Source organism: Mya arenaria, chromosome 8 (genome assembly GCF_026914265.1).
Source record: "Mya arenaria isolate MELC-2E11 chromosome 8, ASM2691426v1".
NCBI classification, from domain to species: Eukaryota; Metazoa; Mollusca; class Bivalvia; order Myida; family Myidae; genus Mya; species Mya arenaria.
In genome coordinates this window covers 29,468,663-29,612,841 of record NC_069129.1, presented here as the reverse complement: position 1 = coordinate 29,612,841, position 144,179 = coordinate 29,468,663, and the positions used below count along the sequence as shown (strand labels likewise).

The 144,179-nt window shown below is 34.7% G+C and overlaps 5 protein-coding genes and 1 long non-coding RNA gene across 6 annotated transcripts; 2 read left to right on the top strand and 4 right to left on the bottom strand.

Moving 5' to 3' along the window:
• Window positions 1-36,139: 36,139 nt before the first annotated feature.
• LOC128242103 (uncharacterized) lies at window positions 36,140-47,409 on the bottom strand. The gene is made up of 6 exons (XM_052959145.1): window positions 47,317-47,409; window positions 39,876-39,976; window positions 38,969-39,081; window positions 38,557-38,660; window positions 37,886-38,057; window positions 36,140-37,588 (listed from the first exon to the last, which is right to left on the bottom strand). Exons 1-6 carry the CDS (start codon window positions 47,332-47,334, stop codon window positions 37,389-37,391), a joined length of 708 nt encoding a protein of 235 aa, XP_052815105.1. The 5' UTR covers window positions 47,335-47,409; the 3' UTR covers window positions 36,140-37,388.
• A 4,737-nt stretch (window positions 47,410-52,146) lies between these two features.
• On the top strand, window positions 52,147-53,397 carry LOC128242620 (uncharacterized). Its single transcript, XR_008262650.1, has 3 exons — window positions 52,147-52,235; window positions 52,813-52,887; window positions 53,217-53,397. It is a non-coding gene; the product is annotated as an uncharacterized LOC128242620 (long non-coding RNA).
• Window positions 53,398-87,518: 34,121 nt separating this feature from the next.
• LOC128244114 (uncharacterized) lies at window positions 87,519-88,900 on the top strand. The gene is made up of 2 exons (XM_052962130.1): window positions 87,519-87,856; window positions 88,630-88,900. The coding sequence occupies exons 1-2, from the start codon at window positions 87,519-87,521 to the stop codon at window positions 88,898-88,900; spliced, it is 609 nt and encodes a 202-aa protein (XP_052818090.1).
• Window positions 88,901-95,836: 6,936 nt separating this feature from the next.
• On the bottom strand, window positions 95,837-123,314 carry LOC128243501 (carotenoid-cleaving dioxygenase, mitochondrial-like). The gene is made up of 12 exons (XM_052961299.1): window positions 123,124-123,314; window positions 121,903-122,025; window positions 121,552-121,687; window positions 121,231-121,372; window positions 119,953-120,091; window positions 117,505-117,725; window positions 116,005-116,116; window positions 99,051-99,217; window positions 98,539-98,644; window positions 97,631-97,731; window positions 97,226-97,361; window positions 95,837-96,597 (listed from the first exon to the last, which is right to left on the bottom strand). Exons 1-12 carry the CDS (start codon window positions 123,203-123,205, stop codon window positions 96,401-96,403), a joined length of 1,662 nt encoding a protein of 553 aa, XP_052817259.1. The 5' UTR covers window positions 123,206-123,314; the 3' UTR covers window positions 95,837-96,400.
• A 3,681-nt stretch (window positions 123,315-126,995) lies between these two features.
• Window positions 126,996-134,514, bottom strand: LOC128244113 (uncharacterized). The gene is made up of 2 exons (XM_052962128.1): window positions 134,506-134,514; window positions 126,996-128,654 (listed from the first exon to the last, which is right to left on the bottom strand). Exons 1-2 carry the CDS (start codon window positions 134,512-134,514, stop codon window positions 126,996-126,998), a joined length of 1,668 nt encoding a protein of 555 aa, XP_052818088.1.
• Window positions 134,515-136,569: 2,055 nt separating this feature from the next.
• On the bottom strand, window positions 136,570-138,442 carry LOC128244996 (NF-kappa-B inhibitor alpha-like). The gene has a single exon (XM_052963181.1). The coding sequence runs from the start codon at window positions 138,277-138,279 to the stop codon at window positions 137,143-137,145; it is 1,137 nt and encodes a 378-aa protein (XP_052819141.1). The 5' UTR covers window positions 138,280-138,442; the 3' UTR covers window positions 136,570-137,142.
• Between the last annotated feature and the right edge of the window lie 5,737 nt (window positions 138,443-144,179).

Here is a 144,179-nt window from a genome sequence, read left to right as displayed (position 1 = left end):
ATACATATACCGATGTTATTTTAAATTAACTTTGATTTACCTGGTTGACAAACCAAGGACATTTGGAAAATCCTTGATGGATACATCAGTAAATAAGATTCATTGCGTTATACATAACACTATCAATTTTATGTAAGTTTTTGACAATTTTCTTTTTTTCTTGCAATTGTATCATATCGTGTCTATTCCCTTCAATATATAACTATTTCAAGTCGAAAAGAAAACAAAACATACTATCTTATGTTTCAGGTAGCCTGGTTTGTGTTCGTTATTCATTGGATTGGTGTTTGCGCTCTGATTGGACTAAGACCAGCCAACCAGAGCCCTCATCAGGATGATGATGACTCCGGGTAATTTCATATGTATACAAATGTAATAAATATTAAATTAGATCTAGCTCATTATAGTCATATGGATGTTTTTACATTATATGTAAAAGAAAACATGCAAACTACTAAAGTCGTTACAACTAATTATGTTTTTTTAGTGGGATTGACTACCATTTTGGACTACCAAGTGAGTTATTGCTTAGTTTTCACAGCTTGTTGCTAGTTGTGTAATGTAAATTGTTTAGTAGCGTTGGTTTAACGTATTTAGTGTTTAATAAGCATAAGTCTTTCGCCTTTAAATGAAATCATATTGATAGCATTTTAAGCTGAACACGTTTCGTTATGTCAGGATTGTTTGAATTACAATTAAACCGGATGTTTCCATTGTTTTGCCTTAAGTTAGCGACAACATATCGAAATATCTCGATTTTTCTCGAAAAGTTAGAGTAAAATTAAGATGTGTACTGATAAATCTAAAAATATTTTCAGCCAATAAAACGTTTTTCATCACAACCAAGAATAAAGGTTTCAAACATTTATAATACGAATTCGAGTGTAAATAAGATTGCTCCAACCTGCCGTTTTTTGCTTTGCCAATGATCGAATTAAACAGGTTTTGTGAAATTAAGTTTTACCCCAGTATGGTGTTTTCCTTGACATTACAGTCCTCCGCCGAATTCGCCAAAACTACACAAATCGCTGTATTCTAAGCTCCATTCACCATATCAGCTGCCCAAATTTATTCATGAAATAAAGGAGATAACCAATCAAAGTAGTGACTTTCTAATAACTCATGTTACAGAATAACAACTTATTTCGATACCGTTATCTACTTAATAACATCCTAATATGGTAGTTCATGTTTTCAATTATAATAAGGCTTAACAATTTTAACAGCGACTAAATATGATTTATAAGGTCGTCGGAAACCCTACGGATATCCATCCCGATTCTCCCAATTTATAGACTGGTGAATTAAGTGTTATGGAAAGGTTCATTTGGTTGTTCAAATGAGTTATATCAAATAATGACATTTTCGTCCAAAATAAAATATCTAAATTATTAATGAGTCGTCTTATCTTTAATACTAAGATGATGCTAATACATATTGCAGCTTTATACAGGGACAAACGTGGCCTGTCTTCATCACTTCAGTGCTCGGCGAGGCTGCCACGACAAGCAATTGGCAATTGGCAATGCTACAGAAATATGTAATGATGTTGAGGTAAAGTGTGTATACAGCCTTAGAATTTAAATTAGTATAGAGTGTATCCACGAAGTGTCTTTGATATACCATGGCTATCGGATATATGTAATAATGTTAAGGTAAAATTAAGTATACATTTCTAGTATTAAGGTGAATAGTAATATAAAAGTTGACTTGCTTGAGGAAGGTTGCACACCCTGTAAACCCAAGTGAATCTTTATCGACTTAGACCTTAGCTGAATTAGGTAGTGTTTGCCGAGGGTTCACAAGATGTACTGTTCCCATCAAAGAAGTTAATATCCATATTATATTATACTAAACAAAGTCCGCCATCGCTCCTATTAATTTGGTAACTACAAAATATTAGTTTTAAAGTCATGAAATTAAAACAAAAAGAACAGTTAGTTAAACCGGGTTTATGTTTAAACTGTTTGCTACTGAGCTTGTTTCTGTTGGTTCTCACATAAGTATTTGGATGATAAATACTGTGAAACATCAAAATAGAGATGTTAACAACGCCTCTATTCGATACGGACAAAACAAAAGCAGTAAAATCCGTACTCTTAATATCCTACACCTGTGTTGAGTGCGCAACAATGTGGCAGCACGTACTAGGGCGGGCCAGCTTTTCAAATAACTGTTTATTGTGGTTTACAATGTATATTCTTCGATTGGTAGCGCGCTATATTTCCAGTAGAGCGTCAAAAATTTCAAAAGTTTGGTTTGTTGGTCAGCATTGATGTACGAATAACATAATAACCCTTAATCATAGTGTGTAGTCACTCCTTCATAAAGCCTTGTACTGGAAATTATTGGCGACTTTGAAACTCGATGCTTCGTTTCAGACATTTGGTCGTTGTGTAATTGGCAGTCTACGAAACGTTGGAAGGAGGGAATTCGTTATGGGCGTTACAAGTTTCCAGAAATTACATATCAAGCTTCGGGACGATAATCGTTGCCATGGGAACATGACCGTTGTTGTAAATATATCTCGTGCTAGACATTTGATTTATATTCGTAAGCCAAGTAAAATAATGTAGCATCTATAACTACGGACCTTCTGAGTATTGTCTTATGGTTTGATATATGTTTTGATTAAAACATAACTTTTGCCTTCACAATTGCGAATCATAAGTCAGTTACAATGAAAATATTATTTTACTACAAATGCAAAGTATTCAGAATTAAAAGAAAATTATATTTGTGCGGAAGCTCTTATATATTTTTAACATATCTTGTCATATTTAGGAGACAACTAGGAAATTACAATCGAGGCCCGTTACCTTGATATCATATAAACCACGAAATATCGAGCCAAGCGGTAATACTTACAAAGAGTTAATCAAAATCGACCATTTACATCCAGTTCGAGCCAACGAGTAAATCAGGCCAAGCGATATCGAGCCAACGGGTTTCGACTATATTGTAGTTCACAAAATATAACAAAATGATACATATTTGTTGTAAAACATATATATTAATATCAATTCTTTTAAATTGTATTTCTTTTTTTCAGGACATGGGGATTCTTGTTGCATTAAAATTATTTAACAGTGTTCTTTTCAAACATAAATTAAAATAATCAGCTATAGAACAAACAAGTGCTCCGGAATATTTTACTTAAATGTCTGTATGAATGAAAACGGGAGTGGAAGAAAAGTTATTCTTACCTCATTGGAGGTAATTTTAAGGAGGTTGATATTAAATGCCAATAGCCTAATCCTTTATTAAAGAATTACCTCTTAACAATTGGGTTCAAGCGAATGTACTATCATTTGAACATTGAAGTAAATGAATATTAACACAGTAAACTACAGGGTCAAACCAGTAGCAAGAATTAAACGAGGCACACCCTAAAGGCCTAACATACTTAATGAGAGCCACACACCGTCACATATATCTATGCAAGCCAGTAGCCAAGATTTAACGAGACATAAGGTTAAAGACTAACGAAATGGGAGTCATGCAACGTCACATACATCTAGAACAGATAACGATTGGTGGATACAATAGTGGATGCATTTCCCTGTTGAGAATACTGCTTTTAGCTAGATAATAAAATAGAAACTAGATAAGACACAAATAATACAAATTTGCCTAGAACTTGTCTACAAAGAAAATGGGTTAGAGTAATATACAAATGCAAAACCACGTTTAGAATGTTCACCAATCATTTTTATCTGATTGTTTCCTTTTACAAAATATCAATTGGTTTTCATTACGTTTAACATATCTTGCGTATATACATAATCACATTATTAATGATCGTAAGATGATCATAAGCTGTATATGTTTGTATTCAAAAAGAAAATTCTGTTCTGTTCATTAATCTTATCCTTATAGCATGGTTAAAGTAAATTTATGTATTGCTAATGCTTATTATATGGCATATACATTTAAAAAAGGTTTCTTATAAAATCAAAAGTGAATGGTGTTTTATAAATTGTATGTGTCTCATTTCTTTGTCACAAATACGTTGAAGAGAAACGCTACCATTTCATTACAATATTTTCAGATTATAAATGCTTTTTATATATTTATTAACAGAAAGGTTGCGAAACGATATTGCTTGTTGAGTGAGCACATTGCCCCATGTTGAAAATCTGATCATTACTTTATGAACTCACATGAACATTTCATGAATACTTCAAATAAATCCATCAAATGTTCATGAGCGCATTTTAAAAACATATATATTTGTGTTTGAATCACTTCTTACTGATTTTTATCAATGCTTTACATGTATTTGATATGATGTAAAGAAAGACCCATAACTGCTTCTTTATGCTGCGGTTCTATACGTATACGTAAGATAGAACGGCATTAACACTGTGCAGTTAAACTCGTTTTAGATTGGAATGTCCAAAACAAGCAATGCCCCAAAATACCGGCTTAAGTGGTTAGTATTTTCTATTGTCGAGAATTATACTCGATATTCTATTTCCATCAATCGTACGGATCATAAAGACAAACATAATTATCCTGAAGGATCAGAATATAAGGTAACTACACTATAGACAAAGAAACAACACATACAAGTGCACACATATTTCAGTATTTGATTTTTGAAAATAATAAACTTTGGTCAGCTTACTTCATTGAATTGAACACTGATACCTGTTTACATTCTACAGATTTACATAAATAGAAATACGGTTCATTCTACCGCATGCAAGTGCTATTTTGAAGGTTTTGTATTTTATCAAAGAACGAATGGGATAATAATAATTGGAATTTCGATAACTACAATACAATGTATCAAAAACAGATATGTGTCGGTTATTCCAAATGCTTATTGATTGTGATATTCGTTAAGTGTGTTCGAAGGGTGATTCCCCCAAAATGAAAATGCTAAATCTTACAAATACCATCATCATTGTCATCAGAGTTCAGTATACCTTACCGTTTTACTCTATGTTTTACATATCTCCGACTTAACACCTTCGCGACGATACAATTTGAGATGTTTAAACATCATTTGAACCCACATTGTGATTTTCAGATCTAAATGCAAATCCATGGTATTTTTGTGATTTTTCATGAAACGATTGAGCGTCGATTTTCCTCTTCCTCTATTATTCGTTCGAGTGACAAATTTATTACCTAGATACAATCTTGTTTAGTGTAAGGAAATTAAATTCGAGGTTTTCGTTATGATATCGACCGCACAACTGGAAAGCGATATATATTTGAAATTGTATACAAGATATCTTACAATGTAAAAATATTCTTAAATCGACAAATAATTTATACGACCTTACACCAGCAGAGCTATTGAAAAGGTGACTTCTTACTGTTGTAAGCGGACCGTGCACGAGAACTTCGAATTATCCCACTAGCCGATACATTTAATTAAAAAGTCCATGATGATAATTTTATTGATATCTTTGGGAAAGAATATATTTATAAATCTGTATTTATTTAAGGATTAAAATTCGACATGTTGCATTTTATTGGGGTATGGTATGCAATGGGGCTGATCAAAATGGGTGGATACTTATATTTACATTCATTTAAATCTACATTTCTGTTAAAATAAATTGATTATTCAAGAGCAATTTCTCTTTTTTCTTTCTCTCGTTGTTCTCAAAGGTGGGTAAATTAGAACAGCTATCGTAACCTAATTTTATACGACAATGAATGCACAGATAAAATAGTTCCTTATTTATCTGTTTATTTTCTATCTTTTCAAGGTCAAGAATATTATAAATACGTATTATTGCATAAAATGTGTCTTTTCGGTCCGTTATCGTGGTGTATTAAAACGCAAAAACCCGGGCGTTATCGGTATAAAATGTGCATTATTAAGTAAATTCACGTGCCGTTAATGCCCGTTTTTTTTTGTTTTACATATGCACTATGAAGGCCCGCATCATACAAATGAAGGCTGAGCGACCTGGTTTCAGACCGAAAGTTGGTTAACGATGCAAACTTTTGCACAAAAACATATTTTAGCATATATAATGTAGCTGCATTCAAATACAAAAACATGAAATAAACCACATATAACTTACATATTTTCTACTGAGTTGTCTTTTTCTGGCAAGCTGAGGTGTTTACTAAATAGCTATTTTGCAATTGTTTTGACTATTAAAAGCACTAAATTATCTCTAAAACGACTAACTCCTCCAAACTTTAGTTATTTCTGTTGATTTTATTCAGAACATACGACTTATATGGACATAATTCCATTACGTCGTATGCAATAGACAAAGAAATTTCAAATATTTATTTCTCTGATGCTGAAGATGCTGTACATTTTATCAAAAGCATGTTTACAAAATTTTCAGGCTTAAATTAGTTATCAAAACAAATATAGATGGTTAAAGTAGAACTGTATAGGTAATTAATTGATTACCCAATAGGTATTGTGTGTAAATAATCCAGTCAATTTTCGAAAAAACAACACTTTCAAAACGAATGAACAGTGTAAAAAATGGCGTAGAAACAAAATGCAGCTGCCGAGTTATGTTGCGGCCCTTATCGAGGTTAATGTAAAAAATTTTCAATGACATCACTCATGACGTCATAAAAGCACCCGTTATAGGGGTTATTTTTAACTAACTGTTTTTGCATTTTCGTGACATTTAACAGCCACTTTAAACACAAACGTTTCTTCAACTTTTCCATCCATCATGAAATCATCTACATTAAAATAAATCAAATTATCGCTGCTTATCTTGTTTTAACTGCTTTACTGCAGATTACAGTTATGCATGTCGCCAATAATTTTGCTACGATTTCATTGAAAAAAATAGTTTCGTAGTAAATATGCCCCGCCCATTATTATTATTGCGCCCAATGACAGGACAGAAGTATCGAACAAACGCACGCGATTTCGATGGGAAATGCCATTGCACTTTATACAGATATAGTATGAAATTGAAAAACAACAACCATCGTTAAGGAATGAAGTGTAAATGTAAATATTTATTTATTAATGCATTTTTGGCTCACTTATGTATATGTAGAGTGTCCTCGTATAGACGTAAGAAACAGTTTTGCTAGGACGAGCATCAATTTTATCCTCGATTTTGTGTTCGTCCTAGCGCAACGCATTCATACGTCTGTAAGAGGACTCTTTTGAAAAACAACTCGTACTGAATCTATAACTTGTACTTCCTTAAAGAAGACGATTTGAACGATTTAACACACCTGAAAGGCCTAGACTATATTCATTTCGGGGCTTCATGTCATGGTGGAGCGTTGAAAATAATATAAGGTACCAACCTCAATATGATTAGAGTAAAGAGAACAACATGAAACGGTTCAAATAAAATCAATCTCTAATCACGTTGTTTATTTTCCTGGCTACATATTTATGCTAAGATGCTTGTGTTCGAAATGTGTTGTATGTAAATTTGTTAATATTAAACAAAATACGATCAAATTAATTAAACTTACGTTAAAAACATTTTTTGAACATTTGAAAGTACAGTGAACAATGCCCAAAATCTTTAACTGCCAACCCCTCAACATTTTTTCAGTTACAATCGCTGCCTTCACAGAATACTGTCCGTATATAGATTAAGTAAATGAACTGGAAATTCGCTTTGCGAAGGTTAGCATCGTTGTATAATTTATATAATTTCTATGAAATATATGTCCTTTTACACCGAATTAAATATTCATAAAAGTGAATCGTTAATTACCTTACATGTTCAATTTAACTTAACATGCTCAATGAACGTGAACGATTCATTGCAACATGGCACTGCCATTCTATCTTTAGTCACATGATAGTATAGCACCTATTTCAGTTTGTCGCTTGTCATGCTGATATTCAATTATGTTATGGTTATTCACCCTTAGTAACGAACATTTTTATCATTCATATTTAGGCGGTATTGTGGTTTATTTACTATTTATACTTGTTTAACCTTGCCATATTCGTTTGTAGTGTTCTCTATATGTGGCACTGTGTATATGGTTCTGTTAAGGTATATTTATCATATTGCCAATAAAGAGGCCTGTGAGACTGAATAAAGTGCACTTGACTTGACCTTATACCTAATAAAGAAATTGAAGCTGTTTTGACAAAGGTGTGTATAGAATAGTAATCCATTAAACAAAACTGTTTTTTAAACATTTTTAAATTAAAATGGTACCCCAATGCACCAAAGCAAAACGAAATTGCGTTAAAATGTTTCTCATTATCTTATAAATTTCATATTTTTCCTATATGTACTTTCTTGTTTCATGAAAATATATAAAAAAAAATATTTAATAATATCAAAACAGTAACTGCAAAAAATAACAAATCTATATTTACACGGCAAAATATTGTGAAACGCTATTTTAATTTCACTTAAAAATCTCTAATAAATACATCGGAAAACATATGGTATAGCTCTCTAATTGTCTTCACATAACTAGATTTGCCATTCGAACAATTCCGTTAACCATTGTGTAAAAACAGTCAATTATGTCTGAAGACAATTGTTTCATGAAAACATCACCGCTTAGGGACATCCTGGCGAGACACCAAGCTATTAGATCATTTCGTAAAAGATTTGAGCTTCTTTCGTGTAACGTGATCAGGCACAATCGAAACTCGTTCATTTTGGTGTTCCTGTCACATTTGTAAGTTACACAATTCAGGACTTGTAGTACAATATTTAAACAGAAAAAAACAACATAAAACAGCTTGAATACAGAACACAGATACAAATAAAATCCTCCTAACGGTCCCCTTTTGTAAAATAGAAAAGGAATAATTGCTGAACAAGTCTTACACACAGTATAACCATTAACATGGTTTGTAAATTCCTACTATTTCAGTTGAAACTGCGTCCATCTAAAGGCTAATTCATGGCTGTTTGTGATTTGTTTTTTTAATGATTTTTTGGCGATACCGTGCGCTCATCTCGAATAACAAATACGACTCTTTGATCCACCTTAGATTTGTCTAAGGAGATTAAATCCCGAGAGGTTTCATTGGTTTCTTTTGTTGACCGATTGTTTCCGGTAAGATTTGCGAAAGCTGCCGACGTCGTAAGAAATTGTAGTGATTTTCGAAATGCAAATTAAAGTGGGTTAAAATTTAAAAACAGTAACTGCAAAACATAACATATCGAAATTGCCAATGTTTATCATAGTGGAATGCCATTTTAAGATTCCGTAAATCATTGTGTAAATACAGTCAAGTACGTCTGAAGACAATTGCTTTATGCAAGCATCACCGCTTAGGGACATGCTGGCGAGACGTCAAGCTCTTGGTTAATTTCGTAATCACATGGTTCCAGTAAACAGGTGTTTTTCACTTACCATTCTTTTACAAAAGCTGTCCCAAAATAATTTGCGTTGGCACAACAATTGTGTTTACTGTGCCTGATAAAAATGAAAACTTATTTGATCACATATTATTTTTTATGAGAGAACTTCTTTTTTGTAAATGTACATTACGAAATAGTACTCAAAGTAACATCTTGTAATCTTGATAAAACACTTTGTTTTCCAGTAAAATAGTAAGAATGGTGAAGACAAATATCATTCCAATGTCAACCTGAAACATTGAGGTAAAAGTGGGACTGTTTGACACATGGATCTATGTTCAAACCGGGTGACACAAGACGACAATTATTTTTCAAAAAAAGATTTTTTATAAGTGTAAAAGGCTAATTTTAAATATATGTATGGTTTTGATGGTTTATCATCGCTCTGTCAGCGTATATTTAGCCTGCAAAAATCTATTTTAGCATTGGAGGCTATATAAGCGAGGTGGCTCTCGTTTCTGTCACTCTTTCAACCTGCTGGTATAACCTTTTCCAAGTATTGTTCATAAAATCCGAAAGATGAATAATATCTAAACATTAACTCCTCGTAAAATCTCTCAAACATTACTCTACGAATAATCTCTCAACAATACATCAGCGTAAAATCTCTTAATAAAACCTCTTTGAATAATATCTCAACAAAAACTCTTTGTTTAATTTTTCAACAATAACTCTCAAAAATGTCTAGGTGTAATTAAATCAAGACATTTTATTATAAGTTAACCATACTAAAAATCGCCTACATATATGCTATACCATAGGTGGGAGAATCATTCAGAGGTGGTAAAAAGAGAAGATCTGATTATATTCATAAAAAGATGTTATCCATGATTGTTTTAAACTCTTTCACAATAAACCTGAACTTTAAAACAAAAAGATATGAGCAATCATCTGCACATTCACGAAGAGCTTGTATGCACACGCTGTGTTTAAAAATACGTAAGTACTATTGTTGAGAGGGAATTCTTAGATTTCAGCTACACATTAATTCCCTCATCGGAACAGTAACGATTAGAATGGTTCTAACCATTGTGATGAATTAAAACGCTATTAACTTAAATTTCACGCTATTCATTGAACGTTGTCAATTCTTTTTAATTGAATTGTACTCGATTTATTGAACGTTGTCTTTTGACCAACTTGTACTTTTCTCCACAGCCTCAGGAAAACATCGAGACAAAACTATTTTAGTCTCTTAGTTCGCAATCCTATAATGTAGATAATGTCAAATAAGAAGGAAAGGAAATTTCCATCTCCAATTTAATGACGAGGAAATCGTTCGAGATTGATTCCATTTCCTCTTTTAGCCATTATTGACAATTGGCTAGATTATGCCTACGCCAAGAAAGAGCAAGTTGATTGGTGAGACGTCTTCTACGTTTATTGTTGAAGAGTATTCCACAGTGTAGGTTGCCGTATGAAACAAGTTTAGCACTCCTACAATCCATTGCCCAAGAACTGTTACAAAAGTGCCAAAGCTCATATGTTATTTTAAAGCTAAAACAGGCACATAACTCTATAATGAATAAAGCCGGAGTGTTAAGCCTTCTTACACGTGTTCGTAATACCTGGAAACATATTTACCAAGTTTTATTTGAATATATTTTAGCGTTTGTTTTTTTAATTATTACTAAGATTAAACAAATTGCACAACGACGACGACGCCGACGCAAGACGCCTAAAACGACACCAATGCTTCTAAAGGAGACAATTTAAAAGCAATTTGGATTATTAATCTTTTAGAAGCACACGACACAACAAAATTCAAACTCTACGCAGGTGCATTTTTTTCTTTGCTGTACAACTATCACTTCCGTCACGCGTATCACGGGATTAATCATCATGATAGTGAGGTCACATTATCTCACTTAGTGTTCTAGATATCAATTAATGCGTGACCGTTTTATCCAAGATTTACATTGTGCTGCTACTGTAAAAATTCTTCTTTTAGGTAATGTTCGCCTTACCCTTGATGTTAATTCAAGCTTGTTTTTAAAAGTCCAGAGTTTAATTGCAGCATGAAAGCGTTTTGATGCAGTCGACCCCATTGTTGGATCGATCGCTTTTCCTCGGGACAGTGTGTGTGTGTGACAGAATATTTTTTCGTTTTATTTTGTTTGTTTGTCGTTTGTTTATTTACTATTATTATTCCAAAACATTCAAGTGAAATGTAAAATAATTTGAAAAGTTATTATAATAATATTTTTCGTCATACTGTACACATTATACACCGTTTTTCTGTGCAATTCGTAACTGTACACTGCTTGATTTAAAGAAATTAGTATAAGCAATTGCACTGCTTGTTTTCCAATCCATTACATCTTACCATTGCTGTACTGTTATTGTTTCTAAATGAACTGAATAAAATATTTTCAAACTAATCATCATGGTCGACCCAGTGACCTCGTTCATTGTTTTTAATTATGTTGTACTTCACATATATTCAATTATTTGGGTAACGATAAAGAGGTAAACGTTATTCCTTGACTTGAACTGATTTTAACAAAATCAGGGAAAATGTGTTTTTTGGTAAAAGTCAAATTATTGAATGTGTATTTTAATTCAACATACACAATACAAAGCAGACAAACTACACAAGTTGTGTTTAAGCAATTAAGCAACAAGTATTCCTTATATCTTTGCTTCATAATATCATTAAAACATTTTCTTTCTTTCTATTATATGCCTAAAATTGATACAAGACGAAAGTTAATTGTAGTGTTTTTGAAAAGTGCGAAAAGTATGCGAATTTAGTGGGTTTAAATTTCAAAATAGTAACTCCAAAAAACTATCAAATCGATATGTCAAATGTTTGTAATAGTGGAATGCCATTCACTGCACTTATTAATCTCTATACCCACCGGAAAACATATAATTTAACTCCCTATCTGTTTTCACTTATCTAAAACACGTTTCGCTGTTGGAACAATTCCGTAAATCATTTTGTAAATACAGTCAAGTACGTCTGAAGACAATTGTTTCATGAACATATCACCGCTTAGGGACATCCTGGCGAGACACCAAGATCTAAGATCATTTAGTAAGATATTTTAGCTGTTTTGTGGTTGATATTACAGATCAGAAACAATTAAAACGTGTCCATTGTTGGTGTTTCTGTCACATTTGTGTATTACACAACTCCTGAATGTACAACAATAATCGCTCAAAATGTCTTATACACAGTGAGAGCATACCACGTCTAAATGCAAATTCATAGCTGTTTGTAACATTAATTTGACGATACCATTTTTCAATTTTGTCCCTATGCTCCTCTAGAATAACAAATATGACACTTTGATCCACCTTGCTTTGTCTTAGAACATTAAATACCAAAAGGTTTGATGTCGTTTTTTGTTAAACGATTTTTTCGGTACGAAAACTGCCGACATCGTACGAAAATAGCCGGAATTCATTACTTAATCTTATATCTTAATATAGATATGGACGGCTTACCTTAAGGTAGCAAAACCGACGAATTATTTTGAAAAAATAATATCACTTTCATGACTTCAATGTTTCATGTCGTTAACGTCGTTCCATTTATGCATTATTTTGTAAATAGTCATGGTGTTTATTTACTAGTGAACTTGTGGACTGCTACTTCACTGAACATTCTGGTAGAAGCGTGTCCTATAATAAACATCATTTGGCATAACAATAATATTATTGTGTTTATGTTAACTGTCACCCTTTCAAGCTGCAAATGCTGTTGTAAGCACTTTCCGAGCATTGTTAACAAAATCCAAAGGATGTATGTGTTATACAAGATCAGCATCTACCATTAAGCAGATGGCAGCCAGTGGTTCGAGAATATCCCAGTGATTTTAGAATATCCTTTAAGTGTTTGTTAAGAAAGTTAGATGTTGCAGGAAAAAACACGAATTTCTACCCAAGGTTGTCATCTACTTTATAGCAAATGGTAGTTTAATTCTCTAAAGGTGTTGATCGCTCGGACACCATTATGGCCACTTTCTCTTGTTCGGACAAAAATGCACTGCGATACTGGTTTCAACTAAACAATTCGGACTTGACCTTGTACAAATTCAAGCTAATAGAGCTAAACCAACTCGACGAATATAAACATTAATGCAGTTTCAACTGTTAGTCATTTGCGCACATTTTAAAACACTACTAGTGGATCAACGGTCTACCTCGGAGAAAGAAACAACACGACTAAAACGCTATGTTTCCATTCATGCTTGAGTTTTAAAGACATTTTTGAAAAAATCAAGCTCCAATGAAAGTTGAAATTAAATTTGTCGTCGCGTTAATTTATTCAAATCTAGACATCATATAACAACCACGCCAAGCCTTTGCTCGAAATCAAACATAAAATGTATGTTCACAATTCAAGGTCATATAAAAGGCCAGTGGTCGAAACTCTTTATATTTTGGCCATTCTTTGAAATATATTAGGGAATTTTAAAATATATAAATAGACAAAAGCTCACCATAAGAAGCCGACCTGACACTTGGAATACCCATTCCATAAGGTTAAAGGTCAAGGTCACAAATAACGGTTCATTGGTCATAACTTTTCAGGACGGTTATTTTGGCCATGTATTGAAATAATTGAAATTAACGGTCTGTAAACTTAGTCATGGTTTTTGTTGTGTTTTAAATTAGAAAAGGATTGTCCACCATAGAAAACCGGCTTAATGCGTGCAAGATCTGTCTCAGTAGATCAAAGGTCAAGGTCCGTTGATGAATCAACGGTAAAATAAATCCTTCCAATATGGCCTACCTGGGCTGTTAACTTGAAAATGCATCTGAGACTTTAGTAAAAAATGTTAACCAATGTACACCATGAGAACCCGTCCTGACGCGTTCGAGACTCATGTCATAAAGCTTAAGGTCAATGTCTCAAATGAATATATATGCAAAAAGCTTGAAGTCATGAGTCGGGTGTTTTTTTAAAAAAAACTAGGCCATGCATTTGGCATTTCAAATTAACAGTTTGTTACTTGGTCATGCTCTGGTGTATTTTAGATTTACAATTGTTAAGCATGAAGAACCAGCGTGGTGTTAGCAAGACTTATTTCAGTAGGTCAAAGGTCAAGGTCACATGAAAATATCTTTGGTTAACATTTCTAGTAGTTTTGCATGTCTGAGCTGTGTTTTGAATTTGCAAATAAGAACTTCAAATTAATTTGCAAAATTATCTAACGTGAGAGGAAGGAGTGTCCTTTTCAATTTTTTTCAGTGCTTTGTATTTTGATTTATCAGGATTGCTATTTGGTGTTTCATTATATTGTGGTACCAACGTTCACCGAAAGGGTCAGCTTAAGTTGATGGTGCCAAGGAAAATTTCTTTTTCATGTGAAATAGGTCATATTTCATTATACTTTGCATCCGCGTTACGCATAACTATCAAATTGTATTTCCATGCAAGGGACACGGTCGATAAAGCAAACTTAAAGGCGCATAATCATGAACACATTTATTGTTATTAATTTATCAACAATCTGCGGGACAGTTTCACTATTTTTATTCAGTGGTGTGAATTAGAACATCACATTTGTTGATATGATTCGTTGTTTTTTTTCTGATCAATTTTAATGCGTTTCCAAAATAAATTATAGCAGAGGGATATCATTTACGAGAAGCCTTCAAGATTTCGTTTTAAATTTATTACTCTTCACGAAACAACCGATATTGTTAAGAGATTGTTTCAACGAGGGTTGAACTGTTCTCAATATGAATAACGAATAAAATGGTTACTTTCGGAGAATAAATATTCTAGCAAAATGTTGGTACCGACAAAACAGGTTTTCTAGATTATATAGTGTAGGAGTAATGTTTTGATATTTTCCTTTTTATGATGAATAAAAATAGTGTTCTAGGGACCATCTTATTATCGATCATAAGATTACAAAACCGGATAAATGCTAAACGTGTGTGAGAAATGTAGTGCATGATTTAATTTAAGTTCAACTAAACCTTGAGTAACCTTTTCATGTTATACGGTCATACAATTGCATAATCCATCGTCAAAATATAAACCGAGCTGTTTATCTGTACATTAATGACTAATTACCTTGGAATGAAATTCTTCAAAACCTCCTGACATGTCTTGTGGCGCCTGATATTCCTATTTTCAAATTATTGTTACACTATGGGACAAAAGCGAGGTTATATCCAGTTAATTCGTGTTCAAGTGAACGTGTGTTTGACTGACCTTTCAAAGGCGGTAATCTGATCATTTGACAAAAAAGTATTGTAAGGCTTGGGTGGCCTATTTTTGTGTTTTCACTTGATCCATAATATTGTGTTCCTTTAAGCAGGGTATATATCTGCTTTTTGGACGTATGGGATTGCTCATATATTGTATTGATGCATTACTTGGTATCTTTAAATAATACATAAAATACGAGTCTTTCTTATTGCTTTTTGTGCCATCTAAATATGCGTTTAAAAACAAAAAGACTTGTACGCGGCATTCTTTATCAGTATTTTATTTGTTTTGATTTCTATAATTTCTCCTCAAAATGTGAAGTGAAATGAAATTTTCATGCAAATGTGCATCGAGCCAACGATTAAACTGCTGACTTTTCCTTTCTCCATTCCAGAAGATACTTCTTAGATATGTTAAAAGACCCGTGAATTAAAAATATTAGACAACATTTCAGGAAACACGATCTTTAGCGAAAAAGCCGCTGTAACAAAACTATTATATTGTGATATATTGATGAAGTCATTAAGCACTATGTATGGGTCATACAAGTGACAAAGTTTCAAACGTCATAAATTAATAATGCAAAATATATATGATATGCTTTAGAATGATTATTTCAAATGACTACGATAACACATATTATTGTTGTCGTATTTTATCAGTTGGACCATCAGCAAAAGTTGGACAATTCAGAGAAAAATGTCGCTTATCGTTATTTTTTTCTTGCCTTTCTTATTGAGTTACCTAGCAGGGTAACATTGACAACACGTGTCCTCTTTCCCGTCAATGTATAATTCACTTTAGACATTTTTGTAACACTTGACATGATGACCAGAGATGCGGTTTTGACAAGCGATGAACTGTTCTCAATTATAGTCATTTATATAGAATTAATACACGAAGGCCCAATTTTGTTGCCGGACTTAAAATTTGATGGAAGATTTATTGTAAAATATTATGAAATACCGGCCATGGTCAAACATAGAAAATTCGATTTTATTCATGCATGGTTGAAAACAAGAATTCATTCAAAGTTCAAAGCAAATATGTTTAAAAGTGTATTGTAAAGCACAGCCACGAATAAGCCTAAAAATCAATGACTCACTGTAATAATGTTAATGAAACAAATATCAAATAGCACATTTTATGTCAGCACACCACACTTTACCTTGTTAATTTTATATCTGTTGTCCTGCATAGTCTATGATTAATCAGAGCAGAGAAAAGATTAAATCTTATTAGGAAAGGTTGTCCCTTATTGGATAACCTTGAGTAAGAGAGTTAAAAAAAACTCGTCTTATTTGAATTAACTCCGTTTAAATTACATTTATGTCTTGAGTCATTTTGTGGTTCGTATTGTCTGAGTCTTTTTGTGGTTCGTATTGTCTCTTGACATGTCAGAACCCATTACTTCTAAATAAGTGCAAATAGCTGGTTTGCATTTAAAGTTTTCGTGGTTTTCCATTGCACGACGCCAACGGCCAAGGTAACCAAGAATTAGACACCAAAGCTAGAGGAATGCATGTGTTTTTTTATTGTCTTTATGTAATGTTGGCGTCTTGCCATGGAAAATAATAATAATAATAATAATAATAATAATAATAATAATAATAATAATAATAATAATAATATCAATAACAATAATGGTTATAATAATAATAATAATAATAATGATAATAATAATAATAATAATAATAATAATAATAATAATAATAATAATAATAATAATAATAATAATATTATAATAATGATAATAATAATAATAATAATAATAATAATAATAATAATAATAATAATAGTAATTCAAATAAGTGTAAAAATCTGGTTTGGATTTAACGTTTTCGTGGTTTTCCATTGCATGACGCCAACATACCATAAAGACAAACAGAAAATACATGCAATCCTCTAGCTTTGGTGTCTAATTTTTTGTTACGTTGTCCGTTAGCAAAAAGGCAGATATAAAACCTGCGAAGAGGTACACAATGTTATGGATCAAGTGATACAAACGCACAACCCATAAACATGCCACACACGTCTCACAATTTTATTATTACATGATGGGATTTACGCCTTGGAAGAGTCAGTGAAACACGCGCTCACTAAACACGAGTTTACTGCTGGATGAAACTAGTTGATATGCTCATCACCTGACTTTTATCCTTACATGTTTCAATAATTAACCAATGAGACTATAAGGCGCCTACATGCCAGGAAGTTTGTTATAATTACTTTCCAAAGTTAAGAGACATAAATCATGCATATAGACAGCTCGATATATAACACAAATGTGTTGGCCGAACAGGTTCTTTAAGGTTTATTTAAAAATGCAACTAAAATCCTGCGTAAGTTGTCTCACACTCGCTTAGCATTTATCCGATTCTTTTGATCTTACAATTGTTGATAAGATTGTCCCTACAACACTCGACTTGTATTGGACATGAAAGGTAAATACCAAATTATTCATACACTATTTAATCTAGTGACCAGTTTGTCAGTAACAAAGTTTTGCTTGAACATTTATCCTCCGAGAGTAACCATATTATTCTTTATTCATATTGTGAACAGATCAACTGTCGAATCCGATCTCTTAAAATGTCAAGTGTCTCAAGACTTTCCGCGAGGACATATAAAATGAGGGAATATTGGAGGTTTCTCGAAAATAATATCTCTATGCTGTAATTTCATTTGAAATAACAATGAAAAAATCAGAAAAGAAACGATTCATATCCGTTAAGGCATTTTCCTTATTCACGCTGCTGAATAGAAACAGTAAAATTGTACCGCAAAATGTTAATGAATTAATAACAATAATTGTTTTCATGAATATGAAACATATATTTTGCTTTATCGATAAAATTCTATGCTTGGAAATGCAATTTGATAGTTTGGCCCTATCAATATGGGCTGACGTCTTCGGTGAACATTGGTACCTCGTTATTATTAAACACCAAACATAGATTACAGCCTTCACAAAACCAAAATACAAATTTATATAATTTTATTTATAAATAAATTGAAATTATTGAAATGGACAATCCTTCATCTCACGTTGGACAGTTGTGCAAATTTTAAAAACCCTTTTGTGTAAATTGAAAACACTTAAATTTGATCTTTACTTTTGACCTTCTGAAATGAGTCATGCATACAACATGCCGGTTCTCGAATTCATGGTAGACAAGAGTTAAGTAAAAACATACCAGGGCATGACCAACCAACAAACCGTTCATTCGAAATACGACAATACTTGACAAAGTTTTTTTTTTTTTAAAAATACCCGACTCTTGACAGTTTTACAGCCCAGACAAGACAAAATACATGTTGTTCTGTCTAATGACACTTCAATTGAGACCTTGACCTTTAATCTTATGGTATACGTCTTGGAAGCGCCAAGAAGATGTCTCATTGTGGACATTCGTAAACATTTATTATCGAATTCCCCAATGCATTTCCAAGTTTTTTTACCACTTATTCTACAATGTGACTTTGACCTTTAGTAATTGAAAAGGGGATTTCATTAGATTCCCGACCAGATCAAAATCGACGCAAACTGTCTTGTTCTTTGGAAGTATTCACTAATGAATCTTGGAAATATTGGATCCTTCAATGTTAAAGCAATCGGATTGCTTGATATAAGTAACGGACAAATACAGTGAATGTAATCTACCATGTATGACCACAATATTGACTTCAAACCATCTCTAAACAAAACTAAACATAATTTTTTTATAAATATGTAACGGCAGAGAAAACGGATACTAAATAATATGATATGTGTATTTGAAACAGTTTTCTTTTTCTCTTATTAACATAACATTACTTTTAGAAATGTGTTTATTTTTAATGAGAGTTAGCCTTTTATTTTAATTGAGCTTTACAGAGTGTTAAACGCCCTTCTACGTATTACGTCTTCTATGTTGTACAACATTTTTGTCCTGTTATGGAATCGAGAAGATTCGAAGCAATATTGCAACTTTAGGAAACAGTTCGAGTTTATATTGATGCCAGCACGATTATTTATTTTTAGATCTATTGCGTTTCAAACATTGACTTGCTGATTATGTGTGCTAACGTCATTAAGGTTAAAGAAGACGTCAATCTGATATGAAATTTCTTCGTAGAAAATAATGCACATAAAATGGCAGCGACATACCCATAAACCCTTTCGTGATATTGATCGACGGCACAGAGATCTTTAGCAATGGAAAACAGATGAACGAGGGTAACTCCTTGACAAAGAAAATCGGTCATAATCCTTACAATAAACTACCAGTCGTTATAATGGACAAATCGCTTTTCTCTGCTAATGTTTGTGAAATAACATTACACTGTTTATACTCGCTTGCATAAGAATACAATAAAATGGTCTTTAAATAACGTTTGTATGTAACTGTTTGCGGTCTTCGCGGTAAATATATTTTAGTTCCTTGACAATGCAAGGAAACTCTATGAAAATTGCAACATGATACTCATCAGGATGATTACGGGTTCATGAGTAAACGGACCATTCCGATTGTGCCTCTACGACTTATATGTCATACAATTCGAATCTAATTTCCGAGAGAAACCTCTTAGAGATGTAACAAGTTTCTAAATTGGACATAAACAGACAACGAAGTAGTTTATCTCCCTAGAAAGAAGTTCTCGGAAGACAGACACCAGCCAAGACAATGATAACCCTTTTTATGCGGCTAATTTATTTTCTTTTAATTTGAATGTTGTCTAGACCAGGATTTTAAAGTCGTTTATGTTGTCGTAACTTTGTTTTCGCTAGGAACTCCACGTGAACCGAGGAAGTATCCAGGGCGCATCACAAAAAAATCAACGTATTGCTAAGATAGTTCCTGCACTCCCCACCCTCTTTAAGGTTTCAAAAGAATACTGGTATAGTGTTCTTTATTGATATATCTGAATTTGAATTGTCGACTAAAATATAATTCTGATATGTTCTCTTAAGATAAGTGAGCCTTCTAACACAGGATGCGGTAAAGAGTGATTCAAAGGCTCAGTAAAATTAGCACATTGCACGCATGATATTCAAGAATCAAACTGGCGTGACAAGAGACATCATGGAAACGACGACGTTTCAAGAGTGTATCTTTCCGCGGACCAATAAACGTCATTTATAAAGATTATCTTATGAGTGGTCATTTAATACGGAATTAATTCAACGAGTTTTCTACAATTGATAGATCACGAGCTTTGGCGAGATCTTATGCAATTTTAGTAAATTAATAGAGTTAAGTTAAATAGATCTCTTAAATGCAATATGTATCGTAAATACTTATGTGCCAATAAACAGCGCTAAAAACATAAAACTTCGCCATTAAACGCGGCCACATTCAACACCATTTATTAATAACTTAACGTCACAATTTTCGGATGTTCTGTATTATATATAGGGGATAGTGTAATGGTATGATTTTCTTTAAACCTGTATCACGTCCATTTCGGTATGTTAACACTTATCCGCTTAGACCGCAGGTCGAGACAGATACGGGTTAACTCACCGAAGGAGACGTGATACAGGTCACCAAAAATGCATCCTATCGAAATAATAATGTTTTTATATAACAACTTTTGTAACTTTTGATTTGATTTAAATATATCGATATCTGTCAAATTTCCATATATGGAAATAGCCGGCGCGTATAAATATTACGTTCTTTTGTGTTATAAAGTCAAGGTAGGCTATTCCAGTGAAACAAGTCAACAGTTAAAGAATTCACTTCCGCTTAAGTCAGTAAATTTCAAGAAACTGTTTTATATATGAGCAAAATAAGTAAATTGCTAATACGAAATCATTGAATAAATGCCACAGCACAAAAAAAAAACATTGAAAGGAAGTATGTTTTCGTATAAACAAACCGTTTTATTTCCTGTTCACATGTAACGCAGTAAATTTAACAACTTGGTCGAAAGTGAATGTTCGTAGGATTGTATCATACACAGAAATGAGGAAAGTTCGCTACCACTAACGATGATGCGAATTTGTCTTTCTGTTGGCGGGCTTCTCATGTTGATTAAACTGTTACAACTGGTATCTAAAATTAGACTGGTTTTCCCACTTATTTATGTCATGCTATTTATAGAGACGCGAAAGTTATTCCTACTCCGACTACACATCGTACTAGCATGATACGGGAACAGAAAACAAATGTGTGTTGAAAACGATTTTTCAATTCGGGAAATTGTTTGTTTGCAGAAGATTGTTTTGAAAAATGAATATAAAAAAAGGGTTTAAGGGATTGAACCTTTCTGAACCGTCATTGAATGAGAATGAACTACATTTATCGTATGTAATAAAACGCTTTTACTTCCAAATTATATTTCCAAAATCAGTTAAAAAAGACGATTTATAACGATTGACTGCTCATCTCTCTTGGTATTTCTTCTGTAAGACAAACATAAAGGGAACACATCAGTATCGTCATAAGATGGATAGTTATGTGAATCACTCAGACGTTCGGCTTCATCCTAAGAATGATTTACACCAACTCCATTAGCGTTCATTCGATTATTAAATTATGTAACAAAATAACATTTGCATACCGCTTGAGGTGTAATATCTAGTGCTAATATGGAATGGAGATGGGTATCGTCTGGTCACTGCATATAGTAATATCTCCTGTAGTATACACGTTCCTGAAAATAACTTATATATTATTGATATTTCATGACATTTATAGATATTATGATATATTTAAATATTTAGAATTGCTCGTTGGTTGTTGTTTTCTGTATATAGTGCGCGCGTACTTCACGATTTATATCGTAATAGTTATGTAATACTTTTATAGTTTGTTTAGCTACGCCATTTACCTAATAAATATATGGAAATAATATTTAATTATAAAGTAATATAGTTCATGTTCATTTGCCTATGGAAGGACTTTGTAAGAAATACAATTTTAGTCATTGAATTTAGAAATCAATGTCAAGTCAAATCCAAGCACGTCTATTAAATGTTCTCTGACATTAGTTGGGTTTACTTCATGACAATGATGAAAAAATAAAATAAAGTATTGTTTGTCGACATGGGTCATGGAACTCTGCATGTTCTGCAAATAAATCTTGAATATGATATATTTTACCTCAAATCAACGTTCTGTACTGCTGCTACATTCATATGAAAATAAATTATTTTAAAATCGCGAATTTAAACGGCAATTCGGAGAAGTTAACTCGCCAAAGATAATAGAAATTGAAACCTATGAGAGAGAGAGAGAGAGAGAGAGAGGGGGAGGGAGGGAGGGAGAGAGAGAGAGAGAGAGAGAGAGAGAGAGAGAGAGAGAAACATTATCAACGATAACGTCACAACCGCTACAGTGAGTTTTGTACTATCAAAATTCCTTTCAAATGTTTTATTAAAGTTAATTTATCATTTCCTTTCCTTAAACGTGACTTAAACATTCCAACAGTGTGGCCTAGGATATGTCGTAGAGAGTGATCGCAATCAGAATGTGTAGTGCATACTGATGGGTGAAACCGAGACGTTTCTATATGGCATGAGTCGCATTGATGGCCCTATCGTTTTCATCCCTCAATATGTTACTCTTAAATTCATGTATTCCAACCTACATGAAGATGCCAGCGGTAAAGAACAGTTTCGTCTTTGATATCCAATTAATTCACCAGTTCACAGAATTGCCATCGATTGTATATTAGCAAGTATATATCGCCCCTGTTCCCATGGCTATCTGTGGCACCAATTAGTGTTCTATTACAAAGAAAGCAACTATATAAATAATATGAACTAAGGCGCTGCCTCTACGGGCTTGACGTGTTATTGCCGGAATTGTAGTTCTTTTTATGAAACACATGTTGTACAATACATCGCGGCCGGCATTTTTGGCCTCTGGGGCCATCAAGAACAACTAGCTGTTTTATATAAACAAGTCGCAAACTTTTCAGTACATGTTCTTTCAAGTTAAGCACATAGCCTTAATTTATGAATATTCATATGGCAAGGACGAAGAGGCTTTTTTGAATGTGCTTTTCAGCTGTATAATTATTTTGATATCGGGTCTACAGTCCAGTACAGTCCATACTTTCAGTGTGTGTATACCACGTGATAAATTGCGTCATAAATGCTACGTCGGAAGGCAATGTTTTGATTTGAAAAAATACTTTAAACAAAGATAACTTTACTATTTCTTCACCATTGTAAATAAAACATAGCGCAGTCTACGCCGATTACGGTGCCCTACCTTCGTTCTTTAACCAAATTTTGATTGCGAGTTTAATTTCTTTAAACACACCTTTTCACAGTATAGCCGTCTGACGGAGTACTGTCAAAACATTATTTTGGAAACAGGTTTGTCGAAGTGTTTGATAAAATTAGTGACCTCATCAAATTTCGAAAATATAGCAAATGCGGGGCTCTTTAAGCGGCATAGACTGCCCTTTGTTTCATTTAAAATGGTGTTGTAAATGAAAAGTTATCTTTGATTTAAGTCTTTTGCCTTCCGACGAAGCATATATAACGTAATTTATAACGTGGTATATACACACTGTACTTTGCATGGTCTCTTAGTATTTTGATTAGTAATGCACCAGTCAATTATAACCATGGCTCCCCCAGGTCCGGGGAATAGCGGGGAGGTTGAATTTCGGTCCAGCCAACCCCGGCTAAAATCCCTGCCCTGCGGGTACGAACAGATGGTAAAATCCCCGCCAAATGCCCACGTACACCAGGGACCCCAGGGAAGGCCCATTCCCCGCTATATTTAAAGCGAAGACAAAACCACCACATTCACCCGGCACTCCGGGGCCACCCGAAAGGTAAAAACACGGCCCATTTCCCGGGCTATCCCCGGTTTACATCCGGACCTGGGGGGGGGGGGGGGCGTGGTTGCAATTGACTGGTGCATAATTAAGACTATAGTATCCATTTCATAAAATATGTCGATTTAACTGCAACATTAGTAAATCATTCCTTTGAACAAATACACCCGAAAAGTAAAAACACGGCCCATTTCCCCGGCTATCCCTGGTATACCCCCGGACCTTGGGGGGGGGGGCGTGGTTACAATTCACTGGTGCATAATTAAGACCATAGTGAAAGAAATCGGCTAAGTAGCTATAGTGTGAAGGAAATTGTTCCTATTACCAGATGTAAATCCTTATAAGTATTGGTCTTTCACACCTTCCAAAAAGCAAGCAGTAAGTATTTCACAGTTTATTTATGAGTCCTTAATTTACATAGATACACTATCTACATACATTTATAAACTAAAGCTATAAAACATGAAATAAATATGCACATGGCCATTGTAAATGAGTAATGTGAAATGCATACAGTTATGTTGCAGTAGACAAATTATCAATTATTATAAACAAGAACTAGGTAGCATATAATTATAATGAGGATAAAACATGAGCATTCAGCTGATACTGAAGACATTAAAAATAAGTAAAAGATTAGTATATATTCTTGTAACAATAACATTCAATACTCATATTTGAAGATTTAACTTCAACACTATCCATTTCATAAAATATGTTGATTTAACTGCAACATCAGTAAAACATTCCTTTGACCAAATGCATGAGTATAATCCCTGATTAACAGTAAATACAACAATTATTTTTAATATCACATGTCAAAAGCATTATCACATTTGAAAACAAACTTTATTGTTTACACAGAAAAATATACAAATAAAATAAAAGTTAAGGAAGTTTTTTTATTAAAAATATGAATGCAATAAATTGCCCATTGAGGGAAAGGTCAAACATAAGAACATTACTTAACTTTTATTAAAACTTCATTTTTTCAAACCAAAAGATTTAAGGGGTTTACTTCCATTTTCAAAAACTAGTACCTAGTATATTTTTTAAAGCACATTTTAATATCTGCAATATATTTCCATCACATAAGTGTTTCGTTTATAGTATAATTGTAGAATAAGTCTGTAATTAGAAAATAAATATATAAAAAAGTAACAGAAAAAAATGCATGATTTTTTTTAATTGAAAATGAAAACAAAAGTGAGCCTTACAAGTTTCAAATGTTTTATCATTTGAATGTGGAGGGCAACATAAGTGAATGAATAAGTTAATGCTAAAATATATTTAAAGCTTATACTAAGAATAACTATTGAAAAAGAATGGATCGAAAGTTACTACTACATGGTCTTAATTAAGCAGTGTAATGTACATGATTGTCAAGTTTAGAAGTTGTTAATAACTTTCCTGCTTGTACATGAACTAAAGCAAGTACTTTTTGCTTTTGATTGTTTTCCTTTAAAGCATTGATATAAAATAAAGAAAAATCCACTTATTTGAGGTTGTCATTTCTGCACACATTTGATTATGGAGGAAAATATCAAAATGCAGTAAAAGTTTTGCTGTTACTTGAAGCTGCACTCTCACAGATTTACTGTTTTGACAAGTTTTTTTTTAATTTTTGTCTTGGAATTAGATTATTTTTTTTTGTGTAAATATCTGCTTACCAGTGATGAAAACTGCTGAGAAAAGATCAGATCGCAGATTTTCATAATTCCATTCCAAATTTAATGTTTTATGGCTTAAACCGTTACTAACGGTTTAATAAAAATGCATAAAGCATCGTTTTTTGGGACGGAAATATGAATAGCTGTGATCTGATCTTTTGTCAGAAGTCTTTTATCATTGGTTTGCAGATATTTACGCAAAAACTTGTTCGTTCGAAGACAAAAAATAAAAAAAAGTTGTCAAAACGTTCAATCTGTGCGAGTGCAGCTTTAACATCAGAAATCACAATAAATGAAACAAAAACAGGTCTCACACATGTCAGAAAATAAATTACATAAAAAGCTGTTTTATTTCTGATAAAAATAGGATAGAAACTCTATCCCTAAACTATGACAAAAACAGTGCTATTACTTTGATATAAAGTCTTCTTAAGCATATATGTACAATGTTTTTGTCCTGAGTAATATCCAAAAATATATCATTATATAAATATTTACCCGAATGTTGACAATATGTACTGTCACACTGGAAGCCATGCAATATTTATTTTATTATACCGAACACAGTTACATTTATATACATATATAATATTTTTACCATAACACAACTTTCAAGTTTAATCAATTTATTCTGTAATTATTGTTTGTTCACATTTAATAGCTGTCATTTTGTTGCAAATGTTGTTTAGAAATAAGGCAAACACCGGTTGTAACCAGATTCACAATGCATTTTGATAAGCGCTTACCACCTCAGACCTGGGGAAACCAAAAAATGCCTATTTTTAGAAGCGCATGCTATGTGGCGTGAGACCACAGTTATTTTTTAATATATTTCATTTAGACACTAAGCTGGCTTCTTACTTTAAAACAGTCCCAATTGAAAAACAAGTAACTGGTTGCTGTAGAACAATCCAAGACACAAAATTTAGTAACAAGAAAACATAGGGTGGACTATTGCGTTTTCTCACAAAATCGAGTAGTAAGACATGACACTGAGGTCAAGACGGAATAAGGCTACAAACAACCAATTTACAAAGTCTCATAGGTAATTTTTTCCAATTTTTACACTGAAAACTATCAGTGTTTGCAATACAGTGTCAAGTTATGTTAAGCTCTATGCAAAAAGGCCACCTGTTTCTTCTCTTTCATTCAACTTTAATAAAATATTAATACTTGAACACAAGCACTCTTTTTTCTATATTCACATCCGGATTTAAGTAACATTTTTTCATAAACAGACTTCAAAACTCCTATAGTTTAACTTAAGGCTATATGCAACACATACTGAACGTTTGGCAATGATACATTAAACACTAAATGAATGAGACAAGTATTAGCACCTGTGGTATTTTCATAAAAAAAGCAGAAACAGCTATTTCCCTCAAATGGTAAGCCGCAAACCTTTGAAGAGCCATTGATTCCTTATGCATTGGAATAATTTGACAAAGTAAAGTTTTCCTTGTAGCTTTAAACAGTGTCTATAAAACAGACCACAAAAAATGGCCTGCCTACTCTTTTAAGATATTTTTCTAAGCAAAATAAGGTTTTTCCACTTCATCGGCTTAGTGTTTTATATAAAAAATGACATAGAGCCAAACTGAAATGCTTCCATTTGTCAAAATTTTGCTTTTCTGGTCCACTTATATACAAAGGTAATATAACTGTTCAGTTTAACAAAAGAAATTTAGTGATCATGTGTTTATAGACAGTCTAAACACCACTATATGCCAAATTGTTTGCTTCTGGGACAAATGGCGCAACAATGAAAGATTCATGACAGCTGCTAGTGTTTTCATTATTGAGGTGGCTACATGATGTAGAAAATGCAGAGATAGCATTATTATGCCCTTTTTTAAAAACTTTTTACTTTAAGTATCTGTTTTGAAGGCTAGATTTGGCATTAAATTCAGAGTACAGCTCATCACCATTGTCTAATAGTTGCTTATTTGCTATAAATCTCACTCTTTGGAATCATTTACACACAAACAAGTACTACAGAGTTGACTAGCATCTTCATTCTTCTGAAATATTGGATTCAGAGCTGCATCTCCTGGATTCAGATTGCAGGACTACCGCCGGGGGAAAAAGCCGCAGCTAACTGGATCTTATTTGCACATCATGATCTGCAAGCAAGACACAAAAGCAATGTTTTACACTAATAAAACTATCTGCCACTACTGTTAAAGTTTGAAAAAGGCCTGTATACACTCATTTGAGGCATACACAACTTTTTATGTAGTCATAAATGTGATAAATATGCAGAAAAGTTCATGAATTCAAGGATTTTCAGGACAAATTTTATGAAATATATAGTCTTTTGGACATTTTGCAATCAGTTTTTAACAACTCAAAGGTTAATCTCATCTTATTGAGTATCCAGATACATTTTGAAAGCATTAAAACCAGACATGCTTAGAATTTCTTCTTACTTGGAGACGGTATTCCTTTCTCGGAAATCCTTGCCGAGAGCCGGTATGGAAAACCACACGAGACCACATTTTGACCAGCACTGGTTCTTGTCCTTGAAAATTCCTCTGTGGCTACAGCAACCAGGCCGGCTATTGAAATAAGCAATAAATCAGGGGTTTTAAGACATTTATAATGTATTAAGGTTGTTTTATAATGCATGAAGGGAAAAGGCTCTAATCTTTATGAAAGCGGCTCACTTTTTTTTATTTCTTTTGCCTTGAGAAATGTCAAGTTTTTTAATGTTAGTGTATAAACTGAATAAATGAATGAATTAATGAATATATATGAATGATTGATAGAATTGATTAATGAATTAATGAAAGGTGGCATTATTTCTTTAAAATAGGGATCTCTTTGTGTTGCTGTGATTGTTGAAGTAGATGTTTTCTTGTCCATAAGCTGAAAATCATATGCACACTAATGTTTCAGTCAATTGTACACCCCCCCCCCCAGGTCCGGGGGTGTACCGGGAAAAAAGGGCCATGTTTTAACTTTCCAGGTGGCCCCGCAGGGCCGGGCGACCGCGGTGGTTTTGCCATAGCGACAAATTTAGCGTAGGTGCGGGTGCATTTGGCCGGGGTTTAACCATCAGTTCGTCCCCGTAGGGCGGGGATTTTACCCCGGGTTGGCTGGACTGAAAGTCAAAGTCCCGGCTATTCCCCGGACTTGGGGGGGGGGGGGGGGCGGCGTGGTTACAATTGACTGGTGCAAAAATAAAACATCATTCTGCATCAAATGTGTAGTAAGTTTTGTTAAATTGCTTATAGAATTTGCAATTGATGTAATGTTTGCTTAAAAGAGCAAACAAAATGTGCGAATAGATGCACAATACAGACCAAAGACTAATACAAGTCAGCAGTTTCATTAGAAAATAATATTATTATCAAATCAAAGCAGCACCAGAAATGATTGACAAACAACATGAAAGAAATTCATTTAGGAATGGAACAAACAGTATCAATGGGCTTATATGACCAAACTTTCTCACTTTATACTTTAGTTTGGATACAATTTTCCATTATATAATCTTGAAGTGCTTACAAATTTTAGCATGTCGGCATGTTGGCATACACCAAGTACAGCTCGGCGGGGTGGCTGGCGGGCTGTCTGGCTGGTTCATCATCATTTCCTTCCGGGTCTGTTTAAAATAAGAAAGGAAAATAACACAACACCTACCCAAACATACAATCATTGACACCCTTATAGTATATACAACATACTCAATTAACACATCTCTGGCCTACCAGTTTAAATTGATGGGACTCAATATTTATTTGAGAGCTGGCTGAAATTTCAAACAGTAAAACATATCTCAATATGTTTGAAACAGTGAAAGATTGTTTTTATTGTTTATAAATGTCTATAAATCACCACAAAGCATATATAATAAAAATGTTTTGAATTTTGCTATGCCTATGCTTTACTATATTAGAGCTACCATTGTAAATGTCTTGTTAAATTTACATAAACAGTATCCCTTTTTAAGTAACTCATATAGACTGTGTTTTAAGAACAAATTGAGAAGAAAATATTTCTCGACCATATTCTATCTCAAGTCGAAACAGCTGTTAGGAAGAGTAAATTGCACACTGCATGAAGAAAAATCACTGATCTTCAAGCAATTGTTAAAAACTTCTGAAAAATATTGCAAAAACCGCCACTGTTTTGTGCTGAACTGATGACCCCGCATTTTCTGATTATATGCAGGAGAAAAAGGGTATTATTAACATTGCTTGTCGGGAGGGGAAACCCCTCCCAAACCCACCCCATTTAAATAATTAATTACTTAAATGTCATTTTTTACTTTGTAGGAAAGAGTTTGTCTAAAACTGTCTTGCATGCTTATACATGCCTTCAGCTGAATAAGTTTGAAAAGAGGTTAACTTAAAGACATTCTGTGCGGAAATATGTGCCAGTTTAAGCGAGACATGTCAATACATTTCATCTCGTCTAAAGGTATCCTGCTGAAAACCTTGTTTAAAAAAGGGTTCATAATCTATAATACTCACATTATGATGCTTGTTGAAACCAGGTCAAACATGCCAAATTTGCCCTTGGAAATCAAATTATGAATTACTAAACATTTGATATCATTGTTTGTGCTGAAGTGTTTTTTTCTGTAATTTCATTCATACATCTGTATCGCTTAAAGTATACGCGAGTTACCTGCCCCACTCCGCCATGACAAAAATATTAATTCAATAAACATTTTTAATTTTTAAACTGGGCATAATTACACTCAGGTTACCCACAATCGTGGCAGCAGTAAAAGAGCAGGAGTGCCTACATGTCGGCCTAAATGGTTAAAGGGACTTTGTCACAGATCGATGCCAAATTTATGATATTTTTCGACAATTTTCTTTTTTTTTTCGCTATTTTATCATCTGTGAGACAGCCCCTTTAATGGACGGACGAGTCTAGTCTGTGTGAGTTTGAACCAGCTGCCCGTTTAACTCAGTTGGCAAGAGCGCCACACCAGGCTCACTTTTCTTCTCAGGTTTACCATAATCATGCACAATGATTTTCAATGAAAAACGAATGTTTTTTTAGATTTAGTTTTCACTACTTAAGTTTTAACATTTTTATTCAATACTTTAATTTTACAATACAATAAACGAAGTACACAATCGCACAGTTAACAGTTAGTTTGGCATCTATAGTGATGAGTCATAAATTATGACTTGAAGGTCATATCGATTGATGATGTGGATATTGATTGCATCAACTTAGCTTGTTCATTACGTAAAAACCAACGTTATGTCATTATGGTGTCCAAACAGCAACGTATGAACGATTGAATTTACAATAACAAGTAATTCTTAGTTCAACTCACCGTGAAAACAACGTTAAATCCGTGTTACTGCATCATGATATTGATATATGCAAATCATTGTTTACATCAACTGTCGTAAAATGCGCATAAATACATTTATCTTTATTATTTAGATATCCGGTTTAGACGGTATTATTTAAGATGTGGGGTAAAAAAACAATTGTTATAACAAACCCTGTTCGTTTTGTATTATTATTGCAGAGTTATGAAATATAATTTCCAGTCCAAAGAAGTACTCTTTAGACGTGTATTCATAATATGTGTTCTCCACTCCTTATGGAAGTGCCGAATGTGGATTGTACATGTACCTCGGTTATTTCCGTATTGATTTTCATTGGTTAACGGAGGTCAAATCCCGCCCTAAACATGTACAATTTGCTTGCCGGCATGCACGCGCTTTATATGAACAATGTATGACGAGTTTTTCTGGTTCTCATTTTCACGGTTCAGTGGTGCCCAAATTTTTTAATGCCTATCACTCTGGCATAAAAAAGTAGTCCATTGCATACACGTACAAACCGTAAGAGGGCTTGTACAGACAAACGCTTTGCGTTTTGTCTTCAAGCCCGTATAAAATGTACCTCTTTATAGATGCTTTATATGTTAAAGAAAAACAGAAACACACAGCGTCTCCTTTGAAATCGTTTTTAAGCGAATTAATTGTCAATACATACAATGTGATAAAATAATTATGTGTTATTGTGAGGATTTATAAATCCTCATCTTCTTAACAGAATATTGCACGGCAAAAACTACAGCGGTGTATTTATAGATAGATTATTTGGTATTAATTATTGTTTAAACGCTATAACTTTTTCCCGGTTTTATCCATCACTATTTTGAATCAACATGGACAGTATATCATTTATCAACGCAAGTTTGAAAACAATCGGTAGAAAAGAATTGTGCTTCTTTAGTAATAGTCCAGCAAGTAAAATGCTTTTTGTCTCAGTTGAGATTAATTAGATTTATCAATAAAAGCAGTAAATTTGTCTATTTAGTTATAAAATAATTTAAAAGATACAAAAGGAAAATATTTTAAAAAAAAAAACACACGTCACTTTCAGTAATTAAACAGGAAAACTGGGTGGCACCTCTTAAAAATAAAAAGGTTTCGAGTAAGTAAAATGTTATTTTTTCTGCCTGGGTTCAGTATACATTATACCTTTTAACGAAATTAAAACGATCGGATATAGGCTTGCTTTATAACAATCTTTATTCATATAATAATTCCTCTATGTACGTTTTTTTCGTAATTTGTATCTTGTCTTTCTGTCTATTGTGTTTTTATGAATCACGACCAAAAGTTGGATGTAGAAGTGCTAATTGATTCCAACAAAGCCCGGGAGATATTTGCTGTTTTCTACACACTAGTGCATCTGATTGAAACGTTTTATATGTCTAATAAACGTTTTTAAAAATATGTATGCTCGCAACAAAAAGATAAGTTTTACAGATACAAATCAGGCATTATCAATATGGTTTTACTTTTGAGAGTTTTGTTATTATACGATCTCATAGCATGATCCTTAGTTATAAAGCGAACATCAACTAAAACGGCAATTTCTGTTCGAAATTGTCACATTTTTTATCGTTTTCCACCGTCGACGTTGCGTAGTTAATTAATGTTCCGATCTAGAATCTCTGTTTATGGCCTTTTGTATCTGCTGAAACTCTGGGGTAATCAATAACTTAAACAGGTCTGTCTTAAGAAAAAGTCTGGCTAAAGCTAATTGAATGTCTAGTTTGTCGTTTATCTATTTTACTTTTTAATTCAAGCGAGGATAATTGAACATACAAAAACGCTATCCGTTAGACAATTCTTAGATGTTATATTGAAAGTCATTCTCGAAACCTTATTTCATCCCACACTTACTGTTGCAACATCTATTACAATAATGAATTACAGTAAAGGCATTTTTCCGTTTAGGACAGGAAGAGATTCACGTAAAGTGTGTCCCGAGCGGGAGACTATTATGAATATCGTCCAGACGTTTTCGATATGATTTCTGTTTTTGTCCAAGCGAGATAGGAAACTTACCAGTTTATATACCTATACAGTGTTTCCAGATCGGGATTTGTAGCTGTATTATTCAGTAACTATAACTTCCAAATATTATCACAAAACTAGCATAATACATAGTTTACAAACATGGTTGAGAATTGATAAAAACAATTATACAAACATCCTTTTTAGAGTATTTAAAGCCGAGTATAGTTGTTTAATGATAAACCTTAATTTATTACAAATGTGTGTGTATTTGTCTTAAGAACTGTTAATAACATTAGTTTCAGATAATTTGATAATACATCGAGTGATATGCAGCTTTCCGGAGAAATATGTCATCTGCTTGGAGGACTGAATACCAAAAAGGGGGTATTTTCAAAGTTCTGCTTCTTTACCTAAAAAATCATGTTTTCTATACTAAAATACATACTTATCAATAGTTATAGACAAGTATTAAGGAATATTTCTGTATATGAATTCCATTTAGCTTTAAAATGTTATTGAAATTGTGATATTCATGCCGTTGTTCAGAAAACATGAACAATTAAGTAGATACAGATGTTTGTAATACATTTTTCTAGTTTGTTCATCTGGAAACATCACCTACAAGATACAACTTATGATTTTGGGTACATCTATCCCTTAACTTAACATATAACACAGTTAAACGAAATATAGGTAGTAAACACACACAATATATAGAACTGTAAATTGTCTATGGCGCTACATAGCGAACAGTTTTTTGTTTTTTTTTAAATAATTGTACTTATTTTTTTTAACTTTGATTTTGATATTCATGCTCTAGTACATACATAATAAATAGAATATCAATTGTTAATAGATACTTACGTTGTAAGAAATACATTGAAAGTAAATAAAAAATATATAAAAGACAGTTCATGGTTTTTAAAACAGAATATGATTACCAAAATAATACAGACAAAATGTTTTTTCATTTTTAACTCAGAGTATTTAAATTAAAAAGAGAAACTGCAGAACGTAAATACATGATCTTATGATTTTTACCCCAAACACACCTCTAAATTTGTCAGCAACCTAGCATGGTCTTCATCTTTTGCCTTTTACCTGGTAAACGGCCATGTCTTCAAGCAAAATAGACAGGTCTCTGACAGTGAGATGACTGAATACCCATGTATCATGAAAGCAACAAACAGTAAAATAACAAAATATTACCACTAATTTACGATTAATCTTTAATGAACATGGCCCTAGAATGCTATAAGCGATGTTCAAACATTGTTTATGACATAGCCTTTACGAGTTCTCGACACCGGATATTTACATTGATATTTTACATCAAAGTTCTTTATACTGGCAAATAAAAAAAATGAAAATATCAAAAAACTAATATTAACGATATTCCGGAATTCCTTTTTACTTTCTTGCAATTTTGTTTAAAACCAGGGAAGTCTTAAAAAATAAAATTCAATTTCTTTGATGTTACAATATATATAGAAGCATCAGAAGGTTCTCTTATGTTTCGGTAAATTGAAATTCCTTCAGGCCCTATATCTCAAACGGTAGGTTCCAAACTTATACTGCTGAATATGTGCAGAGCTGAACGACTGTATCAATAACTTCTAGAAATAATTTCTCGCGGAATATTCTGTTAAATCAGTACATGGGAAATGCAAATGTAAGAGAATATTCCCGGAGAATTAAATCCCTCAGTGGCGGAAACGTATAATTATCCGGTCTGAATTTTGGCAATACTTAGTCTATAACAAGAAAAATAGGTTAACATCACTAAGATATTGTTAATGTACTTCTCATAATTGAAAGTTCATATGTCATTAAATTGTTGCATCGTATTATATTGAATAAAAACAAGTTTATAAAAAACACATTTCGAACACACAAAAAACACATAGCATAATAATGTTAGACCACACGTTTGTACAACGTGAGGAATCGACCTTTTTCGATAAGTTTTAACATGGGCGGTTCTATCAAATTACCCAAATTACATCGATTAGAATCCTTAGTCTTGTTCAGCTGAAGGAAACTGAACTACAGTTTACTGTAAACGGGCTATACCGGTCTGAATCAACAACTTAAAAGAGTTTGAAGTCATGTCCGAAGTAAAGGCGTTGCAATAATATAGCGTTCGCAGGTGTGCCTGGTGATTTAGTAAAAATGGCACACCCAAATACCTTAGAGTGCAGGTAATAAGTCAGCTTTGCCTGATCCCCGTATCACGTCAGCTGAGGTTAAAAGTGAAAGGAAACACAGGTAGTGTGGGTCAAGGATCTCATTTTAAAATCATTAATTGAGTTAATTGAACTGTGAGTAAATACTCAAATAAAACAGCGTAAAAACAGTCATTCGTACCAGCGGAAATGGAACTTTATGGCCATAGGTGCAGGATCTTATCTCAGTCTGTTCATTTGGACGGAAAGAACGACCTTATACAGAGCATTTCGGTGTATTTTGATACATATCTTTTTTGCCACACACGCAAGGAAAATTAGCTTTGCATTGTATTATAGTAAATTCAACATCGTTAATTGCTATCGTCACATTGTTGGTTTAGTGAATGAACAGATGAAATCAAATTGAAATTGTTTGTTGTTTCAAATGGGTTTCTTAAAAAAAACGGTACGGTCGACATCATGAACAAGGCCTCGAAATTAAATTTCCTTTCACTAATCAAGATTGCATCTAGTAGACTTATTTGTCATTCGATATCGACGGAAGAATAAGAGGGAGACCGATATCAGCACACAATCGTACACAATCGTATAATGATAGATCTCAAAATGCCATGGATTTGCATTTAGATGAGGAAATCACAATGGAGGTTCAAATGAGATATAAACATCTCAAATTGTTTTGCCGCGAAGGTTTCATTTGGGGATACACACAACCCAAAGTGCAATGTAATATAGACTTTATTTTGTGTATTTGATGACAGTGATGATGGCATCACTCGTGTTTATCACACATCTCAAAATTTCTTCAATTTATAAAATTGATTACATTTTCAAAAAGAAATAAATGTCTCCATTGCTGATTTGACCTTAACGTTTCTTAGAATGTTAGAAACATTGGCTACTTTCAACTTCTTAACATTAAGCATAAAATTCATATGCTTTAAACATAAATATACGTTCATATAACTTTAATTTCAATCTCTAATTTCGTTACAAGGTATTAAATTACATTATGTCGTAAGCTGATAAAGCCGTATAGTTTACATAAAAAAAACAACGAGTAACTTGTATGTGTAAAATTGGGCCTTTCTGGAAAAAATCAGTTTAGACATCATATCAAATATAGTATTCGCCAAATAATAAAAAAAGTTTGATCGACTTCAAAAGTAGCATAGACCTTATAAATGCTACACCATTGGCAATGACTTTATTAATATAGACTTAAGAAACTATGACGTCATATTTCCTTGTTATGTTATAGTTACCATAAGACACATACATGGATGACGGAAAACTCAAAACGCAGTTAACACGTACACATTTTCTTACATATAGTATTTAGCAGCCCCTGTATTTGAAACGTTGTTGACAGATTTGTTTTTCATCAAACACATAAGAATAATAATTTTGCACTCATCATGAGTCTAAAGTATACATCTGTATACCGCAATAGAATGTATATGACGTAAGGATATAAAAGACATTTGGAGAACATTGAGTGAAGGCATGAGTTAATGAGATGGTATATGATATGATAATTGATATTAAACAAGATATGTTCAACGTAATCACAACCATTTGTTTGTTTTGGGTCAGGTAACTAAAAGAAAAAAACGAACAACTGATTAACAGAACATGTTCAGGGTTTTTGTATACTCCTTTAAATCATGATTCTCTTTCTAGACGAGTTCTAGAAACATTTTATCATTTATGTCTTATTAAAATGCAGCATCATCTTCAAAACAAAACAAAACAAAACAAAACAATGCATCCATTGATGAGTAATCTGTTCCAGATAAATGTGATGCTGTTTGTTTCTCGTTAGGGATCGGTGCCGTCTGTATTGCTAATTATCGGCTATTAGGCTTGACGCTGTAGATTCCAGTTGAATAATTTACTTCATTGGTCAAAATATGTTACTGACCCTTAAGCCTTATTGTTAAAAGGCTTTTTTTGAAATTAATCTACTGGCATGTGAAAATTAACCGCCTTAACATTTCCTCCAAAGATTTCAGAATTACTTTTCTTCCACACACGTTTTCATTCATACAGACATTTAAGTAAGATATTCCGGAGCACTTGTTTGTTCTGTTGCTGATTATTTTCAAATATGTTTGAAACGAACACTGCGAAAGCCGTTCAATGCAGCAAGAATCTCCTTGCCCTGAAATGAATGATATAACTTTTAAAATATCGATAATTATGTAAAATAAATGTTTCTAATATGTAAACTGAAAAGCTTTCTTAATTGTCCAAGTATGATAGTCAACATCCAAAAATATTAACTGCCGAAACGGAGAAATTTAGCAAATAAATTAATACGAATCGATTCAAATACAGTTTAAGCAAATCAGTGCTTAACTTTAAAGCAGCTACTTTATTAAGACTTTTAGCAAATCACTAAATAACATTCAATAACTTAATTCAGAATTTTAGCAAACCACTATTAAGATTGGCTTACGTTTAGTTATCAAATGTCTAGCACGAGATACATCAACAACAGGAGTCATGTTTCCATGGCAACGATATTCGTCCCGAAGCTTGATATGTAATTTCTGGAAAGCTGTTACACCCATAACGAATTCCCTCCTTCCGACGTTTCTGAGACTGCCAATTACACAACGACCAAATGTCTGAAACGATACATCAAGATGCAGTGTCGCCATTAATTTCCAAGACATTTTAAAGATATTTGTCGATTAACAAAAAAGCCGCTTTAGGAGGAACTCATAGACTGTAACATGATTTATTTACTTCATAACAGTCTAAAACTGCACTAGAAGTTGTTATTTCACATTCAGATATTATTTTGAAGTGCATTCTTAAGGAATGATGAAGGTGATATACTTGTTATTTTGTATCACAAAAACATGTCGTTCAATAAGATTGGCTACGATTAAACTTACAGGTTCAATTTTCGTAGGGTTAAGAGCGAGATCAAGACTTCATTCAACAATGAACCTCCCAATTGACTACTGTTTTTACTGACTGGTCACAGGCGACAATACTTATGTGAAAACCCTAAAATTAATTGATTACTGTATTTCAATACTCATATAATATGATTGTGTTGCTTGTCAATGTATAGACATACTTATAACTTACATAACAATGATGTTTACATCACTATACCTCAACATCATTACATATATCTGTGTCATTTCCAATAGCTTGTCGAAGAAACCTCGCCGTGCACTGAAGAGAAGAAGACAGGTCACATCTGTTTCTATCTGTAGCTGGAATAAGCAAGAATTTTATAAGCTATTTCACTTTGGAATACATTGTCAAGGCTGGATCTACTCTTCATGAAACATTGTCTACAACGACCTGTTTTGTAACACTCAATGAAGAGCTTCATGATAGAGCGTCTGATTAGATTTTTACGATGTTCTGACAATTACTTGCCTCTTATAGAATTGTTAGACTACAAAATTCGGTTGACATCATATGTAATGATACAAATCGGATACCGAAGTAAGAATAATAGTAAGTAAATAACGATAACAAAATTGATTTTATACATGAAATATCAGAAAGACCAAACCTTGATTGGATATCTCCTTTATCGTATAGTTGTGGATAAATTTGGGCAGCTCATATGGAGAATGGAGCTGAGAATACAGCGATTGGTGTGGTTTTGGTGAAGTTGGCGGGGGACTGTAATGTCAAGGACATCATCATTAAATGTAGAAATTAAGTTTATAAATCGTAATAAGTTCAAACACTGGCAATTCCAGATAAGGCACATTTTGGGCCATCTTATCAATGATCGAATCGTAAGATCAGTTTTATTAATCCTTTAGTTTTGGTTTAATTGGTTATGTTTCAACAATATATTTTCAAAGCTTTCATACATATAAAAGTAAAAAAATAGAATTTCCATTTCTGAAACTAGTTTATATAATATTTGATCGTACGATATTTTGTCGTTCGCACAATAATTTGATAAAAATCGGTGTTTGGCATCATTGTTTCACGTTTGGAAATATTTGACACAATGTTACCACATATAAACATAACAAGAATTAGTCAATCAAATAAAAATAACCGAAACGAAATATATTATCTCAGTGTTATAAAGTTTGGCCAAGATCCAACTTAAATACACGACTATAACACTTCACATACACCATACAAGAGAAACAATGCTGCTAGACATGAAGCGATACACAACTAATGAAACAATATCACCATAAGTAAATTATTGGTCTACAGCTTATGCACTGTCTGTGAAAACAAAGCAATAACTCACTTGTGGTATAAAATGGTTAAAGCGCTCAATCTTACACAACATTATTGACATTGAATAATCCTAAAACAAAGCATTTGTGGGTTCTAAACACAGTGTAAGTTTGCATTGTTGACGTATAGTTTCAAATAAAATCAATACGACATTGCTGTTCTAGGTTTTTAGTATACGTTCCATTTACATAATAGAATTATCATACTACCGAGAGTCGTCATCATCCTTGTGAGGGCTTTGGTTAGCTGGTCTTAGTCCAATCAGAGCGCTCACGCCCAGCCAATGAGTGATGAGCACAAACCAGGCTACCTGAAACAAGATTATATGGGTTTTTTTTATTTTATTTTCATTAGTTTACAAATATGTTCAGTAGATGATCATACTTATAAGGTACAAACGAATGATGGGTACATTGGATGATCGAGATTTTAATAAAACTGCTGGCGGAAAGATGTACCGCCGTACATCTTATACTCTACATTATTTTGTCGAAATGTTTTACCAATAACTCATCAAAGTAATGAAGATGTAAACAAAAACACTTAACCCGATATAATATGACATTCATTGTTAAAAGACTACTCATACAATATGTAAACCTCTGTGTAAAGTTAAAATAATTAATATCTTATTGGCAAATAGTTAAATTAAATTTCTAAGTATTTGAAAATGAATAAATACCATTTCAATTCAAATAATAGAGACAAATCAATATTTAAAGAGCTATCATTAATTGATTGTTTAAAGCTATGGAAAGAATTGTTTTAAACGATATTTATTACCATATAGTTAAAAACCAACTCATATTTAGAAATATATTTGGATTTTTTGTAATCAAATTACGACAATCCGGAATTACCGAAACGCGATTAAAAAAATTAACTTCATCACCAAAGGTGAAACGTTAGAGTAGTCCATATACTCAAGAATGATTATAGATGTTACATGTTGCACGTGCTTTTTCACCCACAAAGCCCTCCTTCCTGTTTGGTAAACCGTCAGTCTCTGATGATGAAAACAGTGTTTTATTTCACGTTGTATATGTTTTTGGATCTGCAGAAGATCAAGCAGGGGTACTTCAGTCGCGAAGTAAGCCCTCTTTTTTATATAGAACGTCAAAAATTGATAAATGTTGTTATTGCTGGTGCATTCGTGAGAAACGATTTGCGTTTTTCTTTTTAAATTTTGATTTATTTTGTGTTTGCTGGTGCATTCTGTCTAATATAATGAACAAAAAATAAAAAATCTTCAATTGGCATCGACCCACACAAACATTAAGAACATTTTTCAAACAACACAACACTTTAAGACGTTACAGACTAATCCCAAATAATTATCAAATTAAAGCCGGCTTATGTATTGTTACAGTATATTACAATTATTTTTGACTGTACGTCTCCTTTGTAGGAGTGATATTTCCTCTCGTCTTTTCCCTGTCTTTTATTGAGTAAGATTCTTGCATTTTTAATCATCAACTTTCTTTTAAAACAATGTAACCATGTGCATGCGTTAAACATTAATAAATCGTATGTGCTTATGGTAAAGAAATTATTAATAAGTACATAATTTGTGTCTAACTCATACTTTTTAGCAGTTTAAACTCTTAATGAAAGTATTAAAATTGTCAAAACAGGCCATACAAAATATACAAATTAACAGTTTAGTTTGACGACCGTATGGCAAAAATATGTTTTGACTCAAAATAATGTAGTTGGTTTTATAAATTAAAAATTAAAGTAATCAGTTTTTGTTGTATTCATAATTCATACGTCCAATCATAGACATTCATCTTCAACACGTGAATGCACAGGTTATGTCCGTATCGAGACGCACAACCTTTCAAAAAATCCTGTATTTTTTCCGTACTGTTCGATTCACCTAAACGCGTGAAAACGTTCCGTATGAAAATCGGGATCGACATTGAAATTGAGTGACAAAAAACATTTAAATTACAATGATCAATTCTCGTTTGTGTGCAAACAAAATGTTGAATGTTGTAAAATTCTGATATGAACGCCTTTATAAAAATAACCCAACATTTTGGACTAATGAATGTATTCTTATTGCTTTGTACATACGGGAAATATTTTGACCAGCGGCTCGTCCAATATGGATTTCCCAGCTATGTACTCGTCCAAATATATTTCCGTATTGTACAGAACAATGTTAAATAACCTTTAAGTATCGTAAAATTAAATATTCACAAGATATAATAAGCAACATCTAGGTTGTTTTATTAATTCTTCCTTTCGGATCTAATTTTGCGTTCTTTTATATCAAATAAACTGGAATTGACCTACAAATGAAGAAGTTGTATGTGTTGTCCCTTCTACGACCTCAAGGCTAAATAACACTAAATCAACCATTTCCTTTTCCAGATTACTGTTGTTGTTTTTTGTTTTGTTTTTTCAGCCATCAACCTTGTGGGGCTTAATTAAAGTTTCCTAGAGACCCCCCTCTTTAATTGGCTTTGCGTCCATAATAAATCACGCCAAATCAATGAAGAAAAACAGAATTGACGCTGTAAATAATGAATTTAATGACGCTTGTAATCAAATTTCTAAATATTGACTGGAAGTGCCTGCAGATTTCAAGACAAGGTCTGTGGGGCTTTCGCTTATACGTGGCTTTTCCTACATCACAAACGACTTTTGATCAAATATATTCAATGATAAGCAACATGAATTACATTCTCAATACTGGTTTAGATTCGAAGGTTTAATTAGCTGATCATAAATCATAATTTTTCATTTAGATACTTGCATTCCAATAAAACCATGGGTATTTATGAAAAAGAGTAAAAACTATAAACGACTTGGTAGTTGCTTTAGAGGTTTACGTCCATTGGCTGCATAAACGGGTTCCCCTGCTTGTTGAATAAGAAATTGAAAAAAAAACAATTGCGGAAGTAGGTGAAAGTAAACGTCAAAGATATATATTTTTTACGAATACTGATATCTCTATTCTACCGAGTCAGGAGCAAACCACTTCATTAAATTGACTATAACCAAGTATTCCTTTACTTTCATAGTTTCATATTCTGTTCTAGACAACCACAGTATGAGGAAAGGGCATTTTATGAACAAAAGCAACTCTTGATTCGATAATACCTTTCTTGTGTAAGTATGACGAATAGTTGCCGGCGGTTATAAAACCAATAAAAGAAAGCCTAATGGTGCGACAGAGGACTTTTGAATTGTTGGTGAAAAGCCACCATGGGCAAGAAATGTAAATGTAATTACTGATTGATAACGCGATGTTAAAGAAGAAATTAACAGAAGTGAATGTACAGACTCAGACAATTAATTGCATTCCGCGAGTGTTATTTGTTAAAATTGGAAAATGAAGATATTTATTTAAGACTTAAAATGAATTTAAGTTTTGAAAACCACATGCTCTATATGGGTATGCTTTAAATACTTAAAGAGATTTAAAAAGCAAAAGCAAATAATTTTAATCAATTGAATCGTATTTCAATAAAAATGTTCGTGTTTTTTAATTTGTATGATACCATGAGGTAAAAATGTGTAAAATGCAAATAATATAATTTACTCAATCAGCGTTCAAAAATCTCTATAAAGCGTGGGCCCATATTCTTTGTGCAATTAAAACACAGTGAAGATAATACTGTCAAAGTTGTTGCGGCTCTGAATAAAAATAATTATAATAGTATCTACAAATAGGCATACGGGTTGAACAACAGTCTAATATAACTAATAAAAAGTAAAAATAACAAGTGCGGCTTCGCTACGAATGCGAAATCTGGCAAGTTTCAACGAACGCTTTCTTGCATTAATAACGTGATGGCCTCGAGAGGGTCTCCCCTCCTGCCAAGCAACATCACGACTGAGTGCATTTTTGTGACTGAAAACATGAAAGCTCTGCGGGTGCGTGTACATTCACCTCTGTTCATATCTTATCTAACTTTGCCATCTGAATCTGTAATTTTATTAACGTTTCTTGCTCATGGTATTTTTTAACCAAAAAAGAAATATCAAATCCGTTTAAAAATAAAAAGGTGAACTTTAAAACGGACAACGTATTTGGTTTCAAATATTCTTCTTAGAAACGACTCATAATAAAGCAATTAGTGTAAAGTTGAGGTTCACCTGTTAACTTTTAAGCTGTGTGATCATTGATGAACGATGGACATCCGAAAAGTACAAGAAAATGCATGTTTGTTGCAAGCTCATGAAGACAATAATTAATAACTATAGTTTTCGGGTAACACTTCTTTGTCAACTTAGTCTGCTTGGCGAAAAATATACCAAGCCAATTTTCGGTAATTGACGTGTCAAAACAGTAGATTAATGAACAAGCGCATTCAATTTGCTCAAGCCTTTTATATAGCTGTTAGTGGAGATTGTCAGATAAAGTATGTGTATTAATGGCACGCAGATGATATAAATATCTCAATTTAAGTAAGTCAACTCCAGCATCAAACTACTATGATAATATTTGTTTTGATTGTTATGAGCAGCAATAATGGTTTATGGACGGATTATCATTTTTGGATTGCAACAAACATTCTTTCGTCATTATTTTTAAACAAGCTCAGTTGTCGGTCTATGTAAAGGTTTTTGTTGACATGCATTATTTTAAAAACAAAACATTTCACAACTATTTGAGCTCAAATAGAAAGTATTCAAAAGCAAAGTATAAATGACTTTTTACATTGAAACAAATATCAATAAAAAAATAATTTTTACAAGTAAATTTCGTCCTGCTTATATAATTTATCATATGATAAACAGTGAAATATCATTTTCATTTCACATATAAATATCCACAATTATCAAAATGTACATAATGAATTGTGATAGCAAAGACCTATTGTTTAAGATATGACTATGAAAAAGGCGTTAAGGTAAGTGATATGGTTAAAGTGAGTCCTGCATCTTAATAATGAACAATATTGTTCTATGACGTCATTTCAACTCATTTCAACATCACACAATATGGAGTACAACCGCGTTGCACTGTACATGTGATATATTTTGCGTGTGGACATAAGAGGTAATACAAAAATATAGAGAAAACATAAAGGGAGTTTATCCGGCAATCAGGAAATAGCTTCTTGGCGAGCTTTAAAGACCTAAAACTATTTAATGTAGTGATTTATTTTTGTTATTTTTATTTTTCATTCTTTATTTGCACTGTATTATCTTTATCATCTTTATCACTATTTTTATGTACTTTTATTACTCTTTATAATTATAATCATTGTAATTAGTATGATTATCATCGTCATTATTATAATCATTATGATAATCATTATGATATTATTTATTATTATTATTATTATTATTATTATTATTATTATTATTATTATTACTAATAATATTTATTATTATTATTATTATCATTATTATTATTCTTATTATTATTATGATTATTATTATTATTATTATTATTATTATTATTATTATTATTATTATTATTATTATTATCATTATTATTATTATTATTACCTTCACCGTCTTTTAATTGCGCAAAGAAAGCAGTCTCACGCTTCATAGAGATTTATCAACGCCGATTATGATGGTTTTTATTTTGCTCTAAAATGGAATAAACAGTGTAAAATACATGTAAAATATACAGTTCATCACAGCATATGTTTTACAAATAAAATACGAATGAGTCCAATGGTCAATAAGTCCACGCTGCAAAACTGATCAACATGTGAGCATTTTGGGCATAACAGTAATAAAAGCCTTATTTCCTTTGAAAGACAAATGTCTGCATAAGGGTCATATCGCTTTCTGTTGCAGAAATGGTAAAGGTGCAGGGAGCGGTTGGAGAGGAGCAGCGACACACCAAGTACAAGTCAAAGCCATTTCGACGTCTATACGGACTTTAGCTGGTGCTACCCTGGCCAACTATGGGATTTCATAGTGAAGTGAAATACCTCCCAATCTTAAATAGACCAGGGCATTCATTTTCATAGTTATCAACTATAATTTAGAAAATATTCTTTTTATCAAATGTTTTTTAATGATTTTTTCAATTATATTGATGAGAAATAACCTTGCCTCGTTACTACGATGTAATATCAAGATTTATATTTCTCGTAATCACATACAACTAAAATTTTCGCGAGTGGTGCGAAAAATTGCGTTCAGTGATCACTTCGTGAAGAAAATTTAATCACACACCGTATTCAACAAACCTCCTCTATTTTCAACCTACAAGTAATTTATTTTGATAGTTTTGTAACTCGAAGCAAGATGTGAAACCTTTACTTACTCTTTTCAATTTTTAACACTGTTTACATATTTATTTTTTATATTAAGTTCTGAATTTGCAAATACTTTTACAACTCGCACGTCCTGTATTTCATTGCGGAACATCGGCACTTAAAACATTTAATCAGTATATAAGTAATTGTTATTGTTTTAATACATTGATATCTATCAAATTATGAATGAAATACCCCGAGATTTCTGTATTCAGTGGTTCCTCTTATTCCGAACCGGATGAAGTTTAACCGAAACGTGTTTAGTAGGCGTTGGGGAGAGTTGGTTTCAAGTTGCCCTTTCTACTACAGAGTATTTATTTCTTTATCACTAATTGGCAAGCATTCGTTTGATTGTTTCTCATTCCTTTGATTAGGAGAGGATTCTTGGTTTGCTTTAAGTGCATTTCTTGTCAGGGTTGAGAAATTAGTTTTAGCTTCTTGCATTATTTTCACACGATGTTTGTGTGTTTTTAACTTTCTGTCAATGCTACTTGTTAGGTTTCTAATGGATGAATGCTCACATTTTACGCCTTCATTTTTGTCGATTGAGAGAACAAGTTTTGCTAGTCATGGGTCAAGGTCTTCACGGGATTTTTATGGGGTTTTCCTTTTTCTTGTTTAGTAGTAATCTCATGAATTTGTCAACATCAATGTTTTCCTCATAGTGTTTCTGTATTAAGCATCATAAAGGAAAAATTTAATTCAATTCATTTACTGTTTTAAGAATGCTTTCTACATCTTAAGAAAAACATATTTGCAGACGCTCGGATGAGTTAATTTGCAAAAAGAGAAACAAAACGCTTTAAAATTGGATGAGGATCAGCTTGATATGAAAATGGATTTAATTCAAGAATGACGTTGTGCCTTTATGTGTAATTACATAAATGCAAGGCATGCATTTGTTGGTTGAGAAATCAACGTTACTAAACAGTGAAACCACTTGGTATTGAACTCATTTTATTTGTTTATTATTATGAGATTTATTCATTTATTTGACTCCGTTTTATTAAAAACCGTGTGGTATGGTAATGTGACAGAATAGTTTTTATAAAGATATATATTGATTTAATCGTTTGGTTGTTCTTTTTACCTAACTGAAAGTTTATTTTTGGAAAGAAGCATTATCTCAACAATGAATATATGTATTATGCCTAAAAATTGAAGGTTTCAAAATCGTACTCGTAAAAATTGTTACACTTATGAATAAAAACTGTTTCAAAATTTTAATGATCGTATCTATTACTTATACAGTTTATTTTGATATACAAAATGTTAAGTATTTTTTAAATTTTTTAAATGTTTATTTAGTAATTGTATTTCATAAACATATACATAAATTAAATGAAATATAACCTACTGAAAATTAAGCTACAAAGTTCAGTAGCACAAAACAACACCGATATTGACTTACAAGTAGTGAGTTATCCATTTTCTAAATACCTTCTCATTGATAATGCCGATGAAATATAAAACGGTAACATTGAGCTTTACTATTCCATCTGAGTAGATATCAGCAAATAATCTGAGGGCAAGAATTGAAATCACTGAATAGGTAGACACATCGGGATATTGGATTTTTCTCGTAACGAGACTGGCATTGGCGATGTTATTTAACTGTACATTTATTAACTGCTTTTCACTGTTATCTATTACTCGGTATTGGTTCGATTCACCAAATAGCATGAAAGGTTTCTGTACAGTTTAAGACCCTAATTATACGAAAAAGCTTAAGCATAATTATACTTCAATTAGTCAAATTACGTAGTAGTTAAAATTATTCTATTAACCAAATCATCACTTGGATATCATTATTTTACTCGATAGTATCGAAATTGAAGAATTAATTACAATTGGGTGCTAACCCAAGCCGGTTAGTCTAGACTTAAATAGACAACCGACGACGCCCTCATATCTTTTTTTTCTTTTTCACAACACATTGATAACACCACTTGAAAATGCCGATCAAACAATCTCGCAACAAAACAAAGCTGTTTTTAAGTGATCATAAAATAACACAAAAGTGAGCTTAGCTTGATCTTGTTTTACAGGACTCAATAAGATTCCATAAATTGCTGACTGTCTCTCTGTATAACATACACGACGTCGAAATACTCATATCCATAAGTTTTTTTCACTGGGACAAACTGTTGTTAAGTTTATCTGAATAAACCTTTTAGAAAGTGTTGTGCTATTAAGACTTTCGGAATTAACATTAACGGCACGATTTTGCCAACTGGTTGAGTTGTAAACGCTTGCAAGAGTTTTGAAATAACTGATGTATATGTCAAATATGTATGAAAACTGCGTGAATTTATAATGTAATCTTTTTAAATGAAAACGTTGTATCTTTATTGATGACAGCTATTTACAACTATAAGACATTCTGTTTCTTTCCAAAAAAACGACTCTTGTCTTACAAACGCACATACATTATTCTACTAAAGTAACCGATGTGAGGGCCATACATTGTCCAACTTGGACGCCGCAAAAAGAGTGAAAGATGGAACAGTTATCAGCGAGTGTATGTATACCATGATTCATTTCTGTCGATGAGCAGTTCCAATTCAGCCGAAATAGCTGTTTGAATATAATGGATAAAGTTGGTGCTTCCGAAGCATTCCTGCCCAGATTGTATACTACTGGCGCATTAGTCGAGGGTAAGATATACCACCCAAACAACCTTAAGGACGTGTCCGAAGATACTGTGCAGTGTTGGCATTCGAAGTTGTGATATGGCAGTCATACTAGTCGCACAAGCCGGTCGATATCTCGAGTTGTAAAAATAATAGCCAAGAGAAGTTGTTGTTACTCTGGAACACCTCAATAAGTTAAGTATATTAACCTGAACGATGTATGTTTTACTACATATACAACTTAAAGCCCTCGTCTGAAGTCAACTTGCCATGTTGGCATTTGCAATAGTAGTCTTACCCCTCTATTACTGTTATTTATGGACGTAAAATACACTATATTACATTCAACATATGATTTAAGCATATATATATATATATATATATTGTACGTTGAACACGAAAGACATAACAATTTGGTGACTCAATCATCACATCTAACGTCATATATGCGCGCACGGTCAAAGTGATAGCGTCAGGCCAGTTATGAGCCTTTCGAAACGTATTCCTCATGGTGTTCCAAGGCTCTATGATGGCGTTTCCCCCAACTAAAAACATTTACAAACGAGTCAGCAGGCAAACCCCTATTAAATAATTATGTGGCAGACATCGAATCTTCTCTTGATCCAAACCTCCGACCTTTTAAATGTTCTTGTAGGTGTGAGAACTAAGCAAAGTCCAGTGGGGTAAAGTCGGGCGACCTTTGGTGATGCTGTCATATCCCTTGAAACCCCGAATATCGATTTCAAGCTGTGCGAGGCTCGGCGTGTTTATCAGTGTGTTGTCTTAGTGCATGCAATACGATGGACCCTTTGTTTGTATTAAGTGCGCAAATCATTCATAAAATCGCGGCGAATGACACATATGAATAGCTCATGATATGAGTTTGCACTACTAATACAAACTGAATTTGTTAAATTAAGAAAACAAAAAGTAATACTAAACATTGGTTATCAATAGACTTTCTTAATATTTAACAAAATAGTCTATGAATAATAATAATAATAATAATGATGCACCGAGGTTAACTTAAATCGTTACTCCTGTCGGATGCCTCTATCTCTGTTTTTCCGTCTCCTACCACTCCATACTTGAAGACCGCCCATGCCAATTGTTAATTTAAGGTCTTGAGACATTCCTAAATCTATCGACATTCTTCGAGCACAAAATTGAATGACAGAATGCTGCTCGGCGCTGTCTTCTTACAACGCCATTTTAATAATTAAGGCAAAGAACAATTTCCAAGCAACCTCAAACAAAACAACTGCTTTAGACCTGAGCAAATTTTAATTTACACATGTAACGTCATATTATATGCAAATAACGTTCATGTGTTTTTAAGCAAAAACGTTTGATATTTTGTTAAAATAGCACTTGAAAGTCATATATGTATAAAACTCAAGTCGGAAATAATTACGTGCGCCGGTTTACCGTACCTATTATAATGGGTTTTTATATAAATACTGCGTCAGTGGCATTGTCCGTTAATAAATCTTGAAAAGAATGTTACACGATAGTTATTGATACTAAAGTTATCATTAAAATGTTAACAATTGAATATTGCAAAAAGTATCAGCAAACTAATATAAGAGTGTAACACGCTGGTATCACGTGAACAAGCAGATATGGCGTTGCTAGTTTGTAACGTTTGGTTCATTTTAAGCGCAGGTGAAACAGGTAGGTCTTTTTAAACTGAAAAGCAAATGATTAAAATGATCTACAACACGTCATTATACAGTACACAATTTAATTCAACTCGTCCAAAATCTATATTAGCTCGCTACAGGATCGCTTACAAACACATTTCCTGAACTCGTTGAATAAAATTGTACTTTATATAAAGACTCGTGACAAGTCATTCGTGTAAACATGTTTTTGTTACTTGTATTGCGTTCATCTTTCTATCGTTCGATTGTTGTTTCAGTAATCAAGATCAAAACACTTCTGATTGGAGTATTGTTAATTGGTTCCATCACAGCGCTGTATATATGTTGTTCTCTACACAACAGTGCTCCTGACTTAAATGTTTGATCTGTTGAATGAAAGTTCTTAATGAATAAGATTGTACAGACGAATCAAAAAAGGCAAATCAGGCATTATCAATGTGTTTATTCTATATTCTCGAGATATGCTATTTGGAATATTTGTTTATGGCCTTTTGCATCCGCTTTTAATCATGGAAAATCTATAGCTAAACACATACAGGCCTGTGTAAGCAGAAACCAGGTTATTGCTAGTTGTACTGTTATTGAGAGATGTACTACTTTAACACACAAAAGAGCTGTCCGCGTGTCTATTCCGAGATGATACATCATTTTTCAAACATTATGTCATTCCAGTTTGACTACTGCATCATCCATTATATAAGTAAACAGTGAAACAAAATTCACGATTGAAAAACAAAGGGAAAACTACAAAGTGTCCATCGGGAAACATTCATTAACTTGTTCTAAAAACCGACGTTTTCGATATGTTTTCTGATTTCCATGACCTAACGATATCAATAACATCAGAATAGAATTATAGAACTACACAAATATCAGAATAGCTCTATCAATAAATGATTGAATTACCACCCTGGAATGGGAAGCACGACTTCACATGGGGGTCCCTTTTCAAGGGGACATTACCGCACAATTATTCGAGCTATTATTAGTAATTACAGCATCAGAAATATAAGCCTCGTATTGAATAATCTTGTTTTTATTTTTGTACTATACGCGGGGAAGTATCATTATCTATAAGATCTTTATCTATTAGAAATCCTGTTATACATTACTAGTCACTGGTAGAACATCATGTTTTCCGAGGCTCAACCAACGACTGACAGTAAATCTCGAAAGGCCTAAATAGACTAAAGCCGAACATCTTCGATTTGATAAAACATTTTGGGAATGAAAAAATGCCTAGAAAAGTATCCAAAAGAAAAGTTGGCGCAAAAACATGCAGCCTACAAGCAGATAACACTCCCATCTTTCAAAAACAAACAGAATTATTCCCGGATCATGCGTCTACTTGTTCAAGTTTCAAAGAAAATCTTTACACAGTACTCCGGTTCACTGATAAACTCTACAGTCATTTGAAGGGAATGTACTCCGTCATGAGTAAGGTCCCTTTTATATTAACTGTACATAGTGCTGATCAGTGGACCGGAGTATTGTGTTGAGATTTTTTTGGATTCGTTCGAAAACTTGAACTAATTTTCTTAACTCAGAGTGATAGCGTGGCTTAGGTGTCCGCCTCTCACTAAAGAGGTGGCGGATATGACACGTTTTCTCATTGTGCCTCTAAACGATCATGCATACACGGTTGTTATTTCAAGGGATATATGTTCCCGTTTAGCTTATCTAAAAGGTCTCTAGTACAAGTAGAGAATGCAGGCTCTAAACCCTCACTTGTACTGGTACAGACTCCGTGGTAATTTACAAAGGATATGTTCCCTTTGTGTCTTTTCAACTTGCGAAATCCACATCATGACCTTAAAATTTGATACCAATAAAGATGATCGAGTCGGCTAATGTAAGAACTATGCACTACTAAACGTATGACCTTACTTTGTTTGTTCCAGCTTATCAACAGAACATCTCTTATCTTCCACATATATTCCACATAATTTGTAATGTCATATGAGTTTGATGTAGAACGGAAAACTGATAGAACATGAAATTTCTTGTGGTGTTAGTTCTGTTTTTTGCGTGTGGTAAGTCAATTTAACTTATTTCATTTCATTTATTAAATTTACATGCGTTCTATTTAGATCCTGGAGTGTTAAAAGAATTAAAATGTCCTAAGATATTTTTTTAAAGGAAATCGGGTTTCCTTCTTTTAAATATGCAATATGGTATGTTAAACATAATTCGTTTACAATATAAAAACGAATGACTTTGACATTTAAGTCAGAAGGTGTTTTTATTTAAAAACAAAATGTTTGATTTTTATTATTTGATTCATTTCAATATATATAATGTTTAAATCCTTTGAGTCTCATTTACGATAAATAGCATGATATCACAACATGATATTTAGTATACGCTTTCCTGTCTTTGATTGAAATCTATTAGTGACTTAAAAACATCAACTTTTCAAACGTCAAACATATTTAGTTGGTATGTTTCTCATTTTTTAAGTTCAAGCCGAATCTCATGTAGAAATCAAACGTCAGAACACACAGTGCTGCTATGCAGTAAAAAAAAGTTTAAAATCGCTTTTGTGGCTAATATGTTAATTAAGAATTCGCCCAAATCATTAGTCGTATTTATTTTATTTATTTATTTCAGCTGGAGCGGCATCCTTGAGGTCTATAAGTTCCTGCGCGAAAGCAAGGCTGCATTATCAGTATATCTACTGTTATAGTAAGTATTTCCTTTTTGAACGTTATTTGTTTGCAATATCGAGCGTTTAAGCGAAGATCATCTATTAACAAACCATTCATGATTAGCTACAACAGAGTTTTCGTGGGCAAAATAAATGCCGTGCTGACATAAATTTAAGCAGTATGGATATAAATCATTGACCTATCTTAATGTGTCGATATGTTAAGATTATTTTTTTTATTTATATTATGGTATATTGGCATCCAGTTAGCCCTCAATTGCAATGTTGTACCTCTTACTCGAATTTGTGACCCATATTTAATTACTGACCTCAGATTTCAATATGTTCGTATTGTTTTTATTTGCAGCCAATGCGGAATGCACATCTGATCAGGCCTGCGGGGGTCTATGTCCAATGTACAACGAAGACCTTTCTAACATCGTCTGGACGTGCTACAACCAAACCTGTGTTTGCTATAGCACTCAATATATTATCGTTTGAATAACACAGACGTTTTTACTGTAACAATATAAAATTTGAGCAGTTGATGGCGTTGTTTGTTATTATTGCCTCTCATTGTACCGAACAAAATTGAACAGTTGTTGACATTGGTATGAATATTTTTATCAATGCGTAAAAGTGTATAACTTGAGAAGCCTTTGACAGTGTTACCCGTATTACTCTATATAACTGTAGAAGTTGTGGACAGTGTTATCCGTATTACTCTATATAACTGTAGAAGTTGTTGACAGTGTCATCCATATTATCGTATTACTCCATATAACTGTATAATATAACTGTAGAAGTTGTTGACAGTGTTATATGTATTACTCTATTTAACAGAAGAAGTTGTTGACAATGTTATCCGTATTACGCTATATAACTGCAAAAGTTGTTGACAGGGTTATCCGTATTACTCTATACAACTGTAGAAGTTGTTGACAGTGTTACCAGTATTGCTCTATATATCTGTAGAAGTCGTTTACTAATAATATCTGTCATGTGTTCCCGTTCCGGATAGAAATATCCGACCCGAGGGCACCTGCGTTGCCAGGTAACGAGGCTTGCCGAGTTACCGGCTACGCAGGGTGCCCGAGGGTCGGATTTTTCTATCCGGAACGGACACACATGATAGATATTTTTCTAGCATACATTAAATTACATTTTTTGTGAACAAAATACATAAAAAAGCGCATTTTTGTACATATCACCAAAAAGCGCGTGCGATGATGTTTACAGACGTCATGACGCGCAGTAATTTGTATTCACTGCATACGTCAATAAGTTCCTTCGACATCACGTCTTTTAAGGGTTATTTTTTTTTTTTTTTTTTAATTTTATTTTTTTAAGTTAATGCAAATGGAACTCATCTATTTAAATCTCATAATTATGCTTACAAAAAGTGTATTATAAAAGAAATTGAAATTATTACGTCACAGCGCGTGTCTCATCTGGCATGGGGGGATGCCAGATGGAGTTTTCCAGCACGGCTGAATTCACTGGAAATGCCTATCCGGTGTGCTAGAAAGTGTTATCTGTCTTTATTTAAGAGTCTCATTTCAACTATTGATGGGAATGGGCGATACATTCTTCAAACATGAAAATAAACGAAAATATATACTCCTTGCCTTAAATACATGCAGCTAACAATTACGTAACTCGTTCTATAATCATATCATACATATAATAACCAAAAGAGGACAAGGCATGATTTTGTTTGGTGGGGACTATAATGATACTCTTAACAAAAAATGATAGACGATCAAGCTCAAACAATTATGAACACGAACACTGGCCAGTACAAAAAAACGACATTAATTTCAAGAAACATTTTTTGTGAAATTGGGAGAATTTATAATTAACGAACAACACAATTGACATAGAGACGAAATAAAAATCGGATATAAAGTAGAATATAATTATTTTTGTCTTAAAGAGATGTATTTGACAGATGCCTATGCATTTCTTTTAAACTTAAAGCGTCTTCTTAAAGTGATCTAGGTTACTGGAAATTCCACAATTCTGTACTTGAAAATGCAAATGATATATAAAAAATATTTTTAGCATATATTGAAAAAAATTCAATCAAATATAACTAGTACAACAAAATGGAAATTATTTAAGGTTGCATAAAGAAATATTATGAACGATTTTTCAAGAAGAATAGGGAAAATATGGGGAAATAAATATAAAAAAATCAATAATAATATAATTGTAAGTAATGAATCTCGCTGAATTATAAGAGAAGAATGGCTGTAAGACAAACTAGGAATTCTATTAGATAATGCATTTAAAGAATGAATTGCGGGATTGATGTCATTATCGGTGTATGAACGCGATTGGGATTGTTAAGTGTGTGGAGTCCGAAGGACTCCCAGCGTACTTTGACTAGCCACATTGCGTTCATATCCCCGATAATGGCATCAATCCCGCAATGCATTACTTACATTTACACCAGTAGTGCATTATTTCATTAAAGAATTGTCTAAAAAATACTTTATTTCATTTAAGAAAACCACTCAGTAATCCTTTCTTACCCATTCTTTAAATAGAACGACCCGACTGTAACCGGAAATGTTTTATCAATAACGCCACGATAACACGGGAAAAGATCAACCAATTGAAATCAGTTTTAAACGTAAAATTGAAACACTTATGGCAACGATACATTTGACATATCATAATTTAACACTCTCTAAAATGTTTATATATTTTACGCCACCAGCTGACACAATTTAAACAATAACAAGATAAAATCAAATCATGTATATTGTTATGCGATGAATTGCGATCCGAACATATCCGAAGATGTTGCGTTCATCGAAGGATAAACGCAAATGCCGAAAGGCAGTTCATTTAGGGAATGGAAGTTGGGGTGTGTATATAAACTGTTTTGTTAGCGCAGGTCGGATGTGTCTATTGATTTCTCCAGATTATCAGCGGTTGCAAACGGCCATTTACAGGGATTCCACAATGAAACATATTAATTAGCTACGAAACGTAGTGAAAAACAGTACAAAACATCAAATTATATAATGTAAAAAAACTTTTTTATTTCATAGATAATATCCCATTAATCACATATAAAAGGATATAATTCAAGCAAGTTCTTAAAAATCATCAATTTAAAAGTTATTTTTCGATTATAAGACTTCATCATTGAAAAAGTCGAACATACAACTGGTGTGAGAGAAAAGTCTCAATGTAACCGAGACAGATTTTTTCATACTGATAGTATCACAAGATTATACTTTAGATGTATTTTGACTTTCCAATCACAATCACAATCTCCATTTAAGTTCATAATTTCAAAATCTTTTATTTTTAAATGCATAGCAAATATGTCGACATGCAAATAACAGTGATTACCTATAAATCAATGCATATATGAGAATACTTCGAAACGTTCTGTTATATGGTGGATATCATGCAAACCCCAATAGATGCACGAATTCTTTCTGTTATAATCCCTAAATAAATGCCTCCTGTATAAAGAAAAAAATTGTAATCCTTCTAATCACCGTCTGAAACAATCAGAGAAGTCTGTCCTTAGTATATGTTTTTGACACCGACACATTTAATCTTCGTCCCGAAAACACATTTTTTGCGACTATGATTGACATAGGGAACAGTATCAACCCTTCTCGTTCTAGTGACAATATTTAAAATTTTATCACAATTTCATTTTTTTATCAACATTGTTTTATTTAATAAAGCTACATTTATATCAGACAACACGTCACAGACGTTTTTTATTGAATCGATAGTGACATTGATTGTGACGTAACTAACGTAAAGTCTTCACTTCATTACACATTCAAAATATTGGCCAGTGTACATGAGATATACTACTTTAAAATTGAACATGTTTTTATCTGCGAAAGTTTCATAATCTATGGACAAATGCTTGACAAACATGTTCAAATAAAGTTTTTTAGTAAAATGGGTATTATGAACCAGTTATTTGATTTATGAAATAACTTTAAGAGGCACTCTCGCATTATATGAATGTTGAATATAAACATATATCATATCATCTATAAATCATATCAATAAAGATAATACAACTTTATTTCGCTATCAAGAACGTGTAAAAGTTCAGGAGATAATTACACGTGTAATGATCAGACCCTGTCCCTTCCAACGTGTAATTAGAACTTACACCCCAAGCGGTATAAAATGGTATGTGTAATTCACATATTCTTTCAACCTAAGAAAAAACTGATGCTTTTAAAGTTTATCTTGAAGTAAGCAATACCCATTATTGGGAATAAAAGCAGTTTATCGAAACAGTGTAATTCCATTTCGTCCGTTTTCTTTCTACAGCGGTTTACAAACGTTCAATCCCATATGAGCTGTGAAATAACGTGCATTGGTAGACGAAACACCATTGTAGATACACAATTGGAACGTCGACTTTTACATGATGCGTCGGAGCTTATGTCACGCCGGTTTGTTTCTTGCACAGCTGCCATACATTGCCGTATTTTTACTGAGCCTTGAAATCACTTCCTTCCCCACCCTGTGTTAGAAGTCTCACGTGTCACGAAGGAACCTTTTAGAATATTTTAATAGATATTCTATCATACTGATTAAGAGTTTGGTGTTTAGAGGGCAGACTCTGATTCATTTATATGTATTAAATATATTACAACATTAAAAGTTGAAATACCTTAGAGCGGTTTTCGGGAACTATTTGACGTGTTTTTGTCGATGCGCTCTGGACACCGTACACATATTTGGTTCACGTGGAAGACCTTGCGAAGACATAGTTATATAACAACATATCGAACTTCAAAAATCCTTGTCTAGACGACATTCAAATTGAAAGGAAACATATTAGCCGCATAATAAGGATTAGCATTGTGTCTTGGCTAGGGCCTTTCTCCAGAGTACCTAATTTCTCGCGAGTTTAATGACTTTGTTGTCTGCTTACGTCCACTTTAGGAACTTGTTACATCTCTAAGTAGTGTCTCTCGGAAATTGGATTTGAATTGTATGGCAAATCTGTCATTAAGTCATTCTCCAAATTGTCCGTTGGAGTGTTAACACGAATTCCTCTCATTGCAGAAAATGTTGTCATTTTCAAAGAACTTCCTAACATTGTCAAGGAAGTATAACATGTAACGGCGAAGTCCCCGAAAAGTGAATTGCAAATTCATCTGATGGACATGTTTTATTGTACTCTAGTTGAAGAGAGTATAAATATTACTGTGTAATTTCACAAAAACATAACGGAAAACTGCGATTTGCAATAAAAGCATTAAAACAGAGCAAATAACCCGCTATCTATTCTCCATGAAAACGCCTAGAAGTTTGTTGTAACGTATGTTAGGAGTATGAATGATTTTCGTTGTCAAATAATTCGTTCATCGGTTCCCATAGTCTTTTGTGTTTTGTACAGTTGATCAATACTATGGTAAGGTTTGATAGGCATGTTCCTGCACTATTCATTTTCATTGCATTCCGTATGATACGTATTCCTTTGAGATATTAAATTAACGCCAGTTACAAGTTTTATGCAAAACAATGACCGCACGTATACACTAAACCATTTAAACACAATAATATGTAAAGTAAATGACCATTCAGGCATCAATTCGAACACTCACTATTATAAAAGGTTGCTCCGTATCTACTCGACATTTCCTAACAAGGATGGCGTTAAAAGAAAAAAAACACGAAAGCAACAGTATGCATATTACTTGTATATTGTGTATAGGGCAAATCAATTTCTTGTCTCAAAATGTTCATTCAAAGGCTGCTTTACCCTTCTATATAGTTTCTGTCGGAATTTGCAAGACAGGTAGGCTGTAGTTATCTAAACAATAGTTCGACAATTCTTAAATGAGCTAAGCGTAGAAATTCTCAACCAGTGAATCAGTCCCAGTTTTCGAGAATACATTCTTGTCAAAAAAAACATAAAAATAGCTCATTGATACTTGCCACAAATAACTTCGCAGAATGTGATTTACGGTTTCATCGGGACTACGAGATAGGGGGCTGACGTAGGTCGCAAATTACCTGAATGTCGAGCGATATACCCTCGACTGCTTTTAAAAAGTTGCTCAGTTTTCGTAGTTCTCTTGTCTACCTTGTCTTGTCTCATTTATGCCAACGGACAGGCAAGTTCGTTTGCCGTTTTTAGCAGGACTAATTTTTTGTTAAAAAACGTCGTATTGGATTGTATTACCTTATTAAGACAGCTAAAAGAACGTTCAAGAAATTTGATGTTATGGAACAAGAAAAGGATCGATAGTTTGAAGGCCTAAACAACCATATAAATACATGTATATCCTATGTAATTTACATAACGAAGAAAAGGCAAGTTAAAAAAAGTACATATTTCAAGAGTTTCGGGTTCTACGTCGTAATTAGATGCTTTGAGAATACTCTGTTTCAAGATTTTGAATAGACCTTGAAAACACCTTCAAAATCCTCCAAACAGTTTACATGATTTTTCATCAACACTATCAAACCAAAAGGAGTCCATTATGATATAATGATCTTATTTAAAAAGAAATACGCGAACTTTAAATTTTTATTTGATATGTTCTGGTACCTCACCGTTTGATTTACTTTGGTTAAACAATTCTCATGATCGGGAATCGGACCTAAATCTATTGTAAGTGTGTTCCCCGTTGACAATACAGTCGTGTTTGTCTAATTTGCAGCGTATCCCCATACTTCTAATAAATCTGTTGATGAGGTAAGCGCCACGTAGCCAAAGAAAACACAATTTAAACAGAAAATGAACGCATGGAGTCGCTACATGAACAAACTGAATCACAAAACCATTGTAATGGCCATTTATTAAAGTAGCCAAATTGCATTATAAAATATCTCTCTTATAAAAGTAATGTAATTTGGATTTTTATCTAAAAATGAAAAACAAAATGTTACATGTACAATACTCGTATTGTTCAGTATCCGGTTTTTTTCTACTTTACACATTTATAGTTGTATAGTTTTGTTCAGAGACGATATTCGATATGAAACCTTAGTCAATCTTCTTACAGGATTATCTTCTTCCACTGTTACAATCCGTTGTTTATGTCACACAATCCGTACCACGCTCTTAGATTCAATTAACGTCAACATTGAATACGACCAAATCACAAGTCTTCTTGCCGAGAATATATTGAAAACTATATTATTATAACAATACAGTCGCAAAGTGCTTATTGGGAATGTAACCGGAATCCATTTCTGTATTGTCACCGGACAATTTTAAAGGACAGCTACCCTGGTTTCTTCTGTGTAAGTACTTTTTATATAAATTTAACCATAGAACCAGTGCAATCGGAAAATGCAAACAAATCGCCTAAAAGCTTGGTGGTCTTTGTTTCTAGCTGAGAAACGAATGCAAACATCAATACAATTTCAACTGCCTGTCAGTCGCTTACATTGTCATGAAAATATATTTGATATTTACGGTCTACCGAGAAAATGAAATAGGACTTGGGCGCATTATGGTTATGTCTGTTTGATTCTGAACGCTTAGTTAAGAAAGAAAATAGCTCTCAAAAGGTTCAAATAAAATATGACGCCGCGTGAATTCATTCAATTCTACGGTCCAACAAAAACACTCCCATTGGTAAAAATCTTTATATTTTGGCCATGCCTTAGTTTATTTTAATTTAACAATTGTTCATCATGAACTATCGGCGTTTTGCGTTCAGTAGGTCAATGGTTATGGTCAAATGTTAGGGAAATCAATCTTATATTTTGACCTTAATCGGCTGTAACAGGCAATACATAAATGGATAATTTGAAAAAGAAAACAAATGTTTTTCATGAGCAATCATCATGACGCTTGCAAGATCCAAGGCTAAAAGCCAAGGACCCAAATTTTGTCCTGTGACTTGACCATGCATATACGTATCTTAAAAATGTCGGATGTATAGCAAGAAAGAATCATTATTCTTAGGCCAAAGATCGAATTCACACTTAAGAGTTTTTGTATTTTTGGTTTGTGTTGGCTGTAACCTTGCTATGTATTAGGTTTCGAAGGTAAGCGTGGTATAAATATTCACCAAAAGAAGTCAACCCATATGAATTGGTCCAACGTCAAGGCCTCATTTGTGCGATATAGTTAGAAAATATATATGTGTTTCATATTAATGAAAACTTTATGAACAAAATCTTCTGCAGTACAGTTTCACCATTTCTATTCAGCGATGTCAATGAGACAAACAACACCTTTACGGATTGCATTCATTGCCTTTTCCTGATTGGTTTCATTGCTTTTCCAAATTTAATCACAGCAGAGAGCCAACATTTTCCAGAGGCCTCTAATTCTTTGTCGTATTATTACTCCTCGCGGAATGTTTGAGACACTTGACATTTTCAAGAGATCGGTTTAACGACGGTTGAACTATTCTCAATATGAACAGAGAATAAGATGGATTTTCTCGGAGAATAATTATTCTAGCAAACATTACATACAAAATGGTTTCTACACTAAAAAGTAGATGAGTAATGTTTAAGAAAACATCCTGTAATGTCGATTACATATAGAATTCATCTTATCAACGATTGTAAGATTAAGAAACTCGGATAAATGTTAAGCGAGTGTCGGAAATCTGATACATAATTCAGTTTGCAACTTCAAATAAACCTCGAGAAACCTGTTCGGCCAACTCATTTGTATTACACGCTCGTTGACAAAAAGGCCTTTTCTTAATGATATTGTGTAACGAGTTGTCTTTCTGGACGATTTATGACCGTTTAATTTTGAACACATTTGATATATACCTCCTGGCAAGTCTTGAGGCTCAATTAATTTAAATTTTCAAATTATTGATAAGCTTTAATCAATTAGAATATGTACATTTATTCTTCATGTATACTCGTGTTCCAATGACCTCAGTGACCATTCCAAAGCGGAATTCATCCCATCATTTATAGATAAAATATTTTGCGGCGTGTGTGGTTTGTTGTTGGTGTTTGTACCTGTGTTTCTTCCGTCCCTGCTTAAGTTCCGTTAGGGCCATGACCTTGTGCCACTATACAGAGTTCACATTTGATATTGTGACAACTAGGCTTGGCCCTGTAGTTACATTGTATAATTGGATTTTAAATTATCATGAATCACTCAAAATTAATCAATTATAATGTTGTTTTGTTAACGCTTTATGCACAAAAATGATAAATGGTTTCTTCATGCATTCCTTGGTTTTCCTAATAAAATACGCGTCATTGTTACAGCATTATTTTGTAACATAGACACTGCAATTGAACAAAGAATAATCAGTTTTTGTTTTCATTTACGGAATTCCAGAAGTTAAGAGTGGCAGAATGTTCCTTGTGCATCTCGTAAACGACTTAACTACAGATGTGTCTTACAATTTGATTCTCATTTCCGGGAGACACTACTAAGAGAATTAACAAGATTGGGATGGGAAAATGTCAGAAAGCATTTCAGGAAACAAGCTTTGCTAAGGAAAAACGCTATTATAATTTAATATGATTTTCCGATTTACAATTGACAACATGTCTCCCCTTTCCCAGTCAATCTACTCCTCTTGGAAAGTGTTAAATAAATAAATATTTTCCATGAGATTTTGACTTCACACTAATATATTGATGCAATATTGTTGTAAAACTTTCCAAAACTATCGACCATGGGTGAAACAAGATATGTTCGTGTTTGGTCAGGTATGGCGGAAAACAAGAATAAAGTCCAAAGTTGATAGAATCAGATAAAGTTTAAATTCAAAAGTTAATATAATTTAAAAGGGTTTAAACAGTACAGACACAAGCCTTACAGCCCAAATATCACTGTAATACTGATAAATAACACAAATATCAAATACTGAGGCAGTTTGAGTATTTGCGTTGTTTTGGTCTTGGGGAAAATTAATGAATAATCTACATTGTATCACTCTTATTAAATGTATATTTCTTGGCAATTTCCTTTCCTCTTTTCTCATCAGATTTAAACAAAAGCTTTTTAAATCTTAAAGAGGCTTTAATCGGCAATGGATTTGCACGATTTATCGGATCGACATTATATTGTATATTTTTTTGCAATTGCAATCATTGTAACATGATTACAGATTGCGAAAACCAGAATATAGCAGTGATATAAACGCGCATATGTATTGTTAGGAGCGAAAGAGCAATATAGCTATACATGATGAAAACTGTCGGTTATACCCTTTGCTATAAAACAGTAATTGTTTTACTTGGAAGAGTGTAAGTAAGCTGTTGAACTGTCTCTCTTAACCAATTCTGATCTTGAATTCGTAGATTGAACATCGACATGTCCGGCGTACGGTTTAAACATATGTTCAGAGATCAGTATAAATGTTAATGGATTTTTCTTTTTTCTGACTGAGGTTTTATCCCGTACAGAGACTATATATTCTTTAGGAAACTCATTGAAAATCATTAAAGAGGTTTACGTGCTGACATGCAGAACTACCATATTGACAGAAAGTTAACGACAGATTTGTCTCACAATTTGAAGAAACTACTTAGAGATGTAACAGTGTCTTTAATTGAATATTATCAGACAATCAGCTTTCATACAGAAAACAAGATTTTGCTGATAAATGCCATTTTGCATGAAACGTTTAATCCCACATTCAGAACAGACTGCATCTGTTAAACGCATATTACCAGGCCCTTTCGTTACAAAAATAATTAAGTCTTATCTCAATTTCAACTGAATAACAAAAAAGGGTATGGTTCAAATTAGTGTCAGTTTCTACTCATAGTACTCCACGGATCGGATTCAAAATGTGCAGTCTCTTGGTCTGGAAACAGTGATAGGTGCATTATTTCTGCTGCTTAGTTAATCATTCAGCTAAGCTACTTAAGTTATCTTTGTACAATTCAGAGCTTACGGTATCTTGTTCTTTCTAATGCATTGCTTTTCCAACTGAAGCAGTGCTCAAATTGACAACAGGTCTCCTCATTTCCGCCCATTTATTACTCATCTCCAAATGTTTGGAGGCAGCTGATATTTTCCAGAGATGCTGATTTGACGAGGTATAAATTGTGCCCAGTTGTAGTCGCTTAATACAGAATGCAACGACATTCTGGTGGTATTTGTCGGAAGTATAAATCACTGCAAAAAAGGTCAGCAGTTGTAAAACTACCATCCATAGTAAAACACGGTAGATCATAGCATGTATAGTGTAATGAAAACTGCAGGAATAAGCATACGTGCCACAACACCGAACCACCTGACCGATATTGCCTACTAAGAAGCCTCTAGTAACCAAATTCTCAGTCTGATCTTGAAAAGTGGCACAAATACCAATGAAATGAGATTATCAGTGCTTCCAACTAAAAGGTAATAAAATTAAAGTGTCTTACTCATGCTAGTCGTCCCAATCAATTAGTAAATAAAACCCGTCCCTTTTTTTCGCTGATTTTAGATTTGCTCATAGCAGGAAATCGATACTAGAAGGCCGAGTTCCACGTAATTGACAGTTGTGGACGACCGAGAGATAAACTAATTTGTTAAGGTGTCGCTTTCTTTAGATTTGATTTATTGTCGTTCTAATTTAATAAATGTCCCAATGTTTACTGACATTTCGCCCTGACGTCTCTTTCGTTCTTTTATTTCAACCATTGGATCTTTAAAATGTCAAACTATTCAAAACGATTATAAAATACTCATTCCATTTGAATATGAAGATCCTTCAGACTCACTAGTCCTTCATTAAATATGATGATGGCACATTAAGACCGTCTGAAAATAAACATGCGATGAGGAATTGGGATTCAAGTGAGACAATGCTTGTCAATCACTATAAACGCGGGGTTTATTATTGACACGACATGATATTACATTCAAACAGCGTCGGCACGAAAAGTAAATAGAGCGTAGTCGTGATCAGTACGTGAAGCTTACACCCCGAGAGTGATCATGATCAGTATGTGTAATGCATATTTATGGGTGATCGAACATCAGTCAATGAAAACCCCCGTTTAGTAAAGTTTTTTGCAATTTAGGCCCCAATGTCTGATACCACATGGACAAAGTTTTCATTTGATCAAGAGAGTGGTAATTAATGAAATATATTGTTAGCAAAAGATGCGTTTTGAATGTGATGTATTATTTCCGATTTATGATCATCAAAAATCATCTAGTATTCGATATCAAGGAGCATTTTGTCTTTTGTTTCATGTATTTAGTTTGTCCATTTTTCTTTAATTCTTTATTTCTTTAATAAAATCAATATGAGTTCTAGATGCTGTATTGTTCCACCAAAGCGCTGGTGAAAGGTTGTTTTTCATACATATTTGCATCTGATCGTAACGTTTGATCTAAGCATTCCATTAATGCTACGTTTACACTATGTTCCCGGTGGCCACGGCAGCCCCGTTTCAGACAACCGTGGAGAAAACTGGATAAACGTGAGACAGCGCGGGGGAACGGGATATGCAAACGTGACAGACAGTTATTGCCGTGCATGCCGGGCCAGAATTTTAAACTGTCAAAAAATTGCCACGGCAGCCACGGTGTGGATGAGAAACGTAGTAGGTCGTAGTAAAACGGGGTAAACGTAATGACAGGTGACAGTACGTGACTGTATGTAATAGGCCGTTAAACAACTTATAAGTCCGTAGGGGGGCGGGAATCATATGTAATCCCCGGCATCTGAAGTTCCTTTCTAGTTTTGTCACGTCGTGCTTCGTTTTGTCACAGTTTTCACGGCAAGCTAGGGTGGACGATAGCCGTTTCGTTACGTTTCATTTGCGATGAAATCACAAAATCTTCTTCATCTTGGGAATTCATGTTTACTTGTCGAATTATTTTGATACAGTGATTGCTGTTGCTTGGGGGATTTTCTTTATACCGTGGACACAAACGTAATCCAAAGCTCTGCGGTGTTCGCGTTCGATGCATAGGAGGCCTTGACAAAACGTGGAAAACGCATCAGACCTTGATCAAGACGTGAACAACGTGAGGGATCATATCAGAACGTATCGGACCGGGACGCAACGTACATGCATCCCTGGTAGACCGCGCCCGGACCTTAGTGCGCCTTGGACGAACCACTTTTTCGCCCCTACGGCTTGTCACGGTTTCCTTGATAAAACGTGAGGAAACTTAGCACAACCTAACAAAACTTGTTTATGGAGACAAAAATGGCCAAAATCCCACGGCGCAATACGTTTCGGGCAAACGGGGCTGCCGTGGCCACCGGGAACATAGTGTAAACGTAGCATAAGATTAATAAGAATTCTCAATAGAAACGTATGGTCGCAAAGTATTAAAAGGTTTATTTGGAAGATCGAAAAGAAGATAGTTTCAATGTTTTGTTATTTTCGAGTGAATTGTTATTATCAATTCTCATCTGATGACCTTTATTATGTTGCGAACATCAAACAAAACGACAATTTCCGTTTAACATTCATTGTTTTCTACAGTCGAGGTTGCGTAATTAATCAATGGTTCAATGTGGCATCACTGTTTATGACCGTTTGCATTCCCTGTATATCTGGGAAAATCAATATCCATAACAGGTTTGACCTTATAAATAACAAAAAGTATGACATTATCTAATTGAATTTCTTGTTTGTCGTTTAACTATTCTGTATTCAATTAAATTTTCAGCGAGGATCATTACTTTAACATAAAGAAGAGTTGTCCGTAGGCTGTGCACTCGATTATTCTGTCGCTTATATCAGTCAATGCAACCCATTCCAATCAAGCCCAACTGTCTTATACCATGTCTTTTATGTGCATGTAAATGGATTGCTTAGGAAACAAACGTTAACCATGATATTTAAGATTGCTCCAGCAACCTTTCGTATGAGCCAGAGTTGAAGATTCCAGACATAAGTGAATATAGACCAAAGGTTTCAAGCACATGCGTAAATATTGTATCAAAAAGATATCACGTGACTAGTATATAAACAAGACAATTGATAGAAACAAGCTTTTATGTGTCTGTTAATGTAATATTTTCCGAAAGAAAAATTCGCTAGAAATGTAAATTTAACTGATACAATTCATCACCTTCAGCATGTTGGATTTGTTGTCGGGGATTGCTTATGTCAGACAAGAGAATTATTAAAGTGTGTTATTTCAATAGTTACACTGCAATTATTCTATTCACATTTACATTGTGTATATACTTGTGTATCACATTTAGACATGGAGCAGGATAGTTTATGTTACTATTGTTTTGTTTGAGACTATGTCGTATTTTCGTTATTTACTATAGCTTTTAGTAAACGTGGGGTTGTTTTCCCAAGACCAGTTTTAGGACATTGATTTAACCCAAACCCTTAATGTGTATCCATGTCCTTTTACATTTCTTAAAGTGATTAAGCCCGCCATTTTGAATAATCAACATCACTCTACAGTCGTTTTCTATTACCGAATCATGTAACTGCGATGTGTTGAGTGCTGCCTTTACACACTAATGAAATGTATAAACTAAATATATCTAACGAAAACAGTCAAAGGAAAACAACAAAACAATCTAAAATGAAAATACACCTTTAAATCACCACGTCAAATGATAATACAAATGTCCAGTAAACGTAATGTTTTTTGTACCATTTATATACTTCCATGCCTCGTACAGCAATAACACACACACTACGCTTGAGCCTATTTCAAGTAGTGTTTGATAAACATGATGCAGTGATCTGGTATTTTATCATACTTTTTTTTACAGTTTGTAATGCCAAACAATGCAAAATGCGCCCTAATCTAAGTAATGAAAATTTCTCAGAGCTGAAGACTGGGTATAACTGAACGAGTAACTCCTAATTGGCAGTAACCGACCTGCGGAAAGCTGATTTTTGCGAATCTCGTAGTTAATATACAACAACTCTTTAAAATGTAAATAACAATGATTCAGTATAAGAGAATTTTAATGTGCACAAGGACCATTAAGACTTTGACTTAACGACATATGTATCCTGCAATTTGAATCCAATTTCCGACAACAACGGCTAGTTTATAACGAATCTCTGAAGTGTATAGATTGCGAATGTTATCTCTCTCAGATGAAACAAGCTTTTGCTAAGGTTTTTTTTATATAACATCAGGTTAATCTCTCTAACATTGCTCATATATTTCCTTTTTCTTTTTTTCTTGGTCAGAAATTTAAAGTTAAAAAGATGCAAAATGATGGTTTATTGAATTCATATCAAAACAATTCTGTTTTGATTCCGTAACTAAAACGTAAATGCATTTATTGTTCGCATCCTTTAATAATAATGAAGGAATTCGTGAAACAATCTAGTTAGAAAAAAACAAATACAGAGCTTGCTAGGTCTTCACTCAACGTACTTCCCCTGAAACAAATGTAAATAAAAACTGGCGTAACATAAGGTTCAAATCCATTTTGAAAAAGACGGCATTTTAATATTCATCTACAAATCAATTCCAGTGGACCAGTGATAGTTCTCCTATTAGCTTAAACACTTGATATCAAAAATGCACAAATACGGTATGAAGTTGCAATTTATCTGTGTGAAATGTTAATATATAGGAAATGTTTCCTGCGTATGTACTAAAAGCGCTTTTACATCATTTGTTTTTCCACAAAAATCAGTTAATTACCAGACGATTAATAGACGATAAACTGCTTTTTGTCTCCGAAAATGCGTATTGCTTCCTGCAAGACAAAACTTAAAAACGCTTCAGTGGTGTTATAGACGGGAGAGTGATATGAAGTACTCAGACTTGCAGCTCCACTCTATGACTGCAATATTCAACAAGTCCATTAGCGTTCATACGGTGATTAAATTATTCAACCTAATACCGTTTGTAAACTGCTTGAGGTGTACGTGCCAAGAGGCTCAAATTGTGGTATTGATGATCTTGGAGGAATAGGCTATTTTTCTGACCGCAGTAGATGCCAGTTTGCCCTGTTATAAATATGTTACCCAACAATCAAAATGCAGTTTTATAGTGTCCTTACCTAAGTTATTAATATATATATATATATGAAAATGAATGATTTTTACAACTTTATAATAAAGCAGTCATTATGAGTAAGGATTTGCAAAAAAATAAATACTTCTAATAACATTCAAAAGAGAATTCCTTTGGCAAGAAAAATGAATAACATTCAAAGCATAAAACTAGAGTTGCGAAATACCTGAGTTTGTTTATTGACTTCAATGGGAATTGCAGTACTGCCAATGTAATTAAGTCGGATTTAATGTTCAATTAGTTTCCATGCATCTAACGTAGCTGTTACTATTATTAAATCGTTTCTTTTGCCGGTTTGAAAATATTTAAGATAATATTTTAACGCTATTGGAACTATTGTTATGAATTTTCAGTAGCCAGTTTATTTTCCATCGTTTTTTAAGGCTTGATATATGACACTGCGTTTGGAGGAAGTTGGCATCGATCACCATCAGACCGTCAAAATGATAATCACCAAGAGCTGTTGTGACTGAAACGAGACTATGGCTGTCAATCACTGTTAATGTGAAGTTCATCATTGACACATCCCTTGATACCGATGACTTCTGTGTCTCCGTTACACTCCATTCTTCGAATTGAGAGTAACAAAATGGGTCGATCTTTGTACCCGACGATTTTCCCACGTCCTGGGGTTGATGAACAGTTTCAATCAAACTGAACTTTGGATATAAACTTCATTACTTGTATACCTTGAGTTTGCAAGATGCTTTAGACACAAACGTGTCTTAAGATATAGCTTATGTCGAAAAGCAATAGTTCACTGTTTACAGTTTTCGTCGTTACAGTTCATTGCTAGTGTATGAAAATGCTTCCAAATGGCAAAACTGTTAACAATGAGAAGATTGCGAACTAATGCCAAATAGGGACTTGATTATAACGGCTGATTAGTCTCACACTTCGAATGTTATTTCCGGGCGAATATACGTAGAGGCGTAACAAGGTCTTTAAGTGGACATTATCAGCCAATTAAGTGATTCCTCACACACATTGATCAATGCTTAAATGAGGAAAGCCTCGAAAAGACAATGTTTTTTTTTCAAAAACAAGAACTTCAACCATAAAAAGTGTGTATTTCATTCCAGATAAGTTGCGTATATTTCACAATTAATCCCTATTACCTTAATTAATAGTATTAAGGGAAAAGGTTTAAGGTTGAAAAATAGTGTTCTAACCTAAGCATAATTTACTGAATTAATACATTTAAATATGCACGAGTTCTTGTAAACTATCTTGATTTCATATATTTTTATCTAGTGTTTATTCCAAACGAATAGAAAAAAATGCGTTTAGTATTGTATATTTTGAGAATCATAAAGAAATACGTAAATTAGTCGAAAAGTAAAAACAATTAAAAGTAGTTGTAGCTATATCGTTACTAAAGGCCAATGTGTTAACGATAGAAAACGACGTGACGTAACTTATGGATGCATTTTGAAAAGCGGATCAAGCGTTTCTCAACAACGACGCTCCAAGGACAAGTAACAGAGATTTCCTCTCTCCCCTAGATATCAACAGTCCATATATGGGGATGAAAGTTGTAAATCGTGATATAAATATATAGGAAAATATCTTCTGAGAATGTAATTCATAACACCCAATTACGTCATTTCTCTCATAAATATCAGAGAGCTTAAAGGAATAACAGACGGTAAACTGTTTTTGTTTCCGATAATGTGTATTACTTTCTGCGAAACAAACATTTAACATGCGTTTATGTTGTCATAAGTGGGAAAGAATGTGAACCACTCATACATTTCGTGTTATCCTAAGATTGAATGATACGAAATAAACCATTATCGTTCATACGATGATTAAATTGTTTTAAATTGGCGAAGTGCTTCGATTTGTGGTAAAATTTTGATTTGGCTGACGCCTTAGACAAAAACGCGCCTGTGGTATGTTCTAAAGATAAAGCCGTGGTCGAACCGCAAGAGTTCAGCTTGTGTGTTTTCGGACATCAGCATGAACAAATTACAGCACCTTGACAATGTATGAGTGTGCGGATATGTTTTATAACATAGCAAAGCAGTTCGCCGTGAGAATTTTTGGGAATAATGCGCAACGGGACTTGAATAATAACGATATTTTTGTACGACAATCGGAATCCAATTTCCGAGGGAAAACACTTAGAGACATAGATGTGCGTAAGTAGACATCATCAGACAACATCAGTAAATAAATTGATTTATCTCACTTGAAACAACTTGTTAATCTATACAATACGCAAACAAGATTAAGTTATGTCCTCTATATGTTGATCACCTATTCTCTATTAATGTCGGCCCTTTTCTTGTCTATAATATCGATGTAAAGGCGATGTTATTAAGGTAGTGGTGAAAAAAACTTTTATTATTATTTATTTGGTCTCAATATGTGTAGTCACGTCTACACAACTTTTATTTTCTTCCATTTTTAACTTAACATTTGCCAACTAGTCCAATATAAACATACTGGATTGCAATTTGGATAAATCAATTAACAAAACGTTTAGTATTATTACCATATCCATTTCCAAAAGGTAGCTCCATTGAATTGAAAAATAACGCATATTTATCATGAAATGAGATTGTCTGTTATTATAAAGAATATATTTTAGTGTGTCTGTTTATGACAACTTGAAATAGTTTTATATAAAGTCACTTCCCCCACAATATGTTAAATCTTGAGAACTTGACTCCACAGATTGAGAACGTTGGTTCAGGCAAATTGATATGTTAACATGTTTGTGTAATCACTTAAATCATCAAAGGATAGCTGATCATGTGCGTTGGTCCTTAACGTTTTCGAAGAAAATTAGTTCCTTGACAAATAGCAATACTTGGCTATAAAATCCTTTGCAATTTATTACTTATTTTGTTTCCCCAAAGTCTTATAAAACTCTTTGACTCATCAGTTAATTTAAGTCGGTTCCAATTAGGTGATTTTATGTTCGCGTTATGTCCCAAAAGACCACGGAGTAAATGATTTGACGTCCGTTTGTCATCAATGGGCTCTTCAAGACACAAACTAGATTGCTTGGCAATGATAAAACATTTCCCCCAGGCAAAATTGGTTTAAAAGAGTTATGGCGTGTAAAGTTATGTTACATGTTTGCTCTTGACAAACATTAAAAACCCACCAAGTGTTGCAATAGTCAATGTCTTTTCTAACTTTGTTGCCATGATGAGTTTTTGACAATTATGTGATACTTAAGAGTTTAGTTTTAAATGCTTGTTTATGGCTCGAGCGTTAAGAAGTATGAATAAAACCCTCTACATGGACGCAAAGAGAGGGGTGGTAAGGTTTATATTAGGCTAGCTCTTTTGCTTATAATGAACATGTCTTAAAGGCAATTGTCCCAATAATACAAATACCTGTCAAATCCAGGACAACGTTATTTATGTTTATCCAGGCGGTATAAGTGGTATTTAAACAGATATTCATAAAAAGATGTCTATGTAGAGTATTCTTGTCTCTCAGGGTCGTAGTCAATAACCACTTATATTTTATTTATTGTTAAGGGTAGTTTCGGAGTGTTTTGATTATAATGTTAGTTGATTTCGCCATTATACTGAATGGAATCACTGAGGTCAGTCTTGTTAAAAGTATAAGAAGACGGCACTGAATGACCGTCAAAATATTAAGTATGCAAGAGCATTTGTGATGAACGACGAACACATGGTTATCAACCACAATTTTATCATAGTCATTATCTTTGAAACGACTGGTGTAACCATTAAAACAGCACTGACATGAATATTAGTAAATCGGAATAGCCATACTTGTGTAAACGTGTAATGCATATCGAGGCGTAACAGCGGTATAAACTAAAGATATTGCACTTTCATTCATGTGTAATCTTTTTTTTATTAATATCGTATATAAACGATATAATTGCTAAAATGAAAATGATTAAATATCATTAATATGATTTAGCATATTAACACTTATATAAGGTACATATACTAATGTTGAGTATGCAAATATAACAATTTATAAAGAATCCATTTACTGGGATTTGCCATAATGTTACTTCAAAAACAACATCAGAAAGGGTTTTCATTCCACTGTCTTACTCTGACAGGAACACAAAATTTAAGCAAAATGTAACAAAGAATGGCCTTTACCTCATTGCAAATTTTCATTATCTGTACGAGACCACAAGAACCTGAGACAATGCCTGCTATGATTATTGATACAATTCAAGATTCGATAAAGCCTTTCTTGTGTAAGTATTATAGCCGGCGGTTATGAACCAAATAGAAAAGCTGCACAACGGAACAGAAAAGAGAAGAAAGAAACAGGTGTTGTGCCATAGATCTTTGGATCTGGTCGTAAATGCATCAAAACAAGAAATGTAATAAAATTCAGGGCGCAATGTTAAAGAAAACATGATGGAATGAATGCCGAGTCACATATAATGAAATTGCCGATACACTTTGAAGGTTTTTGTTTAAATGGTTAAAAGAGGATATGTATCCTGACTGAAGCGAAACCCTAAAGTATTGCAAAGCACATGAACATCATAAAAATGCGTCAAATTCTTTAAACAATATAAAGTTATTGCAGAAAAGCTTTCAACCAATGTCCGAGCGTTATCGTATTTAAATAACTGCCTACTGTACAAAACGTCGAATGATTGCTGTATTATCCAGTCTGATACTTAACAGAACAGAACTAGACAGAAAGTTTGTTAAGACATATACAATAGTACTTGTCTAAATACATATACTATTATATATATATATATATATATATATATATATATATATATATATATATATATATATATATATATATATATATATATATATATATATATATATATATATATATATATATTATGGATTACAAAAACCTTTCCTCTTTCCATGGCTTCATGCCATATATATTGTTTTAATAACTCAGGACATCGACCGGTCTTTGTCTGGCACTCGTTACAGTTACTATATTAGATTATTTCAGAGACAAGTCAGAGACAAGAGATGGTTGAAAAGAAACACAATGCCTATTAGCTGTTCATAGCTGCCACCAATAATGATACAACGCTTTCCTTCAGATACATAACATTAATATTTTAGTTTAGTTTTTTACGCAAGTCTTGTGCGATATTACAAACAAAACCGTAAAATATCATCCCATTTCCAAATGACCTATATGTTGTAATGGTTTTTTAAAGGTAATTATAATACGTTCGTGTTTTTAAACAATTTGTTAACTGTATTTACCTAGTTATTTTTAATTGTGTTAAATAACGTCGGTTTTAATATAGGCACTGATTATTAAAGTTGATATTATTTAAAAGGTGAAATATCAACGTCCTCATGAATGCTATTTTATAGCAATTCGTCCCAACGAAACAAATATTCTAAACATTACGGACACGAGTATTTTGAACTCATTTTTGTTTTGTTTTTTGTATGATATACAGAAACACTATCTAATGAAACCTTCATTCTATTTAATCAATCAAATTAATTCTAAATAACACATAACAATAAAAAAGCAGTTGTTCATTAGGTAACCAAGAACGCTGAAAGGATTTCTTTTAACAAATATTTGAATGCCAGCCTCTGTATGAAAATTCCTATGTGTCTACACGTTCAGTGATACCAGTTTTAGTCTCATATGATTGCTAATATACTCAGATGGGATAGGAAATCTCAATGTTACTGTTCCATATTTCATCGGCTTCATCAATGAAAAGGTATGTCGAAAATGGATAACGCACTACTTGTAAGTCGATGTCTGTGTTGTTATATGCTACTGAACTTTGTAATTGAATATTAAGCATAGATTGGTGATATATCATTACAAGAATAATCATATTGAACTACAATTTAAAGAGAATGGATAAATTACAATATCTTAAAAGAGATTGGACGCGTTATAACTTTTTTTAAGTGACCATGAGTTCAAATGTTGAAGGTAAATAAATATACAACGTTTTTGATTATTTTTTATCTTTCGTGAATAAAGAGATGTCCTAGAACAAATAAACAAGACATAAAAAAATCAACTCCCAATTGATCTGGGTTACTTTCAAGGCCGATTACTTCCCGGTCATATTGTAATATGTTACTTGAAGAGAGCGTTTTTTCATTTCACATACAAATTTAAAAAGAACTCAAAACAAGCCCCAATTTCTCAAAAGTTCGTAAGACCCTTAAAACTGCACTCTCGCAGATATACCATTTTTTACAACTTTTTTTTTATTTTTTGTCTTTGAAAGAGCTAAATTTTAAGTAAATATCGGCAAAACAATAATAAAAGATTGCTGACAAAAAAAAACAGATCGCAGATTTTCATATTTCCGTTCGAAAATTAATGTTTTATGGCTTACATAAATTTTTGAACTTAAATATAAAAATCTGCATTCTATTTGTCAGCAGTCTTAAATAACTGGTTTCAATGCATTTTCGCAAAAATCCGCTTGTTCCAAGACAAAAAATGAAAAAGTTGTCTAAACGTTCAATCTGTGAGAGAGCAGCTTTAAAGCACGATTAAAGTAAGCTCACTAATTTTGTTTTTCTATCATTTACGTAGTATTAACTTATTTAATAGTATTAGGAATTAAAATAAGAATTAACTTTATTATCATCAAAATGAACCATTTTTCATAGAAATATTAAAGTTTCCCATATTAATTGAAATAAGCTTCTTTAGTCTGTTAAGCTTCAGAAGTTTCGAGAAAATGGTGCAAAACATTTTAATTGTGTTTAATGTTAATGGAAAATTGAAACGAAATCGAGATTTTTTGCCGACAATAGTATTGTAATTAATTTTCTTATGTAATTGTTCACAAAAAAAAAAACATTTTTCCAGCAGTAAAGAAAATAGTTTTAAATTAAAACACACTGTCGCATAATTCAGATATATGTTAAGGCACCTTAATTTTAAAGAAATAGCCTCACTGTTCTTTAAAATGTTCATAAATAAACTTAGGAGTATGATATAAAATTGATAGAAATACATTCTTGAAGCATAAATATGATTAAAGTGCCCGTCACATTTCTTTCCTGTTGGTGGCTTTTTACAAACATGTCTTAAGACCTCTGGCACAACGCCTGATTCTTTCCCTCTTCCTTTCAGCTCCATTGTGCAGCTTTTCTATTGAGTTTGTAACCGCCGGCGAATATGCTTACACAAGAAAGGCATTATCGAATAAAGAAATGCCCGCAGGTTCATAACAGGCATTTTTGTTATGTTTTGTGGTCTGGTACAGACTATAAAACGTTCGAATCAATTTGACACACTCCTTGGTTTGGAACATTTTGCTTCAGCTTTGTGATCCTGCCAGAGTTATGCAGTAAATCGAATGCATTATGTGTTGTTCTGTTTAAATACAATATGGCAAATCCAAATATAAAAGAATTCTTGATAAATTGTTATACAGTCGAACCCCGTTGGCTCGAACTTGCTTGGCTCGAATTCCTCGAACTATATGTTAAGGACCGATTTCTTTATACATTCCCGCTTGGCTCGAATTTTTTGATGCTCGAGGTATTTTTCGCCGGGACCTGGGAGTTCGAGCCAACGGGGTTCGACTGCATTTGTATAATCTACATAAATATACATAAATTATAAAAGTGTTAAAATGCTATAACATAGTCAGGATATTTATTTTCCTTTTCCTTTATGCACTGATATCGTTTCGCCTTTAAAACGTTAAAACTTCTATAATTGAATATTAACTGTGTATTTGTAATAACACGGTTGTTTGAAATACAAACTTCATACATATAAAGTTGAAGGCAGTTATGTGCGTTTTTGGACATCCTTTGAGAAGACTTGTAGCAAAAGAAAACAAGCTGAATTGCGTTTCTTCTAGGCTGTGTACATACATTCTTGAAACGGATTATTTGAAAACAGAAGTCTTTAGATGTTTTCTGAGCTACATAGACACTCATTGGGATTTTGATCGTCCTCTACATTTTTTTTACTTTCAAAATTCCCCTAATGGGACTCTTTAAGTTCTGCATATTTGTCCGCCTGTTTCCCTGTCTATTATCGGTCTTTTTACTTAATTAATAATGTAAAGTTTTAGAATTTATTTACAAGTACACATAATATGTTGGCAAACATATTTTTATTCATTCAAGTTACAAATAACCTACATAAGCAAGTCAAACAATCACATAATCACAGCTATATATCTCATAGCGTCAGGAATTTAATGGCGTCAGTATTACATGTAGAACATGGTAACTATTTCCCCTAATTCCATTGCTTTAAGCAGCAAGAGTTCTATTAACATTTCAGTAAGACAATAGCATTAGATATATTTTGACCAGTATAATAATATTTGTTCAAATCTTCATATGTATATGCTCATATATTTTTTTTAATCCGTACAACGTTGAAACATATTGAATTATCTTACCATTAGTATTAACAGTTTGTTGGCCGTATTCAAATAACGTTAAACTAAAGACCTAAATTTCTACATGTTCCTATCGTTTCCAGACATAATTTAGAAATTTCAATTACAAGCGTCATTAATTTCGTTATTTACAGCGGCAATTCTGTTTAACGTCATTGATTTTCCGTGATTTATTATGGATAACAACCCGAATTAAGACGGAGTTTTCTAGGATACTTGAATTAAGCCCCACAAAGTTAATGGCTAAAACAATAAAATCAGTTATCTAGAAAGGCAAATTGTATTTTTATTAAATGTTTATGGTTAAGCCAGGAGACGGGAAAAGGACAACGTCATTGAATATTTGATTTAGGGGTGCATATCAATACGATTATTTCACCACTTACACTAATTGTTTTATATTTTTCATTATTTATTTCAATTTGTATATGTGTTTGAGCCTTTGGGAAATATGTTCTTCTTAAGGTGACAGTGAGGCGTGAGCTTCTGTTCAATACAATATTATAATGACATTTACCGAATGTTTTATGTCCGTAACAGTTCGGGATGCACGTTATCAGTTATCACTCTTAGGCAGCGCAATGTTTCTGACAAAAATATCTTATTGAAAAGGGACCCTTCAAAGTACCTACATTTGTTTGTCATGCTTTATCTCAAACGTTTTACCATCAATTTCAGAATGATGTATATTAATATGAAAAATATATATATATTATTATTCTTCAAGTAGCCTGGTCTGTGCTCGTCAATAATTGGTCGGACGTCAGCGCTCTGATTGGCCTAAGACCAGCCGACCAGAGCCCTCATAAGGATGGTGACTCCGGGTAATACTATACATAAAATTAGAACTAACATTGAGATCTAGCTCATTAAAGTCATATTTAGATTTTTTTTACATCATATAAAGAATAACAATTTCAAACTCCTTATGTCGTAGAAATCTGATTAAATTGTTTTAATAGGTTTGGCTATCATTGACCCGTGTTAATTGTTCGGTTGGGCGCTTTGAACTGGTTTAAACTCTAATTGAGTTCTTGCTAGATTTTCACAGATCGTGCCATGCTAGCTACCCTAAAACTTATTTATAACAAAATGTTGATAAAAAAAACGTTTTGTTTCAATCTACCCGCTAAACATACACTAGTACCCTCATTCTCCTTCCTCCAAAAAATATAGCAAAAAGAAACGCAGTATACCAGTTAAACTAAACATGATTGTTTCTTAACAAGCTATTGCTTCAGTTGCTCGGATGAAAACAATTCCATAATTACTCTACTACTATCATTCAATTTTAAGTTCTTGTGTTTTAAGTGACCGGATGAATAGTGTCGTAGGTGAACAAAAGTTTAAACGTCCGGCTCACCGGATAAACTCTTCCGCCTCGACAGATAAACGTTCTCATTTCACATTGCACTAACCTTTCTTTTTTCTCATTACAACCAAGAATAAAGGATTTGAACATTTATCGTACAATTTGATCGGTGATATGATGGCCCAATGTTTGAAATTTCCAGGTTTTGTAAAAGTCCGTTTACCCCCATAACGATATTGTCCTTTATATAACAGTTCCCCGCCGACCTCACCAAAATCACACCAATCGCTTTATTCACATCTCCATTCTCCATATCAGATGCCCAAATTTATCCACAACTATACGATAAAGAAATGACCAACCAAGGTAGGGTCTTTCCAATACTATTTGTGGCAGTAACAGTAATCGTTATTGTTCATCATTGTTCGTAAAGTTTGGCTGATTTTGTCATGACCAATAATGTCAAATATATTTTGTCTACCCATTCTAAAAAGGCAGTTAATTGTCAGAAATTCTTCGAACCACTTGAGACGCATTATCTCAATAATCTCCATTGAATGTAACAAAACGGTTCATCCATTTCGACGATTATTTGAAAGGCTGAAAAAATATTCTCAATAAAAATAATAACAATCTTAATGACTTGGCTTATCTAGAACGCTACAAATTTAATGTTGCGTATTGCAATTACAGAAACCAACAAATATGACCTGTCTTAATCCCTTCAGTGTTCGGCGAGGCTTCTACGCCAAGCATTTGTCAATGATACAGATATATGCAATGATGTTAAGGTAAAGTGGTGTATACATCATTAATATTTAGGTTATAGTGATAAAGATGTATTAAAAAAGGAGGGAATTCGTTATGGGTGTTACAGCTTTCCAGAAATTACATATTAAGCTTTAGGGCGAATATCGTTGCCATGGAAACATGACTCCTGTTGTTGACGTATCTCGTACTAGTCATTCGATTTCTAAACGTAAGTCAAGTCAAACCTTCTAGAACTGCAAACCTTCTGATTTTTATTCAGTGGTGTTTTTTTTTCATCAAGTAAATGTCTGAATGTTATTCAGTGATTTGCTAAATTTCTAAATTGCGTAACTATCTGAGTGTTATTCGGTGGTTTGCTATATTTCTAAATTGCGTAACTGTCTGCGTGTTATTCGGTGGTTTGCTAAATCTTTAAATTATGTTATTGTTTATTTTTGAAAGAGAATTGGATTGCGAAAACTATTACTAAAACAACTGTCTAAATTTTTATCTACGCAGGTGGTTTGTTTAGTTTCTTAATTTCTGACAGTAACTGTGTTTGTATGTTGCTTTCCAAATTGCAAATGATAACTCAATAAAAGTGACATTATATAATGAATGCAAATTCAAACTATCCACAGCGTAGCTATGTAACTTGTAATTTTAGAGGACGGATATGATATCGTTCCGGTAAAATCAATATTAGAAGACGATACATATTTGTAGAATATTTAACATAAGTATCCATATGTTCAGATCTTATTTCATTCATTTCAGTACACGGGAATTCTTGTTGCATTTAACAGTTTCTCCAGTGTTCGCTTCAAACTTGTATGAATATAATAAGCTACAGAACTAACAAGTCCTCTGGCATAACTTATTTGAATATGTGTATGAATAAAAAAATGTGTGGAGGACAATTCTGAGTAGTTCTGGGGGAAATTCCCTTTAAATTAGAGGAAATTTTAAGGTGGTTATTTTAAAATGCCAGTAGAAAAAAATCTAAGGATAGCATCTAATTAAGTTCAGAATTGAAGGAATAATATCGAAGGATTGAAGAGTAATATTAAAATTCAACACCATGTACATGATCTTTTAATCAGTAGTTCATGTCATCCTTCTTATATCCTTTAACTAAAGATAAACTGGTTGTGATACATGTTTAAATGCATACCTTTGTTGTATATCAAATATGATATCTTCAATCATATCATGTGTACAATTTGAACCATGTGTACACTGAATGATTGCCAAAAGCCTTTTATTTTTGTTTGTCATATGCGTTTGATGTGGTTATTAGAATCATAGTGAGTGGTGTTTACTAAATCAGAGTTAATCTGTCGATTTTTATATGAACAGAGAAATTACGAAAGGAAGTAATACGTAAATGAAACAGTTAAACTATCTTCAATGCTCCGACATCCAGTTATGTGAACAAATATTTAATAAAGTATATATGGTGAACTCATTTATTATGATGTCCTTGTTGATTGTGACTACGATTATGATAGCGACAATTAAATCAAACAAGCTGTATCGTAACTATTCTGTTTGTCACCAACACTATGACTAGAGAGATTGCGAAAAACTATTGTAGGCGTATTGGTAAGTGTACACTAAACGTAAATTTATGATAATAACATGTACACTTTATGTTTAAGGGTTGAAATTAAAATAAGCCAATGTGGCTAACATATTATGAAAGCTACAATACTGTTTAGCGGCAATACATATATGTGGGGGTTTTTTGTAAATGCACATTAATATTACAAATTGATGATATTTTGAGAAGTGTGAATTTCGAGACTGAAACCATTGCTGAATCCTACAAATGTCATGATCACTGTCATCATATAAACAAATATATTTCAGACTAGATAACATTGTACTTTGGTGTGTGATCACCTATCTGCTACTAAAGACCTTCGCGGTAAAACAATTGAGATGTTTATATCTTGTTTGAGCTCTCATTGTGATTTTGTCATCTAAATGCAAATCCATGGCATTTTGTGATTTATCTTTGTACGATGAAGTGTTGATATTGGTCTCCCCTATTATTCTTTTGTTGATTTCGAATGACAAATGTGTCTCCTAGATTCTATTTTGATTTGTCTATGGAAATTAAATTCGAAACTTTTTTATGTAATCGACCATACGACAAATAATAATTTCGCTATATTTTTTTTTTGCAAACTGCTATCAATTTCTTTCTTCAACAATCACTCATTCTTTTAACCAACAAGCGATAGCAACGATGTTGAATTATTATATCGTGCTTTGTTAACAGTAATATGAAGCTCTATGTCCTTCTGCTGAACATGACATGAGAACCCTACCTCGATAAGATTAGGGGGTTGAAGCTGATATAAGACGGTTGATCTGTTACGTCGTTGTAAAGACTTGTTGCCTAACACTTTTGCTATATTATGCAATGTTTCTGTGTTCGAAATTTGTTATTTATAAATGTGTGTATAGTCGAAAAATATACGATCTAAGAAATCATATTTCCTCTCTTTTCTTATAAGTCCTCATATTTTTACGTTTTTACATTCTTATTTCATGAATATGTCTTTCTAACGCTCCTTGGAAAACTCGTCTCGCCGTGGTACAATTCCGTGAATCAATGTGTCAATACAGTCAAGTGCGTCTGGAGACAATTGTTTTAGGCGAACATCACCGCTTAGGAGCATTCTGGTGAGACACCAAGCTCTTAAGTAATTTCGTTAAAGTTGTGAGCTGCTTGGTGTAAGTATTACAGATCAGAATCAGAAACTTGTTTTATTTGGTGTTGATGTCACGTTTGTGATTCTCGCAATTTCTGCAATGGCGAAAAACTATTACGTATACAAAAACACATAATTAAACAGCTTCAAAACAGGACCCATACCGTACAATTCTTAAATAAATAATCCATGTTATATATAAATGCAGATTGTATTTTTTTCTGAAGACTTTCTAAAAGTATAAATACAAAAATAACTCATGAACAATTTAAGACTAGGATGTCATAACCTCCACCAGCTGTTCGATTGGAATATTCCGGACATATTGTTTGTAAAAATGGTTGTGTCCTTTACTACCAATGGCGGATAAATCAATATTCAATACCCCGTACCGAAAACTTGTAACAGCCATGTTTTGAACACTGTTTGTGTACATAACGGATCGCAAAGAAGAGCAAATCGCATTCTTGGCCATTTTCCCTTAAACAATATTGTCGTAAGATTAATTTATCTTCGTGTCATTATTTCTAATTTTGGCTATAAATATGTTTGAATTGCAATTAAGCAGGTAGTTTAAAAAATCTGTGATGTTCCTACAAAATAAAGATTTTGGAAGTACGACTCACGAAACGGGTCCATGATTATTTAATTTTGTTTTGATACACATATAGCAATAAACGAGGCTACGCCATATTTGCAAAAGATAAACATCTCTTTTGTAAATTTTGCTAGGCGAATATTTACGACTACGATCGACCACGGCGACAATCAGATTTGAAATGTTTATATTTCATTCAAATAGCTACAGTAATTTTATACTTCTAAAAGCTTAATCACGAAATATTGTGATTCAACTAGGCCGATTGATTGAAAATGAGGGTTTTTTGCTATTTTGTATAACTTTCTGCATTTGAATGACGAATTATTATAATTTGTTTATCTTTCCTTAAATAATCTAAGGAATATACTGCGATTGCGATTCAACGATTTACAACAATGTAAATCAGATTTCAGTTGCAATTATGTAATTGAAGTTGTAAATGTCTGTTAATGTGTCTCATTTAAAATTTACCGCTAGCATCAGGATAACGTTTTTCCAATCTGAATGCATGGCCATACTTAAATAATATATGTTAAATAAGCTCGACTATGAAGTCGTGATTTTTATGAAACTCATACCTGCGTATATCCTGATTGGTCGGTATTTATAGGTATGCTAAAACTACTCATGCACATGCGCATTCAATGGCTAGCGGAATAAGATGCTGTGTGATTAAACTGTCTGATAAAGCATCTGTTTGGTTTGCATTTATGAAAGTTAGTTTGCATTTATGAAAGGTTATTTCTGCATCAAATTTCTAGTTGACATATTCATTTTTTTAATAAATGTATCGTTGATATGCTAAATATTAAGATCATAAGCGTATCCGCACTTTGGGAAAGATGTGTTGTGTTTAAACTTTTTTAAAACGATTATGAAGCAAGTTAAAGTCAAAGTTTATTCATCACTCTCGTTGGCACGAGGTTGGTGAGAGTGTTTTCTTGTGTTGTCGGAAAAAATCCATTTGTCATGTTTGGTGACCAAAAACCAAACTAACATTACCAATGCCTAGAACAGAACTAGGGAACACTCTGTGAAAAGCAAGTACGTTACTCAATACGCTAACCGGACAATGTGTTGAGTTTCAAAGTGCATCTGTCTGTGACCCAACGTGAGCCCAATAAAGAAAGGAGAATCTATCATAAGCTTTGACTAGAAACATTGGTCTCGTAGGTTAACAAATCGTTCATTTCTACCATGTTACTTAGTGTTTGACCAAAGATTACTCTGCTATATAACATAATGTTTAATATTGGATTAACAACTAGATAAGTTATATTTTCTCAGCGAACATAATTATGCAGTGAAAACGACAGGAAAAAAATAACCAAAAAAACAACAAGGACCCTTTGAGGAGCATTAACATACGATTAACGAGTAGTGGCAATATGACCTATAACATAAAAATTAACATTTTTTCCAAGCTATTTTCGTTGATTGATAGCTTTGAGCTCTTCAAATGGAGTGATAAAAGCGTATTTGTGTGTTAAAAGTGACGACAGAGAACCTGTCGCCTCCTCTCTGGTCAAATCTAGTCTTTTTATATTCCATATCAGATATTCGAATTTGACTTAAATTTTCGTAAGTGACCTCATATGGTTAAGCAACCTAGAATTTATGAAGTTTCTAACAGGGTTCTCACTAGCACGAGTTTCGTTACGATTGGCAGTGATTTATAAAATCGTGTTGATTCGTGACATATAGTGCATGTTTTATTTCGTGAAGCGTAGTATATAGGTGATACATAAGAACCGTCGAAAGAGTTTCATTTTTCATGTTTGTCGTGGTATTGCTACCATTTGCTACGATTTTTAACACGTATGAAAATCATTTTGAAGTCGGGATTGGGCATCTTAAGGGCATTGAATAAGTATTCTGCGGATTTCGTGGGTAATCACTGATGATCGCGGTAGATCGTTACTTTAACCGACTGACAATCCAATACGAATGGACAGGACTCATTTGCGTTTTAATATGCTCTGTTATTTGTATTCTCATCGTAGTAAAATCACCAATATTCGTATCCCATTGTAGGGTAATAGTCAGCATTCGTAAACAAAATAATAATTTGGGGCCATTTTCCTCAGCTAATGCCTCTGCGATATGTCGGAGTGGGGGTTTGAGAGAATCGGAATTTAAATAGTGACACTGAGAACCAGACTTTGATCACTTTGCTAATTGGATGTAATCCGTGTTCATACGTTTTACCAAAACGCTAGATATATTTGTACTTGTTTTTTTTTTGTTTTTTTTTAGGTATCCAATTCTCGAGCTTGACCTTATTTACATCAACATAAACAATTTTATTAATTATATTTTAATTGCTTTCATTTATTAACGATCAGGTTCTGAAACGAAAAATGTGATGTTATTATACTTGAAACCTCGCAGCAATGTGTCTTTATAAATGCAAATTCATAGCTGTGTACGGTCCGTCTATCAAAGGTTAATTTACGATACCAGGTTTCATCTCTATTCCTGTTCATTCTCGAATACGTCATTACAAAATAATAGTTCGTAAACACGGGTGTTTCGAAAATACGAAATATTATTTCGTATACACAAAATTAAGAATAAGTATCGGATGTAGCTTTATTTACACAAGTAATATGTTGTTGTTTTTTATTACAAAAGTCAAATGAGTTAAATTTAAAGATGCACTCTTACTCCTAAATAGGATTGACAACAATTGATACATTTTTTTAAATATACCAAAAAGGATAAATAAATTTCAATAATTATTGTTCTTATGAAGGATACCGAAATTAATTTGAAAGAAAGGTGCAGAAAAAAAAGTATTTCTGCCCTATGAGACGATACTAAATCACTGTAAATCTTTTAGCATTCACAAATCATTTATATTTTTGTGTTTTCAGCTATGAAATGAATGGTTACAATATTGTTATCAGAAAATAATATTTTCCATAAATGCATTATTTAGTAAGTAGTTAAAGGTAAGTCAGTCAAATTTTGATTTTGAAGAAGAGTGTCACTTTAAAATGCATTAAAATTAAAATAAAATACCTTTGCTTTAACCTATGCTGTGCCGCTTTAAGCTCAAATGATAAAATACACTTCAACACAGATAATTAATAATTTGATCGGAAACTAAAAGGTTTTAAAGATCACATTCCTCAAATGGGGATGATTTCGTCTACTTCGGCTGTGAGGCGTTGAACTCGTTGATAAAGTAGGGTCTGGACGAAAATGGCCGATTTACAACCAATAAGATTATTACGGATATATTCTCAAAGGAGTTACGTCTGATTCTAGACAAAGGACAAAAGTTTCTACGCAAATCGTCGTGTGTCAAAGTGGTTTTGAAGGAAACAAACAGAAGTGCTTTGTGATAAATATTCATTGGAACATGGCCTCAAGTGACCACAAGCTGGTTTTCTTTTCAATAATTACACCAACGCCTTCCGATTAGCATCTGCTCATGTCTTTGAATTATATGGTGAAGTGGCCCACCTAGGGGCCCTCTTTAATAACCATCTTAGACTAAACTTATATTGTTACCTAAGTATAACTGAGTGATTATATTAGACTATAAAATAAATTGTCCAAACACGGAATAAAATCACTAAGGAATGTTTCAGGATAAGTATAATATAAACTAAATTAAATACGACCTTTGCTTTCTATTTAACGTTGCCAATTTGTGTTGCATAATGATGAAATAAATGTAATATTCTGACCCTGAAAAGGACTGCACAGGGGGTTAACTTTGATAATTGATTAATAATTATGACAACTGCGTGTGTTGTCTTGTGTGTTGTCTGTTCGTTTGTAATACAAATGACAATGAGCGCGAGAAACAAACGTACAAACACCACAAACAGACCACACACGCTTCAAATTAAACTGGAAGACGATTTTTACTTGGGATTAAAAGCAGTTTATATATGCGCATAAACTCGTACTGGTAATTTGAATGTACAAAACTAACATCATCTTGAATTAATGGCTTGAATATTATCAAAGAGAAACACATGTGTCATATGTCAGTATTATAGTCATGGGGTTAAGTAGAACGTACAAATATTTTCCTTGACGAAATTGATAACGCGCATGCCAAGAGTCCGCTTTTGTTGCAATAATGATAGCCCACATTTAAATAGCCTTCCATGTTTCCTGTTTGTGATTTTTTGTTTTTATATTCTATGTCTTTGGCGTTTACCCAGTGCCATTAAACCGGGTTTATGTTAAAACTTTTTGCTGCTGAGCTTGTTTCTGTAGTTTTTCGCATAAACATTGTTGATAACTTTTCGGGTTAAACCCCGATCAATTTAGGTCCAAAATCGGAGCGTGGCACTCAACGAGGCCACAAGTGTTCCAAATATTACAGAGATGTCACTATCAACCACAAGATTCTAAAGTTGATATGTTATATCAAAGCGATAAACACCGAGTCAAATATTTTGCATCGACATTGTTAACCTATCAAGTCATATATATCAAAATTATATTATTTAACCCTGACGTTCAGTGTTGTTTTGTATCAATAAACGTAGATTAAAACGTTCAGATATCAATCAATATACAGAGCAAATTTCACCAAACAGAAGATGGCTACACATCTGCAACAGAAAGGAGCAGCTTCATATATTTAAAAAAAAACACAAAGAAATAAATGCTGCAGTGATTGTTGGAATAAACTTTGTAACCACATATAGTGGCTATGCCTTTATGTTCACAAGTGAACCGACCGATATGACACTCTTAGCCTTTGGCAGACAGGCTGTGGAGAGGTACAATGAATTTGATCCAGAGAGAGGAACATCAGTCACATTACCTTTTTCCGCCATTTCAAGATGAACTTGTATGAGAATAAAACATTAACAAGAGACACATCCATTCTTGATGAAACTGGGAAAGAAATGAAAGCAATGGATGTTTACAACATTGTTCTGCAGTATTGTCACAGAGAAATTATGCAGCATATAAGTCCATTGAAGAGTGATCAAAGTCGTGAAAGCTGTCTTCCAATGATATTTAGTGGATGCTCTCCGTACCGGCAATCGGGATAGATTCTGTTAAGCGGTTCATATGTGAAGCTGCTATTGGTGCAGGATTAGAAAATGTTAGACTCGTTTTAGAACCAAAGGCCAGGCAACATTTTGCCTCCGACAAGCCATTGAAATTGACAGAGAAAAAGTCAACAGAGAAATTTGCAATTGGATACAAGTACAGTTTTGCTGAACTTGGGGGAGGGACTATTGATATCTGTGTCCATGAAGAAGTTGACGGTAGAAGACTATCTGAACTGTACAGGGCAATTGGTGACCATGCTGGCAGTACCAGAGTTAACCATGAGATCACAAGCGTCCTTGTCAAACTGTTTGGTGGTTCTGCACTTTATGAATTTAAACAAAAGAACACATTCTTACCACGTACTTCTAAAATCAATGGAATCAAAAAGCGTGAATTCCCTAACAGCACTGATACACTTACTATAATGATTGACTCAGACTGTAATATATTATACATGTATATCCAAATGACATCTCTTAAAAAATGACAAATTTATTTGATTTTAAATCAACCTTAAATCGTGTTTTTATTAATCTTCATTATTGTTAAGTAAGTGTTACTTTAAGAGGAATTATGATATTTCATGACTTTATGAATATTCCTACATATGTGAGGGAATTTACGGTATTTCTGTGGTCATGATAATTGTTTACTGTTAACTGTTATATCATAACGCCGGTCACCTGACCAGTCATGTGATTAATATAGAACTGTTGGTTCTCACACAGGTTTCATTGTTTTTTCTCATTAATATTCATTCTTTTTAGTAACTAATGATTATATGTTTTCTTGAGTTTTTAAGCAATAAATGTCTTTTTTGAAGCTTTTGGTGAAGCTTCGCCAAATAATGATTCTCATGAACATTCTAATTTTAGTTTCTGGCATGATAACTCAAAATAATTTAATAAAACTTCATTTTAAGGGAAACATCAAATTGAAGGTATTTATTTCTTTTATTTGTATTCTACTTGTATTGCAATTCAGATTCAAACAGTAGCTATTTGAGATTTATTATTGCTGGAATTTGGCATGGTATTTTTTAACAAATAACATTATATTTATGAACATGCATGTTTCAGCATTACCATGGAACATGTAGTCGAGGTTGAGCGAAAGGTCTTCGACGCCAGTAATTGCAGTACACGAAAGCAGGTCGTCGCCTTACTCAACAATTTGATAGTAAAGGAGTTCTTTCATAGTTCTGTGATTGTAATCATGGAAAATCTGAAGGAGGTATTATCTGCTTGTTCTCGGTACAACATTGCGACCCTGCCTCTAGTTGGTGGATATTCAAAGTCTTCAAGAAAGAATACAGAAAGATACCCAAATCGATATCGTGATAGTCGATGATGGGACTTAAGCCGAGAAACATCATTCAGGAGAGCAAGATTCACATATGGTTATAAAATAAATCCACTGTTTGTAAAAGGGAAACATCCAGAACAGTTTATGGTTATGTCGAATGGTGAAGTTCGCTGTGAAGGTGCGTTTCACAAGTTGATAGAGAGAGGCCAGGTCCTGCAATATTAGCAAGAGTTCTCTCGGAATTTTACTACACATTCAAACAACCAGAAAGGAAATATATGATATGGTATTCGACGCTCTGGCGCTTGCCAAATCGTGATCCGAAGAACTGCCTTCTGGATGAAGACGAGTGTGAGGGGGTTGGTGTTGTCTCCATTCCGCTTCTGAGGGATGGCCAGAAAAGACAAATTGTGTAGAGAAGTTGGTATTTGGAGAGACTGAGTTTTTTATGAAAGTCAATGTGGAAGAAACAGGGCAGGAATTTTAAGTCTACATTGATTTTCTTTCACCGTTGTTTTCTTTTCAGTTACGCGTTGATACACTAACAGATAATGGATTTAGTACTATATTGTATTTGAAAAAAACATATTACCGTTTCTGTTTTGTGTCTGAAAGATTTAAGCCATTGCTGACGAATCTACAACTAACACGTTGTTCAGAACTACTAACACAGCTTACTAGAGATAGTGTAACTTCTTCCGCTTGCGGTTGGATGGAGGGAGTTTATAAACGACAGTTTAAAACCTTAGCCTTCAAACTCATGTTCATGGGAAAATGTGTGACACCCAGTCGCTTTTTATTTCCGGAATCCTAGTCTTAGTGTTTAAGGTGAAATTAAACAGTGAGTTCAAAAAGGTTGTGATTTCTTTCGTCAATATTTTTGCGTTTAATGATATAATAAAGGTATGGTTTTACCCAGATGTAGTAATTGTATGTTGCTTGTCTTGAATGATAATGTGGCTAGCATGAAGATGTTTTATTTCTTCACAGTTCAATTAAAGCGCCCATTCTGTGCGAGGCATTCAAGATGGAACGGTAAAATATTACAATATTATGTGGTAATGAAGCTGTGTGTTCCGTTTTAAATTCGGTGAGAACAAAAGAAGAGATTATTTTGTGTCGTCTTAGAGAAATCGTCTTCTTTACGTGCACGAAAGAGTTCGAGATTCGTGCGGTTCATCGTCCATCTAAAGACAATCGTCTAGCAATCGTCTACTGGATCTGTTATCCCGCTTGACACTTATAGACTCGTAAAGCCAGCTTTTTTGTTTTATTGCGTCCCAACTGTTCCTCTGTTATGAAATATATTTACAGGAGCATTGCCTTACATTTGAGTTTAACTGGTTGTCACGCGCGTGAATATAGAACGCAAATTGATTTTAAATATCCTGTAATACTGTGTTAAACTGCCTATGTTAATAAATTGGATTGTTTTGTACTAAATCAATTATGAATTATATTTAAATATATGTATTTTTACGCTGAATAAAATCATTATTATTATTATTATTATTATTATTTTATTATTATTATTATTATTATTATTATTATTATTATTATTATTATTATTATTATTTTAAGTAGTAGTAGTAGTAGTAGTAGTAGTAGTAGTAGTAGTAGTAGTAGTAGTAGTAGTAGTAGTAGTAGTAGTAGTAGTAGTAGAATTAGTAGAAGTAGAGTAGAAGTAGCAGCAGAGAGCAGCAGTAGGGGTATCCTTTATTTGTACAGATAATTTAGCTTGAATGATGATGATTGTGCAGCATGGAATTCGGCGTCTGCCATTGGAATTAACAAAAATAAAATGACTAAGATTAAATATTACTTTTTGTCATGTTTATTTTTGACACCAGTCTAAATACGTTTTGCTAGTATGTTCAAATTCTTAGAAGATCTTTATTACATCTGGACATTCCATTTGTAGCCATGTCAATGGTGAACGCATTATTGCTGTTGCGCTTTACTTCATAGCCTTGCCACTCTGGCCTCCAAACTAGCTCTTCATGACATATCAAAACATTCATTTATGATCCAGGGGCTGTTTAACAGGGGCATCTTATCCTTAACTATATTCTTTATTTATTAAAGAAAATCTTAAATGTACTTAAAAATCAGGCAGCTCCAACGACGTCGGATATTTTTTTAAAGTAAATGACCATTCTGACCCGATTCATGTCGCGATTTCGTACTTGTTATATTATGTGAGTTTTTGTTAGGGGGATTTTTATCGAACGAGTAGGTTTTCAGTCGAAATTGTGCAAAATCACAAGAGTCCGTACGGACATCGTTGACTCTTGTGAGCAGCTTACGGATTTTTTTAATCGTGGAAGACTCCGGGATTTGCTAAACATGTTTCATCGAATTCATGCTCGAGTTTTCGTCGAACTCTTAGACGTTTTCTAAGTCGGTAGCTGTAAGCAAAGGCCCCAGTACTACGGATGCCGGGCGGGGAACTTGCGATATCATCACGGAAACACGTCATCGATTTCCACACGACTACGATTACAACCTCAATAAGAACGTTTGGGACCCCATATGACCAGAACCTACGATTGTACGGAGAACGAACGGGGTTTTTTTTAATTTGGTGGAATCATACGATTTATAAAATATGGACATCGTACGCATATGTTACCGAGGCATTTCGACGCAGTCAAATATATAAAAAATATTACCTAGAAGTACGCAAGACTTGAATTTGGTTCAAAATTTGTGACCCTGTGGCTGAAAATGCAAATAAAGGGAAAACATGCACAGACATGTTTTTACATATTTGTGTTTTTTGATATCTGCTTTGTATGCCTGTATATACTTGCATTTCTAGCAAACACTGCCCGTTAACATGTGTTTAATTAAATGCCTGTTCACCTGTCTTGGCCCGCATTCTGTGAAAGCTGGGATATCAATAACATTGCAATTGATTCTTGTTGTGTAATTGAAGTTTTAAGAAACTAGTTAGTCTTACAGGTATTCGTTCCAAAAAGTATATATTAAAATGTATTCAATCAGTAGAGGAGGGCTACCTTTTATTTCACTTTTGGTGTTCCTAGAAACATGTTGAAGGAATCCGATTTACAAATAAGCCTATTATTCCATCGGCCAATTGGTAATAACTAGGGATGCAAACGAATGGCAAAATTGATATTCGAATATTCGGTAATTCTTTCGATCGAATAATCGAATATTCGCTTACTAAAATGCGTATTTTAGAATTTGTAGTAAACTATTATTATTATTCGCCAAAGTAATAGCCGCACCATGCTAAACTTACTTTGTCGTAGCCTGTACTTGCGGCGTACCCTGATTTCCCAAAATGAGTCTCTGAAATTCCCCATTTTCAGAAAGAAAAAGAAAACAATACATTTTGAACAATAAAAAATTAAAAAGATTACAATTCACTGCCTTCATATTTGTAAACAGTGTGAAATTAGAAGGATTCCTGGTCAAATGGCGTCATGCTTCAATGGAGTCTTTCCGTAGGACGAGCAGCCTCGTTCTGGGATTGACCTCTACTAATTACGTTTAAATGTGGATACGTGGTAGCGCCATATAATCTTGGTATCATCTTAAAGTGAACTGTTAAATGATTACTTATATGTAAAATAAATAACCTTAACAGAAGTATAGGTAAAGCATTTGAAGTTTGAATTGTTGATCATTATTTCAACCGAAATCGGTCGTGAAAATTCTTATTTTGCAATCTCCAAAGACCAAACAGTTTGGAGGGTTTTCCAGTATTTGGTTCTGAAAACGCATAAGCTACTTAAAAGGGACACATTAACGTTTAACATGGCCTAAATTCGGAAATAAAAATTCGTGTGATATGTAAACAAAACAATGAAAACCCATCATCATTTATATATAAAAGCTCTAGTGTTCGCCGATAAGCGTTTGTAATGCTATTTTTAATTGAATGAATGTCTGCAAGTGTGTTCTGATCAGTATCTAGCAGTTGCTGTCTGCTCATTAAAGTCAGTTAAAATGATTGAATTTTAACAAATTTTAGAAATAATGCCAACATAAAATCTGTGAACGAGTCCCTTAAAGCGATTTGGTAGCTGGAGCTCTAACTGTTTTGTTTAGGAAACGATTTTCCTTTCTTTCCTTCGCGTTTCTTGTTTTGGCCGTATTTTTTGGCTTTGATCCGCGATGATTTCTTGCATTTCTGTTTAAACTCATTAATTGTCTTGCCGTCGGCTAATTGCTATTAAACGTTTAATTATATGTTATATGTAACATTTTTTATTTAATTTGAAGTCACAGATACTTGTGAGAAAAAAAAACATTTGCCTCACATTAATCTCTATTATGTGTCAAATAAACTCTGGACTCTTTTAACTAATATTTCCGATCTTGAGTATTTCCCTGTTCACTTGTACAGCAATGAGTGCCACGGGCCGATCTTGGGCCTTTATCAAGTGGACAGTTGTACAGCAATGAGTGCCACGTGCCGATCATGGGCTTATATCAAGTGGACAGTTGTACAGCAATGAGTGCCACGGGCCGATCCTGTGCTTATATCAAGTGGACAGTTGTACAGCAATGAGTGCTACGGGCCGATCTTGGGCCTTTATCAAGTGGACAGTTGTACAGCAATGAGTGCCACGTGCCGATCCTATGCTTATATCAAGTGGACAGTTGTACAGCAATGAGTGCCACGGGCCGATCATGGGCTTATATCAAGTGGACAGTTGTACAGCATTGAATGCCACGGGTCGATCTAGGGTCTTTATTATCAAGTTGGCAGTTGTACAGCATCGAGTGCCACGTGCCGTTCTTGGGCTTATAACAATTGGAAAGTTGATCAGCATTGAGTGCCACGAGCCGATCTTGGGCTTATATCAATTGGACAGTTGATCAGCATTGAACGCATAAAGCAGAAATTGCTTATATGGGGCTTAACTGTGCCTTTTTGCCACATAAAGAGGATTAACCTAACCATTTATAATAAAGCTAAAAAATACAGTTCTAATGTTTCAACAAAAACGATGGTGATGACGTTGATGATGATGATGATGATGATGATGATGATGATGATGATGATGATGATGATGATTAGGGCGTAGCATATTACTTTCATTTTGAAGAACATATGGGAAAAGTAGGCAGGCAAATTGGTCAAATTGTAGGTAATGTTTTAAAGTTGAGCCAAAATTGAAAGTTGGAAAAAAATATTACTTAATTGTTCACATCTACATTCTTTTGTTTACAAATGACTAGTGCATAAAAACACAATCAATGAAAGAAAGACGTCCATGATGACCCTATACCAGTCATCTGAGTCCTCTTGTTTAAGTGCCCAAAACTAATGTTGTGCTGAAATTTTTGGAAACAATATCATTTTCAAATCATTCCTTTCGTTGCCCTGGTAACCAGAGATATGCACTGATGACCTAGACGGGAATAAATTTTATAATCGCACAATTACCAGTGGTTCTAGACATTGAAATAATTTTTAGCTCATCTGAGCATAAAGAGCACATGTGGAGCTATGAGGATTGTTAGATTGCTGTTGTTTGTCCGTCGTTAACATACGACGATTCAATTTTCTGATTATCCCTAATGACGGTGTTGTGCGTTGTCGTAACATATATTCCCGCCTTTAGTCGGGCCAAACGTCATTTCAAATGTTTTCGCAGAAAGATCAATTGGTTTAGTTCACATTTAAATAGATCTTACTAAATATTTGTCAGAATTTACGTCTCAAAAAGTATAAAGTTCAAAGCTTTGTTTCGTGGACACAAAACTAAGTCCGATCTTGATGAAACTTTATCAACCACTCTTGTACTTGTAAGTGTTTGAATTGTTTTTAATGCGGTGAAAGTGTGCCTCTTTGCCACATAAGAAAGTCCTGCTTATGCGTTGAAAATCACCGCATAAACGGGGTCGATTTCGTTTATGCGGCGATGCTGTTATGCGGCGTTACAGTGCCTATCTTAGATATATATCATGTTGGCAGTTATACAGCATTGAGTGCCAGTGGTCGATATCGGGCCTATATAAAATGGGCAGTTGTACAGCATTGAGTGCCACGGGCCGATCATGGGCTTATATCAAGTGGACAGTTGTACAGCATTGAGTGCCACGGACCGATCTTGGGCCTATATCAAGTGGGCAGTTGTGCATCATTGAGTGCCACGGTAAGATCTTGGTCCTATATCAAGTGGACAGTTGTACAGCATTGAGTGCCACGGACCGATCTTGGGCCTATATCAAGTGGGCAGTTGTGCATCACTGAGTGCCAGTGGTCGATATTGGGCCTATATCAAGTGGGCAGTTGTACAGCATTGAGTGCCACGGTAAGATCTTGGTCCTATATCAAGTGGACAGTTGTACAGCATTGAGTGCCACGGACCGATCTTGGGCCTATATCAAGTGGGCAGTTGTACAGCATCGAGTGCTACGGGCCGATCTTGGGCCTATATCAAGTGGGCAGTTGTGCAACATTGAATGCCACGGGAAGATCTTGGTCTTATATCAAGTGGGCAGTTGTGCATCTTTTTGTGCCACGGGCCGATCTTGGGCTTATATCAAGTGGGCTGTCATACAGCAATGAGTGCCACTGGTCGATATTGGGTCTATATCAAGTGGGCAGTTGTACAGTATTGAACTCAATCGGGACAGCTTTGTCATATTCGCCTTTACGACGAGGCTCGGCTGTATGCAGACAGCAATGTAAGCAGAACGTAATAAGAACATTAATTAGTTGTTGTATTTTAACCTCTTAGCTGAAATTAATTCCAAGTGAAGTGCATTATTGCACAAAGCATGAAGATTCCTAAATGTCAAGTCCGAAGGCTTTACTGCTATATTGAATTTACTACGCAATCTACTTGCAAATTTTAATATAAAGAATTCTGTCAGTGTAAGTCGTACATATACATTCGAGGTTGTTTCGAAGGAAAATGGCCGAGGTACTTCGCTTCAATTGGTATCGGCTAAACGCTGAGGTAAATAAGCTGTTTGACACATGTTTTTCACCGCTTTATTGAACAAGTGTTTCAATATTTCAAACTACAGTGTGTGTATACCACGTGATAAATTACGTCATAAATGCAACGTCGGAAGGCAAAAATTGCTTAAAATGAAGACTTAAATCAAACATAACTTTTCATTTACAAAACCTTTTTATATGAAACAAAGGGCAGTCTATACCGCTTAAAGAGCCCCGCATTTGTTTTATATACGAAATTTTATGAGGTCATTAGTTTCCTTAAACACTTCAACAAACATGTTTCCAAAATAAGGTTTTGACAGTGCTCTGTCAGACGGCCATATTACAAAAAGCTTTGTCTAAGTGTTTTAAGAAACTAAACTCGCAATCAAATTCTTGTAAAAGACCGAAGGTAGAGCTCCGAAAGCGGCGTAGACTGCGCTATGTTTCATTTAAAATGGTGAAGAAATAGTGAAGTTATCTTTGTTTAAAGTATTTTATCAAATAAAAATATTGCCTTCCGACGTAGCATTTATGACGCAATTTATCACGTGGTATACACACACTGAACTAAGCGCCTGTATATCTATGACGAACTAATAAGCCATTTTTATCTATTGCGCATCGAGTGATGCAGCCTTATTGGTCCAAGCTTCCGATGCGAACGAGCCATGAAAATCTGTTGGAAAGTTTGCGACCCCTGGAAATTCGACACGCGCAACTTCCGTCATATTTACGGCGTCCAGTAGCAGTAGGAAGCACTCGCTGCCGCCATCCGGAAGACGCTTGTTGACCGCTGATAGCAGAATTCCTAAAACAACAATCAAGTGGATATATAAAACGTTAGCTTTACTTACTAGTAAATATATTTTAAATTTAACTTCGCTATTACTTTATGTTTTGAATAGAATGAGTTATTATTTGACCTTATAGATGATGGCTTTTGACATTATTTAGCATTATTCCTAACTAGAGCATAAGCACACATTTTAAAGATGCAATCTCACAGATTCACCTTTTTTAGTTTTTGTCTTCGAATAAGCCAATAATTGCTTAAATATCTGCAAACCATTGATATAAGAATGCTGACAAAAGACCAGATCGCATATTTTCATCTTTCCGTTCGAAAATTAATGTTATATGGCTAAAAGCGTTACTAACGGTTTAAGAAAAATGCATAAAACATCAAGATATGAACTTAAATATGAAAATCTGCGATCTGATTTTTTGTCAGCAGTCGTTTATCACTGTTTTCCATGCATTTCGCATAAATTGGCTCGTTCCAAGACAAAAAATAAAAGAGTTGTGAAAACGTTCAATCTGTGAGAATGCAGCTTTAAGATGTACAATTTCCTTAACTGTAATTTTAGATATCTGGGATTCTTAAACATTGTTCCTTAGGTGGTACAGTTATTTTTATTGTTGTAAAGTGCACCCACCATTATCTTCAAGCTCCGCACTAGCTTCTTGTCCAGTATTGGTTTCCGAATTCGCTATAAACACGGGCTCAGACTGATAGCACCCACTTTCCCGCCATGTTATGTGCTTTCCTGTCTGCATGTCGAACTTTATCAGCTGAAATAAATTTATCAAATAATGGAAAGATATAAGTATATTAAAGATAATGTACAATTTATGCCTGTTTTAACTTATGTAGAATATAAACATCCATACAAACAGTATTTATAAGGGAGATAACTTTTGGATCTCTAACAAGATCAGTGAAAATAGATTTGCTTCTCCTTGATAATCCAAATGGCCAATATAACATTTCTTGTAAGTTTTGGCACAAGGGTAACTACTTTACATTTATTAACAAGTAGGTCAAAATGACAGTCGCTTACACTGTTGAGTCCTGTCGTGTCGTCATGGATACCAACCCCGTACATGTATCTATACATCCGGCCGTTATGGACGTTGTAGTTTATTTGTGGAAACTCCACACCTAAAAAAGATATAAAATATAAGTTTGATTAAAAAGCAATGACAAATGTGAACATGTTGCTAAGGCTAATCATACCCAAAGTTTGGTAAGAGAAAAGCCGAATCCGGACAGCGTTTTAAAATTAACAAGTGTTTTTGTCGGCGTCTCTGTAGTCGTCATCGTCGTCGTTGTTGTTGTTGTTGTTGTTGTTGTTACAGAAAAGACCCAAAACAACGGTCATATACAACATAAAACAACCAACAACAACAGTAATATATGTACTATCAAGTGTTAATTTAATGTGAAATAGATTTCAACTGGGGAAATTTCGGGAGAGTGCTTAAAAAGCTAGCATGACTAACTTCTATAATTCTGAACAAACGTTAGTTATCGAGAGCACGAGTTTTATCTTACGAAAAGTTTGAAGTTATTTTCTTTCATCCTGTTTTCGTTTTCATAAATGTATTAAGCGGGAAAAAACTTCTTTACTTTGCTTCTTTATAACAAATTCTAAGCCTCGAATTTTGCCCGTTTTTTTCTTCACGATACAGATCACAAATATACATTCGGAACTCCTCGGCAATTTTCCATCTACGCTCACTCCGTCCATTTGATAAGATTTAACTTCAACTCGGCCAACTCGCGAATACTCGGGGGTAACACAGGTCATGGTAATTAGATCCACAGCGCATGCGCAGTGGATCTACTCGGACATACTATAGTAAGTTGGTATCTCAAAAATATTACCCTGAGTAAATCTGTTTATACAATTGGTTGCTTTAGGTAAAAATATGGATAAAATAGAACAAGTAATGACGTCACACGTACTGACGTCGGAGATCACATCCGGTGAACATAGAAAGGTGTGGTCTGCTGTTTTCTTGCACGTGGCCCTTATCCCCTTGAGATTAACGAAATCTTCCTTTGAAGGGTCCTATTTTCCAAGGATTGAAAGTGGATATTTTGGTAACATATTATAAAAGAAGCAGATTTTAACAAAAAGAGATTACAGAAGAAAGCGAGTGGGTTTTTTTAACACAGGTAGCCGCCAAACATACGTCATAATTTGATAATTTCCTCATTCTCCGTAAAATATGATAATTCATTAGCATGAAAATGACCTACTTGGTTTGACTTTACATGATGAAAACCCACTTATTAAACCACCGCTCGTGATTACATTTTGAGGTTTTGCAAAAAAGCATTTTGACGCATAGGCCAATTTGAAAACAGTTATACGTACAGCAATTACATCATTTTTAGGAATACGACCAAAACATATTAATTTATTTTACCGAATGAACTACATTCAAAAGGCTGTTTGTCGAAAAAAAACGTACCGTTGATTGCGGTTTATCAACGTTTAGTGGTATGACGTAACGTCTGATTTTAGGCTTGTCCAGCCGTTTAAACGTTTCTTCAATTACGTCTGATGTCAGGTTTTTCAAGTAGAGGGCGTCGATTATACCGGCGTCTTTGTAACAAACGGCGTCGAGAACAATATGCCCTGAAATTAAAACAGAAAGAAACCTGGAAAATTAATATTCTAAATCTTTTTTAAAAAAAACTTTAAATATATGGTGCATATAACCTTATTTTGTTGAAGGATCACAACAATGGCAAACACAATAACGTTTTGTAGCGACGCTCAACGTCATTTGGTGGCGCGTTTAAAGCTGCACTCTCACAGATTGACAGTTTTGACTTTTTAATACTTTTTTTTCTTCTCAGAATCAGCTAGTTTTGGTCTCAATGTTTCAGTCATATAAGATATCTCACAATAGAAGAGATCTAATTTGTGTGGTAAACTGCCCACAATTTCATTTTTCAATACGCGTTAGTAACGCTTTTAGCTATAAAACATACATTTTCGAACGTTCACATGATCTTTTGTCAGCAGTTTTGTATCACTCGTCTCAACAAGCAGTTTTGTATCACTCGTCTCAAGAAGCAGTTTTGTATCACTCGTCTCAACAAGCAGTTTTGTATCACTCGTCTCAACAAGCAGTTTTGTATCACTCGTCTCAACAAGCAGTTTTGTATCACTCGTCTCAACAAGCAGTTTTGTATCACTCGTCTCAACAAGCAGTTTTGTATCACTCGTCTCAACAACAACAAGCAGTTTTGTATCACTCGTCTCAACAAGCAGTTTTGTACCACTCGTCTCAACAAGCAGTTTTGTACCACTCGTCTCAACAAGCAGTTTTGTATCACTCGTCTCAACAACAACAAGCAGTTTTGTATCACTCGTCTCAACAAGCAGTTTTGTACCACTCGTCTCAACAAGCAGTTTTGTATCACTCGTCTCAACAAGCAGTTTTGTATCACTCGTCTCAAGAAGCAGTTTTGTACCACTCGTCTCAACAAGGAGTTTTGTATCACTCGTCTCAACAAGCAGTTTTGTACCACTCGTCTCAACAAGCAGTTTTGTACCACTCGTCTCAACAAGCAGTTTTGTATCACTCGTCTCAACAACAACAAGCAGTTTTGTATCACTCGTCTCAACAAGCAGTTTTGTTCCACTCGTCTCAACAAGCAGTTTTGTATCACTCGTCTCAACAAGCAGTTTTGTATCACTCGTCTCAAGAAGCAGTTTTGTACCACTCGTCTCAACAAGCAGTTTTGTATCACTCGTCTCAAGAAGCAGTTTTGTATCACTCGTCTCAACAACAACAAGCAGTTTTGTACCACTCGTCTCAACAAGGAGTTTTGTACCACTCGTCTCAACAACAACAAGCAGTTTTGTACCACTCGTCTCAACAAGCAGTTTTGTATCACTCGTCTCAAGAAGCAGTTTTGTATCACTCGTCTCAAGAAGCAGTTTTGTATCACTCGTCTCAAGAAGCAGTTTTGTATCACTCGTCTCAAGAAGCAGTTTTGTATCACTGGTTTCTAGACATTTACGCAAAAATTGGCTCATTCCAATTACAAAAAAAAATATTAAAAAATGTCCAAACTGTCAATCTGTGAGACAGCTTTAAACACTTATAAAAGGAATATTATATATGTATATGTAAACAGCAATAAAATTGTACTATGTATGTTATTAGTATCACACATGTTTACAGTATGAAGCATTAATTAACATAAGTCTCCCCCGTTATATTTTGCCTTGCATATTTGTATACGCATGTTCTTTTTTGTAAAACATCCTGGGGACCCCAGTGTATCATAACTTATACCATATAGGTTATGATACATTGGGGTGCCGAGGATGCTGTAAAATAGCCCCGCTCTTACTTTGTATTTCTTTTAATTACAATATACCTTGTGTTTTTCCGTAAAGTGTTACAAAACTTAGCTTCGTTTATATATAGTGCTATAAAATTAAGACAAGAAAAGCTAGAAGTTTAGCTGCTTCTATTGGATATATTTTCTTATATATTAATTGGATATTGCTTTTGTAAATAGATATGTTATGTCATCACATAATTGTGTTAATTATCATTATACTTTTGTGTCTTGGCCATAAGTAGATAGTTTGTAAATGGCCAAAGGCAAACAAGCCGATTCGCCAATAAACTCTTGCTCATATATTATCATGAACTGAGTGTTTAAATAAACTTGCAACTTATATACAATATAACATATATATATGTGTGTGTGTGTGTGTGTGTGCGTGCGTGCGTGCGTGCGTGCGTGCGTGCGTGCGTGTGTGTGTGTGGGCTTGTATTACCACCGTTTTGAGGACGTATAGTGTTACGCACACCAACGGTCTGAGGACTGTTCGTAGTATGAGGACTTGCACACGAGTCCTCATAAAGATTTTTCATTATTTGGCATCTTCGTGAGGACTATGTTTAAATTTTCCAAAATCTACGAAGTCCTCATAAAATAGCGTTGTCTTGAATTCGTGTATGCCACCATGCACATTTTTCCCCGGTCTCTTAAAAGTGTGCATAGGCGAACCAATCAAATTGCGCCTGAGTGGTAGTATCTGTCCAATCAAATGTAAGTCCTCATTTAAGCGATATGGTGTATAAAGTGTATCCATGTCCTCAAAATATCGGCACAGCTAAACATTGTGCATCCGAACTTGAGTTTGTATGTTCGTTAATTTGTTGTTTCTTTTTTATTTACCTATTGTGACTGATAAATAAGAGTGTTAATTATTTAGCAAGTTATATAGCTAATGCCTTTTGTTACGTTGCGTTACTAACGTCTACTGTCTCTGTTATAAAAGTTATAAGGAAGTTATAAAAAAAATCTCAAATTTAGCCATTTTAAGATTTGCAATTGTTTATCATTTCAATGAAGAAAACGAAATGCCACCATACTTCCCTGTGATTTTTATCTGGTCTAACAAAGCACTCGCATTCAGTTTGACGCGTACTTTATTTGGACGTGAAAAGTCCAAGATCACGAATTTACAATATGCTTTATAGCTTGAATTGTATCCTTTTTATCAGCTAGAGTTCGAGTGAAACATGTCTGGTACCCGTGTTTGATTTTCAAAGCGGGGGTATATGGACATAAACATTGAAAGAGTGTTAATAGAAATCAAGACCGACTTTGTATATATTTAACCATGTATGCCCAAATCTTTGAATAAGCCAGTCGTCTTTCAATAATTGGACCAGTTCATTTTGGTTTTGACGGTAATGTGTACATGTATTTAAATAATGACAAATTATGAATACAAACACTTCAGACCCAGGCCAGAAGGGTCCTTCCAGGAGCTCTCTCGTCTGGGTCTACAGTGTTTGGAGAGCTCAAATTGATGGGACCTTGGGCACAAATGGGTTTTTATTTTTCCGAATGTTAGTTGAAACACTAACCCAGTCAGCAGACGTATATTGGGTCTATATAGCAAATATATCGGCATGGACGTCGGCTGGATATCGGTACCGGATATCGGGGCGATCGAAATCTTGCACATCCTATGCTAAATCCCCTGGATATCCGTATTGTTATAGACGGTATATAGCCTCAATATAGTTCCATATTCCCTGGATGTCGTATTTCTGATATAGGATCTATATATCGGCATGGATGTCGGCTGGATATCGGTACCGGATATCGGGGCGATCAAAATCTTGCACAGTGTATGCAAAATCCCCTGGATATCCGTATTGTTATAGACGGTATATAGCCTCAATATTGTTCCAAATCCCCTGGATGTCGATTTTCTGATATAGGATCTATATACGGAAGCTGATGTCCTTTGAATTTCAATATTAAACCATAATCACTTTACCAGTTTTGCATATTTATTATATCTATATATTTAGATTAGCTTCCCATTTACAACTTTCGATATAAAAGGGCAGCTGCTTAAATAGAGATGCCAATATCCATCTTTTCAAATATTACTATAGCTATTTGAGCTTTAGTTTGTTTGATGACAATTTGTAATATACAAATATTAATTCTCCTAATTCTCTCTACTCTTAATTTAAAGATATTTATTTTTTAAAGAAATGGTGTATTTATCCTGAAATGTAACAGCAAACACAAAATAAAGTCTTATTTAAAATTATATGCAGGATAAAATATACAATTGAAATGGTCAACTCATTTTTATTCAAATTGTTTTGGTTTTAAATAAATAAAAAGGGAGGTAATAAGACAATATAGGGCCAATATTGGACAAATATATTTTCAATCTCAATGTTATCTACAGTCCTATATCATACCGACATTGGGCACACTGAACATGCCTCAATATCATTAAAACTATATTCTAATTCATAAATCAATGCTATATCTGTAAAATATCCGATTTTCTGTGTGTAGTGGTATCAATTTGACATCGAGTTCAAAACATCATACTAATATTGCCTCAATTGTATTAAACTATATTCTAATTCATATATCAATGCTATATCTGTGTAATATCCGAATACGTATATCAGATTACTGATAATCCCCGTGATATGACATCGAGTTCAAACATCACGCCGATATTGACTCGATATCATAAAAACTATATCCTAAATCATACATCAATGCTATATCTATGTAATATCCGAATACCTATATCAGATTACTGATAATCCCCGTGATATGCCATCGAGTTCAAACATCACGCCGATATTGACTCGATATCATAAAAACTATATCCTAAATCATACGTCAATGCTTTATCTATGCAATATCCGAATACCTATATCAGATTACTGATAATCCCCGTGATATGCCATCGAGTTCAAACATCACGCCGATATTGACTCGATATCATAAAAACTATATCCTAAATCATACATCAATGCTATATCTATGTAATATCCGAATACCTATATAAGATTACTGATAATCCCCGTGATATGCCATCGAGTTCAAACATCACGCCGATATTGACTCGATATCATAAAAACTATATCCTAAATCATACGTCAATGCTTTATCTATGCAATATCCGAATACCTATATCAGATTACTGATATCGCCCATATATATGCTTGCTGGCTGGGAATAATGTAGACCTGTATGGCGAAAATGTCCACTTAGTGTAATTCCAAAATAGAAAAAAAGCGTACATATGTTTTATCTGAATTTAGTTGATGATTTTTTTACGAAATTAAGATCGGCTGGCTTGCGGTAGGTCAGTGGTTCTACCCAGTTGTCCGTCTGTGCAACTCAGACGGGTTTCTGTGGTCTTCCTCCACTTGAGGTTAGCCGGACTTCGCGCAATGACTGCAATACTGTCGAAGTGACGTAAAACCCAACACAAAACAAAACAAAACGAAATTTAGAAATGAGTGAATATTTAGCCTACCAATACATTTCCATGAATTCCCTTGTGTGAATTGGGTTGATGAGAGGGCTGAGTTGTTTTTGTTGTTGATGTTGTTGTTGATGTTGTTGTTGATGTTGTTGTTGTTGTTGTTGTTTAACGTACGCAGTTTTTATCACCATTTAGGTCGTATCACGATCAATGCGATCACTTTACCTGCATATACTTTTCATGGTCTAAACTTACCCGAACAGAGTTTGTTTAATCTTGTCGTTCACTTAAGACTGACATACAATGAATCAGAAAAAAAGGCAAATGGCCGTAAAAAGGATTTTGTGATATATTTAGACAGTCACAAACTATGTGACGGAACCCGGGTTCAAACCTCTACGACGAGACGACTCTAGGACTAGGAGCCAGACCTCTAATTACTTCGCTTTCGGGCTCCGCTAATTGCTTCAGCGCATTGCTTTGTCAATTAAAGACGACATGATACAGATAATTTGAGTAAATAAGTTTAGATGAACGGATTTTTTATATATCCCGTTTACATGTTTGATGGTTCGGCTAGGGCGATGGTAACCAGTCAAAACGTACCCAAGTTAAAACGTACCCAAGTCAAAACGTACCCACATCCTGGTCAAAACGTACCCAAACCAGGTCAAAACGTAAGCGCTTTTCTGGTCAAAACGTACCCACATAAAAAGTTTCACACAATTTTTGAAAAAATGACTATTTAATATAAAAAAATGTTTCTGCAACGCCGAATTATGTTCTTTTTCTGTGTTTAAAGCCAATTTAATCTCATATAAATCGTGTTTGTTAATGTTTAATGAAAGATTTAAAAATCGCTTTTCCGGATATTTTATTGACTAGTATTTTGGGGCGATTATGGAAGATAATCTCGGTGCAATCGATGAAAATTGAAGACAGGCAGGCGAAAAATTAAATAAGTTGTAATGATATAAACAAGTAATTTTATATTGCCGGCTTCCCAATGTGTGTTTTGTCTACGTGGGTGTGTATCGAAATTCGAGGGAAGTTATTGACGAGGGCGGAGCTTACCTTTGGCACCGGAAGACCAGTTTCCATATTATATTAGGGTGGTCAGTTTGATCCGATAATCGTCGCCATTTCCCGTCACTTGACTTTATCGAGAAGCAAGGCATTTACTCTTAAGATGTCGCTGTTGAAATAACAATAGCAATATTGTTACTCCTCCATGCAACTACGCAAAACGGAAACAGAATGCGAAAGTTTGCCAGAATGCCACTGACCTACCGCAAGCCAGCCGGTGGCTTCCTCACATAAAGATATTCACTCCTTTTGGGATTCAAACCCACAGCAGTGAGGGGCTAGAGATTATGAGTCAGCGACTCTAACCTTGCTACCACAGAGGCCCTGCTAACATATTTTTAGGTCTCCTGCAGCAGAAAACAGTTGAAAATATTTTGTCAAAGGGGGAGTAGCAGTAACAATTTCTCACTTTGCCACAATTTTTCAATGCTTTCTAAACATGGAATTTTCATTTCGATAAACAGTTAGATCTTTTATCCACATCTTTCTAAATGTTGTTTGCTGCAGAAACCCCATATTAGGGAATGGGTTAGAAGTCATGTTATGCTGTTTTTTGAACAGGTCAGAATGATGAGATGCAGGAGAGGTCTCCAAGTGATGATTCCCAGCAAGGGTACCAGTTCCCAAATGCTGTACTATCCAATACTGACAGACAGCTCAATGGTAAGATTAGGTTGAGTAAGTTGTGACTTGTTACTTATTAATATTTAGCAACTCAATTGATATTTGAATGCCTTTGTTTATCGTTCAGTTTGTATAATTTAATCTAGAGATATTTAATTAAAGGGTGCTTTTTACGCTAGTTTGTGCAAGTCGTCTTCAGGATCGCAAGGTCCTCAAACTGATTGTTTATCTTCCAAAGTGCAAGTCCTCTGAATGTAAGGTCCTCAAACTGATTGTGTGATCTTTCAAAGTGTGTATTTTAAATGACTTGTTATGCTGTTTTTTCCAACAGGGCAGAATGATGAGCAGCAGGAGAGGTCTCCCCCCAGTGATGATGGTCAGCAAGGGTACCAGTCGCCAAATGCTGTTACATCCAATACAGACACACAGCTCAAGAGTAAGAACTGGCGGAGATAAAATTGGCCTGTTATTTAGGAAGTGTTTATCTTGTTAATCAATAGGTATTAAGTTGAAATTGGAATGCCTTTGTTTATCTTTTAGACTGTAGCACATAATCTGCAGGTATTTAATGAACTGTTGCCTTTTAACGATAATTGGCTATATTTTGTGCAAGTCCTCTGAATGTAAGGTCCTCACAAAGATTGTGATATTTTTCGAAGAGTATATTGTATTCCAATACTAGATACTAACATGTCTTTGCTTGTTTTGTCGGGTTTTTCACATCACTTCGACAGTATTTCTGTCATTTTGCGACGCCCGGCTTATAACAAGTGGAGGAAGATCCAAGAAACCCACCTGAGTTACACAGACAGACAACTTGGTAGAACCACTGACCTACCGCAAGCCAGCCGGTGGCTTCCTCACATAAGGATATTCACTCCTTTTGGGATTCACACCCACAGCAGTGAGGGGCTAGAGATTATGAGTCAGCGACTCTAACCTTGCTACCACAGAGGCCCTGCTAACATGTTTTTAGGTCTCCTGCAGCAGACAACAGTTGAAAATATTTTGTCAAAGGGGGAGTAGCAGTAGCAATTTCTCACTTTGCCACAATTTTTTAATGCTTTCTAAACATGAAATTTTCATTTCTGTAAACAGTTTGATCTTTTATCCACATCTTTCTAAATGTTGTTTGCTGCAGAAACCCCATATTAGGGAATGGGTTAGAAATCATGTTATGCTGTTTTTTGAACAGGTCAGAATAATGAGCTGCAGGAGAGGTCTCCAAGTGATGATTCCCAGCAAGGGTACCAGTCGCCAAATGCTGTAACATCCAATACTGACAGACAGCTCAATGGTAAGATCAGGCTGAGTAAGTTGTGGCTTGTTTCTTATTAATATTTAGCAACTCAATTGATATTTGAATGCCTTTGTTTATCATTCAGTTTGTATAATTTAATCTAGAGATATTTAATTAAAGGGTGCTTTTTACGCTAGTTTGTGCAAGTCGTCTTCAGGATCGCAAGGTCCTCAAACTGATTGTTTATCTTCCAAAGTGCAAGTCCTCTGAATGTAAGGTCCTCAAACTGATTGTGTGATCTTTCAAAGTGTGTATTTCAAATGACTTGTTATGCTGTTTTTTCCAACAGGTCAGAATGATGAGCAGCAGGAGAGGTCTCCCCCAGTGATGATGGTCAGCAAGGATACCAGTCGCCAAATGCTGTTATATCCAATACAGACACACAGCTCAATAGTAAGAACTGGCGGAGATAAAATTGGCCTGTTATTTAGGAAGTGTTTATCTTGTTAATCAATAGGTATTAAGTTGAAATTGAAATGTCTTTGTTTATCTTTTAGACTGTAGCACATTATCTGCAGATATTTAATGAACTGTTGCCTTTTAACGATAATTGGCTATATTTTGTGCAAGTCCTCTGAATGTAAGGTCCTCACAAAGGTTGTGATATTTTTCGAAGAGTATATTGTATTCCAATACTAGATACTAACATGTCTTTGCTTGTTTTGTCGGGTTTTTCACATCACTTCGACAGTATTTCTGTCATTTTACGACGCCCGGCTTATAACAAGTGGAGGAAGATCCAAGAATCCCACCTGAGTTACACAGACAGACAACTTGGTAGAACCACTGACCTACCGCAAGCCAGCCGGTGGCTTCCTCACATAAGGATATTCACTCCTTTTGGGATTCACACCCACAGCAGTGAGGGGCTAGAGATTATGAGTCAGCGACTCTAACCTTGCTACCACAGAGGCCCTGCTAACATGTTTTTAGGTCTCCTGCAGCAGACAACAGTTGAAAATATTTTGTCAAAGGGGGAGTAGCAGTAGCAATTTCTCACTTTGCCACAATTTTTTAATGCTTTCTAAACATGAAATTTTCATTTCTGTAAACAGTTTGATCTTTTATCCACATCTTTCTAAATGTTGTTTGCTGCAGAAACCCCATATTAAAGAATAGGTTAGAAGTCATTTTATGCTGTTTTTTGAACAGGTCAGAATGATGAGATGCAGGAGAGGTCTCCAAGTGATGATTCCCAGCAAGGGTACCAGTCGCCAAATGCTGTAACATCCAATACTGACAGACAGCTCAATGGTAAGATCAGGCTGAGTAGGTTGTGGCTTGTTACTTCTTAATATTTAGCAACTCAATTGATATTTGAATGCCGTTGTTTATCATTCAGTTTGTATAATTAAATCTAGAGATATTTAATTAAAGGGTGCTTTTTACGCTAGTTTGTGCAAGTCGTCTGAACGTAAGGTCCTCAAACTGATTGTTCATCTTCCAAAGTGCAAGTCCTCTGAATGTAAGGTCCCCAAACTGATTTTGTGATCTTTCAAAGTGTGTATTTCAAATTTTTGATTTTGTGCTTTTCTCATCCGGTAGGGACTTATATATTATGTATAACTTGTTCTGACAAAGTGGAAGTGGGGACATCTGTGTCCTATGGACACATTTTCTAGTTTTCTATTGGAATTCTGTTTAATGGAAATACTTTAAGGGAACCCAGGGGCGGTTCCAGGGTTTTCCGATGGTTGGGGGGAGGGGCAACTGTTTGGCAATGTAACCCCCTACAAATGAACAATAAAGCGACCATGATTATATGCAAGAAACTTTGGGTCTTCCCCAAGGGTATCTTAGACTCTTAAAGTCTTAATAGACAAATTAATGTGTTTAACATCTAAAAATACATGTAAACTGTGACGAGTTTAGTGAAAATGCACACCAGGTTTTACAAAGCAGGGGTCTGTCAATGGGTATAAACGACAGTGTTTGTGATAAAGGAAAAGTAGATAAATACCGTATTTCCCCTAATAGAAGCACCCTCCCTAATAGTAGCGCCCCCCCCCCCCATGTTTTGAATCTAAATGTCAACCCCACCCACTGACTAAAAGATATCAATGCACTGGTGAATCTTGTATTGCGATCGAAAAAAAAAGGTTTCTATTGCTAATTAGGCTGAAAGTAAACTAAACATGAATACATCATTTGTAAAAAACGAGATTTTCCGCCGTTTCCATACACAAATTCTATTAGAAACTCTTAAGTGTTTCGTTTCATCGTAAAACGTAAACATTACTGCACTACCATTCGGGACCGGTCTCCTTTCCCCCGGATACAGCTGGATTGTTTCCATTCGTAAACAAAGATAATACCTGATTATTTTAATTAAATTCCCAGTTTAAAATATATCCGTCAAACATTCTGTTATAAAAAATGAATTTCATATTTGGTTAAAGTAGATCTTAGGGTACTCAGAGAAAATCCGATCCACTCCCGAGTGCTAGCCATTGACTCCAATATTGTCAACTTCTGCTTTCCTCTCCGATGATATTACAAGTTAAAATTTGCGGAAAAGATCGTTTGGCAGGCATTTTGGATCTCTTGTAGATAAAACTTGGTGTCTACAATTTCAAATAATCGAAAGATAACGTCGTACTATCAGAGAAGCTGCAATTACCGATCGGTATTTGTGTATAGAGTTTCATAGCACTTAGTGACCGTGAAATTTCTAGATAATGAAAAATAAGGTCTGAAATAAGAGCGCCCCCTGATCGGTTTGCACGGCGCCCGGGCGCTACTATTAGGAGAAATACGGTACTACAATAACATGACTTATTTCACTCAATATGGTTCTTTTCGATCTCATTTTATCAAAGTTTGGTCTTTTTTAGGCGATTTTCCTCTTTGAAAAAATGCACCTTGGCAAATTTTAGTGTAGGCGTACGCTGCTTCCTACCCCTCTAAATCTGCCTTTGGAACCCTAGTTTACTCCAGATTCAAAATGTTAAGTATATGAGAATCGGGTCATTCAGTCTTTTGATTGTCGTGGAGGAACATAAGCATGTCAACATTTTCTGACCATTCAATTGGATCTTGCTTTAATTTTGACAAGAAAGCTGTGTTTGTGAAACAGCAATGCCCCCAAAGGTTACTGTCACAAAAATTGACATTTGACCTTGAATTGACCTGTGATCTTGAATGGTGACCTTGACCTTGACATGAGACCCCTCAAAATGTTTGGTTCCAGGATACGTACATGCATGCCAAGTATCTAGTATGTTAAAAAGCTATGTAAAATGTTAAAATTGGTTATTTGACCGATATATTTGGCGTATGACCTTGAACAATGACCTTGACCTTGACATGTTTGCATTTTAAATGTGCAGCTTCATGAAATACACATGCATACCAAATATGAAGTCTCTACCTGTATTATTTCAAAAGTTATGGCCAATTTTAAAGTTGCACACAAACCAACAAACGCAAACAGACGGGGCAAAAACAATATGCCCCCCCCCCATCTAGATCTTGGGGGCATACTTAGAAGTCCGATTTCCTGTAGGAGCAAATTTTCTAAGGAATTCCTAAGGAGCTTTGTGAATACGCCTTAAGGAGTTTCGCTACTTAAGGGAACATCTCACTTAGGTGAAACTCCTTAGGGAAATACTTAAAGGCTTTGTGAATATAGGCTCTGGTGCGAAACGATAACATTAAGTCAAAGTTATTGAAAGCGTACATGTAGGCTTTATTTAATTATTAAACAATTGTTGCCTATTATATTCATATTATTATACGATTTATCAACCTGGAAAAAGTGATATCGACCTCGGGCTACGCCCTCGGTCAATATCACTTTTTCCAAGTCGATAAATCCTCATATCGACCTCACTAAAAATCAATAATTGTATATTGTTACCCTGCAAATGAGTTTTAACAAACCATAGTATTAAAAACAAATTTTACAGCAGCTTATTATTTACCTTGCTTTTAAATTTGGCACCAACATCGAATGAGATTGTATGGTATAATGTATTGCATCGTATAGTGCACTATACTACAGCTGACACTATTTTGTGTGTCCTCTGGACTTAGGTCCTCTCAAAGAGTGTATGATATTACAGAGAGTGAATTTTAAAGGTCTTATGTTGTTTTGTTTTTAAAACAGGGCAGAATGATAAGCTGCAGTTGAGGTCGCCCATTAAACATTGCCAGCAATGGTACCATATCAACACACAGCTCAATTGTAAGATCTAGTTAAGATAATGTCTCTTCGTTAGTAAAAAAATATTTACAGTATTAGTCTCTAGCAACTATGTTGAAATCGGAAAGCCTTAGTTCATAATTCAGACTTTATCACATAATTTGCAGATATTTAAGGAACTGGTTAGTTATGTAATAGTTGACAATATTTTGTTTAAGTCCTTTGAATGTTAGGTCCTCACACAGATTGTGTGACCTTACAGTGTGTATTATAAATGTCATATTGTGCTGCCCCCATTGAAGTTGGAATGACTTATGTTATTTTGTCAAATTGTTTCACATAATCTTCAGATAAAAGATGAACTGTAACAATATAATATTTTATAATTTTTGCAAGTTCTCAGGATGTTAGGTTCTCATACAGATTGTGTACTGATCTTACAAAGTGTGTTTTTATACCCCTAGATCTAGAGACATATTGTCTATTTGTTTGTTGGTTGGTTGGTTTCTTTGGGACCAACTTTAACATTGGCCATAACTTTTGAAATACAGGTAGAGACTTCATATTTGGCATGCATATGTATTTCATGAAGCCGCACATTTTGAATGCAGACAGGTCACGATCATTGTTCAAAGTCAGACATATATAGTCAGAATATATAGGTCAAGGTCACCATTTAAGGTTAAAGGTCATTTCTTTTGTGACAACAAACTGTGGTGGCATTGCTGTTTCACAAACACAGCTTTCTTGTTAATGTCATTATATTATGTTTATAAAACAGGGCCAAATGATGAAATGGTGAGGTCGTCCAGTGGTGATGAATGTGATGATGGTCAGCTAGAGTACCAGTCGTTGGTAGTTCTACAACCCCACCCCGACATACATCAAAGTGGTAAGAACTAGTAGAGTTATTAGGCCCCACTGTTCGTGTGTGGGGACTAGAGATTTGCACTCTGTCCATCGGTCCTTACGCCTTTCCATGCTTCTGTCGGCCTGACATATTTTGTCCAGACAATATCTAAACCGCTTTGCTGTTAGCTGGTTACTTGGTTGTGTCAATACATCATGGGTAGGAAGTGTGCTATTTTCTATTTGTGTTACTCTGTGACCTTAACCTTAACCTATGACTTCAGTTAAAGAAAAAAACTATTTTGGATCATTTCTCCTTTACCATCCTGAGAATACCAAAAGTAGAAAATAGAAAACGCAAGCCAAGTTAAATACACCCCATATCCACATCCAAAAAGCCAACCTGTGTAATGGGAAGCAAACAAAAGAAAACACTTAAATGGCTGAATGCAATGCAAAAGAAGGTAAAGCAACACATGCTTTATCTACACCGACATTACAACTATAAAAGTACAAGTATCAGCAATAAAAAGGTTTTAAAAAAGATGTGTGTTTGTGGGGAGGGTGGGGGTAATTAACGTTTTCAAGAAACCATTAAGTACCTGTTAATAAGCCAATAAATCAATCACTAAACCAACACTATATAGGCATATTGGCGAAAGAGTGCCATACACATTGAGAAACCCGTTATTGAGAAGGGGGAGGGGGGGGGGGGGGCTATGGGATTGTATTTAGTAAGTGTTTACCTTTTGAATTCAAGGGAATTAAATTGAATTGGGATATTTCTATGCCCCCAGCATCTATAGATGTGGGGCATATTTTTTTTTGCCCTGTCTGTTTGTTGGTTTGTTTGTTTGTGTGTGTTCAACTTTAATATTGGCCATAACTTTTGAAATAATACAGATAGAGACTTCACATTTGGCATGCATATGTTTTTCATAAAGCCACACATTTTGAGGGCAAATATTACACGGTCAAGGTCATCGTTCAAAGTCAGCGGTCAAATATATAGTTCGAGGGTTTGGCGCAAGAATATTGTTACTCCTTCACAATTGTGAAGGTGTGAAGGAGTTACAATAGTCTTTCGCCAAACCCCGATTACCAATTTTACCATTGTCCATAACTTTTGAACCATTATATACGCATACTTGAAACTTGGCATGCATGTACGTCGTCTGAAACCAAACATTTGAGTGGTTGCATGTCAAGGTCAAGGTCACCATTCAAGGTCAAAGGTCAAATTAAAGTCAAAGGTCAATTTTTATGCCCCCACCTCTTTTTTGCCTTTGTCCGTCTGTCCGTCGGTCATTCCGTCCGTCCGAGCCAACAAATGTGGGTTTATGAGCTTAGGGGAGGAGCCTAAGACAAAAGAATACAATAGGTTCATTCCGTAAGCCCATAATATCTTTGTTTATTACGGGCTTTTCCTTTGATCTTTTAAAGAACAAAAGGCCCATAAACACACAAATTTTGGTATGTCCGTCCGTCATTCCGTCTGTCCGTCCCGAAAAGTTTGTGTCGTCCATAACTCTAAAAGCGTTTGATGTACAGACTTGAAACTTCATGGATGTATTATTCAGGGTATGAACTTGTGCACCTGTATTTTCATCCCTCCAAAATTTATATTTTCAGAGTTATGGGCCTTGATTTAGTGAAAAAACGGCATTTTTAGTTTGTGTCGTCCAAAACTCTTAAAGCGTTTGTAGTAGTGACTTGAAACTGCATGGATGTATTATTCAGGGTGTGAATTTGTGCACCTGAGTATTTTTAGTCAGCTAAATTTTATTTTTATGGAGTTATGGGCCTTGATTTAGTGAAAAATCTGCATTTTTGACAAAGCGCTAGTGGGGGCATCTGTGTCCTATGGACACATGTTCTAGTTTTTGTGACAATAACCTGTGGGGGCATTTCTGTTTCACAATTTCTTGTTTGTTCTGCTGTCAGACTGCATCACATAATTTGCAGATATTAAATGAACTTGTGCAAATAGTTGACAATATTTGTGCAAGTCCTCAAAATGTTAAGTCCTCAGATTGATTGTTTGTTGTTGCAGTGTGTTCAGTGTGTGGCACAATATATGTACGTCCCGAACAGTTTGTGTCTCGCGTAACTCAAAAAAAGCGTTTTTTTCTACAGATTTGAAACCGTATGGATATAATATTCAAGGTGTGAACTTGTACACCTGGGTATTTTCATCCGTCCGAAATTATTATTCACGGAGTTTTGGACCTCTATTTTGTGAAAATATGGCATTATTGTGAAAAAGCAGAAGTAGAAGTTTAGGGCATCTGTGTCATATGGACACATTTTCTAGGTTATCATGATTAAGCAATTTCTGTCATCAGGATAATTCCCCATATAAGAAAGTCCCCACAAATAGAAAAAAATTACCATGGTCCCTGAAAACGAAGGTCAAATATTTCTACTAATGTTGACAATGACCTTTCCTTGTTGGAGGACATAAACATTTGAGTCTCTTAAAATACGCTATATCTACGATATGTGTATGTTTTATTTTAAAATCAATAAAATCGAAGAATACCAAGCGAAACTGCTTGTAACTTAATGACTCCATGAGTGATTCACTCAACTTAAGTTTCACTGTTATAAAAAGACAAAATATAACTTTTCTGATTTTTTATCCCATGTAAAGAAACATCATGCCATTTACAGAAAAAATGCTACCTTACAGATACATATATAGAAAAGAAGAGCCACTGAAATATCTTTAAGATATATGATTAAAAAATGCAATGAAAATAAATTGGTACGAAAATATGGTTGGAATTAAACAATAGGTTTGCTGGCCCATGGCGGTTTAGAACTTCTGAGTAGTATGCATATTTGATATTTGTCAAAGAAGATTGTATGGCGGCCGCTGTCTCGGCTCTGTTTCTTTCTTTAAAAACACACACATAAACATGTTCTTTGTTATAGTGTTTGAGAACTCAGATATTCAACTGAAGCATATTAAATGTTTTGTTTAAAGGCCTCTCAAAGTTGGCAAGCATTGTAATATTTAGCACTGTCCTCGTAATGCCGATAGGTTATGGGGGTCCTCATTGCCTTCGAAAACATTGACAAATAAATAAATGGCAATTTCATAGAAACCAAAAATAGAAACAATATATAATTTTCAACATTGGAAATTGCCGTTCATGAACAATATATACTGAAAAAGACGACGATGTAGCGTCCATATAAACAATGGGTCCTCCGAGCGTCGATATATGTCAAGGTCCTCAAAGCGCATGCAATACACGTATGTGTGTGCGTGCGCGTTATTGTGTGTGTGTGTGTGTGTGTGTGTGTGTGTGTGTGTGTGTGTGTGTATGCGTGTGTGTGTGTGTGTGTGTGTGTCTACTAACTTTATTAACAAACATGGCAATGCGAATCAAGTGTCATTTGAATGTTTTGAACAATTTTAATTCGAGTTATCTTCCAATATAATGACGACGATACCGACGACGCCATCGAATCCAACAATACCATCGGCCTTCACAATACCCCATCTTGTTTTCGAAAATAAGACGAGAAAATACATTATATAAAAGTTATGCAATTGGGTTATGTATATATTTTCCCAAGAACATGTCCTCAATAATTAACAGTTCGGAATCCTACCATTGTCTTCGTAAGCGTTGACGGTATGGAACGTAAAAAACGCGTCTGCTTCGAACTTCCGGTCTGGGTGAACCTCGTTTCCGGTCGCCTTGTCAATAATCCGGAACCGACACTGCACAAATAAGAAAAACACATCACTAGAATATAGATCTACAAATCGATCTACATGATAGTTTTGGATGCGGAATCGATCTCCTCGATACTTTTTGAGCGTTTTTTCTGGGTGCGGAATCGATCTCCCAGATAATTGTTGAGCGTTTGTTTTGGGTGCGGAATCGATCTCCCCGATAGTTGTTGAGCGTTTGTTTTGGGTGCGGAATCGATTTCCCCGATTGTTGCTGAGCGTTTGTTTTGGGTGCGGAATCGATATCCCCGATAGTTGTTGAGTGTTTGTTTTGGGTGCGGAATCGATTTCCCCGATAATTGTTGAGCGTTCGTATTTGGTTGCGGAATCGATCTCCCCGATACTTGTTGAGCGTTTGTTTTGGGTGCGGAATCGATCTCCCCGATAGTTGTTGAGCGTTTATTTTGGGTGCGGAATCAATTTCCCCGATAGTTGTTGAGCGTTTGTTTCGAGAGCGGAAGATCACGGGTTCAAACCCTGGCCGCGTCATATTGAGCCTGTTGCTCTGCATTTAAGGGGAATGTCTAATCAACACTGGTTTAAACCCAGGAAAGTTGTTTTACCCACCCAAGATAAGTAGATCCAAATATCTGGCCTGACCTTGTCCACGTGCAAAAGATTAAAATGATCCCGTATGGAAATACTTTTTTTCACTACGCACAAAAGAGTTCCAGCGAAATAATATAATTTTACAATAGTCTGTTTATCTGAGTTGTGAGAAAAAAGCATCTACCATGGTTACTCGTGTAAGATAAGTTCGCTGCAAGTAGATCGCGTAGTAATTTTATTTAGCAGTTTAACTTTATGACTTAACTCTTGGGAATCTTAATTATATTTGCAATAAAACACTTAACTGGCAATCAATCTAAACTTAAATCAATAAATACAACTCTAAAACACTACATTTAATTAATGATATAATTCAAAAACTTTCGAACTACTTCAACGGGTGTACCGGCATACATCCGAGGTTGTTTTCGATAAAAATGGCCGAGGAGTTCCGAATGTGATCTGTGGAAACACGGTAAACCTCATTTCCGCACAACACCCTACGATCGGTTTGGTATTAATAATATATGTCATGTGTTTCCGGTCCGGGTAGAAAGATCCGACCCGAGGGCACCTGCGTTGCCAGGTAACAAGGCTTGCCGAGATTTTTCTATCCGGACCAGACACACATGATTAATATTCTTTCTACCTTAAATAACTTTTTTAGTAAAAAAACTGACAAAGAAAAACGCATTTTTGTACATTTCAATTAGTATGAGGAATAAATAGTAAAGTTATCTTTGTTTAAAGTCATCATTTGAAGCAAAATATTGCCTTCCGACGTAGCATTTATGACGTAATTTATCACGTGGTATACACGCACTAACCGTTCCTTCAGGAAACCACCTCAACGCGGAGCATGGATTGTCGCCAGTGAATTTCCGGAAAGCAAGCCTTGGAACATTCCAGAGTAGCGGCTGGTTAATAAGAATGATGTAGCTCTGGGTCATACAGAAGCTGTGATGGTAATGCACGTGGGCTTTCCAAGGGGAGTCAAGGCGGCAAAGGGGACCGCCCTTGGGCATGGAGCCCACACATTTACTGGTGTCTGGAAGCAGAAAGTGGTAGCATTTAGCCAAACAAGGACGTTTATTGCAAAGGATAAGTCAACGAAAATAATAAAACTTGGATAGATGAAGATAATGAGCATCAAGCATTCATTTCATAAAGTTAACGCATGATTTACAAATGCGAATGCTACTAATCTATAATACCTTCCGTTGTTTTGGTCCATAAAACGTTATCGAATTACTGCCTATGAATACCACCAAAGCCGATCTGTTGCAAGAGAAGTACCGAGAAAGTCAATATGTCAAATCTGCAACCCTGATGGAGTTATGTTAAAGCAACTGTGCACCAGATGATCAATTTGCAAGAAAAAAAGAAACTGAATAACTGAAGAACCACATAGTTTACAATTTATTTAAGTTTAGCAGTTATTTCGTATTTTTCCGTTAAAAAAGATTACGGGGTATGTCTATCTAGTAGAATTTATTCCTTATTCGTGATTGGCTAGTCGATGTTATCACGTGATATTACCGAGTTACGTGTATTGCTTAATTATGTCACCCGATTAGAGTAAGCCGTTGTAGCTCTGTGGATACAACGTCGGACTGCATTTTTTGCGACACGGGTTCGAACCCGGTCTCCGACACAATTATTTTTCATACATTTTGGTATTTTTTTACAATTATGATATCAAAGCGTAACACATTCTATTAAATAATTGTCCTCAGATTCGTTACAGAAAAAAACTTTTTGGGTGCCAGTCTGGTGTACAGTCCCTTTAATCTATAATACCTAACGTTGTTTTAGTGCATAAAACGTTATCGAATTACTGCCTATGAATACCACCAAAGCCGATCTGTTGCAAGAGAAGTACCGAGAAAGTCAATATGTCAAATCTGCAACCCTGATCGAGTTATGTTAAAGCTGCACTCTCACAGATATACCATTTTTACAACTTTTTTATTTTTTGTCTTGAAAAGAGCAAATTGTTGCGTAAATATTTAGCAAAATGTAGCCTTCCGTCGAAGCATATATGACGTAATTTATCACGTGGTGTACACACACTGTTTTCAGTGTATCTCGGAAGTACCTTAAGCAGTTTAAAAGAATGAAAGCGCTGAACTTATGGCGCTACAAGCATTTTTTCCTTTTTTACAATTCTGTTCACAGGCAATAAAAATCAAATTCAAAAAATAGTTTCAATTTTCTGCGAAATTATCTATGAATATATATTCCCCTCGGCTCCCCACAAATATTGTTTAAGATTCTTCGGCGTGCTTCTAATTCACATTAACGTTGCAATCTTAAGAACGTATATAAATAAACTTAAATAGTTTGCACAAGTTTAAACCGCATAACACCATACCGTACTATTTTGTAACCCCCGGCGCATTTTTTTTTAAATTTTATGTCAAAACGGTAGATCTGTCGATACTGTTCTGATATTTAATGTTTAGCTTAAGTAATATGATACTCCCGCCTCTAGAGTTAAATTATACTGTTATACTGCTAGGCACACAGTTGTCTTGCTGCGTTCTTGGTGTACATATGTAGATGAATAAATGGAATACAAAATAAGGTTATATTGTTATTCCATGAACACCAAACATTAAAACAGATACCTTATTTCGATTTGCGGACTTACAGTAGGCCTGCAACCTGTTGTTAATTTTACTACATCGCTTTTGACACGTGTATTAAATATCTATAGTAAAATTTGTAACGTTTAAATGAATAAGTAAGTTATTATTAATGCATTATTTATTGAAATCAATAGTTAATATGGCTATTTGTAATTATATGTTCTAGGTGAAAAGTATTGAATTTATTACTGCGTAATAAAGCGTCTTTATGCGTAGATACCAAATTCGTAACCAACGAACTACTGCAATAAGCCAGCGACTCATTTCAAGTGAATAAGCATCGCAAATATATTAAAACATCGCATTGCAAAGAACTAAACGCAGATCTGACGTCATCGGAAAGTTCAATGTTTTAACTGCGCACATCACGCGTTTGTCTCACTATCATTGACAACCGCTCGGGAGCTTGGGGCAAGTTTTTACATTAGCAACGGTGCATACGAAAATGCTTTCCACGTATAAAAGTACAAATGTTTAGGTGGGGAAAGTATTTATGGACAATACAAGTAGGGGTGTTGGGGTGACTGATGGGGAGGGGTTGGGAGAAGGGGATGGGGTGCATTGCACCACCTTCCCTCACCAGTGTAAACCGCATGTATATAATCATGAAATGTCCATATCTACCTGTTTTTGGTGGGATTTTTAACACAGCCGTGGGCAAACCCTTCCCAAACACGTGGCAAACATTAAACAGAGTTCCGTCTGTGTCTATATGGGGATGGGCTGTGGCTAGGTTGATTGCACCAACATCCAGAAGGTCCACCTAGGAAATACATGAGGCGTGAAAAACTGTTTGTTTCCGCTTTTCCGAACTACTTTTTGCACACGACCATAATTTGTCATTGGCAGCATACATTTTTTCCAACCGTTGGCGGTATATCGTTTTGTCAGTGAAATATACATAATGTTAAAATAAATACGAATGCAGAAATGAATTAAAAGAAATCTTACTGAAATCCTGCAACTGAAAAAAATAATATTCAGCAATCGGAACACCTCGGCTATTTCCCATCGAAACTACAACCTCGGATTTATGCCGGTGCATTAATAAAAGTAGTTCGATCGTACAATAAATAATATTAATCGTCATTATAGTGTTTTATCGTGAAGTTGGTATAACTTAGTTTAAATTTATTCCCAATGTTTTATTGCATAAATAATTATGATTCCTTAGACAGTTTGTGTATACCACGTGATAAATTACGTCATATATGCTACGTCGGAAAGCAGCATTTTGCTTAAAATGAAGACTTAAATCAAAGATAGCTTTTCTTTTACAACACCATTTTAAATGAAGCAAAGGGCAGTCTTAAAAGCTTTAAGAGGCCCGCATTTGTTTTATATCCGAAGTTTGATAAGGTGATTAGTTTCATCAAACACCTCGATAAACCTGTTTCCAAAATAATGTTTTGACAGTGCTCCGTCAGACGGCCGTAAAGTGAAAAAGTTTGTCGAAGTGTTTCAAGAAACTAAACTCTCACTCAAACTCTGGTAAAAGACCGAAGGCAGGGCTCCGTAGGCGGCGTAGACTGCGCCATGTTTCATTTAAAATGGTAAACAAATAGTGAAGTTATCTTTGTTTAAAGTCTTTTTTCAAATCAAAACATTGACTTCCGTAGTAGCATTTATGACGCAATTTATCACATGGTATTCGCACACTGTTAGAGTAAAGTCATGAGACCGAACTGCTAAATTGAAATTACTTCGCCATCTACTTGTAGCGTAGTTAAATGCAAAGAATTTTGACATTGTAAACCGTCCATATACATCCAAGGTTGTCTTCGATGGAAATGACCAATGTGTTCCGATTGAATATTCAGACTACGGTAACATAGACTAGTGCCCTACGTTACTAAGGAGAAAAGAGAATGAAGGTTCCAGTCTAACGGTTACCCCACCCACCTTTTCCTTTGTCTCAAGCGTGACCGGGTCGAGCCTGTTCCAATATTGCGTTTCGGAGGATGTGTAAAGACCCGCGTTAAAAGGGAACACGTTAACTTGGGTATTGTCTGATATCGGTGCGCTTGTAAAGTAGGTCAGGTACCTGAAAACATATTTGGAACTAAAATTAGGAAAGTACGTTTTTACCCAAGCATAATTGAATTCATTGAAAATGCAATTGCTGTACTGTCCTTATAAGTTTAAACGTTTATACAGAAAGACGTTTTCGCACCCAAAGTTGTCTATCGTGAATAAACGAGCAACCAACGCTATTTTATTCACCTCTGGAATATATTCTTGCACGGATCCGGTATTTCACTGGTACCAAACTGTGACGTCACGGGCGCGTTGGCGGAAAGCGAGCGTCGGAGGCTGTCGCTCTGAACGTAGCGCCGCTGGTAGGTGGCGCCCTTCTCAGCTGTTAGGAAAAATTGTGTTTCAAATGATGGTCAACTAGATTTGTTGGCGTGGATATTATATTATTTTCCTTCGGACTAAAATTCGCATAAAGTCCTTAAAGGCTATGCACAATACTAATATATTAAAAGATTGCAAAAATAGTTGAAAGAGAGAGATATAAGAGATCCGGGTCGTAAACACCAGCTCACTGTGTAGAGACTTCTTCGTACTTACATATGCAGAAACACTGCACGAGTGCCATTCCGTCAAAGAGGTGTTTGTACGACCGTCCCCCAAATTCGTACATCCCCGGGCCATTTCTGTACAGGCTACCCCGGACATAGGCCGGTATTTTACCTATGGGGGTGAAAAAAGGTCGCGGTTAAAAATGTCGGCCGGGGTGGAAAATTTTATGTTACAGTTTTATACATATATGGTGAATATATAAGACTGCATAGCTGTTCGTAAGGTGGTCATTTTTGTACACCATATCCAGGGAAGGGAGCAGTAACGGTTTTGTACTATAGTCGAACCCCGTTGGTTCGAACTCCTAGGGACCAGCGATATTACCTCGAGCCTCGGAAATTTCCAGCCAAGTGGGAATTCTCACCTTCAGTATAAAGAAATGGGTCCTTAACATCCAGTTCGAGCCAACGAAGATTTCGAGCGAAACGAGTTCGAGCCAACGGGGTTCGACTGTATATGAGTCAATATTGTACCAATATAACCAACGTTTGGCGCTAGTTCTTCTCATCCCTCTGCGCGCGCCGCCACTAAAGGCCGGTTTAACTTTTATGTCAATATCGTAGAAACTATATTAATAGAACCAGATTGCGTCATGTACAAATAACCGACATTTTCCAAGGAGCCACAATCCCTCCCAATGGCATGTAACTATATACATGTAGTTATCAATTATTGGAATGATTGCTTGAATGCATAGCATCTAGTCGGCGCGATAACGATTGAAGAAAAAATATGGATCATCAATAAAGAGTTTTTGTTTACTTTAATGATAAAAAAATACGGAATGCATGTATTCAAAAGACATTATTGTTGTCAATACTCTAACCATTTTTTGTGTGTGTGTGTGAATACACTTTAATGTAATGAGTAAATATAATGGAAAAAAGATTATACATGATAAGGAATAATTTATTTTGAATGGCATTGCAAAACGAACAATAAAGCCTAATATGTTTTTCAAAACTGCCCATGTCGCTTCTCGCCAAGGGAGGAAACTGCGTAGGAGAGAAGAGAAACATAATTGTAGGGAATTGTAATGGTACCGTGTAACCTTCACATCTATACAGATTGGAATTGAAAAAAAATATTTTCAAATAAAAATTTGTTACGAATTTAAATAATTCTTAAACAAAAATATCGTCAAAAGACTCGTTGACGGCCATTAAGGTGGACTACCTTTACTTCATAATTAGTCGAAACAAAACTGACCTGTAACTTTGCCTGCAACTGGGTGTGAAACTTCTGGTTCATGTTCGTATTTGAACCCCACTTTCTGAAGTAATTCCGCCATAGCTTATTAATTTTTCGTCTTAACACAATATTCTGACAACGGGTTTGTGTATAGCATATACATGTATTTCATTAATGGGTATACACCAGTTACATAAAGAAATACCACATATCGGTTACTTCCCTTTGTTGTTCAGTAATGATGCGGTCCCTAGACTTACCGAAATACGATTATTTACCGAAAGACGGATAAAATTACCGAAAGACGTATGAAAGTTACCGAAAGACGCCTTCTAATGCATTTATTGTATTGTTTTTATATTAATATTATACAAATACATTACCAAACCAAATTTTAGAGAAAAATATTAAAATATAATGATGTAATAGGCAGTTGAAATTTCAGTGTTCGAGATCGAATTTCGCGTGCCGACTCGCCAACCGAAAGACAGATAAAAGCTTCCAAAATAATCAATTATTCCAATTAATGATAATCTCATAATATCCATATAACTAAAACACACTCATAAAAATGAAAAAGTTCATGAAAATATTTACTTATTGTTCAATTGAATAAAGACAATGTGTCAGTGAAATGGTTGTCTCCCTTCGCCAATCGAAAGACGATTTAACGCAGGTAAAACTAATTTATTAGTTGTTGTATTATGAAAATGATTATGAATTTGGATTCAAATAATAGCATTTATATTCTTATGGAAATGTTAGATCAATTGTATATACAGCATTTGAAAGTATTTTGGAATATACTTGAAACATTGCCTTTGAAATAGGTCGAAAATGTCGCTAAAATCATTTTCTTTAACTAACTTAGATCTACAGTATAGTTCAGGGCTTTCAAATTTTAATTTTTGTTTATATGAAAATTGAAAAAAAAAGAAGTTTTTAAACAGCGAAGTTCTCATCTTCAGATAAATTAGCTTACTTATGGACAATAATAACCAGACCACACCAAATACACACAATCAGGCGATGTTTAAAACAACATAATAATCACCCATTGTATGACACCCCACAAAGTAGCGGCACGTTTTTTGGGGGACAGTTTGGTATTATTGAAAGTGTGTTAATTTGGGTAAACCCTTTTCGGCTCTATGACACGTGTTGAGCAAATACCATAATAATTACGCATTAAAGGACCGCATTACGTGTACATTTATAATTGCGGGTGATTTTCACACAAATTGACTGCTTCATTTGAAGATTCATAAATAACAATTGCGAGTAAAAAGGTAAGTTATTGCTGTAAGTATTAAAGAAGTCCAAATTAATAGAACTTTACACTCTGAAATCATTAATGATGGATGAGTTTCCTTGTGCTATATGTGCTGGAAATGCAGGCTATTATTTCTAATGCGCACCATGATAAACCATACAAAATAAAGTATTTTAACTTTAACTGTTTGATTTCAACGATGAAGATATCTACATAGTTAATAATAAATATTGCACATAATAATGATACATAATTCAATTCGGGCAACATTATTGCCATGCACATATGAACTTAGGTAACAACAACTTTCTTTCTTCATGGACATATATACGCATGGTGCATTCAAAGGTAATTATTAATATATTCTTATAACTCAATCTCAATTTTATTGTTTGTATGTCTGACACATTTGTTTGTAACACAAGGTGAATTTTCAATGTACATTTACCATAGCTTTTGTCATTAACATGTATATGTCTTTGTCAATGATTTAAATACATATTGTAAGTTAATCATTTTATTTTGTATTTGCAGCATTCAATATTTCATGTAATTTTATTATGTGTATGACTTATGTTTTATGCAGCCTTCCATGTTCGATGTTAATCAAATGTATATGTCATGTATGTAGAGAAATGATGAAAAATAAAATAAAAATTTAGTATTAAGTTAACTGTATATATTTGTTCTTACTTCACCTTAAACATATCAATAAATCGTATTTTGGTTGAGAACAGAAGAATACTCTTATTGGCTAAATAAAGGAAATTCTTTTGTCAAAAAACTTATTTCTAGATATTATTTTAATTTTTTTGGCTACAATGTGTAAGATCATCAAATATATATGAATATTAAAAATAAATACAATAGCAAGCGTCTTTCGGTAAATTTCTATCATATTTACTCCAGTTTAACCATATCCATAAATCGTATTTCGGTTGACGACGGGAGATAACTCTATTTGACTAAAAAAGGGAAATTCTTTTGTCAATAAAGTCATTATTTCTAAATATTTTTTTTAAGTTTTGGCTACAATGCGTATAATCATTATATATACAAGATTATTTAAAAATAAATGCATTAGAAGGCGTCTTTCGGTAACTTTCATGCGTATTTCGGTAATTTTATCCGTCTTTCGGTAAATAATCGTATTTCGGTAAGTCTAGGGACCCTTAATGATGCATAAAGGTCACAAATGGTAATGATCAACGGTTCAAAGTATGTCTTAAAGGGACTCGCTCATGTTTTGTAAAATGCATTTTTTATAGCGAAATAAAGTCAAGTCAAGTCAAGTCAAAGTTGTATTAGCAAATTCAATTAGAACATTGCCAGTTCACAAAGAACATACGAGATGGCATTAATGACAACAAAATAGAGTGAAATATAGATATGAAATAAATATGAGATCATTTTTACAACATTTAATCTTAAGGAGAAAAGTATGAACTATAACTATACATGAAATGTATTTAGACATGTTAATTATGCTAAGCAGCATTTCTTCAATCCGTAGCGAATGATAAATAAGTAGCAATATTATTCAATATTTTATCATTATTACGGGACATCAAGTTATTAAATTTGGTCATATTAGGCCAGTGAATATAATACCTGGGTATATATTTTGTACGTAAATCCAAATAATGAGGACACACTAACAAAAAGTGATATTCATTTTCTACAACATTCATATTACATTTATTACATTTTCTATCTTCTCGGTTTATATTTCTATATCTTCCTTCTTCAATATTAAGGTTGTGTGCCGAACATCTAAATCTAGTAAGAAGTATCCTTAACTTATTGCTATTAATACAAATTAAATATTTTTCAGTTGCAAAATCTTGTTTAAAATTAACATAACACTGTAGCTTGTCTGAATTTCAAACATGTGTATACCATTGGTGTAAGTAAGTATCATATATTCTTCTAACGACAGCTTCTATCTGTATATTACATTATCACATGTAAATAAATAGGCAAATCCAAGCTCGTTCAACAACTGTTTCAGATTAACTGTCCAAGAGTTTATATATTCTCCATTAACAGATTTCATATTAAATACCTTATACATTAAAGACTCGGCAAATCATTGCGAGTGTTAAAACTGAGATACTTACGGCTTTAGTCCTTTAAAGCTGCACTCTCACAGATTTCCCATTTTTACAACTTTTTTTTTGTCTTGGAACGAGCCATTTTTTGCAAAAATCCATGGAAACCAGTAATATAAGACGGCTGACAAAAAATCAGATCGCAGATTTATATATTTAAGTTCAAATTTTAATGTTTTATGCATTTTTCTTAAACTGTTAGTAACGGTTTAAGCCATAAAACATTTTCGAACGGAAATATGAAAATCTTCGTTCTGATCTTTTGTCAGCAATCTTTTTATCATTGGTTTTCAGATATTTACGCAAAAATTTGCTCTTTCCAAGACAAAAAAAGTTGTAAAAGTGGTATATCTGTGAGAGTGCAGCTTTAACAAATGTTTATATATAAATTATAAAAAATAAAAATTATATGATCAAATAGTGTCTCTGAAGTCTACGATTTTGAATAGCGTTCAAAACCCATAAGTAACACTTTTCAGTGCAAAATTCAGAGTAAGCAGAAAAACTCATAACAAAACATATTTCATGTATGCGGATGTGGTGTGGGGTGGAGGCAGGGGTGGTCCCAGGATCTGATGTGGTGTGGGGTGGAGGCAGGGGTGGTCCCAGGATCTGATGTGGTGTGGGGTGGAGGCAGGGGTGATCCCAGGATCTGATGTGGTGTGGGGTGGAGGCAGGGGTGATCCCAGGATCTGATGTGGTGTGGGGTGGAGGCAGGGGTGATCCCAGGATCTGATGTGGTGTGGGGTGGAGGCAGGGGTGATCCCAGGATTTGATGTGGTGTGGGGTGGAGGCAGGGGTGATCCCAGGGTCTGATGTGGTGTGGGGTGGAGGCAGGGGTGATCCCAGGGTCTGATGTGGTGTGGGGTGGAGGCAGGGGTGATCCCAGGGTCTGATGTGGTGTGGGGTGGAGGCAGGGGTGATCCCAGGATCTGATGTGGTGTGGGGTGGAGGCAGGGGTGGTCCCAGGATCTGATGTGGTGTGGGGTGGAGGCAGGGGTGGTCCCAGGATCTGATGTGGTGTGGGGTGGAGGCAGGGGTGGTCCCAGGATCTGATGTGGTGTGGGGTGGAGGCAGGGGTGGTCCCAGGATCTGATGTGGTGTGGGGTGGAGGCAGGGGTGATCCCAGGATCTGATGTGGTGTGGGGTGGAGGCAGGGGTGGTCCCAGGATTTGATGTGGTGTGGGGTGGAGGCAGGGGTGGTCCCAGGATTTGATGTGGTGTGGGGTGGAGGCAGGGGTGGTCCCAGGATTTGATGTGGTGTGGGGTGGAGGCAGGGGTGGTCCCAGGATTTGATGTGGTGTGGGGTGGAGGCAGGGGTGGTCCCAGGATTTGATGTGGCGTGGAGTGGAGGCAGGGGTGGTCCCAGGATTTGATGTGGCGTGGGGTGGAGGCAGGGGTGGTCCCAGGATCTGATGTGGCGTGGGGTGGAGGCAGGGGTGGTCCCAGGATCTGATGTGGCGTGGGGTGGAGGCAGGGGTGGTCCCAGGATGTGATGTGGCGTGGGGTGGATCAGGGGTGGTCCCAGGATTTGATGTGGCGTGGGGTGGAGGCAGGGGTGATCCCAGGATCTGATGTGGCGTGGGGTGGAGGCAGGGGTGATCCCAGGATGTGATGTGGTGTGGGGTGGAGGCAGGGGTGATCCCAGGATCTGATGTGGTGTGGGGTGGAGGCAGGGGTGATCCCAGGATCTGATGTGGTGTGGGGTGGAGGCAGGGGTGATCCCAGGATCTGATGTGGTGTGGGGTGGAGGCAGGGGTGGTCCCAGGATTTGATGTGGTGTGGGGTGGAGGCAGGGGTGATCCCAGGATCTGATGTGGTGTGGGGTGGAGGCAGGGGTGGTCCCAGGATTTGATGTGGTGTGGGGTGGAGGCAGGGGTGATCACAGGATCTGATGTGGTGTGGGGTGGAGGCAGGGGTGGTCCCAGGATCTGATGTGGTGTGGGGTGGAGGCAGGGGTGGTCCCAGGATCTGATGTGGTGTGGGGTGGAGGCAGGGGTGGTCCCAGGATTTGATGTGGTGTGGGGTGGAGGCAGGGGTGATCCCAGGATCTGATGTGGTGTGGGGTGGAGGCAGGGGTGATCCCAGGATCTGATGTGGTGTGGGGTGGAGGCAGGGCCCGGGTGGTCCCAGGATCTTGTGGTGTGTGGTGGAGGCAGGGGAGGCTCCAGGATTTGACGTTAGAGGGAGCGTTAGGCTTATGGGGTGTAACCTTTTGACTAGCGTATTTTGGGGCGTATTTTTCTCCTATATTGTACCCCGGATCCTCTATAAACAAAAATATAATATACAAAAAAAATAGAACGATTTCAACAAAAAAGCGCTTTGTATCGATTGTATCAGGTTGGGTTACTCTTGCAGACAGACGAAAATTGTAAAAGTTATCTCTCGTGTTTGGAGCTAAACGTGGCACTCGACCAGTTTTTAGGAAAGAAATAATACCGCCTGTAATTTCAAGAACAATAATTGCTATTTCGTTACTATTTTTCTTAGAACAGAGTTGTTCTCAATCACGGTAGATTAATACATCATCAATAGATTTTTATACTAATTAAGAACATATTATACAAAAAAAAATTGTTTCAACATTTAAAGCTAATTTAAAGCTGCACTCTCATAGATTGAACGTTTTGACAACTTTTTGACCCATTTTGCAATCTTTCAAGACCAAAAATCGGTTTGGTGAAATATGATTTGGGTTGTAGTTTTTTTTTATATATTCTTTGTCTAGTACACTAAACATTGAAGTTTGGTAGATACATAAAAACTGCACAAGATGAAAGACTTTGTATATAATTTATTATTGTCTAAATCAAAATTTGACAGTTTAAAATTGCTTGTAATATCAATACATGCATTCTTTCAATGTCCTGAATTCGATATTATCCGTAGACAATATCTTTTGAATTGGTATTCATCTGGTAATAATTTAAATGATTATTTCTCTTTAATGTCTACTGGAAATGATAATACAATATTTAAGTTATTTACAAATGTATACAATCTGTTAAACATGATAAATATGTAAATCTAATGTTGCAACTATATTCAATGTTGTTGTTGTTTTTTGTTTGATTTTTGTTGTTCTTGTCGTTTTGTTGTTGTTGTTTGTGTGTGTGTGTGCGTGTGTGCGTGCGTGCGTGCGTGCGTGCGTGTTTTGTTTTGTTGTTGTTGTTTGGTTTTTGTTGTTGTTGTTTTTTGTTGTTGTTGTTGTGTTTTGTTTTTTTGTTGTTGTTGTTTTTTTTGTTGTTGTTGTTGTTTGTTTTTTTTTGTTGTTTTTTTTGGGGGGGGGGGGGGTCATAACTGTTGTGTATTTTGGGCCGGTGGCCTTTGTTTACTTAAATAAAGTGAATTGAATTGAATTGAATTGTCTATGCACTCAACCCTTTATAACAAAACCAAAATGATTGTAGGTCACCAGCCATCCAAAATGCACATTCATGTAATTGTAAATACCTGAACTGCAATGCATGACGTAAAAAACTGTGCCCACCTACATTTTAAGGTGTTGATAAAAATTGCAAGAAATATTACATCAATATTTGCTGACGTGTAAAAGAAATGTGCGTGGTATTAATAAGGCTGTTTATATATCGAATGAATCAGATATCTTCGCTTGAACATATATAAATATATATGAATAGTTGTTATACATACATGTTAACGTGGTTATGTAATTATCACAGGATATTTAGTCACGGTATCACACAATCAATTCATTTTCTAAAAATAGATAACCGGGTAGCAAAAATTGGATTTCGTCCAACTCGATCGTAGTCATAATCTAGTTCATGAACATTCGGAGCTCCTCGGCCATTTTTTCAAAAACAACCTCGGATGTATATGGACGGTTTACATACTTAAAAAGTGGTACGTTTAAGTCCGCTGCAAATAGATCGCGTAGTAATCTTATTTAGTAGTTAAAAATTATGACTTAACTCTTGGGAATCGTAATTATGTTTGCAATAATACACTTCACTGGCAATCAATTTAAACTGAGAGCAATGAATACAACTCTTAAACACTACATTTAATTAATGCTTTTATTCAAAAAAATACGGACTACTTCAACAGATATACCGGCATACATCCGAGGTTGTTTTTGAAAAAATGGCCGAGGAGTTCCGAATGGTTCATGAAATGTCATGCGACGTAAATGGGAATTTCCAAAAGATTGTTATTAAAAAAACACACAATTTTATGAAACATGTCTAAACGCATTCTTCGTATTTTTTTTCTGACAGAAAATCAGCAGGATACCGCTTGATATTTTATATAAGGATAAAGTCAGCAGAAATTTTGAAAATACATTGAAGAAATATAATCGGTTTAAATCTCTACAGAGCTAGCAATAAAATGTTAGATTTCTTGCAACAAACTCCGCGCAGTGTTACTTCCCTTGCAGTACAGTAATCACTGCCTTCACAAATATCACGTGATGATAGAAACGGCACGTGATTGCAATTTACAAAATGGACGGAACACCTTTAAAAGAAATTCCAGCAACATGTTTCATTTGTTTAGAAAATAAACGATTTTATTCCATAAAAGGAAAAAATGCAAAACGTTCGATACATGTCTGAATAGCTAACAACACATCCATGTTGATATTGTAATTTGTAAATCCTACTTTCAATTTGAAAAAAGACCGAACATTTCCGAATGTTTTTTTTAATTGTTATTTTTTTATAAAACATATTATGCCTATCAACTGGCGTAAAGTAATTATTTAAGAAAGGATATAAGAATAAATATATATGATTAAAAAAAATGCCATTAAAAGTTTTCATCCAATTTTGGATGAAAATCTTGTGGTGGCAGTGATTACTGTACTGCAAGGGAAGTAACACTGCGCGGAGTTTGTTCTTGCAAACCAAGTCATCGGAAATTTTGACGACAAAAAAACTACACTTAAGATATGACGATCCAAATTTAAACTTATTTATTGATCGTCTCTGCACAATTTTTCTATTGTTTAGAAGAAGCATGCACATAGCTAGGTGCATTTCATAGCCTTGAAGGGATATTTATAAACATCTTTGAACTTTAAGATAAAATCTGACTGCTTTAATTGGGCTTTAAAGATGCACTCTTACTCCCTAATAAGTTTTACCACAATGTATACGACTACAATTGTTTAATTATACCGAAAAGGATGAATAAATGTCAAAACCAATAATTATGGTTCTTATGAAGGATACAGGGTTTAGTTTGAAAGAAAGGTGCAGAAAACTACCTGATGCGACGATAGTTGATCAGGCCTAAAAAAAAAATGTTTGGTTAGGGTTACATCCTTTTCAAAAATAGGTAGGGTAGGTAGGTTTTTTTTTTTTTTTTTTTTTTTTTTTTTTTTTTTTTTTTTTTTTTTTTATTAGGCTTTATATAAGAATGTCATTTTCATCATTGGAGAATGGTGTTAAAGTTATCTTCTATATAAGCAATTAAGGTTTTAAACTACATATTGAAAAGCAAAAAAAAAAAGATTTTTTTTTTTTTTTTTTAGTTTTTCATTTATTTTTTTCAAACTGACTATAAAAACGTTAGGGTCGGCGCCTATTCCGTAGGTAGGGTCGGGTAACCCGAACCAAATGTATTTTTTTTTGAGGCCTCACTGTAAATCTTTAAGGACGGCCACCAGTCATTTAATATTTGTGCGTTTTCAGATTAAATTCACAATTGCAATCTTGTTATCACTCAAAATGTATATGTGATTTACATGTGGATGTATTGATTTTGAATAAGAGCGTCTCTTTTAGATTAATTGGCCAGTGAAAACACTATTGCTCCCTAGATTAAGATAAAATGAAGTTGCATGAGAATGTAAGTAGAATTGTCCATGAAAACATTTCATGTCAATATGGCAGAGAAATTATGCATAAATTTCACCTAAAATGCACTACTTTTTATCTCAGTTTAGCCATATTTTTCGTGGGGGATACACCACTAAAGCCCAGTTGCAAAGCCTATTTGCTTGGGCATGGGGTGCTGGCAGCAAGGTGAGCCCCCATCTTAGGTCAAAATTTAATAGTTAAATGCTTCATTTTTCATGTCACCTGATTTAAAGTCACGTAGTAAAAGTTCATTTATTGTTATTGTAGTGTTGCGAGACACTACTTGTGTGAGTACGTGTATACATGGGGGCAACTTTTTGTGCATTACGTCATAAAGGTCTGGGTACGTGTTGGCTACTGTTTTTGCATTACGTCATCAATGTAGGTGTACGTGTGGGCTAATGTTTGTGCATTACGTCATCCATGTGGGTGTACGTATGGGCTACTGTTTGTGCATTACGTCATCCATTTAGGTGTACGTATGGGCTACTGTTTGTGCCTTACGTCATCCATGTAGGTGTACGTATGGGCAACTTTTTTGCATTACGGCATCCATGTAGATGTACGTATGGGCTACTGTTTGTGCATTACGGCATCCATGTATATGTATGTGTCGGCTACTGTTTGTGCAGTACGTCATCCATCTAGGCGTACGTGTTGATCACTGTTTGTGTTACGTCATCCATGTAGGTGTACGTATGGGCTTCTGTTTGTCCACTACGCCATGAAGGTCTGGGTATGTGTGGGGTTTTGTTTGTGCATTACGTCATGAAGGTTTGGGTACGTTTGAGCTACTGTTTGTGCATTACTCCATCAAGGTAGGTGTACGTTTGGGCTACTGTTTGTTCTCTACGCCGTGCTGTTCTGGGTACGTTTGGGCTACTGTTTGTGCACTACGTCATCCATGTATGTATTCGCATGTGAAAATGTTAATTCACTGCGCCATAAAGGTCTTGGTACGTATGAGCTTCTGTTTGTGCACTACGTCATGAAGGTAAGGATACATATGAGCTACTGTTTGTGCACTACGTCATGAAGGTCTGGATACGTATGAGCTACCGTTTGTGCACTACGTCATGAAGGTGTGGGTACGTATGGGCTACTATTTGTTCACTACGTCATTAAGCATGAATACATGTGGGCTACCTTATGTGCACACCGTCGTCACGGTGTGTGTACATTGTACACATTTTAAATGACATGTTCGAGAGCAAAAAGAAAAAAAAATAGATTGATTCGATTATCAGAGTATTGGCGTACAAGCGTAACACTAGGGTGTATGAAATTATCGCTATGTACCAGTCAATTGTAACCACGGCCCCCAGGTCCGGGGGTATACCGGGGATAGCCGGGGAAATGGGCCGTGTTTTACGTTCCAGGTGGCCCCGAAGTGCCGGGTGAGTGCGGTGGTTTTGACTTCGCGCCTTCGGGCCTTAACATGGGTCCCGGGGTGGGGGCGGGGGGGGGGCATTTGGCGGGGATTTTTCCAGCAGTTCGTCCCCGCAGGGCGGGGATTTTACTCGGGCTTGGCTGGATTGAAAGTCAAAGTCCCCGCTATTCCCCGGACCTGGGGGAGCCGTGGTTACAATTGAATGGTGAATTAACTTGAAAGCATTAAGATTGTTAATTATAAGATAACATGAATAAGCCGTTGTATATCCGATAAACCTTATAAATAATAGCATGTTCATATAAAGTGTATAATTATTGAATATACATATATACAATAAGTATATAATAAATAATATACTCGTATATTTGAAAGTTCAACCCTATTTGAAAACTGATGATTCAATAAGTGTGTGAGATATACTCATAGCAGAAATACATTAAAAGCTTTAGTCATGAAACGATTACACTATCTATTACTACTTATTCTTGTGACTAAGAAATGATACCGGTTTTGTTAGTACGTGGTACTGTCAGTGCATGGTGACTATCAATAAGTCACTGTTTTAAGTCAAATATGTTACTGTATTTATCAAACATACTCAGTCATATGCGACCGGAGAATGAAGCCCATAAATATATTGAAGTTTTTATATTACGATCTGATTGCTTTAGAAACATACATACGAACAAAAAAAATCGATTTTTGAATATCTTTAAAGAAAACCTTAAATTCATTCAATAGCTACTTTGAATAAATATGTTTTTTATCTTTGTCTATGTATTTCTTTATTACCTGTGGCATTGTTGTATAAATGATCTTATAAACGGACTGTTATACTTGAGCAGTTTCAAAAAAGAAAAATAATAAGTCACTGTACCTGGCTCGAATTGCTTAAAGTGCACCGGAAACTATAGCTCATCCTGTTTTCCGGTTTGATTTATAATTAGATAGTGGGTTTGTAATTCATGAATTGCATCATTTCCATTTGGCATTATTTGTGCTGAGATGGTTAGTTATTTAGATTTAGGGTATGTTTATTTGATAGAATTAAAAGGCATTATCCCGACTGTCACGTTCTAAAGCTGCACTCTCACAGATTAATTTTTTTTTTGTCTTGTAACGAGCCATTTTTTGCGATAATCCATGGAAACCAGTTATATAAGACTGCTGACAAAAAATAAGATCGCAGAGTGTTATATTTAAGTTCGAAAATTGATGTTTTATGCATTTTTCTTAAACCATTAGCCATAAAACATTAATTTTCGAACGGAAATATGAACATCTGCGATCTGATCTATTGTCAGCAGTCTAATATGATTGGTTTGCAGATATTTACGCAAAAAAAATGCTCTTTCCAAGACAAAAAATAAAAAAGTTGTAAAAATGGTAAATCTGTGAGAGTACAGCTTTAAGACACTTGTTTGAAAAAAAAAATGAAATAAAAAATGAGATGGTTAGATTTTTAGATTTAGGGTATGTTTATTTGATAGAATGAAAATGCCTAGCTCCGCTTCAATGGTCACGTTTTACCCCCATTTATGTGTTAGGGTACATATATGCATGAACTGTAAACTTAACTCGGGTTAAATTAAATGCTCTGCTTGTAAAAAGCGCAAATTCAAATTGGTCGACGATGGAAAAAGAAAAAAATGCCACCTTTGTCCTTACAAGTGTTGTTGTTGTTGTTGTTGTTGTTGTTGTTGTTGGTGGTGGTGGTGGTGGTGGTGGTGGTATTCTTGTCCGCTTTTAACCTAATCAAATAAAATACTAACGGTGGTTTTATGTCATTTTTTGTTTATTTATCTACACGGAAACCGACATTTATCGAAAGCATTCTTTGTTCGAGTACTTCAATGTACTTTAAACAAATCGCGTCCTCATGTCCTTAAGAATATGGATTTGCTGTTAAATAGTATTTATTTAAGAAACCCGGAAGATTTTGAAACAGAAATAACCGGCGAAGTACTTTGAAATCCAGAGCGGAACTTTCTTTTTCCGTTGCAAGATGTTTATCCCCTTAACAAGAGCTCTAATTTCGTTTTCAGTTCATCGAATAGGGGACAGTTAATATTTTATGATGTACGTCCGGGTTAGAAAACTAAGTAGAAAATGCATGTGTTTAAACCTTTACGTGATAAAATAAACCAACATCCGCCTTCTATCACGAATTTGGTGTAAAATATGAATATATTTAATTTTTGAGCAAATGAAGACTTACACTTAAAACTTTTTGATACAATGATATTTATCATTTATGAACGCCATTTTCCATGATTTATGTACTCCCTAGTTACATCCAACAGTTATACACTTTATGGTGTTTGAATAGTGGTCACTGTTCTTGAGGAAAGTGGTTCAATCCCGTTTTCGGGTTTTTAAGTTTTGCCACATCTTTAGTGAAAAAACAGTCCTTTTTTGTTAACGTGAATTGCGCCCGAAATTTGGCCCAATTTAAATGAAAGAAAAAACTGTACCATATTTTCAGCATTGAAATTTCACTCGGATAATTAAAGGGGGCAGGGGAGAGGGGGGGGGGGGGGGCGTCCATTTTTGCGCTTCCTTGTAGTGTTCTAGATATTTCTCATTTGTCCAATCTTTATCTTTATAAATCAACGTGTTAATAGTACATTACACAATTCAATCGGGTCATTTTTCAGTACCTTGTGGTTCATGTTCGTGGTTTAAACAGGGAGTGACAATTAAAGTTTAATTCCGTGTTCTTCATTTTATTAGGGTTTTTAAGCAATTCTTTCGAAATATTTTTCCAGTACATTGCTTTAAGTAATTTATCAGTTATCATTATAAATTTCGAAACAAACAAATGATTTAAATTAAAACCATAAAATCAGATAATAATATTGTTAACATTTTATGTATGATTCTGTCAACACATAATTATCATATCTTTTAGAAAAAAAACAAGTTTACAATGTCTTTTAACATATTATCAACATGCAAACATTAAGTCAAATACATGATATATGATACAGAAAAAAACGTTATTGTATGAAAACTGTGTGTAAATGAAAGTTAACACATGAGATCTGAACTATTCCTGACGAACCAACTCCTTTTCTCACAAAGGCAACATAGTCAATTACATTATCAAAGAGATAAACAATGCAAAAGTCGTCTTGAGACATAATGGCAATCACAGTCTTGTATCCAACTTCACGAGGATATGGCCTTCGGTAGGCCAAAAGAGCTCTAATGCGAGTTGCTATGTTCGTCTCACATTTCACTAACTGTTAATAGTTCCTGCGATACTGGCCCCGATTTTTATCACGGTAAAAATGTCCACTTGGTACCCTTGATTTGCGCTCAATATGGCCGCACAAGCGGCTAAATTGAGCACGCCGGATGTGTATGCTAGTGCGCCTGTTTGAGGCCGACGTTCTGGCGCTAGTCGGAAGGGGATGTTCCGATCGCTCAGGACCAATCTTCGTCGTCGGATTCTTCGACCATGTCGTAGCTGAACGACGCTCCGTTCGTTTTCAATTTTTTCAAAATGTCAGTATAGTTCCTCCAGAAGGCAATCACCACAGGTGTGTCACCGCTAAATGTCCGAGAATCCACGTCAATATCCGCGTGCGTAAGCAGAAGCGTCACGGTCTGAAGATCTTTATTCTCAACAGCGTAATGGAGCGCGGTGCGCCCGCTTTTGCCGTCTGTAACGTTGACGTCTGCACCGCGTGCAAATAAATGTCCCATGATTTCGTATTCCTTGTTTTCACTAGCGACATGCAGACACGTCAAACCTTGACTGTTTCTGATTTCAAAGTACTCCTTCCTCCGATCTACGTCATCGCCGAACGATTTAACGAGCGTGTACACAGCGTCTTGGCTTCCTTTACGGCACGCAACGTGGAGTGGCGTATTTCCTTGTTGGTCTCTCGCGGTAACATCAGCGCCGGCTTCCACAAGCGCGCGTACAACATCCGGCTGATCGGTCAGTACGGCCAAATGAAGAGGAGTTTGACGCAAGTTGTTCTGAATGTTCAAACATGCGAGCAAGTCACACTCCTTGACCTTAAAAATAAGCGCTAACACAACCATATACATATGCTGTATGACGGCCAAATGAAGCAACGTATCTCCATCTTCATCAATGTCCCATAAATCCACCTCTATTTCGTCTTCCGGTACGCTTACATTCTCCGAGCAAACACTTCCTGTCGTCAGTGAGTATATCCCTTCGTCATCCTTTTCTGCGCTGAGTTTAAGATGGTCAAAGTCTCCGACTAAGTCGCCGACACTCGCCTCAGTTTCGTTGTCCTCCGAGCACTGGATGGGCGTTTTCTCGGGTTCTTCGCAAATAAATTGGTTTTGTGTAACCTTTTTAAGTTGTCCGTGAAAATCCTGAGAACTATACCCCGATTCGAGCAGATCCTCAATCCCGAGGTTCACCGTGCTATGTTTGGAGTTCTGAACAATGTCAGACGTCTGTACTACAAATTGTTCGTTAGTGAGTGGGGCTCGATCAAATTCGATATCATCATCCTCACTAAGGCTGTGATACGCCATACTGGTAGTTGAATATTTAGAGTTACTTCTCTTTGTGTCCATACTGTACGAGATTTCTGTTTAATTTGACAATCACCAAGCGCACGATAGTTTATGTATGTTAAGCAGCGGTATTTCCTTTTATCAGTAAATATCTGAGCTAAAATCCAACGAATAGGTTCCTTTATTAGTAATTCGAACTTGTGTGGAAAATCCCAATCGACAATGAACTAGGTTTTGACTACGTGCATGCTAAATATGCGTGTGAAGGTCATTGGTTTTTCCTAGCGGAATTCCCCAATATCTATTTTTAGGCTACGACTATTAAGAATGGTGAATGGTATATTTCAAAATAGTTTTGTTAAACTAATTATCTGGGTTTTTAGGCTACTGTTTTTCTGTGTAAGGGTGATCCTTAAGAAAATAACTCTTATTTACTGATTTCGCAAAGTTCCAATAAATTGCAAAAGTCCGATTTTGCAATTTATGTTTAAATAACTTCTGCATGACAAACACATATTCAACTTTAAGGCCTTATAGAAAATTCCGCCGTAAACTTGCTAACATAAAGCCAAACTGGTTTGATAGTGGCTTTATGGCCAAATGTACTGTAGTCTTTGTTTGTTTGTTTTTCTTCATAGAAGGCCACATTGTAAATATGATGTTGTTATGGTTTAACCTGTAATTATGTCCTTATGTGTATACCGTCTCTTAATAAAGATATTATTATTATTATTATTATTATTATTATTATTATTATTATTATTATTATATTATTATTATTATTATTATTATTATTATATATTGTATTTCTCATGGCAATCGGTTATGTTCATTTCGTGAGATAATCACGTTCTTTCTTTCTTTCTCTTTTTTAGGGGGGAGAGGGACAAAAGTTGGCGGTTGGGGGATTAAATGGGGCATGGAAAAGGTTTATGTACGGTGATTATTTTAACGTATATGATTTTCATCGAACACTCACTGTTTTTATTGGAAATTAGTTTTTCAAAAATTAAATGTTGCATGGCATATATAAATAATAATATAGATATAGTATATACATAAATATGAAACGAAATCAAACGGAACTAGAAATATGTAAACATAATAGTCTCGGCCTCATAGTTCTAACTATGCTCGCCTAAACCAAATATTCAGTTTTGTTGCCCTGGGGTTTTCTTTTTTATCAATGGCACAGTAACATGTATAGGAAAATATTTCAATACAAAACTTAAATTTATGGAAAATGGAAGATCTATAATTCTAGAATTCTCATTCAGAAAGTAGTATTCCCTTTAAGTGATGGCGTATGTGTATTTTCAATTATACTTAAACAGAAAGTTCTAAAATAATTTTCTCATTTCTGTTTTCCATTTCCTGCTTTCCTCCAAAGTTTATTCCAGAATTGACACTTCAATTGACTATTCACCTACTTTAAAATCATGATGATATAAGTACATGGTCATTACAGAATGTACATGAATAATCAAAAGTTAAGTAACAATAAACGATATAAACAATTTATGTAACTTGACTAGTGTAGAAAATTCGTGAATCATCTATCGAATGTACCCAATTCACCCTATCAAGTTTGATCAAATAAAAGATAACAACTTCAATGATATATACATGTACTTGTTTACATTTTAACCTGTCATTTCGCTTACATACGCATTACATTAAATTGTGTGACGCAGAATATAGACTCGACCTATAATACAGCGCAGTATTCATCTTTATATATGTATAAATACACCATACCAGGCAGAAGTATTTATAAACACTTGTATTAAGTTTGTACGTAAAACGCAAGTTTAATTACTGCCGTATAAATAATATGTTTGGATGACATCATAGGAAGGGCGGACGGTGTAAAGCCTCAATAACTGCGGATCAATTAAATTAAACAGATTTCTGCACGTCAATTCGTAAGCTGAAGAAAGAAGTCGACATTTCTGACGCAATATTGTGCACATTTTTCATTAATCACAGTGTGTGGGATGCTCGTCAATTTGACCGAAGTAAAGGGATTACTAGTACTAAACAAAAACACATTCAATATTAGTAAACATGGTTATATTAGATAAGTGTTATTAAAGTTGGATATATTATTGACGACGGATGTCTTATAAGTCATGACCTTTATTTGTTTGCTTTTTTATATCATCATCATCAGCAGCAGAAGCAGAAGCAGCAGCAGCAGCAGCATCATCATCAGTCATCGCCCCCACCACCCCCACCCCACCACCACCACCACCACCATCATCATCATCATCATTAGCATCATCATGATGATCACCACCACTACCATCATCATCATCATCATCATCATCATCATCATCATCATCATCATCATCATCATCATCATCATCATCATCATCATCATAATCATCATCATCATTATCATAATCATCATCATCATCATCATCATAATCATCATCATCATCATAATCATCATTATCATCATCATCATCATAATCATCATTATCATCATAATCATCATCATTATACAGCAGCAGTGGGAAAATAACAGTGTCAGGAAATTTACTCTTGAATATTGATTGAGTATATATATTCGGCAAGCTATAGTTTCAATATTAACTTGCGAATGCTGTAACCAAAACAGAACATAATGTAAATGAAAATCGCATGATTATATTGATCCAATAGACAATAGCGAATGAAGGTTGAGGGGGCGTATCTGCATGACAATATCGGATTAAGATATAAACAGAATGCAGAATAATGCACTATTTCATACTAAAACTTTCTGTGGAAGAACCCAAAAAAACCCTGAACCGTATTTGATCAATGCATGTAAAGTTTGGGGTCATGAGGTCGCACTTCCAAATATTATCTTCAAACCTCACGTCTGCGCTTCGGCAATATCCTATCATAAGCCACTCCTGCTATTTCCGTACCAGGTTCAAGTAGTACAAGTTGTACTTGTAGTTTTTCAGGAAGCTGTTATATAAAAACACTTATAAGAACAATATGAAGACTGGGTGTTAACTTATAGTACGCTGAAATTTTGGGTTTTCTATAGCTTTTCCATATGGAAACCAGGGAAGACACGCGTGCCTGTAAACTCCACTAGTGGCTTAAAGGGGGAGTGGCGGCCAAGTAAACATAATTATGTCAATTCCAGAGATAAAAAAATAAAAAAGGATCTTTACTAGAAAGTAGTTCATACCAAACAAAATGCCTTTTTTCTGTAGGGACAGACAAATCACATTTGGACCATGCAATACTCGGTTTTAAGGGAGGCAGTCAACATTCGGTGTTGCGCCCCCAATGCTGCACTCCATAAAAAAGCCCGGACACGCCCTGCTAGGGTGTGCCACAGAGCGAATAAAGATGTTAACTCAAGTGTACACCGAAATGGGCTTGTGGTCGGAATGGTTGAGAAATGGTATTGTGGCATATGATAGCATAGTAAAATACAGGACCCCGCCCTGTTAGGGGGTGCTAGAGAGCGAATAATGATGTAATCTCAAGTGTACACAGAAATGGGCTTGTGGTCGGAATGGTTAGGAACTGGTATTCAGGTATAAGATAGTATAGTAAAATACCGGAACACAGGTCAATCGGTGCAGGGTTGGTGCATATAAAATTTCAATACTTTCACCACATGCACTTCGGATGCAATCCACCTTTATAGTGACATCAGCCCCCCCCCACACACACACACACACCTAAAATCGCCCAAATTTACCTTTTTATTTCAATATAGGAGTAAAAGAGTAAAGAAAATCGCCCAAAATGCACCATTCGGACTAGAAATTGCTAAGTTTTCTTTTTGGAGTACCAAACCACCTTTCAACACTTTAAACCAAATTCATTTTGGTTCTGTGGGAGGAGCGCGAGCCAAAAGGTTACGCCCCTAAGTTACGCCCCCCCCCCCTCTAACATATAATCCTAGGTCCGCCCCTCGACATGTAGCTCTCAGGCCTGGTTCATTGCCATTAAAATTAGGATATACATTTGTCAAGATTATTATTATAGTAGCAGACGAAATATGTACTGATTTATTTCGACATTGTCATTGTGCCTTCAAACTTAAAGTGACACTCGTATTCAAAATCAACAAATACACATGTATAACAAACAACACTTTTGCTGATAAACCTTTAACTACTGACTAAATAATGCATTGATGGAAAATACCGTGTATTTAATAGTAGAAAGCGAATAAAATATTAAATGATTGGCGAATGCTAAAAGATTAACTGTGGTCTATAAGGTATAAGTTTTATAAGGCAGAAATACCGTATTTTATGCATATTTCTTTCAAATTCAATTCGGTGTCCTTCATAAAAATCATTGCTTTCGACAATTATTCATCTTTTTTTTAATATTAAATCAGTATTGTCGATTGTGGTAAATCATATTTGGGAGTAAGAGTGTATTTTTAAACGAGTGCGTTGGTCGCACTTGCACAGTTTAGCAGCTGATCTTCAAATAAGTATTCATAGTGTTTTCGTGCAACTTATTGCTAAACCTAAACTTAGGCATTATCAAGCAATTCTAGATCAGTCATGCCCATGGTTTAATTAAGTTAAACCCCCAACAAAAAAGGGAATTGTCCTTATCTAAGCAAAATTTTGGGAAACCAAAAAGTGAACAGTGGATTTCCCGAAGAAATTTCACCAGATGTCACCTTATAAGGGGTGTATATTTCAATCGATGCAGTATTACATTTTAAAAGCGTTTATTCAATAATATGACATTCGCATTTAAGCCCACTTTTAAATGTTGAGCGTGTGTAATTTTACCCAATTTTACCCAGCAGGCACAACAACGTTGAAGCAACGTTGAAACAAGGGTCATCCTTCAACGTTGAGAAAAGGTTGAAAAATGGTTGTATTTTAAAGTTGTACTGACGTTGTGATTTCAACGTTGAAACAACGTTGCGGTTTAAACGTTGAATTGAGGTTGAAACAACGTTGAAAATAGGTTAAAATGAGGTTGAACCAGCGTTGCAGTTTCAACATTAAATTGATGTTGCAGTCAACCCGTTGAAGGGTTACGGTAAAAACTATAGAGAACATATACATCAAAGTTCACCACAATTACACTAGTCAATTAAGTGGGTTTACTTAAATATTCCCAAGATGAATGTACTTTTGAGGTTGTGGGTTTGAAAAAAACCAGGGTGGGAGTGGACTAGTTGTATACATGTAGGTGTCTCACCCGAGCGGTTGTGGGCTTGATCCCCGCCACTGGATTTTTTTCATGCCCGCCCAAAATGGACACGATTACTGGGTTCTACTCAGAAAACTGACTCGATCGTGGTTCCATAAGCTGTCAGCTTCCGTCAGAATCGGGGTATATCGATTAATTCCACCGATTCCCAGAATACAATGCTTATTACAGTGGCGGACCCAGGAAATGTAATATAAAGTTATCTTGGACGTGTGTTTTATGGGGGGTTTGTTGTTGTTTTATGGGGGGGGGGGTGTTGTTGTTTTGTGTGTGTTGTTTTGTTTTGTTTTGTATTTTTGTTGTTTTTATTTGTGTTTTGTATTTTTTCGGGGGTTATTTCATTTGTTTTGAAAAGGTGACTTGAAATAGCTTTATTATGTATTTTAATCATGTTTCTTTATACATTGTTAATCAAGGGCGGTGCTAGACCGTCCATAATTGATATGCAGGCCTAGGGGGCATACCGCAGCTATATTTTAACGCACGATTTCCTCTCTATCTTGAAAAAAAAACAAGTACACTAACATACACACCAACAAGTTATATTTATAAACGCTTAAATAAACGCTAAAAAACGCTAAAATAAACGCTATAAAACGCTAAAATAAACGCTGAAAACATTCAAATAAGCGCTTAAAACCGCTAAAATAAACGCTAAAACGAATGACTAGCTGATATTCGTACCTGAAGCTAAACCCCTCAACCATTTTATATATAGTCTTATTAAAAACATTTTTGTAAATTATGTGCAGGCCCGG

Bases quoted from the DNA above. Each gene is read 5' to 3' on its own strand.
- LOC128242103 (XM_052959145.1), bottom strand. The intron at 38,661-38,968 runs GTTTGGTCTTTC...TGCTTATTCCAG, and splicing joins AAAGGAGATATCCAATCAAG to CTACAGATAGAAACAGATGT. The intron at 38,058-38,556 runs GTATAGTGATGT...GTATCGTTTCAG, and splicing joins ATATATGTAATGATGTTGAG to ACATTTGGTCGTTGTGTAAT.
- LOC128244114 (XM_052962130.1), top strand. From the start codon at position 87,519: ATGCTCTCCGTACCGGCAATCGGGATAGATTCTGTTAAGCGGTTCATA. The intron at 87,857-88,629 runs GTTTGGTGGTTC...TGCATGTTTCAG, and splicing joins ACAAGCGTCCTTGTCAAACT to CATTACCATGGAACATGTAG.
- LOC128243501 (XM_052961299.1), bottom strand. From the start codon at position 123,205: ATGGCGGAATTACTTCAGAAAGTGGGGTTCAAATACGAACATGAACCA. The intron at 121,688-121,902 runs GTAAGTACGAAG...TTTTCCTAACAG, and splicing joins CGTGCAGTGTTTCTGCATAT to CTGAGAAGGGCGCCACCTAC. The intron at 117,726-119,952 runs GTAGATATGGAC...TTCTGCTTCCAG, and splicing joins AAAAATCCCACCAAAAACAG to ACACCAGTAAATGTGTGGGC.
- LOC128244996 (XM_052963181.1), bottom strand. From the start codon at position 138,279: ATGGACACAAAGAGAAGTAACTCTAAATATTCAACTACCAGTATGGCG.